Here is a 110,958-nt window from a genome sequence, read left to right as displayed (position 1 = left end):
TTTCGTTACCGCCCTCCTGCCCTCTAATGGCATGACGGTCGTTTTGACCGTAGTGGACCGGTTCTCGAAGGCGGCAAATTTCATTCCCTTGCCCAAATTACCGACAGCCAAGAAGACAGCGGTCACTGTCCTAGATCATGTCTTTCGGCTTCATGGCCTCCCGGTAGACGTGGTTTCGGACAGGGGATATCAGTTCATATCCAAATTTTGGAAAGAGTTTTGCAAATTGTTAGGAGCGTCAGTTAGCTTGTCTTCGGGTTATCATCCCCAAAGCAACGGACAATCTGAGCGAGCCAACCAAGATTTAGAAAGGACGTTGCGATGTTTGGTCTCCAAGAATATTTCTTCCTGGAGTCAACAACTCTCTATGGTGGAGTACGCCCACAATTTGTTGCCAATGTCAGCTACGAGCCTCTCTCCGTTTCAGTGTAGTGTAGGGTACCAGCCACCAGTCTTTCCCAGTCTGGAATCTGAAGTCGCGGTCCCCTCCACTCACGCGTTTGTCCAGAGGTGCCACCGCACCTGGACCAGAGCCCACGAGACTCTGCTCCGGGTGGGGGAACGCACTAAGGCCAAGGGCGATCGCCACCGGTCAAAGCCTCCCGTTTACGTCATGGGTCAAAAGGTGTGGCTTTCTACCAGTAACATTCCTCTGCGTTCCATTTCTAATAAATTAGCTCCCAAATTTATCGGGCCGTTCACTATCACCAAGATCATTAGTGCGGTGACAGTCTGCCTTAAACTACCTCCTGCATACAAGAGGATACACCCCACCTTTCATGTGTCCAAAATTAAACCCGTGTTTTATGCACGTATTAATCCGCCTACTCCGGTTCCCCCGCCGCCGCGTCTCGTAGATGGGGAACCGACCTATTCGGTTAATCGTATTCTGGACTCAAGACGGAGGGGACGAGGATTCCAGTATCTGGTGGACTGGGAAGGTTACGATCCGGAGGAGAGGAGTTGGGTACCTGCTAGGGACATATTGGATCACTCCCTTATTGATGACTACAATCAGCAGGTAGGCTGTCTTGTAGGTAGTTGTCTGCGTTGGATGTCTGTGTTTTTCCCAGAACCTCATCCACTCTCCGCACATCCACTCAGCCATGGACACTTACCTTTGGCTCTATTCCCCGCAGTTCCTGTGCCATCCTCTCTTGCTGCCTACTCTCCGCCATCATCCGGATTCCTCACCTCCTCACCACCACCACGGAGTGTCGTCTTCTCAGCCTCATTGTTTATTTGTGTCTTTATATTCATCTTCATTAAAACTGTTAACTCGCATCTGTTTCCTGACTTTCCTTCACTCCACCGTCACACGGATGAACTGATCTCAAGATGATTTGTATCCCTGATTGGTGTGATTTAATGTCAAGTAAAAGTGCTGTTGATAGGAGTTTGGATTAGGCTTACGACCAATATATTGGGCCTTTTTTCTGTGTTATTGCTCGGTTACATTTTTATTAAAGGCGCAATATGTAATTTTTCTGCTTTAAAAATAGCAGAAATCACTATATCTATGTTATATATATCTTTTAGTTGTGTACTTACATCATCCCGACAGTTTCCACGAACTTTCAAATCTGGAGAAAATTATAGTTTAATTAGAAGACACGGCACATTTCTTTATTTCCGTTTTGTCGCCCGTCTATGGCATCATATAAACTTTGACCCCTCTAGTTTATCTAACTTCCTGTGGAACCGCCAAATACAAAGGTGAACAGAAACAAAGACGAGACGAAGAAGAAAAAGTAGTAGCCTTGATTGAGACTATTATATTTTATGCTTATATTCGTATTTAAATCTCAATCAATAACTTAGTTATGGATCATGATTATGCTTTGCCTGCACGTTCTGTGAAGCGCAAACGCACGGGTGAAATAAATGACCCGAGATGGTTTTGGGACAAGAGAAGCTACAAGACACGGGTAAATATTGGAGTTGCATTTCCAAGATAGAGAGAGCTTCGTGACAAACTGAAACTACAGAGAGATGCCGAACTCACTTGCATTCTGATAAACAGGTATGCATCCATTCAGCTAACTGTATCTATCCGTATATTTTGTGAAACGATGATGTCTTGTGTAAAACGCAGACGGACTAGCTCTCATGTAAATCTACATTTGTTCTATATCTAGCTGAATAAAGTAGCTTCAAATGCAGTTCTCTAACTTGTTCGATATCATAGTATAACGTAATTATAATTATTAACGAAAGGCGGCCGTGTTTTTTAACATATATTACTACTAGCTAGATGGAATATTGATTTGATAGGGGTCTCATAATTCATATAGACGGTTTCATCGGGCGCACGGTCGTGTATATCGGTCTGGCTGCGGTGCCTTCTACAAATGCAGTTAAAGGCAAGGTGATGAGTAGACTGAAGTTGGGCTCGGGTGGTTGTGCTGCGGGGTGTGTTTCCCATACATTTATTTATTTTTGGAGACTCGCCACAATTTTAAAACTGATCTTTTTTTCAAAAAGGCTTCATTGAATAAACATGAGTAACGTTACTTACTGCACGTTTAATAATAATTATTCCTTACATTTATATGTTTAAATATCAAAGCGAGGAACAGGTGTTTTTATAACGCTGTATTTCTGAAGGAAGACTTGCATGTTATATGCCTGATAGCAGCATATGAGCATACCAGCTCTGCTTTGTTTACAGCTGTTACTGGGGAAACCTCTATTTCTCGCGCTTTATGTCTGTGCTTTAAAACATCTCCTGCTGGCAAATAATGAATTTGCATTTTCATTAAGTCCGCCTGATCCACGCAGCAAACATTTTGTTTGTTATCAAAAAATATCTACTCTAGAGGGACTTGGCTGTTGTTATTGATTCTATTTGGAAGTCTACCAGAAGTTAAGTTAGGTCCACAAAAGCGCTCATGCGCAGTAACGTTTGTTTATGTTGTTGCCTTTGAAACCGTCTCTCCTTTCGAAAAGACGTGATTGTCAAAATACTAAGTTAGAATGAGTGAGGAATGATAGGGAGCGACAGAGCGCATGTTCCAATGAACAACAACTCCCATGAGCTTTACGCTCTTTCCCGACGTCATCAAAGTACGTCTTATGTTATTATTTTGATTGAGTGACCCCTGGTGGCCAAAAATTCCATACTGGGCGTTTAAACAAACAAAAATAGATTAAGACAATTAATTAATTTCTAAATTAAGAAAAAATAAAAGTGAAATATAACGTGTGCACATTTTATAAACATGAATGCATGTGGGAATTTTCTTTTTTTAAGTGACTAATATAAATTGATGGTTGAGACAGAGATTTGAAGCACGTTTTTGTAAACCAAGCATCTGATTCTGTCCTCAGCTGCCTTTTCTGACTGCGTTGTTTTATTTGATATATTTACTCAAGAAAAAGGTGAAATGAAAATGAAAATGAAACATTTTTCAAACATTTTCAAACAACATTGTGAAAATGTTAACATTTTAAAAACTCTGAACTCCAAAAATGTTAGTTATTAGAAAATCACTTTGGAAATCACTTGTTTAATAATTGTTTGCAGTTTACTTTTCACAGCTATACAACAAATTGAATACGTCACAGAAATAGAGGTTATGAAATCGTTGCATAAAATGTATCACATCTAGTGATAAGTCCATGTACAGGAGGTATAAAAATCATATATTTATATACTAGATAACTATAATAAATTGGCAAGATGTAAACAGTTCATACATATGTGCATACATGACGCCTGCGCCAGAGAGAAGAAAAAACAACTGAAGGCAGCAAATGGTGAATAAATGTTGAGACGGTCTGTGAAGAATCATCCAGTTAACATGCATGTCCAACCATTCAATGAGTGTTTTCATCAGTTCAGAACAACCAACAGACAATTCTTCCCATAAAACTAAATGAACTGAAAAAAGGCACTTTATGACCACAAAAAAACAACTATCCCACAAAAGTTTTGTAACTACAAAAACACGGCCGTTTAATGAGGCCATCGCAGGTCAGAGACGCAGGTCATTCTGTCTTCCCTAAAATGTCCAAGTGCTTCGAGCCAAGTGCTTCAGCTCTCTGGAGACGAGCTGACCTGTAAACAGTAACGTGGTCATGAAGTGTGTGGTTCTTCTCATTTGGCCTCCACCTGCTCCAGGAGAGGGTTGCTCTCTTTCTCAGGCGTCTTGATGCTGTCTGTGCTCACGATGCAGGTGGGCCGATGGCGATTGAGCATCAGTATGAGCTGCTGTCGTTCGTGCTTTAGCTCCTCGATCTGTGCTTTCAGCTCCGAGTTCATCATCTCCAGACGCTCAGATTCCTTCAGTGGAAGAGTTGAAGGCACATCAATACACTCGTGCTATCTGTTGATACAAAACTGAGGCCAGTGTTGGGGGTAATTATGTAATAAGATTGCTTTTTCAAGATTACTTTTCACGTGCAGATAGCAAAGTAATGCATTGCTTTTACATGTACAAGAAAAGAAACTAGAGGAATTGGGAGTGAGGTACACAGGCACTTCCTTTAGCCTGAGGATTATTAAATAATTTAGCGTTTACAGTTGTCATAGATATAACTTTTGGGGCTTATTAAAAAGAAAATGCAAGCCCAGCTCAGGTGACAGAAAGTAAGAGTAAAAGTAATGTAATGCATTACTTTCCATTAAAAAGAACACAGTCAGTTACCTTTTAATGAAGCAACACAATATTGTAATGCATTACTTTAAAGAAACTTTCCCCAACACTGACTGAGGCCTTCACAGACAACTTACCCGCTGTAGATACTCTGTCCTTTCTTTCTTTTTGTTTCGACATCTCGCTGCCGCCACTTTGTTTTTCTCTCGCCTTCTTTTCCTCCGCTCTTCCTCTTCATCTTTCTGTATGAGCAGCAACATCAGAAAACAAAGGTTTTTATAGGTCTGTTTACACTACATTACTTACACTAAACTCAATGCACCTTAAATTCAAAGAACTTGCATGCAATATAAAAATAAATAATACAATATGAGTTCAAATTATGGAGCCAAAAACAACACTGTGCACATTTGTCCCTGCTGGTGAATTTTAAAACTACTACATTGAAAAAACGTCCTGCTTGCTCACAAACTTTGAAATGCAATTGAAATATCAATAGGTTTTTTGACATCACAATATTCAGCAAGTAACTTCAGTCCATCAGTTAATGTCTTGAGAAGACAAAAGCTGCATGTTTGTCCATCATTAAGGCATGTTGTCCTCCATCTGCTCCACACACATATTTGTTTAGAGCTGTTTTTGGCTTGTAAACAGTGCTTGATCGCTGCCGATTTCTCTCCTGTTTATTTATTGATTTATTTAATATAATATAGTCTTCTCCAGATGTTCACTGATGGACTGGAGTGCTGTGGATTACTGTGATGTTTTTATCAGCTGTTTGGACTCTCATTCTGACGGCACCCATTCACTGCAGAGCATCCATTGATGATACACTGATGCAATGCTTGCATTTCTACAAACCTGATGAAGAAACATAGTCAGCTTCATCTTGGATGACCTGCAGATTGAGTGCATTTTCAGAAAGTCTAACTTCTTATAACAGTAACATCTGTTCAGTCAGTATGAATGTTCTCCATCATCTGTTCTCTCAAACGAGAACTTCTGCTATTCACAGCCAACATGCAACTAACTAAAAAAGTTATTCAACATAAAATGTCATAACAATTAAAGTTAATATGTTTACAGTGATGGTGTAACTGTACGACAGATCACTTTGTTAAAGACGCAACTGTATGACATGAGAATTTGTCCCAAAGCTTGCCTACTTTTCTACTGCACACTCAAAAGTGTGTACTTTTTCTTCACTAAAGGAGCACATACTGTAAGGACGTACTATAAGTAGTCCCTTTTGTCCACTAGATGGAGTCACTGCAGTTTGTTTTGTGCCAGATGTGCATACTAAAAAAGTGATGTAAGATTTACAACCTAACCTAACCTAACTCTAAGGTTCAAAAACCTTCATTCAGAAATGTTTTAATATTTACAAAGTAAAGGCAAATAACAGTTAAACATTATTTTAGTAGAAATGCTGTAAAATATACTCCAATAATCTGTATTTACAATTTATTTTCACAGTGCATGTGCTGCAGACGTCTGGAAAGCAATATCAATAAAGCCCAAAAGCAGCGCTTTCTTTTTAATACACCTAAATGAATCCAGATGTTTAAATCAGGTTTGGGTTTTCCGCAGATGATTCATTAAGATGCATATCTGAAACAGGCGTCAAACTGATGTGTACTAGCTAAAGCTAATAATACAACAGTGCTTTTTCCTCCAGATGCCCCTAAATGTGTTCCCCAGGCTAGAGGATGACAGGTGCTCACCTCGGCTTTGATAGGGAGCGTCCGCTTGCCCAGCTTCCCCAGGAGATGGAAAGGGGACAGCATGGCCCCGAGGTTACAGAGGTCGGCGTACTTCAGGTGTTCAGTCAGTGTGGAGGCAGAAAGGCCTGCTAGAGGACCCAGACTGGGCAGTGAGCCGGCCGTCACCGAGGGGTCCGGGATCTGTCCCGGCATCATGTCACAAACACCCGAGACCACCGCTGGAGAAAAGAGCAGAGAAGCTGAGCTTAGAGTTGGACTGCACACCACTAAGGCCTTTTTAAACAGCTAACAAAAAATAGATTAGATTCTGTATGTATCTCAACATCTTTACATTTGCTCTGAAATAGCTTAAAAAGGTGATTTATATTTTAATCAGAGAAACTGATATTTTTTCAGCCAAACAGCCGCTGCTGCATGCATGTCTTTTTCATATAACCTTTTATTATTACTTATTATTATTTTTATTATATTTTTAACATTTTTTTATTACTCAGTGCTTAAATGAATAATTACACTATAACAAGGACACTTTAATATAAAGTGTGATCATATGTTCCCTGGGAATCATTCTCGGCCATTTTATACTGTTCCATATTTCTATTTTACTATTCATTTTAGTTCGTTATGTATTGGCATCAAAATAATCACCGTTGTATCATGATTAGTCACTATTACCCACACAGAGCTGTTTAAAATGCCTGCATAGTTTTGTTATGTTGTCTTTTTTATGAACACATATCTATTCAGTTGAAACACTCAATTTACTAATAAATCATTTTCGACACGTGATAACATTTTAATGTTGAATTCTTGTAAAGTGAAGAAAAGGACGCACTTTACCTATCCAACTGTACTGCAATTGATTATTTATATGGAGTGAGGAATTGTTCCTGCTTATTAAAAATGAGAGCAAGTGGCAAACATCAGATCAGCTGACAGACAAGACTTGACTGGATTTATTTATATGCCTGTTTATTTTGAATACCGATTAATGCATTTATGAATTTTAGTGGCATATTGCATTCAAATGAATTTCTGCTAATAATCCTAAATGTACTCTCCTGTTTAATTATTTAACTCCTTTTTAATTGACCACAATAATGTGTTTTGTGAGGTCAAATGACAAGCTGTGTATCCTGTGCAAATTACAATAAACTTTACAAGCATCCATAAATCTTTCATTTTATTCTATTTTAAAAAAAATTTTCATTGTATCAGATGCTGCACAACAGAACTGTATAAATTAATGAAAAATACCTTGGTTGTATGGTTAATACATCAACTAACATTAACTAATGAAACCTTATTGCAAAGTGTTCAAATATGTTTCTGTCATAATTTCTTCAAGTTAAACCAGTCTCTGAAGGTCTTTCAGCTTTACTTTCAGGTTCAGAGTGTGTTTGATGGTAGTTTTTCTCAAAGAAAAAGCTGCTGAAGTGACTCTCAAGGCAGCTCTGGAGACAAAATTCACGTGTTCATGTTCGCATATAAAGTGTGTTTGAGACAAAACCACACCATTCATTCACACAGAGACAAGCAGAACATGCAGATGTAAACACTGCTGTGACGTTTATAACTTCTGTGTGATAGACTGTTAGATGAATCCATCTCCAGAGCTTATCAACATTCATCTGATCTTGATACGGTATAGTTTATTACCCAGCCCTACAAAACACTTCCTTATAAAATGTATTCAACTGAAAAACTGGCACGCATCATCTTCAGAAATATAAGACTTCAAAAGAAAATGAATGCAAAGTAGATGATATCTTACAAATCCAGGATTTAACGACTTACCTTTGATAGAATAAAAGTCACCCTCGAAACACCACCTGCGCTGAAATACCACGAAACAGCATCAGGCTTTTTTCATCCGAATCCATCATGATTTTATCAGAGAATAACAAAGAACTAACCAATAGCCTATCTCTCTCTACATCTGACAAATGTCTGGATTATGAGCACTTACAGACCCTTGGCAAGAGAAACTGCTCTTTTTCCTCTTTTTTTTTTTTTGTTTTCTTTGTGAGAGGCACAAAACTAGACCCAGACAAGTTCTCCTTTAAGCTGTGGAGACACAAACTGAGAGCGCCAGCCAATGTTTCCTCCGTCCAAATCTGCGTCCTCTTCTCCGTGTCAGCCGAGAGGAATGTGACTGCAGGGGAACAGGACAATGTCATCGGCCTACACAAGTGTTCCTCACATCCAAACCTTTCAGATGAAGAGTGCGTTTGTAGTTTCACAAAACAATATGTCTGAGAGCACATTCCCACAGACAGAAAGTGACCAACTACATGAATGTACTTCTTGAAGAAACGCCTCACGATGACACAAGCAATCACTGCCATATGTGAACCGCTGCACGGCACACACAACACTCATGACTCAGAGGAAGTTTAATTAGTCTTTGCTAAAGCAAGCTATCATTGCTCACACAGAGAGTTAGTCATTTAAACAAATCCCTAACCCCAAGCAGGCTACTAACACCGGCACGTCGCTCGTCATGCATCATTTGTGTCACAGATTGATGCCTTAAAATATGTGCCTTGTTAAGGAGAAGCCTGCTTTTACATGAGTGAAAATGTTTCATTCAATCAGGGACCGAGTTAGGGGAAGTGACAAATTACAGCAGCCAATTTTACATTGCGTTTCTCTGTAAACTAACTCAGTTCAGTTGTGTTTGGTATTATGTGCACTCGTGTCTTCAGCAGGGTTTCTGCTGATCATTAAAAGCATTGCTTAAAGCCTCTTTTAGTATTGGACCAGAAATTCTTTATAGTCTTGGCATTAAATGTTTCATTTGCTGCAAAAAAATGAATATCATCCTTAGGTTTGTTTTCCAACAAACATATCTAAACATCCATAAATCAAGATGCAATTATTGACATGCAAAATGAAGCTATAAAGAAAACAAAACTGTAAAGAGTAGCACAAGATCAAGCGTGTTTCATGGAGCATGTTGGATATTCCGGGCTCTTAGAAGATGTATGCACCAGCAAACACTAGCCATCTCACTGAAAGCCCCAGTGGAAAAACCATTTTCACCATTAAATTCACCATCTCTGAAACTTTTAGCACACTTCCAAATAAAACATCATACGGACCAGTCAAGACAAGTATGTATTGAGCGAATGACAGCATGAAGGATTTGGAAAAATAAACAGAATCCAACACTGTTCTCTTTGTTTAGATTTGCACTGGAAAGTCCTATAGAGCTCCTGAGAGCGCCGTCCTCGCTGACGCTCTCTCCGCTGCCACCGCTAACACATCCTATATTAATACTGTGCTCCATTATCACAGATTACGTGTCGCTCTAATTGATCGATCGCCCCATTATTGTGGAAAGCAGTTGTGTGAAGGTCCAGGGAGGAATGTGGTGTAACACGCTAAAGAAATGATGTGATGTAATGTAATATGGACAACAAGCAAAATGAATACAATAATCAATCTATGTGCATATGTTAAATCCAATGCAGCCCAGCTGAACAAAATATCCAGAGACAGAGAGAAAGTAAGTCAAATCAATCAAGTGCATTATGTGAGAAGCGCTACTTCAGGCTCTGTACAGCATCAAATCAACCATTCTTCAGGTTCATTTAATCTGACAAGGAATGGCGCAATGGAAGCTTTTCTGAGACATAAAATCGGAGTAAATTTTCCAGTTTTTGTTCCAATTTTTCCTGTCATCAAATTAAGTTTAAATAGCTTTTTAAAGAAATATGTATTGAAAGAGTTCAGATAAGTGATCCACAAAAACAACGATGCTATAGATTCTACAGTAAAATGCATAAGAACACAATTCAACCATGTACAATTGGATTTTGCCAAAGTGAAGTATTTTTAACAACAAGACTAAAAATAATGTATATGAAGAAAATAATTTGAATGCCTGGCCGTGTTTTCATATATGTTTCTCCAATATTTCATTATGCATCTATCAGCATTACTGTAGTACTCTTAGCTCCATTTAATGCATTTGATCATGTTCAAATCTGTTCCACAGCATCTGATCATTCCTCCCCAAAAGCAGTTCAGAGATCCCGAGAGCATGTGCTGATGAGTGAGGGTTTGTGTGTGTCACAGGGCACTCTGAAGCCCAGTTTGTTCACAGTGACATGTATCTGTGTGGAGTTACTGTTGATCAGATCACTGTGTTATAATCAACATTCCTCCATTCGTCAGTGCAGTAAAGGTCAATGTCATTTCAGTGCATTATGCATGCAGTTATAATAGCACTGTTATGCAATGAGAAGCAGTTTCACACATTGCTTCCAGATTTTATCGCCCACTTCTTTTTCAGTGGAACTGAAACCCTTTACTGAACAACTGAAAATGCTTGCAGCGCATTGTTTACCTATGAAAGAGCACAGCAGTTCATTTCACTGTGTTGTAAATGTTTGCAGCACTGACGTTTTTAGATCATGTTTTAAATAAGTTTGAGGCAGAGACACCAATATCACATTCAGATGATGGATATCCAACTCTAGATCTGGATGTGCTCAGTGCACTCAAGGGGAAAGCATCACGCCAGACCCTTAAATTGATATCAAATGCGAATAGAGATCACAGATATGAAAATATATACAAAGTTGATCATATTAACCTCCACCATTTTGGGGGGGGGGGGGGGGGGGGGAATCTCAGACAATGCTGGGGAACATGATCATCTTGTTTCGTTCATGTCAGATTCAGTGAAGCTGTCATTACAGCAAAAGAGACACACACACACAAAAATACAAATAAATAAAAATACTGATTTGACACATTCTCAAATTCAAATGTAATTTACTCAAACTGTTTTTTATTATTATTATTATTATTAAAAATATATATTATTATTATTCAATTGTAACAATGCAAAATTGCATTTTACTAGTGGTTTTGTGTATTTTAACCACTTATTTTGTATATTTTTAAATTTTAAAAAGTTGGTGTCCACAGTATTCACGCGCCATTCCACGAGCCTCTGCGCAGTGACGACGGACAGTAGAGTAAAACATGAATGTACAGATGATCAAATCTGAATGTGCATATGCACCGCGCCCTACAGTGACTCAATGATCTCAAAGCGGAAGTTTCTCTTATGTAACATGAACTTCAGCTTACAGCGGCGTTGAGCCTTACTGTCCCATCATCATCACCACCATCATCATCATCATCATTAGAGCGCTATATGAGAAAGTGAACATTCCCTATGTAGCCTACAACTAGAAATGGACATGGATGAGTGAAATGCGGTATAAAGAGGTATTTAAGTTGCAGCTATGGGAATAGACCGTTGTTATTCAAATATGAAACGCACACGTTACTTATTTAGCGATGTACCATTTTGCTCTTGGGCTGTGTCTCCAAACCTAGAGAGCCCCCTACATACACAGCATTTTTGCGCATCTCGAGCGCGCAGCAGCTGTTCTGAATCTGAACGCGCGCACGATGCCCCACAAAAAAAACGCTGCTGCGCAAAAATGCGCCCTGTCTAGGTGGCTCTCCTCGCTTTGAGACACATCCGATGGAGAAATGCAGCGGTCGGACTCGAAGCCGTGCAAAAGTTGTCAAAGTTGCGCTCTTACCTGACTTTGGTCTCGAGGTGAGCGAGTGGAGTCCCTTTGTGACGTCAGCCGGAGGTCGCGAGTAGATCTTGAAGAGCGGGAATCGTTGCATCAGCTCGAGTCTCGAGCGCTGATCCCTGGTCGGGAAGAGCGAGGAATGCGGAAGTCAGACGTCAGCAGGGAGGATGAGAAATGAACTGCAGGGAAAACACACATGGAGAAGTTGAGAAGAGAGGAGCAGGCTCGCTCCACCCCTTAGAAACCAGAAAACAAACATTCCGTTCACCGTCAGCGCTGAACATGCTCGCCACTGCCAAGCTGAAGATCCGTGAGTGCTGTACCAGGAGCATTCCTAACCTTCCACCAAAAAAGTTTGACACTGTTATTATGGATGCATGCATGGATATAAACTCTAATGCACAAGCTGCAAGAGCAATAAAGAGCTGCATATCCCTGACAGATGTGCAAGTTGTGTTTACATCCAGCTCATCCAGCTCTCCTTTCGCTTTCTGACTCTTATAAAGGAACCCAGAGAGTCTGCAAACACAACACACATCGCTTCATCTGGAAAGCATCTGCTGTTTGCAATCATCTGATAGACGTCTTTATGATGTCAGTTTTACCTACATTCTAAATCATAAACATCTTAAAGACATCTTCAAAACGTCTATTTGACACCTGATAGGAAACGTCCTATAGTAGATGTAAATGCAGACGTCAAATAGACGTCTCCGTGATGTAGTCTCAGGGAATTAACCCGTTTGACCCGATTAGATCACAAGAGAGATTCCTGTGCGGTCTGGCATTGCTAGTAAGTGTCTAAACAGCTGAAATACTATCATCAGGGAACCTACATGGTCTTCTCCACCATCAGACGAGTGTTTATTAGTAGCCTAATATTTTACTGGGGGAGCCTACGTACATCTGTATTTCAATGTAAAATGAGTCTATGCCCCTGTACCATATGATATAGCTCAGATTGGTTTCTTTTAATTACTTCATAAAATACCATGGCAATATCTTGGTCTGTATGTCCAAAATCGTGGTAGAAGGCAATCAGTTTATTTCTTTCACACACTTGGCTTTTTTTGCCGTCTGCCATATTTATGAAATGGGGCAAAGAATACCATTGAATAACACTGAAACATTTTTACAGATCTTAAGTTGCACAGAACAAATCAAACACATCTTACATTTGTGATGCTGTAGTAACAAACACAACTTTCATGCACATCAAATAGAAAGACAAACCGAGGGTAAACCTTATCAATCAACTGTACGGTGCACATCCGTTTCAGACATAGCCTGAAAGAATGCAGATTTCTGGAGTATTTTCTTGAACTTAATATCTATGGTTTGACCCATTTCAGAGGCAGCCAAAATTACAACCAGTAAATTTTTAAATGTTTAAGGCCAAGATAGGTATGTTGTGGTACTCTCATGAATGGCTGACGCGGAAGAGAAGAATTGTTGCATAAAGTTGTTATTTTTGTTATGTTTTCTTTGCGTAAAAAAGTACTCTCGTAGCTTAATAACATCACCTGTCACATGGACTGCTTTAATGGTGTCCTTTCTACCTTTCCGGGCTTTGAACGTGGTAGTTGTGTTGCTGTCTATGAACGGTCAGAGAGCTCTCGTATTTCATCAAAAATCTCTCCAAGATGAACATAGGTCTTACGGATTTGGAACAACATGAGGGTGGGTAATTAATGATAGAGTTGTCATTTTTGGGTGAAGTATCCCTTTAAATAGACTGAGCACTTCGTCTTTGAAAACATTCAATTTTGGCAGAACAAAATGAGAAAAACTGAGCGCCCACATAGCTCCAATAAAATTTATAACCTGCAAATTATTGAAATGTGATGCACCAACTAACCTCTGCTCAACGCAATGTCCAGACTTAACAAAACCTGACACAGTGTGCTTCTCACTATTCAAACTCATGCTTTCTCATTTCCTTGCTCCTCCGTCCTCCGTCCCTCTGGTTCCTGTCCAAACGATACCATAGTACTTTTTGATGCTTTGTTGTATGTATCATATATAATGTGGAGTGTGAAGAGTCACTCGCACTCTATTGTGGATTTCTCAACAACGTCAGTTGAGTGAAGATTTATCACAAATACATGGTGTGTGTGTGTGACACATTTATAGTTGTTAAATGCTGTTAACACCTGTGATGGACCTTAATACACCATATGAGTAGATCTATGTGACAGAAATTTCTGTAATCCCCACTAACAATCTGAAATTCATGATATTTTGGATATTTTCTAAGAATGTCTTTTTGTCCAGTGGATGTCCATGACCATGTCCATGAGTACCATGTTTTGTGAAGAATTTGGACATTGTCTTTACAAGACAAAGGGACATTTATTACGAGCTATCGCTCAAAACATATCAGCCCATGTCTCTTTAAAGGGACACTAAGTAGGAATTACTCCCATCTAGTGGTGAAATTGTATTTTGCATTCAAACTAATTTTGCTCTCCAGCGCCTCGCTTTTTCAAATGCGCGTTGCATCTACGGTAGGCGATATGTACCAAAAAGCTTTGACAGGATGTCTTCTAATAGCACTTCGTCGAGTTTTCCTTCAGGTGAACAGGTGTGTTATTTCAAACAAACTGCAACATGACAACTAACAAACGAATGTTACAGTATGAATTACTGACTGTGGAAAACATGAAATATTGTAATTAGTAGTTATGTCTTCTTTATTCGTTATATTTTCTGAATAATGTGCATTGTTAGATATAAAAAAAATATTGTAATATAGATTGTAACACTGACTTACCTGTCGAGAAGAAAACTGGCCACTTCAGCGTCTCTTTTGAAATCTTTATCCAGCATTAGCTCTTTCCACCTAGAAAAAGCTTCCCCGACATTAACTCTTGTTTTCTGTAATCTACGGTCACGTTTCCTTTTACGTTCTATTTTTGACTGTTTTGGCGACGATGTTTTCTTCTCCTGTGACGCGGCATATGTATGGTCCATAATAAGAATGCAATCCAGACTTTTAAACTTGCCGGTGCAGTTTCAAGCGCCTCTCACTGCTCTGCACCTGCGTTTCTGGCTCTGACCGAAAACGCGTTGTGGAAACGCGTTGGCTTAGTACTTTTTGTCCCTCTCTGCTATTATAGTTTTGCAAGATGGCGGAACTACATGGAAGCCTCCGTCGACCTACCCGTCCCATGTATATAAAGATAATAAATTCTTCATTTACGAGGATTAGTTTAAACATTGGCATAGGTATTTGTACACCATTGAGGGCATATTTATGAATAAAAATATTGATTTTAGATAATAAAATACCTAAAAAGTTACTTATTGTCCCTTTAATTATTAAATGTGTTTAAATTCCTTTGATAACTCTCTGTAGCTCAAGATGATGCAGACCACATATTTGAGCGAGTAGGACACTGACACACATTGGATGCACACTGGTTATTACAAGAAATTCTTAATAAAGATTAATAAAGCAAGATTTGTTGAAATATTTGAAATGCATAATTTGTTTAAATTGCAATGGTAAAAAATACAGATGTGAAAGTAACAGATTGATTTGGGAGACATTTACACATGCATTTTTTTTTTTAAAGAAACACTTCTGCATATACACCTGTGTACTGAAACCTCGCTCCTATATGAGCTTCACCAAACTTTGAACACAGCAGTCAGGGATGGTGCTGGCAAGAAGTAATCAAAAGAATTTGAATTCATCCAAATTTTGTGTTAAATCATTGATTTCTGCCATTGATTTTGCTCCTGACGCCTACATCCAAACTTAACAAAAACACAGACCACAGGACTTTCTGAGGTAAAATAGGCATGCATCGTCTTTGGTGAAAGTCATAACATCCTCTAATATGACTTGGCTATGTAAAAAAATAAATAATAATAATAATAAAAAAAAGATTATAAATGAAATAGCCAGCCAGTCAAATTGCATCCTGTTGAGCTGCAGTGTATTTATGAAAGTGTTCATAACTTCAAATGAAGGCCACACAGTTTTGAACTTCAAAGGAATTGACTCATTTAGATTGACCTATGATAGATGCAATTCATCTAAATTATCCTAAGTCTATTTCTGTAAGATTGTACTGTAAATAATGTCAAACTGCATGAATGGCCTGCATCTGACCATGACTGGTTTAGCAGCGTGAAAACACATGCCAGTTATTAAGCTCTACTTTCTATCCACAGTTTATTCCCAAAACAAAGGACACAAGAACACCAGCGCTCGACTCTATATCCATTTATTCAGCAATCAATGCTCCTTTTGTTCTTCAAAGTCAATTTGAAAATGTAGAAAAATAAATTATCATAAAATACATCTCCATCGATATAGCACTGGATGTTTTCATGGAAAACTCTAAACATTTGAGAACAATGTGAAAACACTGAGGTATGTGATAACTCTGATGACTGTATATTAGAGCACAACACGAGTAGATAGTCTATTGGCATAGTAAACGAACACAAAACCGCAGTCGATTGCACAGAACTTAGCACCAGATCAAACAAATATGAAACTGATACATATTTATATACTATATATGTGATATATATAGATATCCCGTGCATGCTTTTCAAACCAGAACACAGTTCATATCTGCTCATAAGATAATTATCCATGCTTTTGTATTTGGGCTACATCAAATGTCTCTGGAAGAAAGTAAATCCCCGTCCTGCACAAATTACACGGATACAGCCATTGAACATCTGGCTTCACACCAACATCACACATCTGGACATCATAACACTGCGATCCCCAGTAGATATTAAGAACGAGCCGTGACATTACATCATCTACTCTTGCATTTATAAGGCGAGAAGCGTGGGAGAGTTGAGGATGTCGACGCTAGTGTCTGCTTTGCTCACGCCCCCCTTGCACCCGTCCAGTCCCTCGGCCAGGGAGTCCAGCTCTGGGCAGGAGAAGGTGAACACGGACAGGTAGTTGCTGCAGCTGGGTGTGGATGTGCTCACCACCGGGGTGCTCAAGGGTTCTAGATCACTGGCCACAGACTTGTAGAGGGTTTCCCAGTCTGTGATGCCCAGCGAGCCGGTCAGGTCGATGTCTGGGACGGAGCGGGCCGTGTCCGCCGAGATCCGGTCCAGAAGCTCGTCCTTGATATCCAGAGAGGGCTCGAGGTCGCACAGACTGACCTCTGCGCTGGAGCACAGCAGGATGTCGGAGTTGCCAGAAATGGCTGTGGACGGTACCGTGGGGATGTCCAAGTCCTGCAGGGGAACGTCCTCGGGGAGTTTGCTGGCCGTTTCGGGAGTGGAGAGCGGCTGGGGAGACTCTGGAAACAGGCAGTCCAGTTCTTCAGGAAGCTGGCAAAGAGGTTTATGAGAGGCGAGGACATACTCCAGCCTCTCCTTTTCCTTCAGGAGGCTCTCGATTTCGGCCTGGAGGGCAGCTTTGTCCTCTTCTAGCTGGTCTGTTTCCTGGAGAAACCAAAAGTAGGATTATTCCACAGAATGAAAGGAAAATCATAATTCGTTTTAAACCTATTTGGCTTAAGGATGCAGTCACCTGCAATTTCAGCACAGTTTTGCAGGCATAAAGCTTTATTACGTGATGCATGAAGCACCGCTCTCACAGACACTCTTTGAGTGTCTAGAAAAGCGCTATATAAATGGCATGAATTATTATATTATGAATTAAGCATTGCATTGTGTGGTGTTTTAGGGTTGAAGTCCGTAAACTTAAGTTCAATTTTCTACCAGGATGTTATCCATTTTTCTTTATTGTCTTCTATGGTTTCGTGGATAACCTTTAACATCCAGAAAGTTTCTTATTTTTATTATCTTATTAGATTATTAAAATGTTCTGCAAAAAAAATAAAAAAAATAAAAAAAGTAGTTATATATCTTCTCATAGTCCAGCTTAATATTTAGAACCATTTATAAGCCATTGGTAATGTGGACTCGCCTAACAATGTTAAATATTACTCTGTCTGAACATCCCGGACAGCAAATCAACCAATGCCATGAGTCTGGGATCTCGTCTTTCTGGAGTTACTCACTTCACCTTCTGTTCTCTCATCATGCCATCACACGGCTCGGGAACCCTTGGGTAATAGCGCAAAAGCGCATCGAATGGATTACTTTTTTTAATAGTGGGTGAGTAAACAGATCGAATATGAATTTTTGGGAAGAACTGGATCTTTCCGAATGAAACCTTATGTTGTGGAGTCTGTACTCACTGCCTGGAGGGTGTCGGTGAGCTCTCTCCGTCTGTTGCGACACTTCGCTGCAGCCATTTTATTCCTCTCTCTCCTGATCCTCTTCTTCTCCTCTTCCTCCGGAGAGAGCTAGTCAAAGCAAAGAGGAATTGCACTCATTACCTTCTCGAAGAATCCACGCATCCCCCTATCGCTATCGCCAGTTCACCCCAATGGAAGCACGTCATTCTGCAATGCGTCTAAAAATAGTCTGTTGCAGACTTGCTGTGACCTGAATATAAAGTGGATGCTGCTGGTCAAGGCAACATGCCAAAGCAAGAACTGGATCCCCATCAATCCCGCGCACACGCTTCACAGATGATCACGCGCGCCAAACACGCAGCACATGCAGAAGTGTACCTGCTCGCCCTTGCTCTTCCTGGCAGAGCTTTTCCCCTTGCTCCCAGCTGCTTTGCTCTGTGCCGGTTCACTGCTCTCGGCTCTACCCGGAGACGGAGACACAGAGGTGATGATGGTCGGCTGGACCATCCACTGCAGGTCCGGCGTGCTGGAGATCGCGGTGACCGTCGGAACGAACGAGCCCTGGGATTGCGATGGAGATATGTCATAGACTCAACACTGCTTTATGTGCATCTGGACAACCAGGTTTTCAAACATTATTTTTATTATTATTATTATTCACCGTACGGTGTACTATTTCGAGTTTTTTATTTGCGATACTCTCAAGACGCTTTCTTTAAATACTCTCGAGCGTCTAAATATAGTCTCCCGATCAATATTTAACTTTTGCATTGTCTGTGACGTCAATGCTTACGCAGGACTGCTGTGGGCTCTCCTCGATGGATTTATTTTTCTCAATGAACAGCTGCATTTACACAGTGCTTCACCATGTTTCACTGCATTGCAAAGGATGCGCGACAAAACATCACATTCAACATCAGATAAACAGATGAAGCACGCGCGCTGCAATAGCGTGCTATTCGTAAATGTGACTGTTTAAGATAGTAATAATAGGCTATCTATTGTATTTTTCAGAATAAGAAACAATGGCGTTCAGAAACATTCATTTGCATTATATATTAGCAGTTAATCACCATGCACACCAGTGTTTTATTATGATGTAACGCATGAGATGAAGCATCCTTCTACCTGTGTGCTGCTGTCCATCGGGGCATCGGTGGGTTTGTCCCCAGCAGAAGAGCATGTTGAGTCCGGATCAGTCTTCTTCGCTGTGTTCAGAAACATTTCTCCAGCGCGCACGGACACAACTCTTGAATAGATGCCAGGTTTGTGGTCCAGACGCGTCGCGTCGCTCTCTCCAGGTTTATAAACCTGGTCAGTGTCACTCAGCTCCGCGAGCGCCTATTTATAGTCCGCCTGGATTTCATGAATGAATCGGCGCATACCATTCCGCACGCGGGGAAACTGCGCTTTCTGAGCACATTCGCGCAGAGAATTATCGTTTAATCCACACTGAACTAAAAAGTCGACTGAAACAGAGGTTATTGTAGTAAAGCTGAGGGCAGGGAAGCGATAACCCCTGTGAGGACGAAATGTGGTCCGTGCCAAATATTCATTCATAAAGTTCTCATGGACCCTGATATGCATAAAGACATGCATAACGTCCTTATAAATAATATATGACTTATGCATATGACGTATTTTAAAACGAGATAATTTAATGACGCTCAACTAAACATTCAACACTATAGTTTGATCTGATCAGTTTGTGTTGTCATGTTATACTTATAATGTATGTTATATCATGTAGGCCTATGTAATGTATAATTCAGCTAAAGTATATATATATATATATATATATATATATATATATATATATATATATATATATATATATATATATATATATTATCAGTGATTATATATTTCGTTAAATTCGTGTTGCAGTCGCATATAATTAAATGTTTATTTAATGTGCCGTTTCTTTCTCTTGACCCCTCCAGTCTCAGCATCTGCACCTGCTCACGCGTCACGCAGTGACGTAACACTGCCAAACAGGAAAATGCCCATATAAGGATAAGTACGTGTTGGGATTCCAGCGCTGAGCGTGTGTCTGGACTGAAGCTGCTGCTGCTGCTTTGTGTTTTGTGCAGTGCATTTGCGTTTTCCTCTGGAAAGGGCGTTTAGACTCCTGTCAGGAGCACAGATGCGCAGACAGCAAAGCATAGCTGGAACGGTTCCATGTAGCCTACCCAGTGTATAACCACAGAATATGGTATTGAGACATGTTTCCCAATTAACCAAAAATATAGTCCATGTGGAATGGGATTTTCGTTATTTGTGAAGAAAGAACGGAAAAAAGAAAAAAAAAAACATTCAGCGTGTTTTTCTTTGAGTGCCAAATGCTGATGTGTTCTATCATCCACCTATTATTGAAATAACCCTGAACATTCCATAATGTATAGGCTACCATGGCATTACAGGAATAAAGGGTGTGTCTTCTTTATTTAGAATGAGTGAATGCGCTTATGATGTAAACATCTGATGATGAAGCAGCTCTTTTTAGTACAACTCTGAATATTCACATACGTATAACCCATGCTAGATATAAGGCTGTACTCATATAGCCTATTAGAAGGTGAATTTTAATTGCCTTTGATAATGTAATTCAACCATTTGTAAAATATGATCAATGCAGCTTTCGACCGAAAATGTCGAACGCAGAACCGATGAGTTTTGACGGCGGCTGGTTTGTGTCGGAAATCCGTCAACACCAGACCACTGAAGAAGTTTATGCATGATCATTTTATGTGGGCTAGTGAGATTGTGTTTATTTCACGGTAAGTGCAAGCACGCGCACCGAGCACGCGCTCCGGGAACCTCACAGCAGGCGCGGCGCGTTCACGAAGAACTCGGTCGAGTCTGCACTAGGTTTGCACATAGAAAATGTATTTATGTGCACATAGAAAGATGCATTTCTATAAACAGCTCTTTAGTCTGTAAATAACTTGTACATTAATTATGAAACAAATATAAGGTCTAAGGGTTAACTAACATTAGATTATCTTAAACCTAAAGTATACGGTTTCATCTGAGCCAGATTTTATCAATTTGATTCATTATGATCAAAATTTTGCTGTCTAACATGATGTTCACAATGGGGGCGGACTGGGTCCAAAAAGTGGCCCTGGATCATAAATGACTGGCATTATTTTTCTGTGTGAATCTGTGTTAAAGTGTAATTTACTTCAGTGATGCACTTTTAAGCATCCTAGTCTTCAGTGTCACATGATCTTCAGAAAGCAGAATAATATGATGATTTACTGAAACATTTCTAATTATTATCAATGTTGAAAATGTTCATATTTCATATTTTTGTGGGAAATGTGATACCATTCAGTCTTGGGTAAGATTATTAAAAATAAAAATGTATATTTTTCTTCAACAATGTTGCATTAAATTTATTTAAGTGAAGGTGAATTTGTACTTATTACAAAGTACTTATATTTTAAATAAATGCTGTCCTTTAACTTAAAACCATAATAATAAAAATCAAATAATAATAATTGATCAAAAATAGTAACTGATAATTAGGCAGCAAATTAAGCAGCATTACAATGATTTCTGAAGGGACAGTAAAGACTGGAGTAATGCTGCTGCAAATTCAGCTTTGATATAGAAATACATTCAAATTGTAAAATATCCTAAATAGAAAACCACTATTTTATGTTTAATATTTCATAATATTATTGTAACTGTAATCTTGTGTAATCTTTCAAATAAATGAATAAAAAGCCTTAATTATTTCAAACTTTTATCCACCAGTGTATATAAAATGATGCATGATTGTGAATTAATAAACAAATTATATTTCTATTAGGCCACCACTGGCTCTACACACCTTCAATCTTCTTTTCACTGCAAATCTTTATTAATTTGATTAAAGTAAAGTCAAGTATAACAGTGATATTATATCATTAGTACCATATTTTCCTAAGTGAGTCATCAGTGTTGGGGGTAATGTTTACAAGTAACGTGAGTAAAGTAATCAGATTACTTTTTTCAAGTGAATAGTAAAGTAACGCATTACTTTTTTTAATTTACAAGAGAATATCTGAGTTACTTTTTCAAATAAATAACATAAGTTACTTTTTTTTCCTTCAGTTCATTGGTTGACAGGTCTCCTGTCCCCATGTAGAGTGAAATCTGTAATGAAACCTTATGTTGTGTGTCAAAAATAAAAATGAATTTGCATTGATTAATCCCACTCATACAAAAAAATTCCTCAAAATGAATAAAAGTAATGCAAGTCAGAATATGACGCAAACTAGCAATAATTAAATGTTAAACAACACAAATATCATTTATGTATTTAATCCCATTCTATAAACCAATGTCTTTGCTTCTGACCCTCGATGATCCAGTTCAACTATACTAAAAAGCAAAAAAATTACTCTAGACAAATTATTGTTGAAATTTACAGACATAAGTTCACTTTCCCTTCAGCCTGAGGCGTGTTCATTTCACTTTTGGTGTGAAAAAGGCTTTTATATTAGCCAAAAATATAACTTTATTATTTAAAAAACAAACAAGCAAGCCCTGTTCAGATTTAAAATGTAATGCAAAAGTAACTTAGTCATAAAAAGTTACTAAGTAATTTAATAAGTTACTTTTTTATGGAGTAACGCAATATTTTAATGAATTACTTTTAAAAGTAACTTTCCCCAAAACTGTGAGTCATTATGTCAAATATGACACTTAACACGTTTTATTTTTTATTTTTGGTTTAAAGGTTCAGTAAACTGTTCCATTAAAGAAAGAAAAGACACAATGTGTAACTTTTGGCCCTCTAGCGGTTAAAATGGGTCTCGCGGAGGAACATTGTTTTGGTTGTGCTTTGGCTCTGCGCGGATGATGTGGTTCAAAGTACAGGACATCTTGTCAAAGCGGATGGACAAAAAACACTTCTCTGTTGATGATTCATCTGAGGTTTGCCGTTTGATCCAAGTCCATTTCTTCTTTCTCTCAACAGCCATAGTTTATTTTCTCTGTGATCTGACTGGCGGGCGAAAGATGTCCTGAGTTCATACCTCCACTCCACCTACCAATAAAACATGTTGTGATCATGTCTCTCATCAACATCTGATTGCTCCTCTACAGATGGCTGAACTCACTAATAATGACAAGTGATGTTTTAAGGTCTGGCGTCATCAGATGGATCTGGTCTCATAGTTGCAGCAGGCATCTGTATGAGTGGTTGTGACTTTAAAAAGCTCCTGTAGAAAGTAAGCATCCCGTCTGGGCTTTGGAAGGAGACTAGGGGGTGGGGAACACTCATTTCCTGGAATGTTTGGCTCTTTCACAATACATCCATTCATTCTGGAGTATGGTCGGGAGAATACCAGACGCACATGAAACATGGCATAAGAGCAAGATGCATGTTTTATGGACAGTGCCACATCATGATGTACCTTCAGCCAAAACAATTAACTTTCTCAGGAGAGGAAATAAGCCTGCAAAGATCCAGTTCTCAACGACGAGCGTTTTGTGTTGGATAATTATAGTGTTAGTCGTTTCGAAACAATACTATACTGTTGAAATATGTACACACGTTTTACATAAACACATGGTTGAACTGTATATAGCTGCCAACATGGAACCACAATCCAATGCCATCTTAAAGGAATGGTTTACACAGACATGAATTCACCCACCCTCAGATCATCCAAAATTTGTTTGTTTCTTCAACAGATTTCAATGGATGCTCTTCAGTGAATGGGTGCCGTCAGAATGAGAGTCCAAACAGCTGATAAAAACATCACAATAATCCACAGCACTCCAGTCCATCAGTGAACATCTGGAGAAGACAAAAACTGAAACACATCCAGGATTAAGATGTTATATGCCCATAATCATTAATAACTCTTTCTGCAGTGACAAAATCCATCTCCTGTTGTCTCTCGCATCAAAATCCATGCAGATTAGTTTAGAGCGGTCTTAGACTGTTTTGGATTGTAAACATGCTTAATCTGCGCAGATTTCTTTAATGATTCAGACCAGGAAGCAATGTGATATTTAGAGGACTTGTATTTGTTCTTCACTCAACCAAGCAAAACAAAACACTTAGAAATATAATTTGACAAAACGTAGTGATGCAATCTTTACAATCAAAAAGTGGACAGACATGTTCTAGTCACGACAGCTGCTTCTCGTATAACATTGATTGTGTGCAAACCAGGAGTGATGTGATAAAGCTCCAGGTGATGAAAGCTGCAGGATCTCCTTCATGTGAAGCGGGTTTCACACTGACAGCAGTTTCCAGTGTTGCTGATTTTCCAGGACAGTAGCTGTTGGTGGTAGCATCTGACCATGTGTAATTCAGCGACCTCTAGTGATGAATCACTGTGAAAGCACCTTTAGAAAGAGTTTAGTGCTTCCCAAAAGATTAGTTAGCTATCTATTGAACTCTAGAGGCAACGACTGAATTAGTTGCTTTTGAGAAAACTGGGTCTAATCATTTTTTTTTTCTATTTCTTAAAAAACTGAATCTTTTCCATGGCTTCTTTAGACTATATCCCCATGGAAGCCCTGAATCTCATGGGAAATGTTTGACCGATATGTCCAGGTTTTGTATGAGATACGCACTGTACAGCGTGACACCGGCAGAGGGACGATAATAAAAGGCTTTCTGGTTCCTGAAATCCGCAGTCAAATAGACTTCACTGGTGTTTGAAAAGTAGTTTTTTCAGACGTGAAATAACAACTTATTGTCTTGATTACAAAGCGGCACATGCGCAGCATCATCATCATCATCACCACAGCGCGTCGGACATCCGGGTCACGGCAAGACGTCTGACGTAGGAAGTTCGCGTTGTCTTGTTTCTAAGCAACGAGTGTAAACATAACTTTTCAAACATTGATTTCACTGAACCCGTTTACATTCACGGAAAACATAAATCGGTAAGTTTGAAACTAAACAGATATTACATTTCTTCAGGATAATCTCTAAGTGCTTATGAACATGTGCTGATTCAGCCAAAAGAGTTAAGAGGATTTTATCCAAGTCAGTAAAACATCAGCTGCTTAATCACAGCGCACTGAGACGTCAGTTATTTTTTTTTTGTACTTACTTCAGTTACAGGCTTTCGGTAATATTATGTTTAAACATCCAATTGAGGTTTTATCTATTTATGTATGCACTAATCTGCATATATTTCCAGAGCAGAATAAGATCAGGTTTCACATTCTTGTTGGATTTTGTTAACGTTAACGTTTTTTACAGAGATTTTTACTTATCTTTTTTTTTTTTAATCACTTCTTAAATTAGAAAATATTTCCAATGGTCAGGGGGAAAAATCCAGATGATGTTTAGACCCACAGGTAATGGAAATATATGCTAGACAGAAGAAACAGGAAACCAAAACTATTTATACCTTATTCATGTGTTATATCAGTCCACTGACCGCAGGTTGACCACGCTGTTATTAGACGATCAACTGAAGCTGTTACAGAGATTCACACGCTGCATAAAAATGCAAACGATGCCACGCCATCAATTCACACAGCATTTCTGGGAAAAAGAGACCGTATCGACGAAACTTCCTTCCCTGCACAGAGAGGCCATGAGCAGACCCTCGGGAACTCATCACATCTCCAGAACACACGCGCTAGAAGACCAGGAGCGAACGATCAGATCCACGAGAGACGGACAGCATCCAGAGATCATCCACTGGAAGAAACACACACATCCACAGGAGCAGAGGGAATACATTCCTTCACGCAGAGCATCGGAGAATATATTCCCTCTAAAACCAGTCCTTCACAAGAGAGCGTACAGCCTGAGTAACGTCATGAAGCCAGAGCATCCTCGGGTTTCCTCGGGTTTAACTAACAGACACCAGCAGAAGGGTGTAAGGAAACTAGACGCTCTTAATCCAGAGTATCTAACAGAGAGAACAAATCCGACGAAGAGCGATACGCACCGCGAACAGAAGCTTGAAAAACAAACGTGGCTGGCGAAGGAGATCCACTCGAAAGAGATGATGCTCCAGGAGAAGATTTCCAAAGTCGAGGAGACTCTGAGGAGAGTCCAGATCGAGAGGAAGGAGCGTGCAAAGAGAGATGAGAGAAGTAAAAGGCATTTGGAAAAGCTAAACGAGGACAACAGGTTCTATAGGAATGGATACGGCGACCGGGAAGAGCAAAGAGACCGATATGGGAATGAAAAGTGGGAATTCAGAGACAATATGGAAAGATGGGATCGAGGGATAAATGGTAGCCAGATGGAGATGAGCAAAGAAAGTGCAAAATGGAGACAACCATTGATGTTAGAGATGACAAAGGCTCACAAGCTGGAGGAAATGAGAGAGTGGGATGAGTACGAACACACAGCGAAACACCGGAGCCGGGAAATGAGTGACAGGCAAAACATGGGATGGGACCATGTCAGAAGAAGAAGGGAAACACACAACCTCTATGTGCACAGTGAAGATGAAGATCACTGCGACGTGAGGAAACCAAATCCATCTGAATCTGTGAGAAGGGACAGATCTGACCTGCAGCATGAGAGGAGAGGAAATAAAGAGAGTTTATATCGACTCACATCGAAACTCAGGAAGGAGGCCGTCCCGGAGAGAAACCCCAGACGGAGAGGAGAGCGCCTGCAGCAGGTGGAGCTCAGTCTGGAGGAGGATCTGGACGCTTCACAGCAGCTGATCCCGTGTGACGTGTGCCATCGACGCTTCGCTCCAGACCGTCTGGAGACACACATGAGGGTGTGTGAGAAACAGCGGCCTCAGCGCAAGATCTTCGACATGTCACAGTACAGAGCCAAAGGAACAGACCTCGAGGAGTTCATGAAAACCAACAGCAGGAGCAGAACGCCAGAGGTACGATGCTTGCTTTTAACTCTATAAAGTCTGCTGCTGTGTCATATTTGAGAAGCAAAGGCCTCTAAATGATCAAGATGAGAACAATTTCACTGATGGTTCATACTTTTTTTAATCCAGTCAAAGCTCTTCTAGTGTAACTGTTCAAGCGTCCAGCTTCAGCTCGTGTCAAATCTTGTCTGATTGTGATCAAGTAAAGGTCAGAATAAGGTCAGTAATATCTCCAGATGAACTCTTACTGGACTGAAGCAGCTCAGCTTTACTTGATTCTCCATCAATCATGTTTTAGAGTCTCAAATCTGATCCTCAGGATCTTTTGAGGAGCGTTTGTTCATCTCTCAATTATCATTATAACTTTAATCTCATTTTATTAAGACAGATTATTGAAGATATAGAGTGACGCTTGATAATTATATCATCTTTTGTCAGTATCTGCCATAAAATGTTAAAGATCTCATTGTTTTACCTCACAAGCATCAGAATTTAATTGTGTAAATATCAGCATCTGCAGCAAATTGCATATCTTTGAGTCTGAATAAAACTGAGCTGTTTTCAAACACAAGTTTTGACTCAGTGTAGAGTAGCTCTTGTTGTTTGTTGTTACTCTGATCACAAAGGCAGATATGGTTTTATGTTTACGTAGCGGGATACGCAACGTGTAAAAAGACAGTATAAGTCATTATAATCAGTAATTATGTCCACACTGGATCGAACAAATGGCTCGTTTATAATGGGTTTTATTGGTTTTGTCTGGTTATGCCGGTACACACCAGAATCACAGTATGTTAAAGGGTGTAACATTTCCATCACACGCTTGAGGTATTCGGCCAATCACAACGCACTGGATAGACAGCTGGCCAATCAGAGCACACCTCGCTTTTCAGAACGATGAGCTTTGTAAAAATCTAAGCTTTTCAGAAAGGCGGGGCATAGAGAAGAAACAATAATGTACATTATGTGGAAAAGAATGTTTATTTATTCATTTATTTTTACCATAAACCGCATAAACACATTGCATTAAACCAAATACACAAAATAATGTTCTTCTTTAGCAACATTATATGAACCCTCATGAGACCATGAGGAACAGACTCAAATGTAAGTCAAATTTGACAGTAATTTAACAGCATATTCATATACATTTTAACATTGATCTTGGAAAATAAACATTATGACGTTATTTGTCATCTGCAATTTCATAAAGGCCTATCTGTGTTTTATAGTAATTGTTACTCCATAACACCACCCTTCTGTGTACTATCCATGTCTGATGTCTTACTGTTTTTATCCCCAGCTCAAGAAGAATAACTGGCGACAGAAACATGAGGCCTTCATTCAAACCATGCGTCAGGGTCGAGGAAGTGTGCTGTCCCAGCCAGTCTCCAATCTAAACCCAGAATATGTGAGCTGCCCTCACTGCGGACGCAGATTTGCTCCAGGGCCGGCAGAGAGACACATCCCAAAGTGCCAGAACATCAGGAGCAGGCCCCCACCTCCCAAACAACCACACAGCGCCACCAGGAGGAAGACCCCGCAGTGACATGTGCTGAAGCAGCTCTCTGTGAGCAGACACATGCCACTTCAGAGCAGTGTGAAATATCATGCTGTGTGTGCTTACTCTAAACTACTTTGTCTGGAACACCTTAGAAAAAAATAGATTCATTAAAATTTTAATAATAATAAAAATATAATTTATTTGATTTTTGCTTAATTTTTTTTTTTACTTAATTTCCCCAGCAGAAAGAAACACTACTGCCTTGAGCTTGTTAAATAATTATACTCTTGAGCTCATAAAACACATTTGTCCTCTGTAGAGATCTTTCGTTTTCAGTGAATTTCACTGAACTTTTATAATTTCATAAACTGATGTTAATGTAATTTTTTTATGTTAATGTAATGTAATTTTGACAACAATTTATAAATGTACCCTTTTTTCATTCATGTTTGTTCAGTATGCAGTGTTGTGATATTTGTTCATTGTTATTTTTGTTAATGTAGTTATGCACCACCTGTCGCCATCTACTGGTGTAATGACATAACAGACAGGAAAATAAACCAGTAAACAAATGTTTTTGGTCAAAATACACTAAAGTGGTCATTGTTTGCAGGAGAATGTTATTGAATCGCATAAGTATTATACTTTAAATAATTAATCAAGATATTCCAGTCACGGTACTGATAAGTTACACAACGGGCTACTCTTTCGCATGGCTTTGATGTCAGTGCAATTACTTCACAGGAGGAAACCAACAAACAAGATCCTTTTGGAAAAGTTTGTTGTCTAGGTGAGCTAGTGTTTACATTGTTATAGAAAAGACTCCAAGCATGAACGAACACTGCTAACGTATTTCCTGTCGAATCTTAGCCAGCGATTCCACTTCCGCATAGCGATGTTGTGAAGTGTACCAGCGACAGAACTCTTTCTTGACGTATTGTAAACAAGAAATAATTAATATGTTCTAAGCATTGTTATAAACAAAAATATATAACACCTCATTCTAGTTATTGCTTTCGGAAAGTTTAAATATTAACGGTCGAAGACGGTAGATTCGAACAACGTACTTAAACATGTTACTGTAAACTACAAACTATTATAAAAACAATATCATTTTGTTTCCGGTCAAGTCAGATGACGTCACTTTTACCCCATAGCGCTTTATACTACAAACGGTTTCAGAGATATTAAATAATAATGCAGTAATAGAATATATGGATAACATATATCTAAAAAAAATATATATACTTAAATTATGCAAGCAACATTGGTGTAGAGAGGCCTTTATTGTTCCAATAAGGCGGCATCCATTTAATGATATTAATAAATATGATAATCTGCACTCAGTATGTTATAACACACTGTTTTATAATGTACTACAGTAGTATAAATATCTGCCACCTAACTACCATTTACACTTAGCCTATTGCTAAAGAAAATCAGGGCTCTCAAGTTTTGAAGACAGACAAGAGTGACACCCCCGCCCCCCGCACCCCTAATCCCCAGAAGAAAATATTTGAAACATGACACTGACAATTTAACCAAATACAAAGTGTTTATTCAATTTCCAATTATAAAATTTGATAAAAATTTATAAAAAGACAGATGCAATGATTAATGCATCCATGGCCAAGATTATATAATTATAAAATATGACATGATTTTAAAAGTGACCTATAACATCGACTATGCAATACACTTTAATTAATTTAGTGCTAATAAAATTATTAAGCCTATTGGAGAGAGATATATTTATAAGGTGACAATATGTCGGTCATCGTGTGATAACGAAAATATGACTAGGCCTAGACTAAAGTTACTTGTTCTGAGCAGATGTTGTCAGTGAACAGGCTGTAAAACTGTTGGCTAAGTAACAGACACTCATGAAAAACTGATGCTAATTATCTGGGAAACATTCTCTAACAGCAGTCAAGTTGTCATTGTTTGTGTCAAACAAGTTGTGAATTTGTTGTAACAGGGGATCATTACTTTGTGCTCAAAGTGATGCTCGGAGCTCCAGTGGTTTCCTCTGTGGGTGCACGAGGAAGATGGTGAACAATTCCAGGACGCTTTTTTTTTCATTGGTTGTTGCGTTAAATCTTACCCAGATACAATAGTGCTATTTTCTGATTGGCTATTGTGTAGCCTATTTCTTTTTTTTTTTTGATTGGCTGATAAGTGGCAGGCTCGATTAAGAACTCCAGGGGAGACGCCCTTGATTCCTGCCGGTTTCCATAGTGAGAGCGGCGTGACCAGATAACTTTTGGGCGCTGCGGCATATTAAATATATTATAAATAGTTTTTCTGCGTGAGAAATACAATGTGTGGCGGGAGTGCGTGACAAAAGACCGAAATGAGTGACTGTCACGCTCAATGCGTGACACTTGAGAGCCCTGATACTGCTATTTTAGTATAAACAAAAAGTACCATTGTTATCACTTTCTAGTGTAACTATATTCCCTTCTCCTCTTATGAGAATGAATGAAAACAGTATCCCTGTTCAGTTAAAGACAGCTCAACCTTGAGTCAGTTCTGTTCAGTCATTAATTATGAAATGAGCTCTATGTGGCATATACAGTATGATGAACCCTCATTAACAAGCCTGTGTAAAACGAACGGTTAGCACATACTATTCTTAAAGAAACAGTAGGCAGTATTGTGTACTGGGCAGTAAGCAAGTGTGCTATTTTGATCACAGTCTAAGAGAAGCTGAAAAGACCAAGGGCTTTTTGAGCCATTTGGGACAGAGCCCCAAGGTGTAGCCCCCTTACTACATCCGCCACGTTGTGCCTGTCACATGACCTATCAACGGCAGTTTGAGTAGCCTACATAAGTACATAGTGTGCATTAGTACACGTTTTATCTGAAACTACTTATTAAAAGTATTATGTTGTGAACAATTCATAGCCTACAGTGTGTATGTAGTAAGTAGTTCGCCAGTTAACTAGTTCCCTAGCAATGATTTTAAAACAGTAAGCAGTGTACGGCATACTGCGCACTGTGTAGTGAGACAGAGTGCCATTGCGAACGCGCTCGTTGTGACGTGACCCCTCCGATGGCTGCGTGAGAAACCCCGTACAACCGGAAGCGGAAAAAAACCTCTCGCGGCATGAGTTTCTCCGCCATTTTGCACCAGACCTATTGAAGAGAGTGAGATACAGACACGGCGGGATCTGGCCTCTTTATCCTCTCTCAGTACAGTTCCCTCTGGATCTATCCCAACACAATCCAAGATATTACCTGAAAGGTATGAGCGCGTTCTGTTTGGATGTGATGAAGGCGGAGTCGGTTGTGTTCGCGGTGAAGTGACGCTTGTGATCGCACCGGCTTCTGTGGCGGCGCGTCGCGTCTCAGAGCAGAGGAGCGGTGTCCTCGCGCGTTTAGGCGGAATTCACCGACTGTAGTTCGCTTTCTGTGCACGTACACTGTAGAAAAAGTGTTGTAAAGTCATGATGTGGTTGTTGTTTGCTGGCGGATCAGGCACGAGATCGCCCCCCCTCACACACACACGTTGTCAAACAAACAAACAAACTTAACACGACCAACCGTGGCACTACAGTTCGCGGTGAAAGTGTTTGTTTGTTGTTTGAAGAATGGATATGGTGTCAGCTCCTGCTGAAGATCTCTCGGAGAGGCTGAAGACAGGTTTAATAAGCGCGCGGAGTGTCCACGTAGCTCGTGTGTTGTGGCCTAGTGAGTGTGCCCTTGTCATCCAGCATCTGACACAACAAAGAGACACGGCCCTGAGACAGAACCTGGTTTTAGCCACAGCTTGAAGCGGAATGCAAACACTCAGAGTCACACATTATGTAAATAAACGCATTTGTTCACCGGATCTGAACTATGAAGCGCTGGTTTGTGAAAGAAATGGCCGTTGTGTGTAGACCGTGGGCTGAGGCGCGTGCTCGTGCTGCTGAAGCGGGAATCCGTCGAGCACGTGCAGCTCTGAGAGGAGAAATGCGCTGACAGATACAGCACTGGATACAGCCTTTGTGCGCGCTTCTCACATTCTGCTAACAGTCTCACGCTGAAATGTTATAAATATGGCATGCATGCAGTCTTTCTGAATATGGGTGTTAGTTTGGATCGGACACGAGTGCTGACGTGTCTACAGGACCAGCCGAGCAATACACTGTCTCTGTATGAGTTGCGTTAAATTGAAGAGTAATACACAACTGTTTAATGCGAAATCTGATTAATAAAAAAAAAATAACCTACGTGTACTGACAGCTTTCTTTTAAACGCATCATTTAGAGTTTAAGTTGATTCTTATTTGCTTGAGCATTGGACCAATTTTTGGCCATATTGAGATAATGGTTAAAACAAATACTTCAAAACCTGGCGGTACTCGGAGTCAATGCCTCAGTAACTAAAATGGCAAAAATCCAGCTGATATATTAGTGGCATATATTAGTTTTTAATGACATAAGAACTCTATGAAGTACAGACATGAACAAGTATGGAGAGTTTGGCATCAGAGTAGAGTAATTCATGGGCTTGATTCAGTATTTGGTCTTGGCACATTGCTTTCTGTTGGGTAGGGATGGGTGCTACCATTTGTTTTTCAATACTAAAGGCCAGGATCGTCGATACCAATATGATGCTTCTAAACTCAACTTTTGAGTTATGAAATGTGTTAAATTACTTAAGAATAAAATGGGTAATGATATCCACTTAACTTTATTTATAGCACATTTTAACATTCGGTATGCTTTAATTTCAACTTATTAGGTTATATTTTTATTTACACATGATAACAAACAATACAGTAGTTGAAGTATGGTCACTTTAGTAAAATAAAATGTAACCTGCTAAGATGGCGATGGCTGGCTCCGCCCACTTCAGGCTACATTCATGTTTTATACAGTCTACGGGCACGAGCATCAGCAGACTGAAATGTCTGTTATCAGACAGGTTTTTCTGACCACTCCCTTCATCTGGCATTGGTCAGACAAACCGATTGTCCCGCCCTTGAGCCGTGATTGGCTCATTGTTAATGTGTCAGACTGGCTGTGATACTCAAGCAGCAGTGTCTTACAGTTGTCTATGAATACTACAATAATGGCTGTTTTTTAAATATCCAAACAGCTTAAATATATATAAATCACAGTTCCTTTGAATGTGGTTCCTTGGAGCAAATGGTGGCTGGACAGATTATCTGTATTCTATTACAAGCTGCATGCCTACTGCATATTCGTAAAGAGGAAAACAAAATACTATAAATACTGTTTATAATCATTAAATGCTGCTTGCAGTGAGTAAAATCCAGTTTGTCCTGCAGCCTTTCTGCATGTCTCTACTTCTGCGGTGATGAAGACAGCCGGCAGGCTCCAGATCGCTCCACTTTGACCCAGTTTTGGATTAATTTGGCCCCTTACATCTGCACAGGTCCCGGAGACATGGCCACGGAGCACATCAATGGCAATGGTACGGATGAACCAGTGGAGTCTCCAGCAGTTACTCATTCAGAGCACTTCCAGACGCTTCTAGACGCCGGCTTACCTAGAAAAGTGGCAGTCAAACTAGATGAGATTTACATAGCAGGTGAGACGGTACCCATCTAACTCTACATACCACTGAATCTTCACTCTTAGAAATAAAGCTCCTCAAATGCTGGGTTGGGAACAGAAATGGAGAAACCAGTTTTGGTTCCCCAAAGGACCTTTCAGTCAAAAAAGAGCTGTTTTTGTTTGAGAGTGTTTGTAGAATATTTTAATAATCTGAAGAATCTTTTTTCCAGGTTATACAGAACCTTTTGTGGAGGTTAAATGTTGTCTGTGGATCCATCAGTGCCAGTAAACAACCTTTAGTTTGGTTTTGTGGTATTGGTTTGTGGCATGTTTCACAACTTCCAGTATTTCACATTTATGCATTTGCCGGATGTTTTATTCAAAATGTCTTCAAGTAAAAAAAACAAATTCTCTTTGGAATTGAACCCATGACATTGGTGTGTTGTGTATTGTTATATTTTTCTCTTCTGGCACTAATGATGTACCCAATAACCAGTATGCAGAATGTATTGTTTATATAGGGCCCGTGATTTCTGCGATGTGGATGGAATCACTGAATCCAGTCATAAAAATGGACTTGACTTTATAATGCCGAATGTCACAGAATTTGCCCAATTTTGGATCAATAAATCAAAAGTAGGTCATTACATGTTGCTCCAAAAAGAGTATTTAAATAGAAGTCCTGCATGTTCCACTGCGTTCCAACCTGTCTGAATTTTTATTTTTTTAATTGAACACCGAAGATATTTTGAAGAATGGGTTAACTGAAGAGTTTTTGGTCTCCTTCGACTTCCATAGTGTGTGTTTTTTTTTTTAAGAAAGTCATTGAAGACCACCAACTGTTTTATTGCTAACTTTCTTCAAAATCTTATGTTCAACTGAAGAAAGACAATAAGCCATCCATTCAGGTTTGGATGGTGAGTAACGACCACTTTCATTTTTGGTCATATAATATTGAAAGAGCCAGTAATGGTTTAAGTAGTGGAAACTGTGAATATCGGTATTATCTTAACTGATTTCTAATTTTGGATGAACTGATCTGAAGCTCAAGAACAAATCAGACGTCCAACACGAGTTCTCCTTGTCTGGCGTCAGAGGAAGTGCGCTGCCGAATGCGCACATGCAGGAACAATAACAACAGCTGGCCGTGATTAGATGATTAACGTCTGTGAGATACAGTCAATGGCTCTGCTCTACTGTGTCAAATTACACATGACATCAATTGAGGAGAGCGCTGCAGTTGTTCAGTGTCTGATAACACCCAGCGACGTGAAATGTGCTGTGTTTTTGTGCAGGTCTCGTGTCTCACAGCGATCTCGACGATCGAGCGATTGAGGCTCTGAAGGAGTTCAATGAAGAGGGCGCTCTGCAAGTTCTCCTGCAGTTTAAAGACAGCGACCTGTCGCACGTTCAGGTATGTTTGAGGAGACGCAGCTAATGCACTCGTGCACCGAAAGTACTGAGCGCTTTCATTTCACAGTTTATTTCTGGTAATGCTTGGCTCATGCTGTGTTACACATCCTCACTATCTTAGGATGTAAAGGAAATTTAACTTCCCCTTGGTAGTCATTACTGTTTGTTCATGCTATAATGTCTCTTTAATTGAGATCTTTAAATCATAATACTTAAAATGACGGAGTATGGAATAAAATAAAGTTTGATTGGCATTTATCATTTGTTGTGTAGTGTAGTTTTTTTTTTGTGCATACATTATCATAAATTAAAAGTTTGTTAAATTAAAGAATTACGATTCCAATTTTGATTGCACTGTAAAAACTACTTACCGTATTACAGACTATAAGTCACTCTTTTTTTCATAGTTTGGCTGGTCCTGCGACTTATAGTCAGGTGCGACTTATCAAAATTAATTCGACATGAACCGAGAGAAATCATTACTGTCTACACTGTAGTCTACACTGAAAACAGAGCGCCCTCTCGCGGCAGGAGACGGTAATGTTTTCTCTTGGTTCTTGATTCTAATTAAATGCGACTTATAGTCCAGTGCGACTTGTTTTTTTTCCTCATCATGACTTATTTTTGCACTGGTGCGATTTATACTCAGGTGTGACTTATAGTCCGAAAACTACGGTAAACGTTCAATCGTCATCAAAGACAAGTAGAAAGTGGTTAAAAAACTGAGAACAGCAATATATATGAGCAATGGCAAAGATATAAATGAAATAAGCAGTGCTGAAAGTTTTTTATTAGTATTCATGTACAGATGAGTACGCTGTCTTCACTGCACAGATTAAATATGGATAAATCCTTGTTAAAGCTACAGAAGTTGTTCAGTCAAGAGCAGTAAGTGACTTTTTTTCTGTCCTTTGTCCAATGAACAGATCTAATATACTGACACTTTTTATTTTCCACAGTTTACATTCACTCAGAAATGAAAATTAGCCCATGATTTACTCACTCTCAAGCCATCCTAGAAGTGTATGACCTTCTACTTTCAGACGAATCAATCGGAGTTACTGGCTCTAAGCTTTATAATGGCACTGAATGGGTGTTATTCAATAGTCCAGTGATGTGCAGAGCGTTCCTCCGAAGCAGGGGCTCAAGTGTAAAAAGTTGCAATGTAAAAACTAATAATTTAGCAAAAAAAAAACATTTCATATCCTTTAAAATGTTTTATTTCTGAGATCAAATCTGTATTTTCAGCACCATTACTCCAGTCTTCAGGGTCACAGAAATCATTCTGATATACTGATTTATTACAGTTGTGCTCTTTAATATTGTTTTAAAACCTCTGATACCTTTTTTCAGGATTAATTGATGAAAACATTATACATACCGTTTAAATGTCAGTATTTTTTTTTTTTTTAAGAAATGTTGAAGTTTTGTATTCAGTCAGGATTGGTTAGATTTGATTAAGTGATAGCAAAGATTGATATTGTTAGAAAACATCTGTTTTGAATAAATGCAGCACTTTTTTTTCTTTCTTTCTTTCTTTTTTTTTTTTTTTTTTACTTTATCGATGATCATCAAAAAAGTATGCCCCCCCCCCCTCCCCCCCCAAATAAAAAATATAGCAGAAGACTTTCATCATTTATAAAAAATCAACATATTTTCATGATTTCTGAAGATCATGTGACTCTGAAGACTGGAGGAATGATGCTGAAAATACTGCTCTGATCTCATAAATAAATTACACTTTAAAAATACAAAAAAAAAATCATTCTTTGAAATTTTTAATTTTTCTGTATTTTTGATCAAATAAATAGAGGCTTTATAAGCATAAGAAACTTTCACAATACTTCAAATAATTCTTCATAATTATCAAAAATGGTAATATAATAAAGTCACCATTTGCAGCAGCCTGCACTTCACATGATAGGCCTGCAGGGGCACTGGCCTTCATTAAATATTATAGTTTCATGAAATAGTAAACGGTGTATCAATATACATAAATACAAGTAGGGGTGCACAATTCTGGGATTTAAGACTGGAAACTTTCCATGGGAATTTACAGGAATAAACCACAAAATTCCAGGAACTGGGAAAAAAAATCCTGCAGCATTAATCTTGTTGAAGATTTCTACCCTACACACTGCTCAATCACACACACACAAACACACACACACACTGCTTACTGCAGGGCTACTGAGGCCACACCCCCTACACACTCTCTGCTGTCCTCCATAACATGAACACATCATTTCTTCACAAAATATCCATCTTGGTAAGTATTAATGTAAATTACATAAATATTACAAAAATTAGTTTACAAATTCCTCCCTTCCTTTTAGATGAGAGAATCACAAAACAAGTCTAAAAATGACCCTTCCCTTCACCAAGAGAGGGATTCCCCTCCAGTTTCTCTGAAGACGCTGCATTAGCACTATTTAATTGACCGTTTATGAGGTAGAAACTATAGCTCAAGCTGTTTTGAGCAATTGAACACTATTAAACATTAACGTGACTTCTGCTCTGTCGTCAGTTAACATCCATTTTCTCAGCGCTGTAATTTGACTTCTAAAATGAGACGAACCGCAGATTCAGATCGCTTTACAAACCCTGAGTCCATCTGTCCATGTCATTTTCAAACCATTATGAATAAGTATACCATGTCATTGCTCATGAACACGCGTACCAGTTAGCGGAAACTAGAGATTACAGTTTATAAAGTTTTAAGTAAAAAATATATATACAAGAACACCCACTCACTGCAATTATAAAGCTTGGAAGAGCCGGGACATTTTTATAATCATCATTCGTCTGAAAGTAGAAGGTCATACACATCTAGGATGTCTTGAGGGTGAGTAAATCATGGGCTGGTTTTCGATTCTGGGTGTACTGTGCTTTAACACATAACACAGCGTGTCTTTACGAGGGTATTTGTCCATCTTGTGTTTGTCTGTTCAAGTGTGATAAGACACACGAGACTTTGTCCCGGGCCATTGATCCCGTCTTATGGTCGAGCCCTGGGTTTGATCTCCATCCGCTTGTTCACACCTGCTCACCCATTGCTCATGTTTTGAACAGAATAAAAGTGCCTTCCTCTGTGGGGTGATGAAGACGTACAGGCAGAGGGAGAAACAGGGGACCAAAGTCTCAGACTCCACTAAAGGACCAGACGAGACCAAGATCAAAGTACGTCTGTGCAGAATGGTCCTTCTATTGTTCATCTGTGCAGCTGTTTGTGTTGCTGCTATTGCCCCAGGACCTGTCTGACGGTCGAGTGTGTTTATTTTCTACTTCCCAGGCTTTGCTGGAGAGAACTGGCTACACACTGGATGTGACGACGGGGCAGCGCAAGTACGGCGGTCCTCCCCCAGAGTCGAGCCATGCTGGGGTTCAGCCCACCGTCGGCACAGAGGTCAGTGTGAGGGGCTGAGGGACGTTTACTATTATGCTGTTTTAAAGATGTGTTGCTATTCACTGTATGGCATTCATTACTTAGACACGTTAATTCTTTTATTAAAACCAGAAATAGATTGCAGGATAATGACAGTATTGCATAATTAAAGCAAAATGCACACTGCAGCATGGAATGGTTTGCATAGTGTTTTAACTGATCAATTAATTGCTGAAGTAGAAGAACTTGAGTCGTGCACAACCCCAAAAATGTACACTTTACAAATGAATACCTTTTAGTTTAAACCATGTTTAGTTCTTGAATTGATCAAAGTTTTCTAACAAATCATTAATTTATTCATAAAGACAAATCAGTTGATTGTCACTTATTGGCAGCTCATAGTTCATATTCAAATTATTAAAATCATTTAGATTAGATTTATTCATCTCATACAATTATGAAATTGCAGTTTAAATACATCCACCTCTTTGCTACTTGTGCATTGCAAAAATTGATGATTTAATTTGATTTGTAATAGTCTATAATGACTTATGTTTAATCAATTAATTAGAATAATAAGAATTTAACACAGAAATGCGTTGATGCATTCATCTAATAATGTAAAAAATGCCTTTCAAGGGTAAAAACGCCCTGAAAATCAGTACAAGAGGGCATAATTACAATCAACTAACCCTAGCTTTATCTCTCTGCAGGATGTGTTTTTATTAATATTGCTTAGTAATATGGTTTTATTTTTTAATAAATCGAGGAATCATGATTTTGAAACTGAAATATTTCCACATGTAAGAATTAGACACTTTGTATGTTAACAGTAAAGAGAGAGGAATGATCCAGCTGCATGTCGGCGAACGTGATGAGAAACATAAAAATCAAGAATCGGTCAAACACTCTGAAAAAAATCGAAATGTATTTTGTTTTTTACAATATCGCCCCGTGCTACTGACAATATAATGTTTGTTTCAGTAAGATGGACTCTGTGCTGTATCTATGGACATCAATCTGTATTTTATGGCTGCTGTTGTTTGTTCAAACGCTCAGATTTTTGTGGGAAAGATCCCGAGAGATCTGTTTGAAGATGAGCTGGTCCCTCTGTTTGAGAAAGCGGGCCCCATCTGGGATCTGCGTCTGATGATGGATCCGCTCAGCGGACTCAACCGAGGATACGCCTTCATCACCTTCTGCACTAAAGAGGCTGCGCAGCAAGCCGTCAAACTCGTGAGTCATCGTCTGCTTGCTTTATTTCTTCTGTCCACCTGCGGTCTTTGAGATGCTGACTGTAATCTTTGCTGCAGTGTAACAACAATGAAATCCGGCCCGGGAAACACATCGGTGTGTGCATCTCTGTTGCCAACAATCGTCTGTTTGTGGGGTCCATCCCCAAGAGCAAGACTAAGGAGCAGATCGTGGAGGAGTTTGCCAAAGTTACCGGTTAGTGTTGGTGTTATTAACGGTTCAGATGCTCGTGTGTGTGTGTGTGTGTGTGTGTGTGTGTGTGTGTATTAGAGATGCACTGATGCATTGATTTTACAGATTAACAGGAAAATCAACACTAGCAGTTTGCTTTTGTTTTTTAATACTTTTCAGCTTTCAAATAAATCACATAATTCTGTTTTAATTTAAGGTCATATGTGACCCTGGACAATAAGTCACACGGTTATATTTGTAGCAATAGCCAACAATACAATTGTACATTTTCTTCTATGACAAAAATCATTAGGATATAAAGAAAGGATCATGTACCATGAAGATATTGAGTAAATTCCCTATGTATAAAACAAATGTATTATCATTTGTAATATACATTTGCTAAGGACTTCATTTGGACAATTTTAAAGGCGATTTTCTCAATATTTAGATATTTTTATATTTTTTTTCAGATTCAAATCAGATACCAGATTTTTAAATAGTTGTACCTTGGACAAACAAACCATACATCAACAGCTTTATATATATTCAGATGTATAAATGTGTTTTGTGGTCTAGGGTCACACCTTTGTTACAGTAATAAAAAACATGAACTCTCTGATGAGGATTTGTTCAATCATAATTTCAAGTTAATATCAATCAAGTTAATGTGAAAAATGCTGTTTTTGCTTGAGCAAAGACAAAGAACACTTTGTATTGTGCATATGTACATGCACAGGACCAACCTGTTTCTGCTGTAGTTTCAAACCCATCTAAATATATTCTAACAAAGTGAACTCATTAAATCTTTGTATAAAAGAAATATAAAATGCATGATTGCATTCACTATGCATTAAAATTATCTTATAAAAATACCATATTTCTTCCTCCTTGTAAATTTTGTATTTAGTTTAGTAAGTAAAAATAAAATTGTCAGTAGAAAATTACATTTGTCATTTAGTAATTAAAAAAATTCTAGTTATTACTACTAGTAATTTTTTCAAAGGTTCAGCAATATTTTAAGTGAAAAGTTTTTCTTCACATTAATTATTGGTTACTGTAATGGAAAAAACAGTTTGTCTGATACTGAAAGTATATTCAGAAGAGCCGCACATCTGCAGTGAATTTCTCCGTTTATATTTTTTTTCTGATTAACTGAAGAGGCAAGCATTTGTGATGGATTCGTGTCAACAGACAGTTTTCCAGGAAATAACTTTCCGTCCTCAATCTCAACAGAGGGCTTGAACGACGTCATCTTATACCATCAGCCTGACGACAAGAAGAAGAACCGCGGCTTCTGCTTCCTGGAGTATGAGGATCATAAAACAGCAGCCCAGGCGCGGCGCAGGTTAATGAGCGGCAAAGTCAAGGTGTGGGGCAACGTGGTGACGGTCGAATGGGCCGATCCCATAGAAGACCCCGACCCTGAAGTCATGGCTAAGGTGCGTTATTTTCCACGAGCAGCAGTGCACGAGTCAGTGAGGTGCTGACAAAACCAAAGTTTTATATCAGGATTAGTCATTTTATTCCATGATAATCATATTTATCACAGAATACTTGATTTTGTTGGAAATATGGTTATGATACACGATTCAAACCGTAGCATTTCAGTTTTCACTGATATCATCTCTATCTGTGGGTTTTTGTTCACTTGTGTGATTGCATAATGTTACACACACACTCCTCAGTTCTGAGAACTAAAAACACCAAACGCATTTGTCTTTAGACTAGCGCTCGATGCTTTTAAAGCTTTCCTTTAAAGCTCCAAATTTGCAGTAAAAGTGAAACAGGACATTGTCTTTGCATGTAAGAAAAATTTAACTCTTTTAGCTTTAGACTACTTTAATCTTGTAATCTTTTATTTAGCATTACAGTAATGAGAGCATCCGTACTACTGTAAAGTTTATGCATATATTGTGTATATTGATGATTATCAGTGAAGTCGAAATGAGAATTACAAAACCTTTACACTGTACACATTACATCAATGAGAATGATTTTTAAATTTGAAGCTAGTGTTTTTATTTGCTTATGCCAATGTTAGAGGAGGGAATATACGAAATTGTCTTTTTCTTTACGCAAAATATTTTCCTGTGTGCTAAATGAGATTCACACGCCCGAGCCTTGAATTATAAATGTTCAGGTTTATACTGAAGAATTGTTTACATGTATTGTTTAGGTCAAAGTCCTCTTTGTAAGAAACCTGGCCAGCACAGTAACAGAAGAGCTTCTCGAGGAGACGTTCTGTCAGTTTGGCAAACTGGAAAGGGTTAAAAAGCTTAAAGACTACGCCTTCATCCACTTCGAAGAGAGAGATAGCGCTGTGAAGGTAGTTATCTCTTCTTCTGCAATCATTTGAGAGGTTGTTGGTAATTTATGCACAGATTTTAACCAGTGTTTTTCCGCAGGCTCTAGCTGAAATGCATGGGAAGGATTTAGAAGGGGAACAAATTGAAATAGTCTTTGCAAAGCCGCCTGACCAGAAGAGGAAAGAGCGAAAGGCCCAGAGACAAGCTGCTAAAACTCAAATGTAAGGCGATTTATGAGATCTGTCGCATAACTAACTTTCCTTGAGCTCACATGAAGAAATGCTCTCAAGGTCTTAAAATGACTGGAAAATAGAGAGCAAAAGTCTATAGGATGAAATATTTCAGCTATCTGAAGTCACCTGATGCATTGTGAGAAGATAAGACTGATATTTATATTGTTTTATGTAAGTATCTACTATTCTGTTATAAAGATCTCATTGATTTGGATTACAAGCACCAGAATTTCATCTTTCGGTCTATTTAAATATCAGCATTAGCCCTAAATTGCATATTTCTGTTCAATAAACAGTTACATTAACAAAAAGTACTAATTTTTATTTGGACTGATATTTCATATATCAGACTTTACAGCAGGGATGCAATGATATGAAAATTATGCCCAACAACTGATAATACTTTATATGTGAAATAAATTTTGCCCGATAATTGATAATTCTTTATGTGAAAGAAATTTTGCCCGATAACGATAATTATTTTTGTGAAAGCCGAAAACCGATATGTTGGCCTATAAATCTAATTCCAAATTTGTATATAATTTTTTTTGTCTCACCATTAAAAGCCATTAAACAATTAACACATTTAAACGAAGTGTCTCTGCAGGACATAATGAATTATTTATTGGGATTAATATATTTGCAAAATGTTCTAATCGGTTAGAGAGAGAGAGTTGTAGAGCTATGTTTTAGTGGCTGATATGTCTCCTCTTCATGCCCACTTTTTCACAGCTTTACAAATCTGATGTGTTATCAATCAGTGCAGAAAAGATTGTAAACTCCTGCGTTTGTTTCAGGTATGATGAGTATTATTACTACGGGCCTCCACATATGCATCCCCCGACGAGAGCAAGAGGACGAGGCGCTCGAGGAGGTTATTCGTATCCGCACGACTATTACAGCTATGAAGATTATTACGATTACTACGGCTATGACTATCACAACTACAGAGGCGGTTATGACGACCCCTACTATGGCTATGATGACTTCCAAGCTCACGTCAGAGGAAGAGGAAACAGAGGAGTCCGGGGCCCCACGCTGTCCAGGGGCCGCAGCTCCAGCGCTCCCAGAGGACGGGCCGGTTTCTCTCAGCACATGGGTCCGGGGTCCAGCCGAGGCGGCCGGGGGTCCAGAGGAGGCCTCCAGCAGAGATGTCGAGTGGTACGTGATGTGTGGGTGGAGCACTCCTGGAGTGCTGGCAGGAGGTTTTAAAGTGCTGTAGGCTAGATGTGCACTAATTTAATAAGTCAAATTCGACAAAGGACATGGTGATCCAAATACATGTTTTGGCGTTTGTTTTTCCTTCCCCTCCTTTTCATATTGCTTACATTTGCAAGGCACCTTGTGGACGAAATGGACCAAAGGTTTGCACTTTTCTTTCATTCCTGATAGTTAAATGAATCCGTAATGTAAGTGCTGTGAATTTTAGGCCTCCACATATGCGTTTGATTAGCGCTACTCTGTTTTAAAGTATATCAGTTAATGCTTTGTGCACAAAACATGGATAAACTTGAGTGAAAATTTGTTGTTTTTAATGTTTTAGATGAACTGAGATCTGGTAGTCTATGCTGTTTTATACACAATTTTTCAGCCACCATTTACATTTTTCTTTTTTAAACAAAATGGAGTAGAAACGTAATTGCATCATTAAAAATTTAAGTGAAAACTGCCTTATGTGCTATTTAAATATCTAGTTTGAGTTTTGTTCGTTCAATTCAGTTAATGGTTTTTGGTTAAATGAAAACGTAGAATAAAAAATTATAACCGATAATTCTTTATACGTGAAATAAATTTTGCCCGATAACGATAATTCTTTGTAAAAGAAATTTTGCCCGATCACCGATTAATTCTTTATGTGAGAAAAATTTTGCCCGATAACGATAATTCTTTGTAAAAGAAATTTTGCCCGATAACCGATAATTCTTTAAATGTGAAAAAAAAAACATTTGTCAGATAACCAATAATTCTTTGTATGTGAAAAATATTGCCCGATAACCGATAATTCTTTAAATGTGAAAAAAACCATTTGCCCGATAACCGATAATTCTTTGTATGTGAAAAATATTGCCCGATAACCGATAATTCTTTGTATGTGAAAAATATTGCCCGATAACCGATAATTCTTTGTATGTGAAAAATATTGCCCGATAACCGATAATTCTTTGTATGTGAAAAATATTGCCCGATAACCGATAATTCTTTCAATGTGAAAAAAAAAAACATTTGCCCGATAACCGATAATTCTTTGTATGTGAAAGCCGATAACGATATGTTGCCTGATAAATCTAATTTCAAATTTAACCAATATGTTGGACGAAATAGACCAAAGGTTTGCACTTTCATTCCTGATAGTTAAATTCACAGCACTGTTTTAAAGTATATCAGTTAATGCTTTGTGCACCAAACATGGATAAACTTGAAAGTTTTTTCAAAAATGTGTTGTTTTTAATGTTTTAGATGAACTGAGATCTGGTAGTCTATGCTGTTTTATACACACAATTTTCCAGCCACCATTTACATTTTTATTTTTTAAACAACAAAATGGAGTAGAAACATAATTGTATCATTAAAAATCTGAAAACTGCCTTATGTGCTTATGTGCTATTTAAATATCTAGTTTGAGTTTTGTTTGTTCAATTCAGTTCATGGTTTTTGGTTAAATGAAAACTTTTTTTTTTTTTTTTTTTATAATTCACTTGTATTTGTTCTGAAATAGTTCAGATTTGCTTTTTCCTAATCAAAATTTTAAGTTAAATACAGCAAAAAAATCAAGTTACAATTTTTTTTTTTTAACTACCTAAACAAGGAAGAATATTTAATCATGTAAGTTTTATAGTAAAATAATGTAGGGGAAAAATGGGGTAGGAATTGCTTAAACTGTTTTCACTCAGAAATTACTGGTGAAGTTCACAGATAAATACAAAAGAGTGACATTTAGGGCCCTATTTTAACGATCTGAAACGCAAGTGTCAAAGCGCGAAGCGCAAGTAACTTCATTATTCATAGGTGTGGTTTGGGCGTAACGTGAAATAAACCAATCAGAGCGTCATCCAACATTCCCTTTAAAAGCAGGTGCGCAAGTTCCATTATGGATTGCTATTATTATGGCGTATTTATTTACCAGGCGCACGCCAGGAGCGGTTCACAGCCGAGGAGACTGTTGTTCTTGTAAGAGCAGTGAAAGACAGAGAAGTTGTGTTGTATGGGGATGGGAGAAACCCACCCAAAATAGCGTCGGTTAAACAGGCGTGGGAGGAAATAGCGAATTGTTTCATCAATTTTTTTTCCTGGTTCTTGATGGACAAACCAATTTGTCAGATGTCCTTATATACACATATATGCCTTTCCACTATTGGGCAAACAGGTCTGATCCTTAATTACTACAATTAGCCTGAATAATTTGTAAGCTAGATTTATGCCTATTTTTTTTCACATCTTCGTGGCACACCACAATGATTTCCGTCATCTCATGTGTTAATATTTTTTTAGTGTAACAATTTATGATTTGCAAAAATAACTGTTGCATCTGTGTAGATTACATGAGCAAAGTGTATGCGCGTTGTGCACGCTATACATTATGGTCAAGCATGCGCCCTTAAAATAGCATAATGAACAACGCGCCACTGACTTTAGACTAGGTTTTTTCTGGTCAGTGGCGCAATTGTTTAATGGGACAGCAAAATAGCACCAGGGATTGTTTGCGCCGGAACAAGCCTCCTTTTTTGCGCTGAACCGCCCAGGGAGCGCAAGTTCATTCACTAGTTTAGCGACGTGCTTCTGTGGAGGGAAAAGCGCGCTTTGCGCGGGTGCAAAATAGGAATGACACATGCGTCAGTGTACAAAGTCAATTGCGCTGGGTGCAAGATAGGGCCCTTAATGTGTTAATTTAAAGTGGAAAGACTGAATTTTTTTTTTTGGTAAATTGTACTCCAATAATTTATATAATCCTTTTTTATTTTAGTGTCCAGCATTTATTGTATGAAAAAATGCAGCCTTTATGATATTATGGAAATATTATGCAAATGACTGAATGTCTTAATTTGGTTAAATGAAAAATATTCAGTTGAACTGATTTACAAAAATAGTTTGCACAAAAACTTGTGCAAAAACTATATATTTTTTAGTTTCTGCTAGTTTAAATATTCAGCTTTTAAAACACCTTTATTAACATTTGCATGCTCTCAAGACAAGGGAGGGTTGTAAAACAAGTTACTGCAATGCATCACAAAGAATGTCTGTTATAAACGTAATGTTTTAATTGTATACGTATCTAGACATGCTGGTGTTTCAGCACATGCATTAATGTCAAAGATACTAATGTACAGATTTTGCGCTACACATGGGCACTGATGTCCTCAGCGTTCTCATTCCTGGAAGTTTCTCTAGACTTTGGATGATCCATCTCTTGTGCTTTAGTTGTGAAGGTCCTGCATGAATCTGATTATGTACCGCTGCTTCTGTTTGAATAAATAAAGCATGAATATTTTTTTGTTTCACCAGGGAAAGGGGGTCGAGGCTGGTCCTGACCAGGTAGTATGAAGACTGACTTGTTGTATGGGGTTACACCGGATGCTACCAGTGTTCACAAGGTTAAAGCAAACTCAAAGATCCAATGATATTCCAGCCTGTATTGAAGCAAATCTCCTATACTGCCATCCCCGACAAAACATAAGAGTTCCTGAGTCGAAACCCCGGACCCCCAGTTTCCCCATTCGGAGCCCATCTAAATAAATCAACTCACTACTACCCCCAGTTATATAGTCCACGCCCAAACACGCCACATGATGGAACAGAAGTTCAGACTCTCAAGGATCCCCACACATCAGATGTGTTTTGCACTTTTGTTCTTTTTCTTTTTTCCTCCTGCGTTTGAAGTGGCTCAGAGGAGCTTGACGCTGATGTATATTTTTGTGCTAACTACAATGTTGTCGGAATGTCCATGTTAACCTAAAGCGCTTGGATTCGGCTGGAGAACATCTGCGGGTTTTTGGTGTAACCGCCTCACATGGACAAGTCAGGCATTCCAGGAACGTGGTTCTTTTCAGAACTTGTCTTTTTAAGGGTCGGTTAACTACCTCAGTAGAGAGGATTCAACTACCCTGCCTGTACTGTAAATAGGGACGCGTCGAAGCATAGGAGCAGGGCTTGTTTCTTATCAAATATGCACATGGGCAGCAGTGATTCTTAATGTAATATAGTTAATCGGCTGCTGCTCTGACACTGCAAACAGTAAAACTGGGCATGTAAATCAATCTCATCAGATGAGCTGGAACAAGCCCTGCTTTTATCCTCCTTTCAACTGAATTAGCTGCCTTGCTTCTTCAGATTATGTAGTTACTGGGTGTATGATAGTTTGGAATAAAATGTTACTTTTGTATTGGCTTAAACATCACAAATGCATCCGCTGCATTTGCTAAGCCCTGCAGTGTCCTTTTTTCTGCCAACGCCGGGCAGTTCTCTTGAACAACAGTTGAAGAGCAATTAATTATGTAGGTTTATAATCAATCATGACTTTTAGACGAACAATCAATGACGCTTGCGTTCGCAGGCAAGAGATGAACTGGTTTTTGTAGAAAAAGGGATACTGCAGCTTCAGTTTATATTCCGTATATAGCAAGCAGGTGACCGAACCATTCAACCGGTTTTGTACACAGTTAACTCCCTCTCGATAAAGCTGTAACATTGCAACCTTTTGAAAAGATGTGAGCAGTTTTAAACTATTGTTGGTGGCCAACAACGTTTTTGCATTCCAGCAAATAAATTGTTTTATACTGTAAAATGAGGTGAGTGTAACTTATTTTTGTAATAAAGGTTTTGAATTCTATCTTAAATCCTGTTGACTGTCGTGATCTTGTCTTCTGGAAAGATACAAAAATGCTGGTGGTTTCTTTTTGTATACGTTACAGAGATATGGTCTAGATTCACTTTGAAATGATTTTCACTCATAAATTGCTAGTAAATGTTTAATCTCTGTAAAGTAATTGGGTATTTGTACTGTTTTGATGAGGATTATTCATCACTGTGACAGCAAAGGGAAGTTGATGAAAACTTCTACAAGTATCCATGTTGGACACTAGGTGTCTGTATAATAAGTGCATTTGCTTTTTAGTTCATAACTCATCATAAAAGGGTTATCAAAAAGATACGTGCAAATATTTGACACCTATTTAGACTAATTGACCGGAATCTTTCAAACACATTGTCCAATCTTAACAAAACTTGGGATTCATTGAGGACAGGACATTCGGGTGATGAGTGCCAATTTTTTCCCAATTCTGTCCATAGGGGGCGCTAGAACTTCAAACCTCTCATAAGTCTGTTTGATCTTGGTAAAATTTGATGTGGTCTTTAGAGCTAGTTCAAACCAAGCCATGAAAATTTAATTGTAGAAATCAACAGAAAGGGCCACCAGTAGCCATCTGAAATTAAGCAAATAATTTCAGTAAACGATAACTACATGAGACAAAATGTGAAAAAAATGTAGGCCTGCAAAAACTATTCTGATTAATAGTCTTATTCAGATTTGACGACTAATTAAAATATTACACTTTCTAACTAATACATAAAACAAATAGTCACTTCACCTTTTGAAAACTGATATTATTTTACTATTGCACAATTACAATTATTATTATTATACATTACAAATAAATTTGCTACCAAAAGATGACAAAGACATTCTCATTCACCATTTAAATGAACTCTATGAAAGTGACTGACTGATGCATCATTCTGCCTGACATCTTTGTCATGTGGATGTGGAACAAAATTAAAGTAATGAGACATTTTATTTTTGGATAAATTATTTTATTCTCAACGTTGGCTCTATTACAACACTGTTCATATCATATACGTGTCCATTTCTATATCATTTGGATTATATGGTCCAATACATTTTTGGGGTGTGGCCCACAAAAACAAATTTGACTTTTACTTTGGGGGTGCAAAATATGGTACATATGGGCAACTGGTCAGTCTGAGAAAACGTGGTCATTTATTTGTAACTGAGTGACAGATGAAGGTAATGTTCTGCACTAGAGCCGCAGAACAAGAAATGACTCTAGGTCCAGTCTTTCAGCATCAGTCAACAGAAACCACATACCAAAAATCAAACGACATCCCCATGTGACTACTAGCCCAACCAGATTATTCTTCAATGTAGAAGCCGATGAGGAGCAAATCTGAAATATCATTGTTACTTCACACTAACTTCTTTATGATCAAGAAGCAAACAGCTGAATCTTTTCTATTGCTTCCACAAGTGGCAAAGTGAAAAATCACTCACTGTTGTGGGTGAGTTTACAGTGATGTCATTGGACTTTCAGACAGAAAAACAATGTAATAGACCTTGCTATGAAAAAAAGCTAGAGTGAGTTATAGTTAAATTTAACACTAAAATCACACCAACTTTAAACATATAGAACATGAAATATGTGCCAATGAAAACCTAAAGACTGGACAACTTGCTATCAGCTGATGTCTTTTTTTTTTTTTTTCGTCAAATGCAGATATACAAATCATGTTCAATTCATGCATTTCAAACTTACTGCAGAAGAGATCGAGCTCTGATTGAATCTACTGTTTTCTGTTCTTAGACCCCCAGGAGTTTCTTGGCCATATAGCCAGGCATACTGTAGAGGAACAGGGCCAAAATGGCGAGAAGCATCAGCGCCAACACAATTTTGATGACCAGCCACTTGTACTGGTTGCAGATGAGATGGCGGACTGCCTTTAGCGGCATAAGGAACCACAGGAATGTAATGTCTGGACGGCTGGTGGGAAAAAAAACATTGAACAAGCTTTTAAAAATCGGGTTTTAAATCATTTTGAACATGCACAAATTTAAAATGTGTGTCTCATTGATGACATGCAATTTTGGCAGCTAATGGCACACATTAGAGCTCATAGACACGTGAAGTTCTTAAGAGATGCAACGCTAGAATGAAAAGATAGCTGTTTATTCTCTGCTTACAAATGGATGATAAATGGGCCTGTTTATTGTGAAATATTGGACTGGTTTTTGGAGTATAGGTGCAAAAATCTAGGATATTATGAACGGCTTCTAAATAAAATGCATGCCGTTATCTTTATTGATTTATTAGTAGCATCTAAAGCAAACAATAACACATCGTTCAGTGAATAAATTTAGCATCCAACAATCGGAAAAGCCCAGAAACCTTTGAATTGATATAAAAAAAAAAAAAAAAAAAAAACATTTTACATCAGCTCTGGATATGCAGACAAACGTGACTATGTTTTTAGATTTCGTTTGTTTTCTGAAACACGAGCTAACGACTATGATTGGAAAAGAGGTTCTCAACCTAACAAGGTTTTCACCATGTAACCCGGCATGTGATGTGCAGACAATTGACAGTTGACATCTACACATTCAGTGTCATGAGTGTAATAATCAGATGACGTGGCCACTTTGAGATCATGTGTAACCCAAAAGGTATTGACCTAATTGTCAATGGTTCTGAAAATTGAGAAATGGTAAAAAAAAAAAAAAAAAAACCTAGGTTGACCGCTAATCAAATCTACTTAACACTTTCACAAGCACATATTAGCACTAAATGTTTCATCATTACTGACTTGCTATAAAAGTCTTTTGCTAACCCACAAAACAAAAACTATTCAAATCTCAACATTTGAGAGATTCCTTGCCTGTTCTGATCACATTCACAGGACACTTTTAAGGAAACCAAATGCTCTTCCAGCAGCTATTTCCTGGACTCATTGGTATACTCACCTCCTTACCAGTATTTAATACTCAGCTTTACAAACATGATGGATTAAATGGAAATGGCAGCTACTTCTCAAGGTTTTTGGGTATGTGAGGCAACAGCGTAAGCAGGCTGATGTCCGGGGTTAAAAAATCTCTTAAATACTGCATGTTTAAGAGCTTTTGAGATACATTAATGAATATGGGATCTGTAACCTGAAACCTAAAAGAAATATGATTCTAAATTTGTTTTAAAAATCACACCTTAATATAAGGTGGATTATCATTCCTTTTCTGGGAGGTATTAAATTAGGTCATGAGAGATTAATTTAAAACCAGGGTATGCAAAGCCATATTGTTTGGAAAGCTGGAAGCAGGAAAACAAGTTACCATATATTTTCTAACAAGCATTCTTTTTAAACTTTTATTTAAAAAACTGGATGATAGAATGTTTTTTAAAAGAAATTTAGTGATTTAAGTGATTTATAGTGTTTAGTTCAACAAATGAAATGTCTTTATACTTTAGTGAAAGTGAAAAATGACTAGTGGCAAATGACTGAAGCACAGAAGGTAGATGTAAAGATGTTGCTCTTACTTTGGTTTCTCAAGAGGCTCTGGTTCATTGCGTCCTTCACCAGCAGGAGTCTTCTCAGCCTCCTCACCTGTCAGCAGCTGAAGCTCTGCTTCTACTTTACCCTTAAGAGATAATAATAATAATAACTCTTAAACTAATAAAAGTGCTACAAATTCAATTGATGGATTAGGATTAGCATTTATTGTAAAAAAAAACAACTACAACAAAAAGGCACCATAAAAGTTTCATTACAGTAGTCCATAGGACTTGCAGGAGGTCACACGGCTGTCTTGCTTTAGTTGTTCGAATCATGTATCATGTGAGAGATTTTGAATATGTAGAAATGTAAGATTTGAAATTGAAATGCTTGGAAGGGAGCATTTTCAGTAAATCAGTTCATTTTGGTTAGAAAAACCAAGCAATATTGGTCAAACTTTTGGTTAAATTGATGTAGTTACACGCACGTCCTGATTTTGCCAAGTTCGAAGTGTTCCTAGGTCAACATATTTTGTTGACCCTGGAACAACATTTTACTCCAAAAATATATTCTTAACCATATCCCTACACCTAAACCTAACCTTAACCATGAGTAATCCCTAAAATCAGAGGAAATGATAGATGAATGACACTTATGTACAAGCACCAAACACTGATTTTAAGCGTAAACTTCACAAAATCTAAAAACTGGTTCTTCAAATCTGATTGGTTAAACACAATGTTGTTCCAGGGTCAACAACGATGTTGTCCCAGGAACATGTCTCACTTGGTAAAATCAGGTTCTGCGTAGTTACACTTACTTACTATAGTAATCGAGTAAATGATGAATACTTACAAATAACTAAACCATACCTTAACTTTATTCTAATTACAAGTAGGCATTTTAATAATTTGTGTATTTAAATTGTAGCAACATCAACTTAAAACAAAGTGTAATGGAATATTGCACATCTAGCAATCGTAGTCATATTTAATATTCTGCCAGCCAACAGCTGACTGGTCCTGATGTTACATGTTAGCCATTGAATTTGCATGCATTTACATTGTCTTTGCGCTAGTGTTGCTGTGAGTTCACATCAGTTTCTGTCACATTCCTTCCTCCTCCCCAGCACCACCTGTCTAGAGCTGCTTGTGGGGGATTTATGTTTGTCTGTTTGTGCAGCCGCAGCTTAGATGCTCACAGCACATATTTGCATACATCTTATGCTGGGTTCCTTTCACACTACATAGCTGTTTCATGAAGTTCCTATGATTTCCTATCACATGGACTAAACTTCACACTATGCGATCATTACTTATTTGAACAAACACCGATTTGCCTCAGAATTTAGGCTTTTGTCATCAATCTCAAGAAAACCGTTTGTGGGTGAAATTCGGGCACAGAAACATGTAGTGCATATCCGGCAGCATGGTAAGCAGATTTAGCTGTTTAGTTGCACAGTTTCAGCACAGTGCCACCTATTGGTCAGGAGATATGAAAATGTTTTTTTTTCTAATAACTTCTGAATTGTTTGGCAAAATATCACAAGACTGATCTCTTTTGATTCAGTGCAGCATATGGAGTTTAATACCCCCCAAATTTGTTGTAAAATGTCATATTTTATTAATGCATTAGCTTATCATCACAAATTTCAGTATGTGTCATCTGCATCATGATCTTAGGGTACTCTAAAGATTTTGGGGCAGCGCCAACTTTTGGTCAAAAATTATAATGAAATTTCTATGAAATTTTGACATATAACATGGATTATGTCTAGAACATCGATACCAATTATGCCTACTTTTTCATACTCCTCCTAAAAAGTTTGTCTGATTTTCACCAAATTCAACTCTGATCTATCTATCTATCTATCTATCTATCTATCTATCTATCTATCTATCTATCTATCTATCTATCTATCTATCTATCTATATATATATATATTTTTTTTTTCAGTTTTAGTTATTGAAGTACATCAAGTCAAACTAAATGTAAATTAGAAAATAGTGTATTTATGTGCAGGCAACTTACTGTGATTTCCAACTCGTCATTTTCATCTCGTGCCACAAATGGCCACCATCCTTTAATTCTCTTCTGTTTGAAGATGTTGACCATGGGCATGTCTTGCTCGTTTATCACCATGTCAATGGAGCACTGCTTCGATGTCTTTGCACCACGAGGAAATCGATTCAGGTCTAGTTCAATTGCACCTGAAACAGAAACCAAACACATGGGCCGACATGAATGAAGGTCATTAAGTCTGAACTGAATGTAAATTTAATCATACAAAGCACATTAATAATTATAAAAGTACAACAGCACACCCAGGAAGTCATCTGCAGAGAAGTGATCCGCATCCCACACTTGCAAATTCAGTCGGGCAGGAATTTTATACTCAGTCTCATCCCAAGAAAACATGGACTCTTTCTTTGAGATGACGATTTTCTCTTCAGCCTGTAGGTAGTCAAAAGGGTAAATGAAGCGCCAGTTGAAATTGCCCTCTCCCGTCAGAGAGCGATAGTGGACATCTGTGTCCTGTTTGTCTTCTTGTTGACCTTTCAGCCATCTGTTGGTCACAAGTTATGTGAAAAGTTATATTGTGACTAGAGGATCAGTACTTACTGTTTGTGATCCAGCGGCACCTCCATAAGTAGCAAGTCTCACATTTTATATGTTTTATACAGAGCCCCGTGCATGACATGCAAGAAAAAATAAATAAATTGTGCGCACGATTTACTAATTCGTTCCCTCATTTTGCGTTGCGTTGAACGTTTTAGTACATTGAGGGAACGAAATAGTAAATCGTGCACATGATTTAGCCTACTATTTTTTCCTGCACGTCATGTGCGAGACTCCGTAGTTTTATGATTATTTGCAAATAGCATTTCCTCTTTTATGAAAGAGAGGGTCGGGGTGAGCAGAACTCATTAGCATTTAAAGAGACATGCATTGAAACGGGTCGCTGTGGACAGAGCTGTTTTTGACAAGGTTAAAAGGGCATTTTCCATGACCATTGAGCAATTATAACCTATGTATGTTGTAGACTTTTCATGAGGACCCTTAAAAAATCATACGAACTTGGGTATGACAAAATGGGCATCTGATGTCCCCTTTAATGCAAGTAATAAATTATATTTTTTGAGATGATGAGGCAATTATCAGTCTGCTTCTAAAACAAGTCTCAGTAAAGACCCAACAAAATGTTCCTCTTATCGCCCAATTAGCTTACTTAATATAGATTCTAAAATGATTGCCAAGTCCTTTGTATGAGGATTCTGCTGAAAAAACCAAGGTGGAGCAGTACAAGTGATCTATTCTGTAAGACAAGAGTTCTATCCTTTCCGAGTTTAATGAGAAATTTAATGTATAAATGTAATTGTCGTTGGATGAATCACAGAATTGCAATTTAATGTAGTTGTCAAACCCTAGGCTTACTATAGCGTGATCAGTCACCTATGTGAAAGCATTGCTATAGCTGTCTTTTTTAATGAGTTGTTGTATTTTGTGTGTTTTTTTTACCAATGGACCTTGAGTCTGGAAATAAAAGCTGAATGAATGAAATTAACAGACACACACACACACACACACACAAACACACACACTTGTGACGTGGAGGTCAGTGTGAATCTACAATTTTCATAGTCATGAAAATAAAGAAAACTCTTTGAATGAGAAGGTGTGTCCCAAACTTTTGGTCTGTACTGTATATATATATATATATATACACAAGTAATTTGAATGAAAAAGATCCCTTACCCTCTAACAAAAATGTCACTGGATTTTTCCCCCGTGAAGATGTCATCGTCCTCCAGAACGACTTCGTCTGTGTTCCACACGATCACCCTGAGCTCAAATCTGTCCGTGACCAAAACATGTTTAGAATATAAGACTCATCTGTATTTTGCTTAAGAATTTCATTAAGTGCTTCCTACTTCTTTGGCTTCCTCGGTGAAATATCAACAGAGGGTCCAGGTGCAGGCATATCCTTTGGGAACATGTCCACCCACATCTCAATCTTCCCCTACATCAGAAACACTCCCATTCATTAACGGCTCATTAACACCATTTCATTAGCAGACCGCGCTGCCATTTAGGACAGTATCCCTAACCTGCTCCATCCCAGGTTTATCAGGATTCAGGAGAGACCTCGTCTCCACGTGCTCTGGGACGAGTTTGCAGCCGATCCGTGGCATATCTTCCCAGCGGTTTAGTACAGCAAGAGCCAGGTGCTCATCCGTCTGTTTCTTCAATCCTGTCAGGAAAAAAAACATTTGTACATTTCATCTTATGTGCTACTTTCCAATGGGATCTCGTAACTCAGCAAGGAACGAATGAAGCATATTTGAAGCAAATGACTGCATTAATGCAATATGCAGATTTTAAAATATTGCATTTCAAATTGCTTTGTGGATACCAAACGTGCATACCATTTTCATCCTCAATTTCAGTCGGTCCTGTGTAAACTCTGTTCGCCACTTTCACTCGTCCCCCTGGACCGTACTGGGGCGGATCCATTTTTCCATCTTTGCAGAGTTTGGCAAGGATTTGCGTTGGCTTCAGTGGGTCTCTCCACACATTATAGCCATGACTAAAAGGAAAAGTAGGAAACCTTTTATCCAAGTATCCTTTTCTGAAGCCGAAACAGATCCCAGAACCCAGATCATTTTTCCATATATAAAACACTTTTAAGTGATTTATAAGCTTTATTACACTTATTTTATTATCTAGTTATTCATATTTTGTATTAGATAAAAATGAGAAATATCATTTGATAAATGATTTAACAGTTTGCAATGAAATAAAATCTAATACAGAATATTAATACAAAGCTATAATAGTATATAAATGCTATTAAAATAACACAATCCCCAATGTGTTTAGAAGAAGTCTATTACACACATTGCATAGCTGGCACTGAGACCACATGTTGCCCTGTGTTTGCTGTAGTAACGGTTCTCCAAGTCAATCTTTGTCTCCCCAATCAGGTCGTCAGTTCCCACCAAATCCCAGTCGTAGATGGACACGGTGAGGGTGGAATCCATCGGGAATGTCGCTTCAATATCAAAAGACCTGCGAGTTTGAAGTTTGCACTTAATATTAATCAGTTGAAAGCGACCATCAAAATCTCTGTGCTAATGTACTCACTTTCCAAACACAGGGTTGAGTTGTTTAGAGATGTAGTTCTCTTTGTCCTTGATCTCTGTCGTCCCGAGCTTGATGGCAATATATGGGTCGGCCTTCCCATTGATGTCTGCAGGATGCAGTTCTGTTGCCTGAGACAAAGCCACGCATTTTTTCAAATGGCCAAATGGGGAAAAACTCAACGTACTGCTCTAAGCTGTGTAATACTACATACCCTGACAACATAGACTCGGACAATGATGTTAATGGGGTCGTTGTGTGGGATGTTCTGGAACATGCCCATGTTGGAATCAAAGCCCATTTCTCTGGACATCTCATCAAATACAGGGACTTTGTAGATGCACAGGGATCCCTACAGTACACACAGCAAACACAACTGTTGAATACTTTTAGTATATTTGAAGGCTACTCTTAGAGTCACATTATTGGTACACACCTTTACTCCAACATTTTTGTCCAACTGGAAAAGACACCCGTTTCATAGAATGATGTTTACATTGTTGTCGATATAAACATCCACTAAACTGAAATCATCTTGGGCCAGATTCACAAAGACTTTTTTTTAAGAAAGAAGTAAAGACTTTTCACAATTTTAAGCAGAAAAAAAAACTGATTTGCTAGATGTAAACTCACAACTCTGAATTTCTTATATTCTGACTTTCTCATAATTTTGACTTTTCTTCTCAAAATTACGACCAGTTTATAATAATAATAATAATACTGCTTTTGACTTTTATCTCTGAATTTTGAGTTTAGATCTTGCAATTGTTTTTCCACCATGGAATAAAAAATAAAAATGGTAATTGAATCTTTTTTATCTCACAGTTTTTTTCCTGCAATTTTAAGCTTATATCTCACTTTTTTTTTTTCTTTCAGAATAACAAGAAAAAAGTCTGAATTTTGAGATATAAACTGAGAATTGTGAGACAAATTCATCATTACCTTTTTTTTCATAGTTTTGTCTTAAGACCAAGCTAGAAAAGAGATAAAAACATTCTTAAGTATTACAGGAATAATAATAATAATAATAATAAATCTTTATTTGTTTTCTTAAGTGAAAAAATAATAATCATTTAGAAAATGGTAGTTAATAAGAATTATATTCTTAAGAATGCTTCATGAATCTGGCTCCTGACTTCCACTGAATCCATCGTCTTTTTAATGAAATATTTCAATACTTGAGACACATGATATATCAAATTATCAAAAGTTAACAAATTAACTGAATTATGGTTCCCTTTCAAAGGAACTTCGAACTGCGTCCTCTAGGGGCCGCTTTGGGAAACACTTCGTCGTGACCCATGTCTGAAGCATACATTGAAAAAACACCAACTTGTCATTCTCTTCTTCGTCTTCAGTGACTGTTTTGTTTGAAGCATGCATCTAAAAGAACCGGTGAGAGCGATCTTTCTCTGTATATCATGGCGACTATTAGCAAGCGTTTAGACAATGTGTGCATCCGTGCAGAGATGTATAAAGTACTAGAGACCCATACTTGAGTAAAAGTACAAGTGCTCTATCAAAAAAGTGACTTGAGTAGAAGTTGAAGTGCACCACACTTAAGTAGAAGTACTAAAGTATTCAACATTTTTTGTACTTAAGTATTGCAAGTAGTCTATTTTAAAATTTACTACTCAAGTACTGAAAGTAAAAGTAGAAGTATTGTGTTATGTAGCTATTAAAGAAAGTAGTCAAAAGTTTGAACATATTGTTTTTACTATTTCAAATGATTAACCTAAAGGATAATCACAATTCCTTTGACTGTAACTTCTTGTAAACAAAAAACGGTTACTAGAGTTAGTTAGCCCAATTTGCAAAATGATGTCATTAATAACTTACCCTCATGTTGTTTCAAACCCGTAAGACATCAGAGGGTCATTTAGAATTTTTTGAAGCATCGAAAATAGATTTTGGTCCAAAAATAGCAAAAACTACGACTTTATTCAGAATTGTCTTCTCTTCCGTGTCTGTTGTAAGACAGTTAAAAACAAAGCAGTTTGTGATATCCGGTTCGTGAACGAATCATTCGATGTAACCGGATCTTTTTGAAACAGTTCATCAAATCAAACTGAATTGTTTTAAACAGTTCGCGTCTCCAATACGCATTAATCCACAAATGAATTAAGCGATCTTCCCAGATGTCCTTCACTGCGACGCCGGGACACCACGGACCCTGGGTGCATCCACAGCGGAGGATGCGAGCCGGGTCCCGGGCGACTACTTCTCCCCCTCCTGCCTTCGAGCTCTCCATCCAGAACCGCTTCGCTCCCCTCCGCGAGACAGGACGCGACGCTGTGATCATCGGAGACTCCATCGTCCGACACGTAAGTGCTACGTTAGCTGAAGGTAAAGTGCACACTCATTGTTTGCCTGGTGCTCGTGTTCTCGATGTTTCTGCGCAGATACCCGCGATCCTGAAGGACGGCGAGAGCCCCAGAGCGGTCGTGCTTCACGCCGGGGTTAACGACACCACGCTGCGGCAGACGGAGACGCTGAAGAGGGACTTCAGGAGCCTGATCGAGACGGTTCGCAGCACGACGCCCGCGGCGACGATCGTCGTGTCAGGACCACTGCCCACGTATCGACGAGGACACGAAAGGTTCAGTAGACTTTTTGCTTTAAATGAATGGTTGTTGTCATGGTGTAAAGAACAGAAACTGCTATTTGTTAATAACTGGAATCTTTTCTGGGAGCGTCCTAGACTGTTTCGCGCTGATGGATTACACCCCAGTCGAGTCGGAGCGGAGCTTCTCTCTGACAACATCTCCAGGACACTTCGCTCCATGTGACTAGTAAGTCAATTCTCAAATAACCATTATGATGAGTTTTGTTCCACCCGCTTAAATGATAAAAGTACTTGTGCTGTAAAACCTATTAAGACTGTGTCTGTTCCCAGAATAGTGAGGTCAAAATATAAATATAAATATAATGTAGGATCTAGAAAAAATCTTATCGTAATTAAACCAGAAAAATGTAAAGTAAATGAACAAAAACAATTTTTAAAGTTTGGGCTCATAAATATTAGATCACTCACACCAAAAGCAGTTATTGTAAATGAAATGATCACAGATAATAGTTTTGATTTACTCTGCTTGACTGAAACCTGGCTAAAACCAAATGATTATTTTGGTCTAAATGAGTCTACTCCACCAAACTACTGTTATAAGCATGAGCCCCGTCAGACTGGTCGTGGCGGGGGTGTTGCAACAATATATAGTGATATTCTCAATGTTACCCAGAAAACAGGATACAGGTTTAACTCTTTTGAAATACTAATGCTAAATGTTACTCTGTCAGACATGCAAAAGAAATCTAATGTATCTCTTGCTCTGGCTACTGTGTATAGACCACCAGGGCCGTATACAGAATTCCTAAAAGAATTTGCAGATTTCCTCTCAGACCTTCTAGTTACAGTTGATAAGGCGCTAATCATGGGAGATTTTAATATTCACGTTGATAATACAAATGATACATTAGGACTTGCGTTTACTGACCTAATAAACTCCTTTGGAGTCAAGCAAAATGTCACCGGGCCCACTCATCGTTTTAATCATACACTAGATTTAATTATATCGCGTGGAATCGATCTTACTGCTATAGATATTGTACCTCAAAGTGATGATATTACAGACCATTTCCTCGTATCGTGCATGCTGCGTATAACTGATATTAACTATATGTCGCAGCGATACCGTCTGGGCAGAACTATTGTTCCAGCCACCAAAGACAGATTCGCAAATAACCTGCCTGATCTATCTCGACTGCTATTTGTACCCAAAAATACACATGAATTAGACAAAATTACTGACAACATGGGCACTATTTTCTCTAATACATTAGAAGCTGTTGCCCCAATCAAATTGAAAAAAGTTAGAGAAAAACGTACTGTACCATGGTATAACAGTAATACTCACTCTCTCAAGAAAGTAACTCGTAATCTTGAACGCAAATGGAGAAAAACTAACTTAGAAGTTTTTAGAATTGCATGGAAAAACAGTATGTCCAGCTATAGACAGGCTCTAAAAACTGCTAGGGCAGAGCATATACACAAACTCATTGAAAATAACCAAAACAATCCAAGGTTTTTATTTAACACAGTGGCTAAGTTAACAAATTACCAGATGCCACCTGATTCAAATATTCCACCAACGTTAAATAGTAATGACTTTATGAATTTCTTCACTGATAAAATAGATAACATTAGAAATACAATAGCGAATGTAGATTCTACAGCATCTAACACTTCAGTTTCATCCATCGCACCCAAACATAAACTGCAGTGCTTTACAACCATAGGACAGGAGGAGCTAAATAAACTTATCACTGTATCTAAACCAACAACATGTTTATTAGATCCTGTACCCACTAAATTACTGAAAGAGCTGTTACCTGTAGCCGAAGAACCGCTTCTCAATATCATAAACTCGTCGTTATCTTTAGGACACGTCCCAAAACCATTCAAGCTGGCGGTTATCAAGCCTCTTATTAAGAAACCAAAACTAGATCCTAGTGTACTGGCAAATTATAGGCCTATTTCAAATCTTCCATTTATGTCTAAAATTTTAGAAAAAGTTGTGTCTGCTCAATTGAGCACCTTCCTGCATAAAAATGATCTGTATGAAGAATTTCAGTCAGGTTTTAGGCCCCACCATAGCACAGAAACTGCACTTGTTAAAATTACAAATGACCTGCTCCTTGCGTCAGACCAAGGCTGCATCTCATTTCTAGTCTTACTTGATCTTAGTGCTGCGTTCGACACCATAGATCATGACATACTCATAGATCGATTACAAAACTATACAGGTATTCAAGGGCAGGCTCTAAGATGGTTTAGATCCTACCTGTCCGATCGCTACCATTTTGTTTACTTAAATGGGGAGTCATCTCATTTATCATCAGTAAAATATGGAGTGCCACAAGGATCCGTCCTAGGTCCCCTTCTATTTTCAATATACATGTTGCCCCTTGGTAATATTATTAGAAAATACGGAATTAGCTTCCACTGTTATGCTGATGATACTCAGCTATATATATCAACGAGACCAGATGAAACTTCCCAATTATCTAAGCTAACAGATTGTGTTAAAAATGTAAAAGATTGGATGACAAAGAATTTTCTCCAATTAAATTCGGATAAGACGGAGATATTAATTATTGGACCAAAAAACACTACACAGAATCTTGTAGATTACAATCTGCAACTAGACGGATGTACTGTAACTTCCTCTACAGTCAGAAATCTGGGTGTTATATTAGACAGCAATTTGTCTTTTGAAAATCATATTTCCAATGTTACAAAAATTGCATTCTTCCATCTTAGAAACATTGCCAAGCTACGAAACATGTTATCTGTTTCTGATGCAGAAAAGCTAGTTCATGCATTCATGACCTCTAGACTGGACTATTGTAATGCACTTCTAGGTGGTTGTCCTGCTTCTTCAATAAACAAGCTACAGGTCGTCCAAAATGCAGCAGCGAGAGTCCTTATGAGGTCAAGAAAATATGATCATATTACCCCAATTTTACAGTCTCTGCACTGGCTACCTATTAAGTTCCGCATCAGTTACAAATTATCATTACTTACCTATAAGGCCCTAAATGGTTTAGCTCCAGCGTACCTAACTAGCCTTCTACCACGTTACAACCCATCACGCACCCTAAGGTCACAAAACGCTGGACTTTTGGTAGTTCCTAGGATAGCAAAGTCCACTAAAGGAGGTAGAGCCTTCTCACATTTGGCTCCCAAACTCTGGAATAGCCTTCCTGATAATGTTCGGGGTTCAGACACACTCTCTTTGTTTAAATCTAGATTAAAAACACATCTCTTTCGCCAAGCATTCGAATAATGTATCTTTTTAATTGTGAGTGTAGTTGCATCTGATCAAAGGTGCATTTTTATTCATTAGCTTGGGTTAAACTAATTTTACTTTGTTGGATCAGCAGCTATGCTAATGATGTCTGTATTTTGTTTCTATGTTTTGCCACGGGATTCACATCCCGTGGTAACTAGGATTTACACAAGCTCCAGTCTGGATCCAGAACACCTGAGAAGAGATGATGCTGACCCTCAGAGGACCTCAGATGATGCTAACCCTGAATGAACAAACAGAACTAACAATTATTCCTAAATGTGTGACTTAATCATATAATAACTTAATTAATAATATTGATAGTTCATCGTCTAGCTGACTACGTCTTGTATTATTATTATTTTTTAGTTTTTCTAAAATCCTGTCAAATGTGCACAAACTACTAGCTACTACTAAATATTGTAGAAACATAATTTTCTGTAAAGTTGCTTTGTAACGATTTGTTTTGTAAAAAGCGCTATACAAATAAACTTGAATTGAATTGAATTGAATTGAATTAAGCTGTTAACTTGTTTAATGTGTCTGACACTCCCTCTGAGTTAAAACAAACCAATATCCCGGAGTAATTCATTGACTCAAACAGTACACTGACTGAACTGCTGTGAAGAGAGAACTGAAGATGAACACCGAGCCGAGCCAGATAATGACTCGTTCACGAGTCAAGAACCGTTTCTGTCAGATGCGTCCGATTCGTGAAACGAGGAGCTGATGATACTGCGCATGTGTGATTCTGTGTTAATGTTATGAGCTCAGGTGCAGTCAACGATGACGCCATTGCGTTGAGCGCAAAAGAATCGGTGAACTGTTTTCTTCAACTGGTTTATTGAATTGAACTGTCAGAAAGAACTAAAGTTACTGGTCATCCGAGAACCGATGCAACCGGTTCTTGACTCATGAACGAGTCATTATCTGGCTCGGCTCGGTGTTCATTTCTCTCTTCACAGCAGTTCAGTCAGCACGCGCAGTCTTCTTAATCGCTTGTTTCGCTCAATGATGTGCCAGCTTCATCAAACCTGCCATCTACAGTTCTGGCAGTGGCTTGTAATGGAATGATTCGTAACATTTTTATAATTGTAACGAATAACGATGCAGCACATAAAAAAAATATCGGAGTAAAAGTATTAAACTCAGCGAAAATATGTACTGAAGTAAAAGTGGAAGTAGGAGAAAAAAATAATACTCTAGTAAAGTACAGATACCGCCTTTTAGTACTTTAGTACAAAAGTGAAGTAGTTCTACTCCGTTACTATACATCTCTGCATCCGTGTCAGCGTTATTTGACACCCGATGACACACGAGATCTAGGCGTCATTTGTTTGGGTGAAGAGCAAGTACGTCTTTGAGAAGGCAATCGCCGTGCATTGTGAGCGTTTTTTCAAGGAAAAAGGCTGTGCTCTCGTTCGTCTCTCTTCCGAAAAATGCAGTCATCTGCTTCCCGCGGATTAGGATCTGCCGCTGCTGAGGACTAGAGGAGAATGAGCTCATGAGACTGCAGGTGGATATGTTTGAATGTTTTAAAGAGGGATTTTCCCTTTCACGCTCGTAATGGTGGCGGATGAGAGAGAGCCTCGGGAGGATGATGTTATATCTTTAACACTTTAACATCTGATACTGAGGTTAGTGCTCTGCAGGGAAAAATGAGATATCTGAGGATGGTGAAGAAGCTGAGGCTGAGCCTTCTCAATTCTAGAGCTGGAGGTTATAGAGGTTATGGATCACGCCACGGCAAAGTTAAACTTGCCATGAAAATGCAAGATGACGATGTAAGGCCATAAAAAAAAAAAAAAAAAACCCTCGATGAGCGTTTTTTTTCTGACCATAGGCCTCCAGCTCAAATGAGCCTTCCATTTCAGCATGATCTCCATATGGATATCAAAAAGAAATGAAAGAGGCTGTTTTCTTCTTGCATCCCTCGGTTTCGGCATTAGAGTAAATCTGCCAACATCGAGGTGATGCAAGAAAACTGCTATGAGGGGATGCCACCCGTAGAAAGAGCTAAATAATAATAATAATAATAATAATTTTCTTTCTGCGGGGGAGACATCCTCTCTTAAGCTCCCTCCTTGCCATCTAAGCCCCTTCAGACATTCATCTGGTTTAGATGGCAAGGCATACGCAGCAGCAAGTCAGGCTGTTGCTTTGTTACACATGATGGTGGTGCTTCAAGCATATCAGGCTGATCTGCTAAGAGACCTGGATGGAGGCAAGGGCCTTTCTCCTGATCAGGTAGCCAAGCTATGCCGCACTACAGACCTCTCTCCATGCTACCAAGCAGGCCGTCTCCACCATGGGTGGGTCTTGGGAGGCCATTGTGGCAGCAGAGAGACGTCTGTGGATGAACCTGGCAGACATCTGGAAGAAAGAAAAGGCTTTCTTCTCGAAACTCAGGTTTCGCCTTCTGAACTTATCTGTATTTCCGTTGAGAAGGTGATTGAGAAGTTCAGGGAGACGAAGGCTTGCTCTGCTTCTTTCATAACCTTCATTCCATGAAGGTCCAGGTCCGAGCCTGAACATAGTGGCCCTGGCCTGTCTCGATCTCAGAATCAAAGACCGGCACAGAAGGCTAGTGTCATGACTCATGCTCCTCCCCCACCTGCGGGCAGGGGTAAGAGGAACGTGGGTCACGAGGTGGTAAGCAGAACCTAAGGGATGTGATCCAGACGAGGCAGCGTTCTCGTCCGAATCAGAGTGATACAGAGGAATCTACTCATTCTCTTCAGGGATTTTTTACTTCTGGTTTTATCCTCCCCTTCCTAATTTCATTGATGTCCGGCCAGGTCACCCTGAGGGGTCCCCAGGCCACTTAGTGGTGCTGTCGCATCTAGCGGGAAGTGGAGGTGGCAGTTACAGAAGTCTTCTTGTATATGCTGCCTCAGGTGATGGTCCTCTCACCCGAGGTTTTGTTATGATCGGAGACCCAGGGAAACACAGGAGACAAGAGATCCAGTCGCAGTGTGGGTTTTAATTGGTAATCCAAATCAGCATCCAACAAGCAGGGGTCAAAACCATAAATCCATCCAAAAATAAACAAACAGGGAAGGAACAGGAAAGGGAACAGGAAAATCGGAAGACGAGGACACTCAGAAGGCGAGGAAACTGGGTAACGGAATGAAAGGACTCCATGAAGACAAACAGAAAAGACCGGTTAATATAGGCAGGGTAATGGCTATCAAGTGAAGACACCTGAGTGCAATTAACAGGAGTGCAATTACTGTGATGAAGGGACAAGGCTTTGTGGGAATTGTAGTGCCTACGGTGAGGTGCCTATGGGGAAGTGAGACCACTAGTGGAGACAGAGACCAGACAGCGTGACATTACCCCTCTTCCACGGAGCAGCTACCAGATGTTCCACACGAACCCAAGAAGAGACCAAGGAACACAGAGACCAGGAGGGAGGTGGAGCAGTGGAGGACCAGGGCGAGGGACAGAGGGCCAGATAAAATGGGGAAACAGAGACAAGAAGTGCAGAAAACAAAAACAAGGAGCCCAGGAGGGAGGTGGACCGGCGGAGGGCCAGGTCCACAGATGGAAACAGAGAGAAGATGAGCAAAAACAAAAAACAAAAACAAAACAACAACAAAACACAAGTCCAGGAAGGACATGACATTCAGTGTCCCAGGGCGGAACCGACAGGGCAGGAATCCAGAGAGGAGCAAGGTGGAATTGGAGCCATGCGGTCGAGACAGAAGCCCCCCAGGGCGGTGCAGAAGACCACCACATCCGTGCGGTCGAGACAGAAGCCCACCCGGGGTGCACAGAATACCACCACATCCGTGCAGTCGAGACAGAAGCCCACCCAGGCGGCGCAGAAAGCCACCACATCCATCTGGTCGAGACAGAAGCCCACCAAGGTTGCGCAGAAGACAACCACATCCATGCAGTCAAGACAGAAGCCCACCAGGGTGGTGCAGAAGACCACCACATCCGTGCAGTCAAGACAGAAGCCCACCAGGGCTGTGCAGAAGACCACCACATCCATGCGGTCGAGACAGAAGCCCACCAGGGCGGCGCAGAAGACCACCATATCCGTGCCGTCGAGACAGAAGCCCACCCGGCCGGTGCAGAAGACCACCACAGTGGGATCGATGACACAGGAGAGTAAGTCTGGTTAGGTAAGTCTGAAACAGACAACATGAACAAGTTAAGGGTGGCCTCCGTGGCCACGACAGGATCATTCGAGCACTCAGAGAATTCGGCTGAGACGTGACGAGGCTCTGGAAGTTCCGCAGAGACGAGGACAGGCTCTGGTAGTTCAGCAGAGACGAGGATAGGCTCTGGTAGTTCAGCCGAGACATGGAGAGGTGCTGGTAGTTCAGCTGAGACGTGAAGAGGCTCTAGTAGTTCAGCAGAGACGTGGAGAGGTTCTGGTAGTTCAGCTGAGACGTGGAGAGACTCTGGTAGTTCCGCAGAGACGTGGAAAGACTGGTAGTTCCGTGGTGTTAAAACTGGATTCATGAAGATCATTGGTGACTTGACTCTGCTCATGAAGATCATTGGTGACCTGACTCTTCTCATGAAAATCAATGGTGACTTGCATTTGTTCATGAAGATCAATGGTGACTTGCCTTTGCCCATGAAGATAGTCGGTGACTTGACTCTGCTCATGAAGATCAATGGTGACTTGCCTTTGTTCATGAAGTTCAATGGTGACTTGCCTTTGCCCATGAAGAACACTGGTGACTGGACTTTGCCCGTGAAGATCAATGGTGACTTGCCTTTGCCCATGAATAACACCGGTGACTTGACTTGACTCTGGAGTGTCAACGGTGACTAGACTTGACTCCAGAGTGTCAACGGTGACTAGCCCTGACTCTGGAGTGTCAACATTGACTGGCCCTGATTCTGGAAGGCCAACGGTGACTAGCCCTGACTCTAGAGGGTCAACGGTGACTTGACCTGACTCTAGAGGGTCAACGGTGACTTGACCTGACTCTGGAGGGTCAACGGGAACCTGACTCGACTCTGGAGGGTCAACGGGAACCTGACTCAACTCTGGAAGGTAAACGGGAACCTGACTCGACTCTGGAAGGTTCACTGTGGCTGCCATCTTGGGCAGTGGCGCTGGGGTGGCGGCCATCTTGGGCAGTGGTGCTGAGGTGGCGGCCATCTTGGGCAGTGGCACTGGGGTAGCGGCCATCTTGGGCAGTGGCGGCCATCTTGTGCTGTGGCGCTGGGCTGGCGGCCATCTTGTGCTGTGGTGCTGGGCTGGCGGCCATCTTGTGCTGTGGCGCTGGGCTGGCGGCCATCTTGCGCCGTGACGCTGGACTGGCGACCACCTTGTGCTGTGGCGCCGGGCTGATGGCCATCTTGCACTGTGGTGCTGGGCTGGCGACCACCTTGTGCTGTGGCGCTGGGTCACGTAAAATCCACGTAAGTGGTAAGTGTGCATGCAAGACTCTTTGCAAGTGTGCATGCGCACTTTCTGAAATCCTGTAGGGTAAGGGTTACGCGCTTCACCTTGTTCCCTTTCTTGAGATGATTAGACCTTGGTTCCTTGGGCTTCATTCAGCCAGTGTGCATTTATTTATACACTTCAAGCATCGCTTCCCTCAACATGAGGGGCTATTTGGGCGATTCTCTTGGTATTTTAGCAGCACTCTCCTTTTTACAAAAAGGGTCGCCCATGAGCACGCTACTCTGAGCTCGGAGTTCTCCTCTCATATGAGATGGAGTTCTCTGTTTTTTCCCCAGAGCACTCCAGCATTGTCTCCATAGACCGAGTTGGTGACTCTCAATCATACTGTTTTGAGATGCAACATTCCATCTATGACCTGTTCTATCAGAGTGCCACGAGAGCCCCTCCGTAGAGCAGTATTTGAAAATCCACGCTATGGTAAGTGTGCACGTGAAGTCTTTGCACACTTTCTGAAATCCACACTGTGGTAAGTTTGCACGCTAGTATTCTGCGTTCTTTCTAAAATCCTATATGGTGAGGGCTTTGCGCGGTTGCTTCATGCCCTTTCTTGAGTTGGTAAAATCCCCATTCGTTTTGGGCGCCACTCCACCTATGTATCCTCGGACACCTATCTAAACAGGGTGTTGCTACTAAAGAAATGTTGAGACAGCTCTCTCAGCAAGCTTATGCATAAGCTAGCAGTAGCACCTGTGTGACAGGCAAGACTTGGTAGAAAATTTTAGGTTCTTAGCCATATCCCTTTAAAGGAATATTTCCTGATTCCAAGCCTTCAGCTCTACCCCTCGGGGGTAGGCCCTAGGGCTGAGGCCCTAACAATTAAGTTGGGAATGTAGCTTAGGCCTTTGGCCGTAAGGGGTACTGTCACAGACAGCCGTCTAAACGTCCCAGGGGCAACTGGAAATGGTAGAGTTGGTACTTAGTGCTTGCCATGATTCTGGCCTGCACCCCCCTCAGCATGGTGGCGTGGGTATACAGTTCCCCATAGCACCCCCTAGCTCCCTGTCATGCTTCGGGTGCAAGCTTCAGATGAAGAAGTGAATGACGTGTTCTCCCGGTGCCTATTTATAGTCGTGCCGGTAGTGACGTCAGAGGCTGTAGCCGGCCAACAAGTTGGTGTTTTTTCAATGTATGCTTCAGACACTGGTCACGACGAGGTGTTGCCCATAGCAGCCCCTAGAGGACGCGGTGTCTCGTTCCCTACTCAGGGAACCATGGTTATATTAGTAACCCGAGACGTTTCTCCTGATCTTAAAAACCTTGTTCGAAAGACTTTTGCATACAAAAAAGTGCCTATGAACAGAGTTATTATTGCTAACTAAAGCTAAAATTAAAACTAAAACCATGAAAAATTAAATAAACATTAACTATTATATCAAATATAAAAAAAATCTTAAATCTTAAAAATATAAAATACTTATTTTATTTCAGCTTATTGCCAATGCAGCATTTCACATTTTCTTTTAGTTTAATTTAAAGTACTAAACAAAATAAATCTATAATAAAAATGATAAGAAATATATAGACATTAAATTAAACAGTAACTACAAATTTACTAAAACTTTAACTAAAATGAAAATGAAAACTAAATCTGAATATTAATAAAACCTATAATAGTATACAAACAACACTGCTGATGAATATGTGTTTGCAGAACTATATTTTTTAGTTAAAATAGAAAACAGTAATAATAAAACATGATAAATGTATGACTGGAGAAACAGCAAGTCAGAAGCAAGAGAGCAATAATCAATGAGTGACAACAAACCTTGAATTTGCCAATAAGTCTGTCTTCATCAGCTGCATTCTGCTCAACGTCAGCATCGTCTGAACACTTCCCTCGATAAAGGTTGAAAGTGTGAAGCCAGTCTTCGAAGCGGTCAAACTGATATTCAAGCTCTCTGTTGAATATCTATGGAGGAAACAAGAATCCCCACCCTCTTTTACATCCATGAGGCATCCCAAACGCTCTCCAAAGAGACCAAAGTTACATTGGACTTTTGCTATTAAAATAATATTTCACCCAAAAATTTTTCTTCATTAAAAGAGATTTAGAGAAATGTAGCATTGTTTCAGTGTCTCATCAATGGATGCTCTGCAGTGAATGGGTGCCGTCAAAATGAGAGTCCAAACAGCTGATAAAAACATCACAATAATCCACAGCACTCCAGTCCATCAGTGAACATCTGGAGAAGACAAAAGCTGTGTATTTGTAAGAAACAAATCTGTGTTTAACCACAAACCATTGCTTTTGGCTAAAATATTAGTCCTTTATCCGTAATAGTGCTTTCACCACTAAAAAAGTGGTCTGGTCTGAATCGGGAGAGAAATCTGCACAGATCAATCACTGTTTACAGGCCAAAACAGCTTTGAACAAATCTGTGTCTGGATACTGATGTGAAAAACAACAGGGGATGCACTTTTTTACTGGAGGAAGTGTTATTATGGATTATGAGTTAAAAACATCATAATGATGGATGTGTCTTCTCCAGATGTTCACTGATGGACTGGAGTGATGTGGATTACTGTAATGTTTTATCAGCTGTTTGGACTCTCACTCTGACGGCACCCATTCACTCCAGAGCATCCATTGATGAGCAAGTTATGTGATGCTATATTGGCTAAACTCATCAACATATTGGATGGTCTGAGGATGAGGACATTTACAGCAATTTTACATTTCCAGGTGAACTATTGCTTAAAGACCTAAGTACCTTCAACTCTTCGACTTGGTGCTTCTTCTTCTCTGGTACACCCTCCCCAGGCATGGCTTTGTTCTTGCTCCCCTTTCCTCTCTTCTTCTTGGTCCCTTTCATATCAGAGGCATTAGGAACATATTTGGTAATTGGGGCAAAGAATCAAGGGTATGCAAACAGGATTATTTATGTAATATGAGTTCACTTGGAATTTGAGGATTATATGTAAATATTTATTTCTCTCAGTTTATTTGCCAGACTCATGTCCAAAAGCCACGCAAGACAGGACAGATAAAAACAAACAAAACAAACAACAACAAAAATATCTGTCAGAAAGCTTTATTTGGGCAGTACAAAATAAAAAATAAATGAAATATATGCATATTGTCACACACCTGGACTCATTTAGCTTGTTTTTGCCCGTGACCCAGTTTCTGTCTTCCGTGTTTAGTTTGATTAGTTCCCAGGTGTCTATTATCTTCCTCATGTGTTCCATGTCCCTGTTAATTTAATGATTCCATCCACCTGTGTTTCCCCAATTATCTGTTGTACATAAGCCTTGTCCTTCAGTTCTGTTTGGTCGGGTCTTCTCACTTGTTCTCACTTGTGATCATTTGCTACTTACGTGTGTCTACCTCTGTGCTCCATGTTGGATATCCCCTGTGTTGGATATATTAAAAGCCTAATTCCGTTTATCCTCGACTCCGTATTCCTTCAGGCAGCAAAAACCGTGACAGAAGACCCGACCAGAAAGAGAAAGTAGAAAACTGCGTCTTTCCCTCCGCTTTGCTTCCGTTTTTTCACAGTCTTTTCGTTTCTTAGTGTCTATGGATCCCCTCTATCGTCCCGAATTCCTCATCCTCCTGCTGAAGCAGGAAGGACGTTCTCTCGAGGACCATACCAGACAGTTTTCCTTATTAGCTAATGCCACCAGCTACCCGGACGGCGCGCTCTGCACCTTCTACAACACCAGCCTGAACTCCAAATGCAGAGCGTTGTCGTCCGAAGATGGTCCTCGAGAGGATTTCGCCGCATACGTGGAGTGGACTCTGGCGAGAAATGGGTCACCTCTCACCGTCTGCCCCATAGAGGACCTCGCCAGCCCCACTCCCGACCCAGAGACCAGCCAGCCACCATCACGCCGCACGGAGCCAGAGCCCACCGCAGCCGCAGAGCCCGAGCCATCCACTGTCAGGGAACAGGATCTCGAGAGCACGACTGACCAGGTGTGTGAGCCGGCAACACCGTGCATCGTGGGAGTCCTCGTGGAGATCGAGGGCGTGGAGGAAAGCCCTGCCCACACTCCTGCGACTGAGGGTGAGCTGTATACAGTCTCTGAAAGTCATATGGAGCAAGTTCTGGATCTGATGGACTGGTCTACGGAGGTAATCCCTAATATTCCTGTTTCCCCGCTGGTTCCGTCCAGCCCTGATTCCCCTGTATACCCTCTCAGTCTCCCACTCCTACCTCCTCCAGTCATTTCCTCTGCTCCATTTCCGCTGGTTCCGCCCAGCCCTGAGTTTTCTGTTTCTCCGCTGGTTACGCCCAGCCCTGAGTTTTCTGTTTCTCCGCTGGTTCCGCCCAGCCCTGAGTTTTCTGTTTCTCCGCTGGTTACGCCCAGCCCTGAGTTTTCTGTTTCTCCGCTGGTTACGCCCAGCCCTGAGTTTTCTGTTTCTCCGCTGGTTCCGCCCAGCCCTGAGTTTCCTGTATCTCCGCTGGCTCCGCCCAGCTCTGAATCTTCTGTTTCTCCGCTGGTTCCGCCCAGCCCTGAGTTTTCTGTTTCTCCGCTGGTTCCGCCCAGCTCTGAATCTTCTGTGTCTCCGCTGGTTCCGCCCAGCTCTGAATTTTCTGTGTCTCCGCTGGTTCCGCCCAGCTCCGAATCTTCTGTGTCTCCGCTGGTTCCGCCCAGCTCTGAATCTTCTGTGTCTCCGCTGGTTCCGCCCAGCTCTGAATCTTCTGTGTCTCCGCTGGTTCCGCCCAGCTCTGAATTTTCTGTGTCTCCGCTGGTTCCGCCCAGCCATGATTTTTCTGTTTCACCGCTGGTTCCGCCCAGCCCTGAATCTTCTGTGTCTCCTGTATTCCCTCCCAGCCTCCCTCTCCCGCCTCCTCCCAAACCTGCTGGTCCCTCTACTCCTCTTTCGCTGGTTCCGTCCAGTCCTGATCCTCCTGTCCTTCCTCCCATCCTTCTCCTCTCTCCTCCTCCTAGACCAGCCAGTTCCTCGCCATCCCTGCTGGTGCCAGTCAGTCCCGCAGCTCACCCTCAGTCCGCGCCATCGGGGCGCGGTGGTTCGCCGCTGGACTGCCAGTCTCCAGCTCCGCCTTGGCGTGTTAAGGCCCTGTCTCCGCCTCCAGCCTCCGAGCCCTGGACTCCTCCTCGGTCCTTCGACCCAGCGGCTCCGCCTTGGCTCTTAGCTCCCTCGTCTCCACCGTGGCCTGTCATCCCACCTGCTCCACCGGGCTCCCTCGTCCCTCCGGCTCCACCTTGGTCAGTCGTCGACCATCCGCCACCTCGGGACTCCTCTCCTCTGGTTCCACCTCGTCACTCCATCCCTCCGGCTCTGTCAGGCTCCTCCTTCCCTCCAGTTCCACCTCCATCCTCGGTCACTCCGGCTCCACAGCGGTCTGCCAGGACCCCGCCTCTGCCTTGGTCGCCTGAGCCTTCAGCTCCACCTAGGCCCTCCGGATCCTCGACGTCACCCTGGCTCTGCGGCTGCGCTGCTCCATCTTGGGCTCCTCACCCACCGGTGCAGTCTCCGCCTGTCGGCCCCCTGGTGTCATCGACCCTTCCTTCACCATGGCTCCTCCCGCCGTCGACCCCACCTTGGATCTCCGTCCTGGCTGGTCTCTGGTGGACCATCTGGCTCCTCCTGCTCCTGTCTCCTCCCTGGCTCCTTCCTCCGTCGTCTCCTCCTTGGCTCCTCCTTCTGTGGTCCCTGTCTGCTGGCCCCCTCCTGGGAGTCCGTCCTCCACCGGAACCTCCTCCCAGGTTCCCACCCATGCCTCCCTCTGTTGTTTCTACGGTGCGAGGACGCACCTACCGGGAGGGGGGAGTACTGTCACACACCTGGACTCATTTAGCTTGTTTTTGCCCGTGACCCAGTTTCTGTCTTCCGTGTTTAGTTTGATTAGTTCCCAGGTGTCTATTATCTTCCTCATGTGTTCCATGTCCCTGTTAATTTAATGATTCCATCCACCTGTGTTTCCCCAATTATCTGTTGTACATAAGCCTTGTCCTTCAGTTCTGTTTGGTCGGGTCTTCTCACTTGTTCTCACTTGTTCTCACTTGTGATCATTTGCTACTTACGTGTGTCTACCTCTGTGCTCCATGTTGGATATCCCCTGTGTTGGATATATTAAAAGCCTAATTCCGTTTATCCTCGACTCCGTATTCCTTCAGGCAGCGAAAACCGTGACACATATCTTATGCATTTAATTATATATAATATGTTAATATCAAAGTATTAACTTATACAAAGTCCATTGAAAGGCAAATAATTGCAGCTATATTTAGTCATGCACGCATAGCTCCTATCTGATTTAACATTTGCATATTTTAAGTGAAAAGTTATACTAATGTTTGTCAAACATGTTGTAGACTCACCCTCTCCAGAGTCAAAATCTTCCTTTTCTTCAGCTTCTGCTTCCTTCGTTTTGATGATCTACAGTGTTCATAAATAGTACAATACATTCTCAGTTCAATCATACATTTTCAAGGCACCTTCTGTAAAAAAGCATGTAAAATAATTTCACTCTTTTATAGCTCTTACCTCTTTAAGTGTTTCAATGGAGGCAAAGTATTTGGACCACCAGTCCAGCATGCTTTCATCCAGCTCCTCCTCTTCCACCTCTTCGTCCTTCTTCCGCTTCTTTTTCCCTTTCCCACCTTTCTCATCATCTGGCTGTAACAATGTTAAGGACACAGAATTCATTTTCAAACATAAACCTTAAAAAAATATATGAATACCAAAGCAATGAACATAATAAGAAAGACAAACATCTGATCAGACATCTGTCTACATACCATATCAACTTTAACCACAGCATCAGACGCCTGAAACAGATTCAGTAAAATGATCAAATTCAAAAGACCTGACAAAATTCTGTCATTTGTGTCCAAATGTTTGACTACATTTAATAGATTTATTTAAGTTTTTTGCAGTGTTTCTTACTGAGTCAAGTTTGACCACTGTCTCAGTCTTCTTCACAACTGGTTCTGGCTCTGTGTGGATCACAACCTCATCTGTAGAGGAATAAACAATGTTAGCTGCGCATCTTACAGGTGAGAATAAGGAATATCAAAGGAATATATGCATTACTGGTCAAAAGTTTTGGAAAGAAATCTCATCTGCTCACCAAAGCTTCATTTATTTGATCAAAAATACAGTGAAGACAGTAATAGTGTGAAATATTATTATAATTTAAAACAATTGTTTTCTATGTGAATATATATTAAACTGTAATTTATTTTCTGTGATGTCCAGCTGTATTTTCAGCATCATTCCTCCAGTCTTCAGTGTCACATGATCTTCAGAAATCAGAATAATATGATGATTTGCTGTTCAGTTGTTATTAATTATTAGTGCTCAGTTATTAATAATGATTTTCACTATTATAAATGTAAATTAATTTGGCATTCCAGTGGATGATGTAGGACGTCTGGGTATTGTAAGGTCCAGTGAGAAGTGACGAACACGAAAGCGTAGAGAAAAGAGCATAATACCGGTCATGAATTAAAAGTACAAAACGAGATTTTTAAAGAAAAATGGTGGAGGATTTCAAAGTAAGCCAAGAGGAGACCAACGCCAATCTCAAAACCTATTTATTGAAAAGTTTGGAAGAGCCAGAACATTTTTAAATCTAACTAAGATTGTATTAGTCTGAAAGGAGAAAGTCATATACATCTAGGATGTCTTGAAGGTGAGTAAATTATGGGCAAATTTTATTTTAGGATGAACTATCCCTTTAAATTGTAATAATATTTCATAATATTGCTGTTTTTACTGTATTTTTTATCAAATAAATGCAGCCTTGGTGAGCAAAAGAGACTTCTTAAAAACTTAATCATTCCCAACTTTCAATGAGTAGTATATATTCAGTAGTTGAATATGGACATTTTAAGTGTATTATAGTTTGGATCTGTCCTGCAGTAAAATTCTTGATTGTAGTAAATTGCACAAGTTATTAAATGTAAAGGTAAATTTTCCATTTCAATTCTTACAAAAAAAAAAAAAAAAAAAAAAAAAAAAAAAAAAAAAAATATATATATATATATATATATATATATATATATATATATATATATATATATATATATATATATTTATATATATAATGACTATAATTGAATTGCTCTTGGATGAAAGCTACATCATTGCCATGGATAGTATGAAACGATTTAATCTTATCAACTAAAGATAAATATTTGACAACTTTGTTTCTCTGGATACTCACCCATGGCAGACCAGTTACTGACACTCTTGTCCGATGGCCTGTAAATGAATTTGCGTAGAGATGCGACTGCATTAGAGCCAACTAGTGTGTAACGACCAAAAGCCCGGCAGTCCACCACACGGATGTTCAGAGGAGGATGGAGGAGCTCGTTCTCAGGCAGGTCCTTGTGAAAAATCATGAATATTTTCCAGTGTCTGTTGTACAATCAACATCATTTAAAAAATGTCTCATACTTTCTGAGATATAAATGTGCGAAAATCTCACCACTTCAAACCACTTGACCAGAGTGCTGAAGTTGGGGTTTTTCTTGTAGTTCTGAATGAGCGCTGACTGAATGGCTTTCCCTGCACACTCGATGTCCACACGGGGACGGTCAACTTGAGCCAGATTCACTCGCTTCAGGTCCCTCAGGCCCCAGAAGAGAACCTGCATGAATCTTTTGTTAATTTAATGTGATGCAAAGTTTTCTAGGATTGTAGGTCAGCAATAGATTCTGGGTCGACTCGGTAGCTATTCTACTAAGAACAACTCACCTCAATTCGGTATTTACTCAAGACAGGTCTGATGCCAATAGGAACAGGCAGGATTGGACCACGATCGAAATCTGAAGGTCCATCTATTGGGGGCAGGTCGGCCTTTCCAGCTGGTCCAATCTGAAAGATTTCCATAATACAGAAGCTTATATAAATACATAAACACAGACTTAAACAGTTTCTTGTTCCTGTCAGATGCACCTGCAGCAGTTCAAAGGCCGCCAGCATTTCTCCTGCAGTGCAGTTCCCCCGGTAGATCTGGTAGTACTCCAGTTGAGGAGGGAAGCGTGGCGGCCCATAATACTCGTCTGACATCTTGGTTAAAGGTTTTGCAAATGTCCTGCCCATGAAATCGGCTTTCCCCTTGGGAAGTAGAATAAGATTAACCACATTTATGGAGGTGAAAGCATTAAAAGCAGAAGGAAATCATTATTTTGCAGGATATCAGCACTCACGACAGTGTCCTGATCATAGATCTCGATGACGATTATAGGAGGATCATCTCTCAGTTCACCAGCCTCACCATAGAGCTCCACATTATCAAACACCAGCAGCTGATCCCATGTAGGACACAACGTCTCATTCAGGACCTGAGAGGAAATAATCAGCTTAATACGGCTTCCTTATAACTTCTTTAATGAGTAGGATTGATGTGGCGATGTACTACATCACATCTCAACAGTACAATGCTCCACTGCTCAAGCAGTAAAGCAGCACCAAACAACGTTTTCTCAGTAAATATTATAGCTCAAGCCCAACAAGTGCTATTGGCTGATTGTGGCCTGATGATGCTGACAAAAAATAAATAAAACAATTTTGTGTTTTGCACCATTAGAATTGAATTAAGACTGTATACCACGTGGATTACTAAATTTTGAAATAATTTTGAGTTCATGTAAAAAGGAAATATAAATTTAATTATAATGTCAATTTAAGTATGTAGAATGAATTTATATAATCTCATTCAACTCTTCTACATGTCATTTTATCACATAACATTCAATTATGTTTGCGGTAGGAAACAGGATGTGGAATTTTAATTTAAATAAAACCTTAAATTAAATGCAAATGCATATAAATTCATATAATTGAACTGTATTTTTGCCAATATTAATTGTATCATATAATATTAAATCATATTAAATTAATACAAAAAATACTGTTAATAATTTAATTTTCAGATTCAATCATCTTTCAATCTCTCATCGTACACACAACATCAAGGGTTTTAATAATTATATATAAATGTATTCATAATCATCATATTTGAAATGGCATTCAATATTCAATGAATTAAGTCAAAGATAAAGTGAAGAATATTCTTCATATTGTATTTATTTTGATTTGTTCATGTGCTTAAATTCACTCACAGAGGTCAAATGTCAATAGTAAGTTAGCATGAAGCTTTTATCTCACCTCTGTGACCTGGCTGTGAGTAGAAAAAAAGACCCTGGCAAAAGGGTCTGACAGGCCGGTGCTGTCGGCCGCAAACAGACTGCGAGCCTGATACACGTGAACCCTCAGCTGGAAGATCTGCTTCACTGTTAGCATACAATAAAAGAGTTAACATCACTGACTATTACACAGACAGTCTGAGGTCACTCATATAAGTTCTTTGGTATCTTACTGGTGTACATCAGGCTGATGGGGGGTGAGGACTGAATGCCAGGCCCTTTGACTGCTTTGTTCTCCTCAAACCCATTTGGTAGGCCGTTTAAGTAGTCCTTACGCTGCTTGTTCAAGCCGAGCCACAGATACAGCTCAGTTTTAGCCTGAACGGTCCACCCTGCAGGACCAAAGCTTTTCTTACCAGGGAGCTAAAAAGAGACAAAATATAGTAAAAGAAAGTAAAATAGTACTTGTTGTTAAAGTATATCCTGTAGATGTTCAGAAAAGCAAAATAAAGGTATCATATATTTTTGTTATTACTTTTTTTAGCTCATAAATTATTTTTTATTAACCTCTTCAACCCTTTAAATTTAAAGAGTTTGTTTAATGCTGCTGTGCAATGTGAAATGTGTCTGGTGGTTTTGTCTCTACAGCAGCCACTCTTCCATTCACCTCATGAGTAGTATAGTGAATTCGGTGAAACCCTCTTTAACTGGAAGATCCTTTTACAGCAGTTTCACTGACTGTTAGCACAAATAATTGCTGTAATTCCCCTTTGGGCACTTCAGCATAAAAGAGCATCCATGTGTTTCTGGATGCAGTCGTTTCCTAGCCCCTCTAACGATCACGATCGTTGATCCATCCATCATTTTGAGGCCATGACCATGGCAATGCAGAGATCTCGGGTCTCTCTTATTGTGGTGGGGGAAACCCCCATTGCTGCTACCCAGCACAGGCCGGTTAGCACAGTTAGCACTCATGCGGTTATAGTGGGAGCATTTCCGCCAGGCCAGTCCTCACAGACTTACCACTCCTCTTCGATGTAGCTTGCCATTGAGCTCCCAAAATAAATTTCTTCCCAGTGGACCACCCATTGACCATATGACGAAATCCAACAGTGTGGGTGAAGGTCTTTTATTTGCTCTTCTAAAAAGTTCACTTAATTTATTAGGATATAGTTACAATTTTATTGTAGCTCTGTGTTTAATCTGACTCTGACATTTTTAAATTTGACTACTCATTACTGATTAACAGCTGATCATTAGGTTAGACGTGGCTTAATTTAGATATTTGATAATTCTGGACAACCCATACTTTCAATTGTTTGTTCATTAGGGACCCAGTGCCACACAGCGTCTCATGCTGGCTGGAGGTCATGGATCTCACAAATCACAAACTTGCAAGTTCTGAGGGTGCAACTAAACTAATAGTAGGCTACAACATGTTTGCTTATACAAAAAGTGTAGTTTTCTTAGTCATGTTACTGCAAATTGCTAAGTCAGTGATAAGCCGCGTTTCCACCGCAGGAACTTTACCCAGGAACTAGGGACTTGGTCCGGTACTTGGTGTGTTTCCACCGCAGGAACCAGGAACTAAATAAAAGTTCCGGGTAAAAAAATGCCCCCCAGAAAGTCCCTGCTGGCGAGGTGGTACTTTTTTAAAGTTCAGGAACTTTCGGGGGCGGGACTTTGGCGCAAACATTCTGATTGGTTGAGTTCACGCAGCATTGGTTGAGTTCAACCACCATTTATTCGGATCAACATTTTCAAAATATTACTGTTATTGTGTCATGAAATGTAATTTTAAAAGTATTTCAGGCGAGAATGTAGTTTTTTGAAACTCAAATCTGTTGTTTATTTATAAAGACAGCGCCTATTTAAAAATGTGTTTCGCCGATCTCGTAGACGGTGAGCTCCACTCGATCAGCGGGAGCTCAGTCCTCATGTATCCGCCGAGAAGCAGCCTCTCCTGGGATAGACCTTCTGATATGTGCCGCTGGCTCTGATGTCTCTTTAGTGGTTAAACATAAAATATAATTCAGCTGCGGGGTAAATCTAACAGGTTTTCTTTGGTCTGTATTCAATTTATCTATATGTTAAAATGAAAATAAAAAGGCAAGTCTATATAATATTTCTTTCATTGTAATGGCTGTATATAACGTTACACTTATCCCTGAACTAAGTACATTTCTACAGCTGTTATTATGTTTAAATGAAAATGAAAGGAGGCAGTGGTATTTTATATCCTATTTCGTTTTATTGTAAATATACTGAGGGGAAAATTGCAGTAGCCAAAGCCATCTGAGTTCACGCAGCATTGGTTGAGTTCAACCACCATTTATTCGGATAATTTTCAAATATTACTGTTATTGTGTCATGAAATGTAATTTTAAAAGTATTTCAGGCGAGAAGTAGTTGTTTAAAACTCAAATCTATGGTTTATTTATAAAGATCATGCCTATTTAAAAAATGTGTTTCGCCGATCTCGTAGACGGTGAGCTCCACTCGATCAGCGGGAGCTCAGTCCTCATGTATCCGCAGAGAGCAGCCTCTCCTGGCATAGACCTTCTGATATGTGCCGCTGGCTCTGATGTGTCTTTAGTGGTTAAACATAACATAATTCAGCTGCGGGGTAAATCTAACAGGTTTTCTTTGGTCTGTATTCAATTTATCTATATGTTAAAATGAAAATAAAAAAGGCAAATTTATATAATATTTCGTTTCATTGTAATGGCTGTATATACACATTTCCCTGAACTGAGTACATTTCTGCAGCTGTTATTATGCTTAAATGAAAACGAAAGGAGGCAGTGGTATTTGATATCATATTTCGTTTTATTGTAAATATACAGTAAGGAAAATTGCAGTAGCCAAGACGAGCTGACTGAAGTTATCAAGTACGCTGCTGTTTATAGATTTACCAGACTTGCGTCGTCGCGGATATCACACTCCTGAGACGAATGCACAAAGTCTGAACCAACTACCGAGGATGCACGTCCAAAATCAGCGTACTTTTTTAAAAAAATTTTTATCAGCGGTACTTTGTATTGAGAAACGCGCGCAGACCTACGTCACCAGTCTATTTGCCTAATCTACCCGGTACTTTACACCGCGGTGGAAACGCAGAAAGCAACAGGTCTGGGGGGAAAAAAGTTCCTGGGAAAAAAAGTTCCTGGTACAAATGTTCCGGGTAATTTCGGTGGAAACGCGGCAATAGACAGAAATCGAAAGGTCCCACATGAGGTACCACATGCTACATTCATTGGTCCTTCAGTTTGACCTATCCAAGACACAGTTGTGAGGTAGCACTATGGCACTATGGCATACTTCCACTGCATGGTTCGGCTCGGCTTGGTTAACATTTCCACCATAGTTTAATACTGTTTAGAGTGGGCAGGATTATAGACATGTTGTTAAAGTTGTACTGCAAGACAGCCATTATTTTGTTATTTAAAAAAAGGTGCACTACAAAACTGTTGGGTTCGTTCGAATAAAGTTCATTGATGCAGGAAGTGACAATTTACTCCTCCAACCAATCAGTGATTAGCAGGGTTTCCACATCACACTTCGGTAATGTACAGCTTGCTTGGAACCTCAGCCAGGGTACCAGGTACTGTACACAGTGGACCTGACACCCCAACCCCCCCCCCCCCAAAAAAAAACAAGAAAAAAACATGCCATGCCGTACCGTGCCGCACCATGTAGCTAAATAGTCATAATGATTTCAGGAGAATAAATCGAATATTACATTTTTATTTGACAGAATTTATCATGCTTATTGCATAATTAAACAATGAGAATCCAATTCAGAAATTATAAATACATAACATAAATTTCTCAAAGATAAATCTGAAATGATAGATGCACACATGGCACCAGAGAGATACACAGCATGTGAGTGTCCAGGATGCAGGGCTCCAGAGACTTACACACACTGTGGGGGGGTTTTCTGTTACAGACTCCCAATGACTTACTTGCCACTTTCCCTTAAATACCCAGACCAGAACAAATAAATCTTAAAATCTAAGTTGCAAAACAGAACATATTTTGGTTGGTTAGGATTGCATGACCCAGGAGTCACACATGGTCAGAGATTGGAAAACAATCTCACCAGAGACCCTATGAAAAGAGAAAAAAATAATAGATTCACTAGATAAATCATATACTCTATCAAGACAATTTTAGTTAATTTTTATTATCTTGAGCCTGGTGGGGGAGAAGATGGAGAGGGGAGAGGGATAAGCAAGAGGAGAAATTTGGGCAAGGTGGTACCCTTTGCTCTGTCTTTGAGATCTTCTCTCAAGATTCTTGAGATTTCATGTTTTATTACAGGGTGTTTTATTTTATGTTCTATCTTAGAAGGAAAACCATCCTTACACGATGGTCCTAACATTTCATTTGGGACTCCAAGGGAGGACCAGATGTTAATCACAGCATCAGAGGAGATGACATAGTCCTCGGGGGATGACAACTTTGCTGAGCTTCCCATTTCTGGGGTGGTTGCAAAGTCAGAGCCCGATTCTGAGTTGACGGCCATACTGACCCTGGCAGCCATGAACATTGGGCTTATGTAAAAGTTTCCACCCAACTTGGAGCATTCATGGCTGGAAGTCTGGTTTCTGGTTGCGGGATTTGACACTTAACCATGCTCCATCCCAGTGCCATTCTTCCTGGAGGTGCATGGAGTCACATATTCTTGGAAATCATCTTTTACTGCCAGAAGCCACTTTGCTGCCTCCTCTCCCACAACCCTCGATGGAGGGCCACCAAGAGTTAAGTGGAGATCTCCCAGGTTGTGCGTGTGATTGTGATGCATTTATGGACAGGCAGCCTTTACACTGCACATGATGGCCATCCTGCAAGTCCATCAGGGCAAAGCACTAAAAAAAGTGCACAAGGGTAGTTCTGAGCTAGGGTTGATGCAGGAACTATGCACGGTGACCAACTAAGGTTAAGGTTACCACCTTAGTTAGTTAACTAAGGTTACCACACAGGTCTTTAGGTCAGGTGATGATCACCTTACTGATACAGGGGTGACATCTTTGGCTCAACCTTGCTAAGATGCGGGACACTGACAAGGTTTGCTTTCTCAATGCCCACATCTCAGTGACTGGCCTTATCAGTGACACAGAGGTGACACACAGGAATGCGACACAGCCTGTCACCCAGGCAGCCCTCCAGGAGGACAGCAAAGCAGTCCAGACACACTCTACACTCTACTCATCCTCTCCTTTCGAAACACGCCAAGAGGTCACACCTCAAGGAATGCACTACTTCCTTGTGTGTCTCTATCAAGCCCTTCACAGGATCCATGGAGTGATATAAGCATTACTCTTCATTCACCCTCGCTGCTGGGATGCATTGCCTCCTTACTTACAGCCCTCACTTCATTTTACTCAAAAAAGATGGTGGCTAACAACTGATCTTGGATCTGTGAGTTTTAATTTTGACCCCGCACAAACTCTCGTTCAAGATGTGGATGCAGAAGCACATTCACATGGGTGTTCAGCCCAAAGACTGGTTTGCAGCTATTGATGTGGAGAATGCATACATCCACTTCCTAATCTTTCCGCCCAACTTGGAGCATTCATGGCTGGAAGACTGGTTTCTGGTTGCGGTATTAGACACTTAACCATGCTCCATCCCAGTGCAATTCTTCCTGGAGGTGCATGGAGTCACATATTCTTGGAAATCACCTTTAACTGCCAGAAGCCACTTTGCTGCCTCCTCTCCCACATACTGGTTTGCACCTATTGATGTGGAGAATGTATACATCCACTTCCTAATCTTTCCGCCCAACTTGGAGCATTCATGGCTGGAAGACTGGTTTCTGGTTGCGGTATTAGACACTTAACCATGCTCCATCCCAGTGCAATTCTTCCTGGAGGTGCATGGAGTCACATATTCTTGGAAATCACCTTTAACTGCCAGAAGCCACTTTGCTGCCTCCTCTCCCACATACTGGTTTGCACCTATTGATGTGGAGAATGTATACATCCACTTCCTAATCTTTCCGCCCAACTTGGAGCATTCATGGCTGGAAGACTGGTTTCTGGTTGCGGTATTAGACACTTAACCATGCTCCATCCCAGTGCAATTCTTCCTGGAGGTGCATGGAGTCACATATTCTTGGAAATCACCTTTAACTGCCAGAAGCCACTTTGCTGCCTCCTCTCCCACATACTGGTTTGCACCTATTGATGTGGAGAATGTATACATCCACTTCCTAATCTTGCCTCAAAACAGACAGTTTCTTCGGTTTGCTTTTTCGAGGGTCAGGCATATCAATACAAAGTCCTTCCTTTTGGGCTGTACCAGTCTCCCTGTGTCTTCACCAAAGTTGTATAGGGTGCCCTTGCAAGAAAAGTGGGCATCTATATCAACAACTCTTGATGATTCTTGCTCACTCTCGAGATCTGTTTTACAAGCATGGTGACCTGGTGCTCTGGAATTCTGCCAGTTGAGGTTTTGGGTCAAATGGGAGAAGAGCAAGCTCTCCCCCAGTCAGAGCATCTCTTTTCTCAGTATGTAGATGCACTTCTCACAAAACACTTCTCACAAAGGAGCATGCCTAGTCAGTGCTGAACTGCCTGAATTTGTTCAGGGGCAAAACAGCGGTTCTGCTGAAACAATTTCAGTGGCTTTTGAGTCATATGGCATCCACAGCCATGGTAATGCAGTTCGGATTTATGTGTATGAGACCAGTTCAGCACTGGTTACACAGCCGAGTCCCAAGATGGGCATGGCACCATGGCACACTCTGTGTAAACATCATGCAGAATTGTGGCCAGACTTCAACCCTTGGTCAAACCATACCTTTCTATGGGCAAGAGTACCCTTAGAAGAAGTGTCCAGGCATGTTGTTGTCATGACAGGTGCCTCCGGAACAGGCTGGGGTTCTTTGTGCAATGTGCATGCAGTGCTTGGCTTCTGGATAGGACCACGACAGCAGAGGCAGTCCTGTGCTGGTTACGACCGTTGCTTCCACTAGTGAGCCTCCTTGCACAGACCCTGTGCAAAATCAGTGAGGACGAGGAGCAACCCTTGATTGTTATGATCTACTGGTCCACACTGACTTTTTGGACCTGATGCCTTTCGAGACAGCCTTTCCCTGGCAAATTATCCTAGGACTTACTTTCTCAGGGGCAGGGCACTATTTGGCACCTGCATCTATATCTTTGGAACCTGTATGTGTGGCTCCTGGACGGGATGTGGGGACTTAAGTGGTCCGTCAAAAGCAGCCTCTACCGCTCAGTCCAAACCCCCTCTAGGCAGGCTTATGCCCTGAAGCAGTGTGTATTTATTTCCTAGTGAATTTGCTGTGTGTATTTATCCATGGCATGGTTTCCCTATTGGTTAACCTGTGTCTTACTCTTAACAGAATTGCTTACTATCCTGTCTTAGCACAGGCAGTAGCAGAACCTACTGCAGTGACTCTTCCCAGGTAGTACTGCCCTGCTGGTCAGTCCATATGTGTACTCTCCATGTTAACCACTTTCAGATATAATGTGGTCTCTGTAGCATCCCTATTAGCAAAGACTTAAGCACACTTACCCAGTGTATTACAACTGTTTGTGGCTGTACCCTCATCAGAAAGATAAAGAGCTGAAGCACTCTTTTTATGTTGTTTAAAAGTAAAAAACTCAGGCAAAAGAACAGCAAATATGACGCTTTTCGTACTGTTCTTTTGATCTTGTTCTTGCTATGAAAGACTATCTGGCTCACGACGAGGCGCTGTGTAGGTTACAAACATGGGATGGCAGTTGTCACTTCAATTTAGTAGTTGTGGCACTTTCCATAAACATCCCATACGTCAATTGATGTAACATATCTGTTACATGCATATCCAAGATGCTCTGCTCCATCCTTTAATAACACTTTCATTACATTGTGACTGATTCATAAAGCAATCTGTGCTGAAATGTGTTGTTCAAATCAGACTGAAATTGTCATGGCTCTTTTTGCAAATAAACTTGATTCAGCCACACTGACAAATTCATCACAAGCTGTTTGGCAGCTTAGTTAAAACATTTTGAGTTGTCTTTGTAATACATCATGGAAAATTAAATTTTATGGCCATTTACAATTTAAGTATTCTGACATAAAATGTTTTTAAGACATTTTTAGAATTTGCATTCATCCAAACCTTGAAAAAGATAGTCTGGACTTTCCCACAGTCCTTTCCGGTTTCTTCCTCTACAGAAGAGAAGAGGATGTCTTTGGAGGGAACGCGGGCATATGCAATGCGTTTGTTGTTGCTTATCATCCATATGTAAATATCTGGAACACTATGCTGAGGCTATTATGAAAAAACAAAATAATTTACATGAATATTCTTTTTACAGTGAAATTAATTAATCTATACGGCCACATAATCAAGCATATTTGTATTTCACCAGGTCTTGTGCACTACCTCATCAGTGAAGAATCTCAATTTTTGGAGGAAGTTTTGAGCCAGTTTTATTTTGTCTTTCACGGTGCTTTTCTTTACTTGGGATCGCATACTCTTTGCTTGCTGGCCCATGTTTTCCTGAAAAAATAACAACAAACTTTTTCAATAGACACATAAATAAGCCACGAGAATCAGATTTGATCATTAGTTACTCTTAATAGGTGTTAGTAACAGCTGCTTTTACCAATTCCTGCATGCATAATTTCAGTCTCTCCCGGTCCAGTTTAGTTTTCCCAGTCTGATTCTGATCATTATTTGCCAAAGTTACAAACGTACTGAAAGAGATAATAAATGCACTGTTATTATATATTTACTCTGTCATAGACAATTGAATAAAGTTTAATGAAAATATTGTGCCATTTGTGCCTCAAAATGAACTTTTTTTCAGTTCATTTAAAAATCTTATTTTGAAATTTATATGCATGCATGCTTTACTAACAACCACATACATTAACCAGTGCAGTTGTTCTTAGAAAATACTTACTGCACCTAATCACAGGACACAAATGGAGCACTGTTTCCATAGAACCACTCATAACTGGCTCAGAATAACATGTATATAAACCTGCAGCCATTGCTGAGTTCCTCCAGGACTCCTCTGAGTCTGCGCTCAGGATAGGCTTTTTCTGTTTTAATGATCTCCTGCACATCATTTAACCCTTCTTCCTATGAAATATATAGATCATGATGTTATATAGAGAACACAGACTGCAATGTCAACATATAAATGTATTTTCACAGATTAAATGTAACCAGGGTTTTATACTAAATTAAAACTATATAGTGTAAATGTGATTTAAGGCAAGACATTACAGGCGAAACCATTGTTCCCTCTCAAGGGAACGAGACACTGCGTCCTCTGAAGGGACACTATGGGGAACACCTCGTCGTGACCCATGTCTGAAGCCAACGTGTTGGCCGGCGACAGCCTCTGACGTCGCTACCCGGCGCGACCATAAATACGCGCCCGTAGGACCCGTCACTTATCTTCTTCGTCTTCATTGACTATTTTATTTGAAGCGTGCATCTGAGAAACGACCAGAACGGTAGGAGCGATCTTTTATTGTTATCATGGCATCCACTAGCAAGGTGTTTAAATAGTGTTGGCATCCATGTCAGCGTTATTTGACACATGATGACACACACAGTCTTTGCGTCTCTTGTTTGGGCGAAGAGCACGCGCACGATGTCCTTGAGGGGGCAATCTGCGCGCACTGCGAGCGTTTTTCTGTGAAAAAGCTCCGCTCTCGTTTGTCATCTGGATCTCGCGGCTCAGGACCCGCCGTTGCTGAGGCACGGAGGAGAATGAGCTCGTGGGGATCACAGGTGGATCTTGCTGAGAAGTGTAGAGAGGGACTTTTCCTCTCACACTCTCCGGCGGCAAACGAGAGCGAACTTCGGGAGGAAGATGCTTTGTCATTAACCCATTCTGACACTGAAGTTAGTGCTCTGCTGGGTTCTACCCAGAAAGAGCAGGAGATGTTTGAGAGTGGCGAAGAAGCTGAGCCGCTCATTTCTCCTGCTCTGGGTATGGGGAGCTGTTAGAGGTTATGGATCGTGCCACGGCAAAATAAAAAAATAAAAAAAACTTGCCATGGAAGCGTGGCAGAAAGGTAACATCGCGAGGTAGCCTCGATGAGCGTTATTTATCTGACCATAGCCTGCCAGCCCAGGTGAGCCTCCCTTTCTTGCCTGACTGACATGCAGAAGTCGAAAAGGAATGGAAGAGGCCGTTTTTCTCTCGCATCCATCGGGTTCAGCATACAAGTTATGCTGATATCAATGGCATGCACGAGAACAGCTATGAGAGGATGCCCCCTGTAGAAGAGATGCTGGCTAGATATCTCTCAGTGGGGGAACATCCTCTCTAAGATCTCCCTCTTTGCCATCTAAGCCCTTCCAGGATACATCCCGCTTAAATGGTAAATCATACGCAGCAGCAGAACCCGAACAACAAAGGGGTCCTGGCCCATCTCGATCTGAGGATCGAAGACGGGCGCAGAAGGCTAGTGTCGCGGCTCGCGCTCCCCCCCCCAAACCCCCACCCCTCCCCGAGGGCAGAGTCAATAGGAATCGCGTGTCACGAAGAGGTAAGCAGGGTCTGAGGAATGTGATTCGGACGAGGCAGCGTTCTCGTCCGGATCAGCGCGATACCTAGGAGTTCGTCACTTCCTTTTTGTATGTTTCTGACTTCTGTTTTATTTCTCCCCTGCCTAATTCCCCTGTAGCCACCAGCGCTCCACCTGTTCGGGGTTAGGTGGAAAGTTTCTCACATAACAGTCTCCTATCCTGGACCTTACTGACGGTCCGGACCACAAGGGGGCGCCCCGTAAAGCAGGACTCCAGTACAGGAGGGTGGGTGAGTATGTTACCCTTTCTGCTTATGGGTGTTATGTTGCTGGTGGTTATATGTCTACTACAAACTCTGTGAGTTTCCTTTACAGTGCTCAGTTCCAGCCTTGTGCTCTGGCCACGATCACAGGCTTTCGGCAGGCGGCCGTGCCGCGTGGGTTCACCCCCCCAGGGCGCGACACCCACCGCAGAGCGAGTTCCGCGTGCGGGAAGCAAGTGCTCTGCGGTTGCTCGTCCCACACCCCTCCAGAGGAGCCTGGCTGATCGTCAGAACTGGCACAGCACTGCAGGGAATTTCATGGATACCCGGCCAGGTCACCCTGAGGGGCCGCCTGGCCGCTTGGCGCATCCGGGGAGGTGGTAGTTACGGAGTCCTTCTGTATGTACTGCCTCAGGTGATGCTCCCCTCGCTTGAGGGTTAGAGCTCGCCTCTCCCGTGCGATCCAGCGCCTCTGCGATGCTTAGGAACCTTTCTGTACACACGCTAAGCCTTTGTACTGTCTCAAAACCACATTGTGGTCAGTTTGCACGTGAACACTTTGTGCACTGTCTCAAATCGACGTAAGTGGTAAGTGTGCGCGCAAGGCTCTGCGCACTTTCTAAAATCCTGTACGGTAAGGGTTACGCGCTCCGCTTCGTTCCCTTTCTTAAGATGATTAGCCCCGAGGTTCCTTGGGCTTCATTCAACCAGTGTGTATTTGTTATACACCCCAAGCATCGCTTCCCTCAACATGAGGGGCTGTGTGGACTCCCGCATATTGTGGTTTTTCAGATAGTAGGCTTTACCAGGTCTCTCTGAAAGCGAGCTCCCACATACTGTGGTTGTCAGGTAGTAGGCCTCACCAGGCCTCCCTGGAAATTTAGCTCCCACACGCAGTGCGTTTCCACTAAAAAACGAGCTCCCACGGTTTGTGGTTGTCAGGTAGTAGGCCTCACCAGGCCTCCCTGGAGTCGAGTTCCATATTACCTTCCACTGAGGTGGTTATCTGGTAACAGGTAGTAGGCCTCTCTAGGCCTCTCTAGGCCTCTCTGTAGGTGAACTCCCACATATTGTGGTTATCAGATAGTAGGCTTCACAGGTCTCTCTGAAGGTGAGCTCCCACATACAGTGGTTGTCAGGTAACTTTTCTGTACACACGCTAAGCCTGTGTACTTTCTCAAAACCACATGGTGGTCAGTGTGCACGTTTATGCTTTAACTGAGGCTCGGGGAATAGCGCCTTCGCACTAAGGTGTTGAAGAAGAGTTAGAGTGGTTGGCCAGACCCGGGTGGATCGGTTTTGCGGCTCAAGAGAGCGTCGCACTATCCCCTCTGGCTTCCTCTGACTCATCCAGCTCCATTGGGGCTGGACGCCATGGTACAGGCGTGGCCGAGACTTCATCTGTACGTTCCGTCCTCCAATTGCTCTGCTCCCGGGCCATTCCATCTACAAGCTGCTCTATCAGAGTGCCATGAGAGCCCCTCCTTTGTGACAGGCAAGACTTGGTAATAAACATTGCTAGGTTCTTAGCCGAATCCCTTTAAAGGAATCTTTCGTGATACTAAGCCTTCAGCTCTACCCCGGGCCGAGGCCCTTCAGGTAAGTTGGGTATGTAGCTTAGGCCTTTGGCCATAAGGGATAATGTCATGGACAACCGTCGAACCGTCCCAGGGGCGACTCCCGGTGAAATGGTAGAGTTGGTACTTAGTGTTTGCCATGATTCTGGCCTGCACTCCCCTCAGCATGGTGACACCTCTGAAGGGACACTACGGTGAACAGTATACCCACGCGGGTATACTGTTCCCCATAGTGTCCCTTCAGAGGACGCAGTTTGAAGTTCCCTTGACAGGGGATGTCTCAGGTTACGAATGTAACCATTGTTCCCTGAGAGGGAACGAGACACTCCCTGCCATGCTTCGGACGCAAGCTTCACGAAGAAGATAAGTGACGGGTCCTAGGGGTGAGTATTTATAGTGGCGCCGGTAGCGACGTCAAAGGCTGTCACCGGCCAACACGTTGGCGTTTTTCAAAGTATCCTTCAGACATGGGTCACGACGAGGTGTTCCCCATAGTGTCCCTTCAGAGGACGCAGTGTCTCGTTCCCTCTCAGGGAACCATGGTTACATTCGTTATAGAAATATATATATATATATATATATATATATATATATATATATAATGTAAAAAAAATGAAATGAGAATTTGATCCTGGCTTTATCCAGTGTTCAGAATTCTGTTCTGGAAATAAATTAATGCATAATTCAATAGAAAATGTCTTATTTGCATTTTTGAACAACATTTCAGAGAAGGTGTAATACAAAACAATTGTCTCATTGTAATGTTTCATCAACTGGGGAAGTATGGCGCCATCTGTTAGTTAAAATGTTTACCATATTCATCTGAATTGCCTTGTTTTGCCTAAATTGTATTTATTTATTTATTTATTTTATTGAGAGAAAAATGAAATAAAAATGAAATAAATAGGGGTACAAAATTCTTGAAACTAAAATTAGTAACAAAAATAAGAATGTGTACAGAATGATAAAAAGATAAATATTTCAGAAATGACCTGATACAATCTATATTCATGGATTCATTACCAATTTATCTGCAATTCTGTCCATGATGTTTGCATTATAAAGCCGTCTTCTTTGGTCCTGCCACCAGCTCTTGATATAGATGCAGGGCTTCCTCTCAAAGTACGGGAGGTGGAAATAGTTTCTGCAGAAAAATAAACCAGATATTTCACATGGTTGTGCACCAAAATGCAAAATGAAATAAATAAATGAATGAGTTTTAGGACAGAACATGTTGAGTAACTCCACCTGTCAGTGATGACTGGCTTCATTGGAGGAGTGCTGGAAACTGATGTCATATCTCCAGCATCATCCACCTCCTCGTCACTAGAGCCGTGAATGAGCTCAGACTCCTCGTCATCACCATCACCTCCCTTCCCCTTCTTTGTTTTTGGCTTGGTTGGAGTATCGAGTTCACTGCCATAGTTTCCTTGATTTGAGAGGATAGTTTAATAATATGGTGATTGTCTGACACACTTCCCAGAATAATTCATTAAAGTGTACCAATTACCAATTTTATTTTATTTTTTCTAGTTCATTGGATTATATTATATAGAAAGATTATTGGATTATATATATATATATATATATATATATATATATATATATATATATATATATATATATATATATATATATATATATATATATATATATATATAAAAATAAATAAATCAGTCTTTGAGTTGTTTTTGTTTTAGACTGTTTTGCCTTGTAAACCGTGACAGATTTGTGCAGATGTCTCTCCTGATTCATACTAGACCACTTTTTCACTGGAGGAAGCATTATTATGGACAGACCAAAAGCAACAGTTTGAAGTTAAAAGCAGATTTGATTCTTACAAACATGCAGCTTTTGTTTTCACAAGATGTTAATTAGTGGATTGGATTACTTGTGGATTATTGTGATGTTTTTATCAGCTGTTTGGACTCTTATTCTGACGGCACCCATTCACTGCAGAGACAATGATATCATGCTACATTTCTATAAATCTGTTCCCATGAGCAAACAAACTCATCTATATCTCGAATGGTCTGAGAATGAGTACATTTTCAGCTAACGTTTTATTTTTGGGTCAGCTATTTCTCTAAAGCCAGTTAATGATCCTTGCAAGTAAAAATGGGATGAGTTTGAGTTTGAATTTATACTGAATCAACCTGAAAATAACGTTTAATTGAAAAGAAGGCATTTCAAACACTGATTATTATCATCTACTGCAACATTTCAGGAGTTAGTCCATATGCTTTGTGCATGATTTATCTAATATTGAACTGGTGTAATTCATATTAAAATATGAAAATGTATTATTAAAAAGTACATTCAATTTATCTGAACGTTTAAAAGAATGCAGTAGAATTCTGAATGGTGAGCACAACTGGGGACCTCGATTTAGAGTCTGACAGCTAGTCTACCACAGATTGTACCTATTGTAACCTCAAAGTTGATGGGTTTGTCTCCAATCTTCCTGTCAATCATAGTTGCCTCAAGGAAACATCCAAAGAGAAAGAACTCCTCAGTTTTTCCAGTGGCATTCTAGATATAAGCAACAACAACAAAAAATATTTTGTGAATACACTTTGTTGTAAATATAAAAGCTATCAGAGTATGCTTTGCAAAAAAATATTATTTCATTCTATCTATGTTAATTAAATTAAAATTACATTTAATTAAAATTTCATGTTTAATCCGATGCACTACTTGCTATTTGTTTGTAATTAATTGTGAAATTTACTAGCAATTTAGTGTTTCTTTTGAGTGAAATTTGTTTCACCACCATTTTTTTTTTCAGTGTGAGGGGGTTTTCCTAAGTATAGACAAAACATGATGTCATTGTGCTCATAAACAATTGAAAACAGCTCTTCTCGGACTGATTAATTTTTAACAGTTAGTCACATGCAGAATGAAGCCTAACTTTGGCTCTGACTGTGTAGGTGATTGTCTTGCACACAAAGAACTACTATGAGTATTACTTCTACATGAATAATGTACGGAGATAAATAAAGACAATTAATTATTCACTGTAACCGAAATGAACCCCCCAGCGCGTCCAGGGATGGCTTACATCGGAGATGTTGGGTATCCCCTCCACCTGCACCTCAGTGGAGCTCATTACTTCAGGAGAGGAGGTGTCCAGTATCTCCACAGACAGACTGATCAGCAGCCGGGCCCTGAACGAAACCCCTTCCCCTAGTCCTTCATTCAGGTCCTGGTACTCGTCCATGAGCGTGTAGCTGCGTGTGGAGCCGTACATGTTGACCCACGCCGGCCCAAGAGTTGGAAGAAAACCTATCAACAGAAACAGGATCGTTTTTAAAGTCTTTTACATTTTGATGATATTTGAAAATGGTTTTATACTGATCTCGAACAGCAATGTAGTGAGGGCTTTTGTGACTGAGTATCTCGAGCAACATGTGATAAACAAAGAAAATAAACTTCCAGTCAAAAGTTTGTAAAAAATTAAGAGTTTTTAATGAATTATGAAATATTATTAAAATGTTTAAAAATAAATTAAAATTTTCTATGTGAATAAACTGTAAACTATTATTTATTTCTTGTGATGCACAGCTGTATTTTCAGCATCATTCCTCCAGTCTTCAGTGTCACATGATCTTCAGAAATCAGAATAATATGATGATTTACTGCTCAAGAAACATTTCTGATAATCAGTGCTGAAAAGAGTGGTGCTTATTTTTGTGGAAAGGGGATTCACTGGGGTAAGTAAGATTTAATAATAATGATAATAATAATAAAGCAATCAATCAGCCAATCAATCAATAAAGATTAGCAATCAGCAAGGATGCATTAAATTCTTTAAAAAAAGTGACAATAAAAGAAAAAATGTTTTAAATTGTAATATTTTCTCATAATTGTAAAAATGTTTTCCCTGTATAAAATCAGTTGTGAGCAGGATCAAAATTAAATTGTATTGGGTACTTTTATTTAATAATTCCAGACTTTTGCATGTTAGTGTATTACGGTAATTTACAGGCTTTGCAGAGGTGTTCAGGAAGCCCTGTTACCTTTTTCTCCATCATTAGCAATCTTCCGCAGGTCAATGAAGTGCGTTCCGATGGCCACATCGTTCACTTTATCCGAATCCCGGATCTGGACCTTCATTCTCCGGCACAGTGGTGGAAACTGCTCTGTGAAAACGATCTGCTCATTCCAGATCGGCTCATAGCTGCTCTTCTGAATGGAAGTTTTTCCCTGCATTGTGGAGAGATAAAACAATATTGATGCCTCCCCCTTGTGAAAAAGAAGCTTTTAAAATATTTTAAAAGGATTACTTATTAAGGAAATCATATATATTAAAGGAATATATTTAAGTGTGAACTAAATGTAATGTTTTCAGACGATACAATGCATTCTATTTACAATGAAATGAAAACAAAAAATTGTTTCAAGCTAAATCTGAATTGTATTTTGAATTTTGGTTTGTGTTTATGTCTTTTATTTTGTCTTTTTCATAGTGATGGTTCCTGTCGTACATTTCCCTTCATTTTATTTGTAATTTAATGGTAAGAGACAACAAACATTTTCAGCATATGATTTAGAGTGAATGTCTATTTTATTTTGCATGTAGTTTAAGTGGATTACTTTCTCTCTCTCTCTCTCTCTCTCTCTCTTTTTAAATACATTGTCTAGCCAGTAGTAAATAATGGTTCATAGCTGTGAAGTAAACTATTGAAAAAGACTGGATCAGGTCTTCAAAATGTCCCACTTAATGACTTAAATTTCTTTTTAACAGGAAATGCATCAACACAAGAAAGGAAACTGTTCACCAGCCATTTCATGGTTTTTAACACAACTGGTCATTCCTGTCTTCATTTTTCTAGTGCATTATAAAATATTATTAAGTGATCTCTGAATATTGTGTAAAATGTGTTTTGTTAAATGATTCAATTTATTTTCCTTCATTAAACTGTAATATATTTTCATATCTTCCTAAACGACCATTGCTAAGATTTCTGCCCACCTTCTGTCCAGCAAACAGCACCTGGACGTACGGATCAACCAAGTCCTTATTTTCTCCAATGAAAGCTTTTTTGACATTTGCCATTATGCTGGTGTTCATTTTGGGCAACCCCTCGGCTCGGTAGATTTTCAAATAGAATCTTGCCCACTGACGCTCAGCCGGGACGTCTTCAGGCAACATAAGATTACTGGAACAAAACAGAAACCAGTAAAGAAGAGAGATGTGTTTCTGCATAGAATCACATGTAAATAATCCATTCATTGTTGAATGGAATTATCTGAGTGACCTCAGCATTTACAATGTTGTAGAATTTCACATTTGAATGAAATACTTCTACAAGTAAATATTTATTGCATAGGGCTTTCAAAATATACACTTGAGTTTAGAGTTTCTGCTCAGTGTAAGGAATAATAACCGTGATGCTTAACACACGTGACATTAATGATGTTGGAAGCGTTTTTGTTTTTTACCCCTCAATGTCATCCTCCTCTGTTTCGTTTGCTTTGTGTTGAGTTTTGATTGTGTCGCCCTTTGCAACAACTGCAATGTCACACTTGACATAGCCTTTGCATCCTGCAGTGATGTCATCGGGGTCACATAAAGTGGCCCATTTGTGGAAGAACTGATGTTCTGTAAATGCAAAGAAAAAAACACAACTCTAGTCTTTGAGTTCTCTAGTCTAGTCTAGAAACGGAGAGCTTTATCCATCTTATTTTGAACATAAACGTTGTTTCTATTGCTTTTACCAGTGCAAAAACAGTCCGTTATGCTATTTTGTATTACAAACAGGTATTGATCATATTTGAATTTATTATCATAGTCATAAAGTTCAGCACATTCATAGAAAATAGCTTATTTCGTGTTTTAAAATAAGGTGTATAGAAAGCCTAATAATCCCAGTTACCAGGCTGTGTGTAAACTGTGCCCACGTCAAGCTTGAAGCTCCCGACCAGCGTGCCACTTCGCAGAAGATTCTTGGAGTGGATAACCTGTATGGACACATTATTTTAAAACAAGTTTAATGACCAACGAAAAGGACCATCTTTTAGGAATAAAGTCCATTTAAAATTGATATTTGATGCTACTTACTGACACTTTCAGGATCTTGTCAAACATGACATCAGGAGGAACGTGGAAGTCAAAAACGAAGTACTAAAAAAAGCAAAGTTTATGAAAACATTGAATTAGAAATATTCAAGGAAAAGTTCACCCAAAAATATGAACATGTGCTGAAAACGTGATCACCCTCAGACCATCCAAGATCAGGATGAGTTTGTTTCTTCATCAGGTTTGTAGAAATGCAGCATTGCATCAGTGTCTCATCAGTGGTTGCTCTGCAGTGAATGGGTGCCATCAGAATGAGAGTCCAAACAGCTGATAAACACATCACAATAATCCACAGCACTACAGTCCATCAGTGAACATCTGGAGAAGACAGAAGCTTTGTGTTTGTTAGAAACACGTTCATCAAGACATTTTTTTCAAACTGTTGCTTCCGGCTAAAATCCATAATCCATAATAACACTTCTTCCAATGAAAAAGTAAATTTTCTGTTGTCTCTCGCATCAAAATCCACTCACATATTAGTGTAGAGCTGTTTCGGTTAGTAAACAGTGTTTGATCTCGATTTCTCTCATGACTTTTTAACTGGAAGCGTTATTATGGATTATGAACTCGTATTTAGTCGAAAGCAATGATTTGAAGGTAAAAACGTCTTGATGGATTAGTTTCATCTTGTGTCTTCTCCAGATGTTCACTGATGGACTGTAGTGCTGTGGATTATCGTGATGCTTTTATCAGCTGTTTGGACTCTCATTCTGACGGCACCCATTCACTGAAGAGCATCCATTGATGAGACACTGATGCAATGCTACATTTCTATAAAGCTGAAGAAGAAACAAACTCTGCAGTACATTTTTAGTAAATTTTCATATTTGGGAGAACTGTTCCATTATTAGGAACAATTGATTTGATGCAATTTAGTTTTTTGAGTTCAGTTATTTGTTGTGATCATTATTTTCCAAAAGCACAATATTAAAATCCTAAATTAAAGGGGGGGGTGAATTGCTATTTCATGCAGTTTTTTACACTGTTAAAGAGTTGGATTCCCATGCTAAACATGGACAAAGTTTCAAAAATTAAGTTGTACGTTTGAAGGAGTATTTCTGTTCCAAAAATACTACTTCCGGTTTGTCACAAGTTTCGGAAAGTTTTTTTCGAGTATGGCTCTGTGTGACGTTAGATGGAGAGGAATTTCCTTATATGGGTCCTGAGGCACTTCTGCCGGAAGAGCGTGCGCTCCCGTATAGCAGAGCACTGAGAGCACAACAGACTTCACTGATCAGAGCGAGAGCGTCGCCAAATGTCACAAAAGATGTGTGTTTTTGGTTGCCAGGGCAAGACAACCCTTCACAGATTACCAAAAGAGAAACAGCATTAAGGGACCAGTGGATGGAGTTTATTTTTACAGAGCATCAACGGAGTTGTGCCAGTGTTTTTGTTTGTTCCCTGCATTTCGAAGATGCTTGTTTTACAAACAAGGCCCAGTTTGACGCCGGATTTGCACATCGTTTATTTCTTAAGGATAATGCAGTCCCAACGAAAAAGGGTCACGATCGTGTGTTGGAACCGCAGGCGGTGAGTAAAACTGCTTCAAATATCTCTGCCTCCTTGTTAGTGCGTCCCCTCCCATGCCGGAGACCCGGGTTCGAGCACCGCTCGGAGCGAGTCGTTGCTGAAAGTCGATCTTTCTCCTATGAATATAATAAAACTAAAGACTTTTTGGAGTTATGAAGGATGCAGTACTACTCTATAGGTACTCAAGATTAACAGGATATTGAGTGAAAACGAGCATTTCACCCCCCCTTTAAAAAGGAACATACTGTACCTCATTGTAGTAAGGGCAGTTGGTGGACTCCTTCATTGAGGTGTATTTTTTTTCATCACCAATTTCTACACACACCACTGGATCCATGTTCAGCCCCACCAGCTGTCTGGCCTCTACAACAGTCACGCTGACCTGGAAAGAGGAGCATTACACACAAACATCTGGCACTGCATTTGGATGGCTTTCAAAAAACAAAGGCTCAAAATTTGCACAAAATGTCTGTATGATAAAAAAAAATAACTATCGGATTAATATATCTGTATGTCTCAAATGCTATAAGATCTAGTACCACTTTTCATTACCAATTTTGTGCAATGCTTTAAACAGTGTTTTTTTATTCTTAAATAATGTATGAAGTTCACACCGGTGCTGTAAGCAGAAGATCCACAGGTGTAGTACTTCACTTTAACTATCAGTCTGTTCCACTAACCACAAACACAACGTCTTCTTTTTCATCACTACATCTACTGTTTTAACAAACTTTGTTGTCTTCATCAATGACACTTTGCCATTCTACATACTTGGAAATCAACTGGTCTTCCAGCACTAGGCTCGATCTTGATGTCAGGCTTTGATCTAAAATAATAACAACATTTTTGGAAGAAAAACAACAACATACAGTGTTAGAATATGGCAATATATTTCCTTGGCATTTAAGTAATATTTAACGCAACATGAATATGATATTTGATTTGGACTCATGTGATTGGACCCATTTTTGGTCACCTCTTGTTGGAGACATTGGTTGTGACGGCAGTGACTGATGCGAGTGAGATGGTGTCAGGATCTGGCATCCTCATATCCTCCGTCTCCAGAATAGCCGCTTCATCTTAACAAGTCAAATATGATGAGATGTCAATATGAACATTATAGACATTCATTATCGTATGAATCGCTACGTTCAGATAAAATATTTTATATAATTTATTATTATATAAATATTGTGTAACATTACATCATTATTTAAATATATTAATTATTCACTATAAATAAAACTGAAATAATTATGTTGAACAATTTACAATGATTTACAAATTTCCACACAATTAATACAATCTTTCACCTTGACCTTTGCCGTCATCCTTGGAGGCTCGATGCTTGCTGCGCTTCATTGTTATGGATTTGATTTATCCTCTTGGTATGTGAATGTTTTCCAAATTAAAATGAAAAATACATGTTAAAAATGTCTCCATTTAAATGTAATGGTAAAGTTTTTGTAACTTTGTGTTGCTTTATTCGATTTCAGTCAGCCAGGAATCCAAAAGCAATTAACCTTTGTTAAATATCTAAAGTTTATTACCCTAAACCAAAAAATAAGAAGAAGATGCATGAATAAATTAATTTGCATAAGAAGCATAATTATCTAAACAGATGGGTACATCAACAACTGACAGATTTCCTTTAAATGAGAACACTGAAAGAAAGAAAGAAAGAAAGAAAGAAAGAAAGAAAGAAAGAAAGAAAGAAAGAAAGAAAGAAAGAAAGAAAGCAAGCATATTCAAGTCTATGAATGCTTGGAGCAAACTGATGCAATCAAAACAGAGCTAATGGATTCTGGGCAGGCAAACCAGCAGTTCTTATTAGTATTTAATAGTTTCTGGTAGTTTTTCTTTCTTAAATAGCAATTATTTTTTAAGGTTTTATGATCAAAATATTTCCATTCCAATATATTTTTGGATAAAATAAACTTATTTTACTGAAACATCTTCGATTCCAAAAAAAAAAAAAAAGAAGTGAAATTTGAATATCCTGATACATTTCTCATTATATTTAATGTTTTCTTTAATCCACCAAACATCATAACAGTAAAGCCAAATCTGAAAGCCATCATCATTAAGTTACATAGGATTGCAGTGTTTGTTTTTCCTTGATAAACAAAGCAAATGAAAGACTATGAAATAGTGAAATAGTGAAAACGTACCGTACAGTGCAGCTGCTTCTCTATTTCCTGAATCACATCGAGGAGTTTGCTGGAAGGACACACTGATTCCAATATGTCTTTAACATGAATCGTTTACAAACTCATTATTGATATTTGGATGACAGAAACAGAGAGGCTACAAATGTAGCTCAAAAAGAGTCTGGTTAGTCTAAGCCTGAAGATGGACAGGAGAGATGTGATATGGCCATGAATAGTGTATGAGTGCTGAACCCGAGACAGTGGTAACTAGAACTAGTTCCTGATGAGAGACCGACCGTGAGGGATCCTGACAGGCTGCTACTCTAGATGTCCTCAGACTAACAAACAGGTTAAAACCAGCATGTAAACTGCAGGAGCAACATGAGAGTTTGAAGGGAGTGTGAGATTAATGCCTTACTAATCTCTAACTCTCACCAGTGATGGGCTACATCTAAACTAACTAAACTACATTCAGCTAAGACCAACGTTTCCATGAGATTTGGAGGCAATGGCAGTGCAGTGTGCTGAATTTTTAAATGCTACTCTCTTCAAGCTATTACTTTATATAAATCTGATTCACATTATAATAAATAAAAAAAAAATAAAAAAAACTGATGCTTTTTTTTTGCAGTGTCCCTGTTACACTATCAGTCAGATGTTTAGTATAATTCAGAATTTGTAATGTTTTGGAATGAAGTCTCTTCCGCTCACCAAGGCTGCATTTATTTAGGATAGAAATATTGAATAATCAGAAATGTTTCTTGAGCAGTAAATCATCATATTTTCATGATTTCTGAAGATCATGTGACACTGAAGACTGGAGGAATGAAAATACAGCTGTACATCACAGAAATACATTACACTTTAACAGATATTCACATAGAAATATGTTGTTTCGTAAAACTATTTCACAATATAAAATCTTTACTGTATTTTTATTACTGTATTGTTTTGACTAGTAGTGCACAGTAAATTATGCAACTAACTGAAATCTAAACTCTATAGTAAATACATGCTATTAAATATTACTCTATACTTAAAATAACAATTAGACTGTAACAATGTATAAAATCTCAAAATAAATAAGCAATAATTCTTTGCTTCTTTAATTTTACATTCCTTTTTTGTCTCTCACTTGGTACAGTGTTCTATTAAAAATGTTTTTGTTTAGACATATATACACAAGAGTTGGGTCTTGCATTAAACTGCAAAGCAATCAGTGTAAAATGTTCAAATACAAAGTTTAATCTTGCACCTCTTTGCTCACCCTCGAGCGCTTGTCTTGCCAGACTGAGAAAATGAACCTGTTTAATGGTCCAGCAGTTGAAAACGGTACGCCTAATCACTCACTGATTCAAATACAATTTTGCATCATATCATACTATCTTAAAGACAAAACAACTGTGAGATGCTTGAACAGAAGTGTGTGTAATTGTCAGGAGACAAATCAAACTGACTCTGGCTTAAATAATTGATGATGACTTGTTCAACTTCAACTTGCAGACTGACGACATGTCGCTTTAGTAATCCATTAGTATCATGTGCTCATCTACAATGCAAATTTACTGAAATGTGATACTGGTTCAACTGCTTATTCATGAAGATCCAAAAAATTGTCTAAAATATTGAACTTAACTTTTTTAAAGTTATAAAAAAAAATGCAATTAGCAAGAGTACAAAGACAATAACAACACTTCATATCTTGAAAAGAAAAAGTGCATTAATCACTACAGGTATTTCCAAATGCCTATTTCTACATTTCAATGACTCCTAATAATAAGTTCTGCTTACATGTTGGAAATGATCAAATGTGCATGAAGCAAAACACCTGCATTGTGTCTCTTCCATCAACAATGCTTTACCAGACCGCATATAATACAAGTCCTTTTGAAAAGTCAAACTAAAATAATCAGCTCATGCATAAGACATGCTGTTTGTAAGGTATACGTTTAAGGTCTAAAGTTGCCTGTATCCAGTGAAATATCTTAAATTATTAAATGGTGCCAATCAGTGTTCCATGCGTCATCCACAATGAGCATGCATCATTTGTATTGTCTTGACAGATATTTTTTGAATCATTAGCCAATAAAACATGATGATTATATACTGACTGAATGTTCCACAACAACAAGATTTTAGTATATAGATTTTAGTTTGTAGATAAGACCTCCTCTTTAAAGGAACAGTCGACACAAAAATAAAATTTGCTAGACATTTACTCACCTTTTTTCTTCATCAGATATGGAGAAATTTAGCATTGCATCACTCTCTCAGCAATGGATGCTCTGCAGTGAATGGTTGCTGTCAGAATGAGAATCCAAAAAGACTTATATAAGCGCAATCTGCCTTTTTTCATTTTTATTTTTTATTTTATTTTTTGCATGCATGCATGTAAATATAGGTAATGTTTTCCTCTGTTAAATTAATGTGCAATAAAACACTGTATACACCAAACAACTTCGAATATGACAATGCATGTATTGTGTTTGAATGAAATGGTGTTGATAAATGGTCGCCGTGATTTTGCCAAGTAAGACATGTTCCTGGATCAACATTTTTTGATGATCCTGGATCAACATTGTTGTCCAAAAATATAGACAATATTTATATTTACCCAATCCCCACCCCTAAACCTAACCTTACCCATAATTTATTATAAAATCAGAAGGAAATGATAGCTTATTAACAAGGGTGTAGATACTCCTAATCCTGATTGTAAGCCTAAAACTGGCATTTCCTCAACAGTTATATCAGTTATATTTCCCCTTTAAAGCTTTATAAGATATTTCAACAACTTTTCAAAGTGTGCACCAAGTCAAGTACTTGAAAGGATCTAAATAAAGGGGAAAAGACACATACATTCAGTTTAAGAGAAATCATGCAGAAATAAGGATAATTTTAATGTTTATTGGATGATGTTTATGTACTTAGGCACTGTTTGTTTTTGGAAAGGTTATCTGATGCCTTTAACAAAACTGATCTACAGAAAATGTAACCCTGGAGCTTTTCTTTACTGAAAGGCAAATAAATGTATTATGACTCTGTTTTGAGTATTAGTTGACTAATTTGATAATGAATACATATTATATGGTAGAAATGCTTGAGCTCATATTAAGACATTTGACATTTGCACACTTTGTAAAGTTGTTGAGAGATCTTCTGATCTTAAAATAAACTCATTTCTATCTAGGAGAAATATTTGAGATGTTAAAGAGATCTCACTTTTGATTTTTCTTTCCCATGGGCATGTGGGTTTACCTATGTTCCTTTCATTTACACGTGCAGAATTTAAAGAATATATGGAATTAAAATCTCTCTATATATTTACAAAGACAACAGGCCTTAATAACATCTAACTTCCAAAAAAAAAAGAGGTCACAGAACGGAGGTTACAGTAAATATAAATGAGCGTGTAACTAGGTCTACAGACTGACACCTTTCACCATGTCATCCAGGACGAACCAGAGCCAACCTGATAGCAGGCTGCAATCTTATACTTTCTCTCGTGAAAGGCCTTTCTTGGCTTTGGGCTTATCCCAAATATCTTTGTGCTCTAGTGGCTCTATGGGTGTACCATCTGACTGTGGTGTAGTATATCACGCTAATTTATTCCTGTGGTGTTTTTACATGCTATTGGTGAGCTGGGGACTGTGGCAATGCTGGGCCTAAGCCAGAAGCATGCATCCCAATGAGTGATAAATATTATTTTACTCTCAGTCCCTCCATTGAAGCTGTGTGTACGGTCTACTGTCCATGTCCAGAACGGTTAGAAAAACATCATCAAAGTAGTACATGTGACATCAGAGGGTTGGTTAGAATTTTTTGAAGCATCGAAAATACATTTTGGTCCAAAAATACAAAAACTATGACTTTATTCAGCATTGTCTTCTCTTCCGTGTCTGTTGTGAGAGAGAGTTCAAAACAAAGCAGTTTGTGATATCCGGTTCACGACGAATCATTCGATGTAACCGGATCTTTTTGAACCAGTTCACCAAATCGAACTGAATCGTTGTAAACGGTTCGCATCTCCAATACCCATTAATCCACAAATGACTTAAGCTGTTAACTTTTTTAATGTGGCTGACAGTCCCTCTGAGTTCAAACAAACCAATATCCCGGAGTAATTCATTGACTCAAACAGTACATTGACTGAACTGATGTGAAGAGAGAACTGAAGATGAACACCGAGCCGAGCCAGATAACGAACAAAAGATTGACTACAGGACAAGTGTAATTGCATTTGTCATCTAAATGTTACTTGATCTGCGTGTCCTGCTTACAAATTATTATGGAATGCATTGTGATCTATGGAAGCCCGTTTCCGCCACTCAATAAAAAAAATTAAAAAAGGTATTTGCGTCTTTTTATCTCCCCTAATAAGTGCATGAAATAAACTCACAATTGCAAGTTAAAAAGTCATTATTGTGAGATATAAACTCGCAATTCTGAGAAATAAAGTTTTAAGATAATAATAAAGATAAAAATGTATCTCACAATTCCGACTTTATTCTCATAATTGCGAGTTTATATCTCGCAATTCTGACTTTATAAAATGCAATTGAGAAGCTCTGGAATATCAGCTCACCTGAGCAGGATTTAACTGTTGTTAATGTTATTTTTTGGTTTGTGGCCAGAATAAAGAACCTCCTTTCTCACAACTCTGCATCTGAGTCCTCTATCTATCCTAGACCCTGATGTCTGTTAAGGATCGCTTCATCAAGAAAGCACCAGCTGTGTACAAACATCTGATAAATATCTGATGTCAGTTTAACATGCATTTAAATAATAAACATCTTAAAGACATCTTCTAAACGTTCATTTGATATCTGATAGTAAACATCCTATAGACTAGTGATGTGTTGTTCGAGAACAATCATTCTTTCTGAACGAATCTTTTAGGTGAACGAATCGTTCTCGTTCACGCAATCCACTGACTCATATTTCTCGTTCAGTGAAGTTCCTCCCTCCACAGCAGCGTGGCGCTATAAGCAGCACATGAGCAGATCAGTGAACCGGGTAACTGAACAGTTTCATCCTGTCAAAGAGCAAAGAGCTACTCAAATTCAAGCCAATAGCCTTCGAGTATGAGATGTAACAGAGTATGTGATTTGTTGAATGTAGTGAATGAATATGCCCTTCAATGAATGAGTTTTACATGAGTCTGAACGAGATCTAGAGATCTTATCGTTTGTGAAAGAAATGACTGATCTGATACCCATGTCGTTCGTGAACGAGTTGAATGATTTAATACATCTCATTCGTGAATTAAATGACTGAACTGGCACACATGCCGTTCATGAGCGAGTTGAATGAACGGATACATGTCGTTCGTGAATAAAATTACATAGCTTATCTCATTCGTGAACGAAATGAATGAGAGTAAACCGGGTTAGTCTGCTATTTAGCATGTCAATCTCGGAAATTGCAAAGCGCAGTTATAGGTACTGTACTGTGCACATACGCTTGTTTTGATATTTAGCAAATCCACGTTTAATCCCCGATTTATGAATGTGAATATAAAATATACAAACTGTCTGACCAAACAAATAAATGCTAATTAGGCAAGAAAACCTCATGCTTTGTTCATCTGAACAACTTAATTAGACTTAATAAAGCCAGATCAGTTGTTGTAACAAGTGAATAGTTCGTTGATTTAAGACATAACACATAATACACTCTTTTTTGCCACCTGCTGGCATATTTTGTGTGATAGGAAGAAATGTTCACTGGACGGATCAGTGAACGATTCTGAACGAATCATTTTGGTGAACGAAATGAAAATGAACTAATCTCTTGAAAGAATCATAATTTCCACCACTACTATAGACATATTGCAGATGAGTAAACACTCTAAAAAATATTTTTAGCAGATGTAAAGGCAGACGTCAAATAGACGTCTGTGCTATCAGGGAAGGAAATTTGTGTGTTAAAGACTGCAAAATTGTCTGAGGATAGCTATGTGCTAGCTCAATGATTGCTCCCCTGCTTAGGGTTTTTAAGTAGCGGACTTCTTGAGCCCTTGCCTAGACAGTACTATCTCCCCTCTCTCACCAGGTGGACAAGCATGCACCTCGGCATGGCATACTTGGCCTTTCATTCTTCACAGTGTCCACTGGATTGACGCAGTGCAAGTTCCCTAGAAAGGGAACATCTCGGATTACTCATGTAACCATGGTCCACTGAGAGGAAACAAGATGGTGCGTGCCCTCACCATGCCCTTGGCCTGCCTGTTTACGACTCCTTCAGACTACTAATTTGGTGACGTATTCAGCATGTGCCCTTTTATATTTCCATGCACCTGACTATGATGTCACGGGCCATGTAGACCAATAGGATTGGCGTGTTTTCATAAGTGCTTCAGACACCAGTCATGCTGGCAGCATTCACCAAAATGTCTGCTAGAGGACTGAGTGTCTCGTTCCCTCTCGGGAACCATGGTTACATGCATAACTCTTTTTTATGTAGTTTAAAGAAAATGATTATTATTTTATTATTATTATTATTATTTTTATAAACTGGAAATTGTGTAGTTGTTCTCTATAACGCATTAATTAAAAGCTTTACATATTAGTTATCATGTTGAACAAGTAGTTTTAAATGGTTAGTTTAAAATAGCAAGGATGGATATTTTATTTGTGGAAAGATCCAATAAATGGCATTTATAATTCGCTGCAGATTTTCAGACACCTACCCGGCAGAACAGGTACTGTTTGATAGCAACCTATTTCCTGATTTCCGTTTGGATTGTGCATTACATTTCTGCTTTTAAGGCAGAATGTTATTCTTTCTCATACATTTTAACTGTACCCATATATCCAATTTACAACACGAAGCATGGCTAATAAGACCACCTTCTGAATAAAAGTTATCGCTTCGCTGCAGCTGCCTTTAGAAGTTGCAGTTGCCATTGAATCAGCCAGTGTTCTGAGCAGTTCTGAGAGCCACACTTAGGTCTGCACATGTGCATTGGCTTCTCCAGCCTGAAATATATATTTAATGCTATTTGAACAAAGAAGCAACATTATTTAAGGGTCAGTTCATGTTTTATTTCTGATTTGAAATGTCATTCAAATGTGATTTCAGCTTTTGAGACTTCTGGATTAACGCTGTTTAAGCAGATGTCTGAAATGATCACTATATGGCTTTTCTCAAAAGAAAATTTGGTTTCCCATCCAACGGTATTGCAGAATTCCCTCTAGTAAAATTCTGAATGTATATTAAAAGCCTCAGAGAGCTTACTATTTTGTATCTAAAAGCCCTTGAATTTTTTTTAAGTATTTTGTATTTAAATATGTTTAAGATTTTTATTTTAGTATTTTCAGAATACATAAAATACTTTGTGCCAGTCAACCTCTTCATCATGGTGTGGGTTTCATTCATCGACGTACTTAATAAGCCAGGAGCTCTGGTTCAAATCCTGTGTAAGCATGATTCAAAAAAGAATTTAAAAATTCAGCATAAAATGAAGTTCAAATGACACAGTTGCATCAACAAATGCATTTTTATATCGGTTTTGCATTTGTTAACAGTATCGGGTAGGTTTAGGGCATATTTCCAACACAATAAAACATAAACTTTGACAGTCACCGGATATTTGAATTCTAAACCACTGCAATATGTACCAGAAGCAACATAATAAAAAAAGAGCAATAAGTACCTGTTTCACGTTAAAAATGTGCCAGTGTTCATGAATTGAACCAGTGTTTTAGTGCTAGCGAAACGTGCAGTAAGGTACATAAAAACAATGTTGCACAAAGTGCAGGGAGGTATGTATTTTTATGAGAATAGGTTGGTCGAGGGGCTGTCAAGAGGAGAATGAGTCCTGAAAGGTCCGGGTGGGCCAGTAAGGCGCAACCAACAGGACCTGTTCCTCATCCTCCATGTCCTCCATGTCCCAGGCTCACTGGGGAAAACACATACTTACGAAAGAGCCCGAGGTCTGCTGTGTGCCAGTGCATCTGTGCCCAGGGGGGCCTGGGTCAGGGAATAGTACAGCTGGCAGTGGGAGGACTCGTGGAAAGCAAACAGGTCTACCTGGGCTTCTACGAAACAACTCCAAATCAGCTGGACCGTCTGGGGATGGAGTCGCCATTCCCTGGGCAAAGTGAGATGTCAAGAGAGCGCGTCTCCAAACCGTGACCCTTGGCCACTGGCGATAGGGCGTTGCGGGTGAGATTGAGGAGGCAGTGCATTGCGCACTGTCAACCCACAAGCATTGCAACTCAAAGGAAAGGGAAATTGATCTTTTACTGAAAATGTGGGTATCGCTGGCCCAACAAAATGAAAACAAAAGAAAAGAAAACTGAGGATTCTCCACCCAGGAAAGGAGTGGTGCTGTCTCCGCCACCTCCTGAAGAGCAGTCTCCCACATCTACGAGCCCCCGGGGCTCGATGCGCTGACTTAGAAGAACTCTCAGCGTTGGGCGGAGCCAGTGTGGAGGATGGAGGGGGGCGCCCACGGCGAGCAGGATGAGGCACGTGTATCACGTCGGGGCAAGATGTGTTAAATGGCCCCAATCTACTTTTGCACTGCCGAGAACTGCTGGGCAAAGTCCTCAACAGTGACGCCGAACAGGCCAGCCTGGGAAATGGGAGCGTCGAGAAAGAAAGGTTTGCTTTCTCTCATCTCAGCCAGGTTTAGCCAGAGATGGCGCTCCTGGACCACCGGACATCACCTTCCCAAGGGACCGCACCATGACTTTCGTCACCCATATGGCGAAGTCAGTCGCCATGCGCAGCTCCTGCATCAACATTAGGTCGGTACCACCATTGCATTGCTTTTAGTGCCTAGGCTTGATTTACCTGCAGGATAGCCACAAGATTTGGATGGGAGACACGGACGATTTCTCCAAGTGGTGCACAAGTGCTACGCAACCGCTCTCCCCACCTGAGGAATGTCCACTTACCCCCTGGCTGCCCCGCCATCGAGGGTAGTGAGGATAGAAGACGGAGCGATACAAGCGGCTTCTGGCCATAAAAGGGGGCATCCACAACTTCATCACCTCTTCATGCACCTCCAGGAAGAAAGGAACTGGAGCAGAACGTGGTTGTGAGCGGCACTGCGCACCAAGAAGCCAATCATCCAGCTACGAGCGCTCAGGGCTGGGCGGTGTAGTCATATCCATCCTGGTGCTTACAGCTGCCCGGGCAAGCATGGCCAACAGCATTGGGCCTGTAGTCTGGATTTGTCAAGGAAATAGGTGTAATCGCCGATTCTTGCAAATAGATTTTTTTTTTTTCAGCAAATAATATTAAGTATTTATTATTCATTTAATCTTATTAATTATTAACTTCTTACTAGTAGTAATGCAGCTGAAGAGCTCTAACCTTTACTAGTAGGAACTGAAATCATGTTCTGGGGAGGGGGTGGGCCTATTACATTTTATGTATTAATGGTAAATGGACTGCATTTATACAGCGCTTTCAACAGACCACATGGCCATCCAAAGCGCTTTACAAGTTGCCTCACATTCACCCATTCATACACCGACTGCAGTGTCAGGCATTCAAGGCACCATCCAGCTCGTCTGGAGCAGCTGGGGTTAGGTGTCTTGCTCAAGGACACCTCGACACTTGGTCAGGTGGAGCCAGGGATTGAACCACCAACCTTCCGGTGTGTAGACAACCTACATGAACCACTGAGCCACTGCCACCCCATTCAATTCATCATTTAATAATATGAAAATTACCACTAAGCAAATTCCGGAGTTACAACCAATGTTTTCTTATTCTCTAAATTTAAATGAGGTTTTGTAACTATAAGTTCCAAGTACTAATAAAGTTGCCAAAGCCAATCAATTTATGTAAGTAACTTAAAGTAACATTGTTATGAAGGGGGAACTCGTGTTTTAGTCCTACCAGTCTTAAAAATATGTTATGTTACGCTGATAATAAAATGGACTATTTGAAAAGCCCATCAAGCAAACCACCACTAGATGGGAGCAAACATTAAGGTTTATCCCTCACCTACCTATCATTCTTGACAAGGCGATTCCTCAACTAACATCTAAGTCCTCAACTTACACAACTCAGTTTAATGATTTTTATTTATTAATTAATTCATAATGTAAATATAAAATTTTCACATGTATTTTAGTGGATCCTTGATACTAAATTATCCATTAAGATGTTTTAGTTGGTGAGTAAAAACTTGTGTTAATGGCATGCTAGTGCTGGACCAAGAGAGAGGGGGGATGTTAAGAATGGAAAATAATAGAATATGTCTGATATTGATTGGAGATTTTGATCTGTTAAACAACTGAATTAATATATTTTATATTTTGCTAAATATTTTTATCCAGGTTTTAAAAGGATATAAAAGATACAAAGAAATAACTATCAATTTCTTTGCAATTTGGCAGTTTGAGAAATGTCATCAACGGTAGGCAATA

The 110,958-nt window shown here is 39.7% G+C and overlaps 5 protein-coding genes across 10 annotated transcripts; 2 read left to right on the top strand and 3 right to left on the bottom strand.

The window, feature by feature from the left end:
- Window positions 1–3,489: 3,489 nt before the first annotated feature.
- Window positions 3,490–12,079, bottom strand: jdp2a (Jun dimerization protein 2a). Of its 3 annotated transcripts, none has more exons than XM_052619647.1 (5): window positions 8,239–8,621; window positions 8,120–8,159; window positions 6,323–6,540; window positions 4,736–4,840; window positions 3,490–4,285 (listed from the first exon to the last, which is right to left on the bottom strand). In XM_052619647.1, exons 3-5 carry the CDS (start codon window positions 6,515–6,517, stop codon window positions 4,100–4,102), a joined length of 486 nt encoding a protein of 161 aa, XP_052475607.1. In that variant the 5' UTR covers window positions 6,518–6,540; window positions 8,120–8,159; window positions 8,239–8,621; the 3' UTR covers window positions 3,490–4,099. The 3 variants fall into 3 exon arrangements, with proteins under 3 accessions (XP_052475607.1, XP_052475605.1, XP_052475604.1); XM_052619645.1 differs by having other exon boundaries at window positions 8,292–8,621; XM_052619644.1 differs by lacking the exons at window positions 8,120–8,159; window positions 8,239–8,621 and adding an exon at window positions 11,893–12,079.
- A 4,030-nt stretch (window positions 12,080–16,109) lies between these two features.
- On the bottom strand, window positions 16,110–19,346 carry fosaa (v-fos FBJ murine osteosarcoma viral oncogene homolog Aa). The gene is made up of 4 exons (XM_052619643.1): window positions 19,209–19,346; window positions 18,459–18,641; window positions 18,081–18,188; window positions 16,110–17,319 (listed from the first exon to the last, which is right to left on the bottom strand). Exons 1-4 carry the CDS (start codon window positions 19,302–19,304, stop codon window positions 16,690–16,692), a joined length of 1,017 nt encoding a protein of 338 aa, XP_052475603.1. The 5' UTR covers window positions 19,305–19,346; the 3' UTR covers window positions 16,110–16,689.
- Window positions 19,347–22,259: 2,913 nt separating this feature from the next.
- zc2hc1c (zinc finger, C2HC-type containing 1C) lies at window positions 22,260–28,987 on the top strand. 2 transcript variants are annotated; one of them, XM_052619634.1, is made up of 3 exons: window positions 22,260–24,980; window positions 25,489–26,908; window positions 28,203–28,987. In XM_052619634.1, the coding sequence occupies exons 2-3, from the start codon at window positions 25,553–25,555 to the stop codon at window positions 28,446–28,448; spliced, it is 1,602 nt and encodes a 533-aa protein (XP_052475594.1). In that variant the 5' UTR covers window positions 22,260–24,980; window positions 25,489–25,552; the 3' UTR covers window positions 28,449–28,987. The 2 variants fall into 2 exon arrangements, with proteins under 2 accessions (XP_052475594.1, XP_052475595.1); XM_052619635.1 differs by having other exon boundaries at window positions 25,475–26,908.
- A 2,495-nt stretch (window positions 28,988–31,482) lies between these two features.
- LOC128031395 (heterogeneous nuclear ribonucleoprotein Q) lies at window positions 31,483–48,509 on the top strand. 2 transcript variants are annotated; one of them, XM_052619631.1, is made up of 12 exons: window positions 31,483–31,650; window positions 33,792–33,947; window positions 35,209–35,327; window positions 38,399–38,506; window positions 38,619–38,732; window positions 39,771–39,947; window positions 40,025–40,160; window positions 41,373–41,578; window positions 42,316–42,465; window positions 42,545–42,666; window positions 43,476–43,839; window positions 47,179–48,509. In XM_052619631.1, the coding sequence occupies exons 2-12, from the start codon at window positions 33,803–33,805 to the stop codon at window positions 47,215–47,217; spliced, it is 1,680 nt and encodes a 559-aa protein (XP_052475591.1). In that variant the 5' UTR covers window positions 31,483–31,650; window positions 33,792–33,802; the 3' UTR covers window positions 47,218–48,509. The 2 variants fall into 2 exon arrangements, with proteins under 2 accessions (XP_052475591.1, XP_052475593.1); XM_052619633.1 differs by having other exon boundaries at window positions 31,489–31,650; window positions 33,685–33,947.
- Window positions 48,510–49,504: 995 nt separating this feature from the next.
- Window positions 49,505–99,779, bottom strand: LOC128031394 (otoferlin). Of its 2 annotated transcripts, XM_052619629.1 has the most exons (42): window positions 99,731–99,779; window positions 99,394–99,496; window positions 99,189–99,243; window positions 98,668–98,799; window positions 96,870–96,932; window positions 96,685–96,769; window positions 96,251–96,410; window positions 95,781–95,967; window positions 94,825–95,011; window positions 93,867–94,090; window positions 93,229–93,337; window positions 92,054–92,234; window positions 91,829–91,949; window positions 87,462–87,562; window positions 87,081–87,171; window positions 86,858–86,974; window positions 86,591–86,743; window positions 78,684–78,873; window positions 78,473–78,597; window positions 77,512–77,646; window positions 77,258–77,419; window positions 77,057–77,176; window positions 76,788–76,949; window positions 76,524–76,686; window positions 75,242–75,312; window positions 75,094–75,123; window positions 74,840–74,971; window positions 74,670–74,731; window positions 74,306–74,327; window positions 71,091–71,207; window positions 70,145–70,288; window positions 57,308–57,445; window positions 57,097–57,224; window positions 56,851–57,021; window positions 56,379–56,539; window positions 56,061–56,203; window positions 55,884–55,972; window positions 55,708–55,806; window positions 54,276–54,517; window positions 53,983–54,161; window positions 51,996–52,096; window positions 49,505–50,450 (listed from the first exon to the last, which is right to left on the bottom strand). In XM_052619629.1, exons 1-42 carry the CDS (start codon window positions 99,777–99,779, stop codon window positions 50,270–50,272), a joined length of 5,385 nt encoding a protein of 1,794 aa, XP_052475589.1. In that variant the 3' UTR covers window positions 49,505–50,269. The 2 variants fall into 2 exon arrangements, with proteins under 2 accessions (XP_052475589.1, XP_052475590.1); XM_052619630.1 differs by lacking the exon at window positions 74,306–74,327 and having other exon boundaries at window positions 71,091–71,185; window positions 74,674–74,731.
- Between the last annotated feature and the right edge of the window lie 11,179 nt (window positions 99,780–110,958).

This window comes from Carassius gibelio, chromosome A17, assembly GCF_023724105.1.
Source record: "Carassius gibelio isolate Cgi1373 ecotype wild population from Czech Republic chromosome A17, carGib1.2-hapl.c, whole genome shotgun sequence".
Taxonomy (NCBI): Eukaryota; Metazoa; Chordata; class Actinopteri; order Cypriniformes; family Cyprinidae; genus Carassius; species Carassius gibelio.
This window is presented reverse-complemented; position numbering and strand designations above follow the sequence as displayed.

What these genes read in the sequence shown, in the direction of transcription:
- jdp2a (XM_052619644.1), bottom strand. Translation starts at nt 11,983, where the DNA reads ATGCAACGATTCCCGCTCTTCAAGATCTACTCGCGACCTCCGGCTGAC. An exon ending in CACCTCGAGACCAAAGTCAG is followed by an intron (nt 6,541 to 11,892) that starts GTAAGAGCGCAA and finishes TCTTTTCTCCAG; the next exon opens with CGGTGGTCTCGGGTGTTTGT. An exon ending in CGCTCCCTATCAAAGCCGAG is followed by an intron (nt 4,841 to 6,322) that starts GTGAGCACCTGT and finishes CTGCTCATACAG; the next exon opens with AAAGATGAAGAGGAAGAGCG.
- fosaa (XM_052619643.1), bottom strand. Translation starts at nt 19,304, where the DNA reads ATGTTTCTGAACACAGCGAAGAAGACTGATCCGGACTCAACATGCTCT. An exon ending in GGAAGAGCAAGGGCGAGCAG is followed by an intron (nt 18,189 to 18,458) that starts GTACACTTCTGC and finishes TGCTTTGACTAG; the next exon opens with CTCTCTCCGGAGGAAGAGGA. An exon ending in TCACCGACACCCTCCAGGCA is followed by an intron (nt 17,320 to 18,080) that starts GTGAGTACAGAC and finishes TGGTTTCTCCAG; the next exon opens with GAAACAGACCAGCTAGAAGA.
- zc2hc1c (XM_052619634.1), top strand. Translation starts at nt 25,553, where the DNA reads ATGCAAACGATGCCACGCCATCAATTCACACAGCATTTCTGGGAAAAA. An exon ending in GCAGGAGCAGAACGCCAGAG is followed by an intron (nt 26,909 to 28,202) that starts GTACGATGCTTG and finishes TTTTATCCCCAG; the next exon opens with CTCAAGAAGAATAACTGGCG.
- LOC128031395 (XM_052619631.1), top strand. Translation starts at nt 33,803, where the DNA reads ATGGCCACGGAGCACATCAATGGCAATGGTACGGATGAACCAGTGGAG. An exon ending in GCGACCTGTCGCACGTTCAG is followed by an intron (nt 35,328 to 38,398) that starts GTATGTTTGAGG and finishes TGTTTTGAACAG; the next exon opens with AATAAAAGTGCCTTCCTCTG. An exon ending in CAGACGAGACCAAGATCAAA is followed by an intron (nt 38,507 to 38,618) that starts GTACGTCTGTGC and finishes TCTACTTCCCAG; the next exon opens with GCTTTGCTGGAGAGAACTGG.
- LOC128031394 (XM_052619629.1), bottom strand. Translation starts at nt 99,779, where the DNA reads ATGAAGCGCAGCAAGCATCGAGCCTCCAAGGATGACGGCAAAGGTCAA. An exon ending in ATAAACCTGGGATGGAGCAG is followed by an intron (nt 55,973 to 56,060) that starts GTTAGGGATACT and finishes TTTCTGATGTAG; the next exon opens with GGGAAGATTGAGATGTGGGT. An exon ending in TCACCGAGGAAGCCAAAGAA is followed by an intron (nt 55,807 to 55,883) that starts GTAGGAAGCACT and finishes GGTCACGGACAG; the next exon opens with ATTTGAGCTCAGGGTGATCG.